At 39.2% G+C, this 109,167-nt stretch overlaps 1 protein-coding gene and 1 long non-coding RNA gene across 6 annotated transcripts; one reads left to right on the forward strand and one right to left on the reverse strand.

The window, feature by feature from the left end:
* Positions 1-25,343: 25,343 nt before the first annotated feature.
* On the reverse strand, positions 25,344-27,313 carry LOC140617854 (uncharacterized). Its single transcript, XR_012018009.1, has 3 exons — positions 27,074-27,313; positions 26,579-26,709; positions 25,344-25,522 (listed from the first exon to the last, which is right to left on the reverse strand). It is a non-coding gene; the product is annotated as an uncharacterized lncRNA (long non-coding RNA).
* A 2,419-nt stretch (positions 27,314-29,732) lies between these two features.
* Positions 29,733-96,109, forward strand: GPCPD1 (glycerophosphocholine phosphodiesterase 1). 5 transcript variants are annotated; one of them, XM_072800145.1, is made up of 21 exons: positions 41,491-41,575; positions 46,914-46,990; positions 49,932-50,028; positions 54,416-54,500; positions 60,425-60,500; positions 62,375-62,416; positions 64,186-64,309; positions 68,499-68,730; positions 70,748-70,910; positions 71,223-71,355; positions 72,331-72,385; positions 75,493-75,585; positions 78,535-78,612; positions 79,304-79,343; positions 80,673-80,734; positions 82,773-82,838; positions 84,702-84,838; positions 85,548-85,683; positions 86,098-86,258; positions 91,506-91,577; positions 92,726-93,949. In XM_072800145.1, the coding sequence occupies exons 2-20, from the start codon at positions 46,942-46,944 to the stop codon at positions 91,528-91,530; spliced, it is 1,854 nt and encodes a 617-aa protein (XP_072656246.1). In that variant the 5' UTR covers positions 41,491-41,575; positions 46,914-46,941; the 3' UTR covers positions 91,531-91,577; positions 92,726-93,949. The 5 variants fall into 5 exon arrangements, with proteins under 5 accessions (XP_072656244.1, XP_072656245.1, XP_072656246.1 ...); XM_072800143.1 differs by lacking the exons at positions 41,491-41,575; positions 91,506-91,577 and adding an exon at positions 29,733-30,138 and having other exon boundaries at positions 92,726-96,109; XM_072800142.1 differs by lacking the exon at positions 91,506-91,577 and having other exon boundaries at positions 41,495-41,575; positions 92,726-96,109.
* The last annotated feature ends 13,058 nt before the right edge of the window (positions 96,110-109,167 follow it).

Here is a 109,167-nt window from a genome sequence, read left to right on the forward strand (position 1 = left end):
TAAGCAGTCACAAAAAAAAAGATAAATACTATCTGATTCCACTTATATGAGGTACCTAGAGTAGCCAAAATTATAAAAACATAAAGTAGAAGGGTGGTTGCCAGGGGCTGGAGGAGCAGGGCCAGTGGGGAATGTAGAGTTTCATTTTTACAACACGAAAGAGTTCTGGGAGTTGGTTACTCAACACTGTGACTGGGCTTCACACTATTGAACGGTACATTTGAAAATGGTTACAAGGTAAATGTTGTGTTATGTATATTTTACCACAATGAAAACCAAACCCTCCTTTGACACCAAGAACCTTTTCCTTATCCTCCCTCTATCACCTGCACCATCTCCTCCAACACTGCTTTCCCACATTACCTCCTCTCGGTTCCTAAGCTGTGCCAGGCAGTCCAGAGGCAAGCATGTGCCTGGAAGGTTCCTGCCTGGAATGCTCTTGCTTAAGAGGGCTGCACGCTCACTCCTTCACCTACTTCAGGTCTTCTCAAGTGTCACCTTCTCCGTGAGTCTTACCTGCAAATGTTTATCTAAAATGTCAGCCCCTGCCTTTTCCTGCTTTAGTTGTTCCCACCAAGCTTTATCTCCATCTAACATTCCACACATTTTACTTACTGTCTTATCTTATTTTCTGTTTTCCCAGTAGACTTCCAGTTAGGCAAGAGATTCCCAGAGGGCAGGGATTGTCTGCGTTTTGTTTTGTTTTGCTTTGTTTTTCCTGTTGAATTCCAGAGTTTAAAGCATTGTATCATGCACCGGTAGGAACCTGTGTGTGTTCAACGTTCTCCAAAGAAATAGAATATATAAAATCTACATATTTGCAGGGCACCTGGGTAGCTCAGTGGTTGAGCATCTGCCTTTGACTTGGGTACTGACCCTGGGGTCCGGGAATCAAGTCCCGCATCAGGCTCCCCCTATACCTTTATCTGTGTCTATAGCTATCTTAGTCCATTGGGACTGCTGCTATAACAAACTACTTAGACTCAGGGACTTAGAAACAACAGACATTCATTTCTCACACTTCTAGAGGCTGGGAAGTCCAAAATTAAGGTGCTGGCAGATTTGGTGTCTGATGAGAACCCACTTCCTGGTTCATAGGCAGCTGTCTTCTCACTGTGTCCCAACAAGGCACAAGGGGCAAGGGAGCTTCCTAAGCTCTTTTATAAGGACACATGAAGGTTCTACCCTCATGACCTAATCACTTCCCAAAAGCCCCACCTCCTTAAAACCATCATTTTGAGGGCTAGGATTTCAGTGTATGACTTTTGGGGGGGATGCAAAGATTCAGCAAGACAGCCTCACACGTGGTCTTTCATTTGTCCTTTTTTTTTTTTTAAGATTTTATTTATTTATTTATGAGAGACACACAGAGAGAGAGAGGCAGAGACACAGGCAGAGGGAGAAGCAGGCCCCATGCAGGGAGCCCGACGTGGGACTTGATCCTGGGTCTCCAGGATCATGCCCTGGGCCAAAGGTGATGCCAAACCACCGAGCCATCTGGGCTGCCCCTCATTTGTCCTTAAATCAAGGAGTGATCTGCCAAAGTCAGGACAACTACTGGACCCAGTGTGGCTCATTCCAGTACAGGACAGTACCCAAACTTATGACACATTGGACTAGGATACTTGGCTCTTCAGCTAGCAGGGCAAATGCAACAGCTCTTGGACAGCAAGGTCCCCAAATATCCCAGATGCAAAGCACTTGGCAACTTCACACAACAGCTGACATCCCAAGTCCAGACCACTTGACACCAATTGATGCCATAGGAGGGAGGGGTGTTTCTCCATTTGATTAGAATCTATGGCATGTCCACAAAAGCTCTGGACCTGGCATACCTTCCTTGAGCTATGAAAGGAAAGGAGGTAGGACTGCCCGCCTTTCTGTTTGCTAGTTTTTCTTTTCTCTAATAAGGCTGATTCCTTAGCCCATTCTTTTTTTTTTTAATAAATTATTTATTTATTTATGATAGTCACACACACAGAGAGAGAGAGGCAGAGACACAGGCAGAGGGAGAAGCAGGCTCCATGCACCGGGAGCCCGACGTGGGACTCGATCCCGGGTCTCCAGGATCGCGCCCTGGGCCAAAGGCAGGCGCCAAACTGCTGCGCCACCCAGGGATCCCCTCCTTAGCCCATCTGTATGAGACTGTAGAATTGGTTCCTACCCTTTATATGACAGATGTCAACCCTGCAAGACCCCACCCTGGCAAGGTAGTAGCTTTGTAAACATGTACAGCTGCTTTTATCACTCAAGATCAACTAAATAGGCCCAAACACTAGAATTTTTTACATGCTGTGGACCTCGTTATATTAGGGGAAACCTATGGGCTCCTTCTCAGAATAGCATTTTTATAAGCGTAAAATGAAATGCATACATTTACAAAGGAACTCTCTTATAGTGGAAGAGCGAAATCAAAATATTAAGAAAACAAGTCTGTGATATAATAATGTATTTGCTTCCATGTTAATACATTCAACAACAAGATATGGCAATGGGTCTAATGACCACAGTAATCCAAAATAGTAACAAGAGTAATCTTTTCCTCCAGATTTTGCTCTCTCCCAGTCCTCACCTTTATGATCTCTAAAGATTTTCTCAGAAAAGAATCCCTTTACCTGGTTTCTCATGTTTGAAAAGAGTCTGTCTTCTCTAGTAACAGCAATAGTTCGTTTTCCCATTACCAGAATGCAAATAGTTTAAAATCCATTGTTAGGGCCACTAGGAAGTCATTGAATTCCAACAGCCCTATACTGGAACGACCATATGAGCAAATGCTAGCTAAGATGTTAGATGGTAGCACCTTAAGTTGTATCCTTCTCAGAGGCATTGACATTGTACTAGAGTTGTTTCTACATGTATTTAGAATGGAGATTTATTTCTAAATTTTATTCCATACATGTTCACTAGAATAGCTAAGATCACAAAGGTTGACAAAACCAATTGTTGACAAGGATGTAAAGCAATTGGAACTCTTGTACATTGCTGGTAGGAATGCAAAATGGAAGAGCTGCTTTAGAAAATAGTGGGGCAGCTTTTCATACGTTGAATGAAAACTTACCATGGTGAAACATACCTATCCTATGATTTATATTACTATTCCTAGATAACAACTCGAAAGGAAGAAAGATGTGTTCACATCAAGACCTATGTGGGAATGCTTCTAGCAGCACAATTTTAAAGAGCTAAAAACTAGAAACAAACCAAATGTCAACTAACTAATAAGTGAATAGTATGGTATATCCTTCTTATGGAGCAACACTCAGCAATAAAAAGGAATGAACTAATAAAACATAAATGAATCTCAAAAGCATTATGCTAAATGAATAAACTAAGACATAAAATAGCATACACAGTATGAATCCACTTATTAGAAATTCTAGAAGAGGCAAAACTGTATAGACAGAAAACTAATCAGTAGTTGATGAAGGGTCAGAATGTTTTGGGGTAGTGGAAATGTTCTACATCTTGATTGTGGTGGCAGTTAAACTCTTTGTCATACAGTTGAGCTACATTGCACAATGATGGGGGGTAGAATCAGAGTGGAGGTGTTAATTCTGAAAATTGATAAGAAGAGTTTATAGATCTGCAGAGATAGGGCCTCTATGTGGGATGGCTACAAGTATGTGATGGGTTTGGGCCCCTAGGTGCTACCCAGGGACCTTGGCAAGGAGCCCCCACCCAAATTAAGGGAGAAAACAATAGAGGAATTAAGTAGAATTTAATTCATTTCTTCCAACAGATCAGATGGCAAGATATCTGTTCTGAGTACACACCTGGGTGTTGTTACTATCCTTAGGGAGCGAGGAGGGAACTGTTCACCAAAAGTCTGGGATTGGACTTCTCCACTCCTGAAGCCAATACAGACTGAATCCAATTTAATTTCATTTAGGAGTGTAAAGGAAGGTGACAGTTCTTGAGTTTGATTCACATGGAACAAATTCATACAGATTTATATATATGAACATAAAATCATATTAATAGAGGGCTATTAGGGAAAATGGGATATCCAAAGAAAAGGACACAACTAAAGGCGGTTTTGACACTGAGGAGGGTGGTGGGAGAATGCCCTGGCAGTAACAGGGCTCCTAGCTCCCCTGGGAGCTTACTAAAGGCTGGTGCTTCTCACCCTGCTTTCTTAAAAAAGACTCATTTCCTTGGGTTTAGAGACTTTTCAGGGAAGCGTACTTTGGTGGTCTGTCGTGTAGGAAATGGAAAGTCAGCTTGAGCATCATGTCCAAATTTGCAAAGACCATCATTTGCCAATGTTTTTGGAAGAGTTGCCTTATCAATGAAAGGAAGCCAGGGGAAGATAACAGTGTATTACATCAATATAAATAAAGGCTCTCCTCTTCTAAATAAATAACCTAAATTCCATATGCAGCTCACCCAATCTTGGGAGTTAGCAGTTGCATGCTAATGTGATGATTGAGAGCATTCAATTAGGAAGGAACCCTACCAACCCAAAAAGAGTCTTTTCAAGGTAAACCAGAGAGATGGACGATTATGTTAACATCAGTTTACTATACATGTTTATGACATCAGTAGAACCATCTCCTTACATAATAGCATGGCTTCATGACAGCTGAGGAAGGCACTTGCATATATAAACATGGAACTGTGAGGATAATAAGAGTATAATGTTGAGGATCTTTAATGATCAATTAAGAATGGATTAAGAGTTTCTGAAGTGTCTAAGGTTTGTTCTAGCCCAGGATAATCTATCCGGATGGAGGGGGACTTAGAAGAATGTCTTAGTCTGCTTGGGCTATCATAACAAAATACCATAGACTGGGTGGCTCAAACAACAGAAATCTGTTTTCTCACAGTTCTTGAGTCTGGAAGTCTGAGATCAGGATCCTAATATGGTCAAGTTCTGGTGATAACTCTCTTCCTGGCTTGCAGATGGCCGCCTTTTCACTGTGTCCTGACAGTGTCTTTCCTCGATGCTTGTGTATGGACAGAAAGGCATCCTTCTTCCTCTTCTTATAATTCTATTAGATCAAGATCAATTCCATGAGATCAGGACTCCACCCTTTTGACCTCACTTAACTTATTTGCCTCCTAAAACCCTACCTCCATGGCTATCTCTACAGTCATATAAGGAGTCAAGACTCCTTTAGGCATTTGTGGGGGAACACAGTTCACTCCTAGCAAAGAACACACAGTCTGTCCCTCCCCTCACCTTGGAACTTTCAGTTTAACCACCATAGAATGTGTTATGCATGAAGCAGTGGCAATTGGTAAGGAGGATGGCATCTATAGCTCAGAAAGAGAAGGGCTAAAGAACTCAACATAAGCTTTCTGGAGTTGGGACTCTCTTGGGACTGTCGAGCCTATCTGCAAATTTTCTAAACCCTGAATCCAATCTGGTACTTTCTTGCTCAATGGCTTCCAATTGCCCTGAAGATGTCCAGAAAGCAGACCCCCAAATCCACTTCCAAGCCTCTTCTCTTGCCACAGTGTGATGGAATCCTACTGAGCTTCTTTCAGAGGATGCTCTTTCATCTCCAACCTATGCCCATGCAGTTCCTTCTACCTGAAAGATTTACCCACCCAATACCTCATTCTCATCCCCTTACCTTCTGCTTATGCCTGTTAGCTCCTCCCATCTTTGAGATCTCAGTTTAGAAGACACTTCCTCCAGAAAACTTCAGACTACCCTCCCCAGGGCTGGTTATGTGGTTTTCATGTTTATTGTACACCATGGTAGAGAAAACAATACCATGAACTCCCTCTCACCCATCATCACTCAACTTCATTGGATGATGGAATATCATCAAATATTCCATCAGGGTTCAAATGCCCTTCATTGTCTCATAAATAATTTACATAGTTTGTTTGAATCAAGATCCAGAGTTCACATTTGGCAAAATAATACTGAAATTTTGTACCAAATTAAGATACATGATATGCATTGACTGCTCACCCCTTACCACATTGATCAAACCACACAGTATTGTCCATGCTTTCAGACACCCCAGGCCACACACCTGAGATACAAACTCACAGTTCACATTCATATTTGCACAGCTAACCCCAACCACAAACTATTACTTTGTCCCCTCAAAACTAACTCACCCAAAAATATTGACAGCCCAGACGTACCACCAATATGGTCATAATGAGCACAAATTGGCCATATCATAGAACTCTCCAAGAGCAGGAATATAGCGTGCTTTAAAGGAAAAGATTGTGCGATGCTGCAGTTGGCTACTCCGGGCTCATCCAGCAGAGCCTTTAAGTGCATCTCAGGCAGTTTAAAATGAACCAGATGAAATGTGCAAGTGTTCCCTGTGAGACATACCACACCATAGGCTGGATCTAAGTTTAGGTGGATTCCAAGATCTTCCTCCTCTGAAGATCCTCCAAAATTAGCTTCTCTGTTACTTAGGAAATCTGTCTTGCTCCTGAGCACAAATACGCTTTGATATGATTCCAACAGAAAAAGGCATTACTGCCTGAAAGAAAACAAAAACAAAAACAGGGCTCTTGGTGAGGGACATGGGTAATATACTACCTGGAATTACTTTCTTTGCCTTTTAGAATATATGCAATGCTCCACTACCCCATTTCTGTGTTCCTTGCTGAAAACACAGAGGATGGGGGCTTCACCACTGCAAACTGGGGAGTGTTAGGAGGAGGGAGTACAAGCCATGTTCCCTGTGCTGCTTTGTAACACAGAATGTGTCACAGAAAGAAATGCTGGGAAACAGAGAGGAAATAGAGGAGGATTTATATTTCCATGCTGGCAGTTGATCACATTCAGTCTTATTCAGCAAGGCTGCTTCGGTGCCTGTTGCCATGGAAACCAGACATGATTAAGTAGTTTATTGAATGCAGCTTCCATGGACCAACATTCTAAAGCTGGGTCAGGTTTTCATCCTCATGCCAGGTGTTATAAAGCTACCAGGGTGTTTTCTTCTGATAGGTGTGTTTTTAATTTCACTGCCCATGAACATCCAAAACATTTGAAATAAAATAGCCAAGTGCACAAATCTAATATTTGCAGCATTTCAATTATTTTGTCGGGAATGACATAACTTGGTACATTGGCCAGCAGACAGCTGGAATTGTAAAATTTTAGATGTGTACATGTTGCATTTTGCATCACAATGTAAAGAACCCTGCAAGATCACCAAAGCTATTCCTGATTCGCCATCTTCTCTTAACCCTAATGGTGCTGGTTCAGAAAAATATTCATTATGATAGTGGTTTCTTTGTAACCTTTCCAAATGCTTCACACTCCTCACTTGTTCAAACTGGATAAGTTCTCTGGTGCAAGTCTGGCCAGACATTTTGTCTCCCTAACCACCCAATGAGGTGTAGCAACACTGGTTTCCTCCTCACATCCTGCCTGCTTAGTTACTCATATGACACACGTGGATGGGAAGCACACAGTTAGATCCTGTGTATCTGGGATTCTTTCCAGAAATACTCAGCAGCAGTCAGTTGTGTAGAAATCAGCACACAGTGAACAACAAGGTAAGAGCTGGGGCAAGGCCATCTCAAAGGCCTGCGTGCAAATCTGGGCTTTGCTTCTAGAAGTTGGGTCACTGGCATCCCTTCCCATAATTGCTTTGTGATTACTGGAATGCACGGCCTAGATTCCTCCTCGGGCCAAAGGACTCTCCCAGCTGCTGGAAGCGTTATCAGCTGACAGCCAAATCTCTCTCCAGGAACTATCTTCTCCTGAAAAGGGCCAGCTCCCACAGAGCCCTGCTTCCTCCCTGGGCATCCCACAAATGATGTCTGCTTTACAGGGGGTAAAGAAGGGGGTGGTATGAAGGCCTGGTCATCTCATTCCCACTCACCTTACTCCAACTCAAGGTACTTCTGAAGAGTCCTCCCAGCAACAGACTCTCCCATAGAGTTGGCCAAAACTCTTGTTGAAATGTCTTTGTAGTCCAGCTCTTCCCTCTCCTTGACCTTACCTCCTTCCCTTCCCATCCAATGGTGCTGCTCACAAGGATACTCACTCATAAATGGGCATGTGGATGTCTATCTCAGAATCTGCTTCTGAAATAAAAATCTGCAACAAACCCAAATTTCCTTTGAGAAGTTCCTTCTCTTACTTTTTTGGTGCAATTTGGGAGTGATTTATTCCATACTCAACATTGGGCTTAAGGCATTTGGAAAAGCCCATCTGCTCCTCCATTCCCAGGCCACACTGATGTCTGAATTAGGGCAATGAAACCGTGAGAAGAGGTCTGATGAAGATGCCTGAAAATGAAGCTTTCCTAATTTTCTGGAAGGTCTACCAGAAGACATGTAAATGAGGAAGTGCGTGGTCTTTGAGTTGTCGACAGGCATCTAAAGATGAGAGATGCTTGCTGAGATTACAGCCAACATGGGAAAGTGGAGCTGAGAAATAATGACAAGATTTGAACCACTGGCTCAAACCACATCTGTACCAGGTCACATCTAAAGTCAGCCTACCTGTGCATTTCTCAACCTGCAAACCAAAGAATTCACTCTATTGTCTAAGTCAATTTCAAGTTCCCTGACTATAAAATGGCACTGATGACTCTAGAACCTTCCTCAAGTAGTTTTGGAGAATAAATTATCAATGGACCCAGCACATCGGAAGTGTGCCATGGATGTTAGTGATTCATATGGATTTCCAAACCCAGAGCTGATTTACCTGATTGAAGCATGGGTTCCTCAAAGGAACAAAGGTCTTTACTGGACAATGTGTGGGGCTTCCTTTCAACCAGTTCAAAGCTTAATCCAGAGCTAAGATTTTTGACTTTTACATAATGGCATTTTTAAAAACTGAACTCTCATGGGGAAACCATAGATACATACATACACAATAATCCTCAAAATGTACAGGGCACTTGCTGTATGCCAGGTACCATGATCAGCACTTTACTTTTAGGTTATATGTGTACTTGTATTATGTATGAATTCACTGATACCTTCCAACAACCCTATTATTATCACTTGTACAATTCTTCCTGGGAAACCTCTTGAATGAATTCACAATAGCCCAGAGAATAGTGGGATTTGATGCATATCACTATTTACTCTGAATGATGGGCATTGTGAATGCAGTTGAGGGTCACAAGACTTTTTTATTTTTATTTTATTTATTTATTTATTTGTTTGTTTGTTTTATTTATTTATTTATTTATATAGATTTTATTTCTTTTTATTTATTTATTCATGAGAGACACAGAGAGGCAGAGACACAGGCAGAGGAAGAAGCAGGCTCCTTGTGGGGAGCCCAAAGCAGGACTTGATTCCAAGACCCCGGGGTCATAACCTGAGCTGAAGGCAGACACTGAACCACTGAGCCACTGAGCCCTGCTTTTTTTAAAAAACAGGAAATAGAATATATGTAGCAGAAATAGCCTAAAGTAATAGCTACTCGTGCACATGCACACACACACACACACACACACACACATTTCAGAGCTTTAGCTGGGTCTCTGTGGGACTGAGAGCAGTTGTTGAGAAATATAGCAGCTCAGTCATAGACCTCTTTCATATTCCAAACAAGCCTGAGAAAACAATTCGAAAGAGGGAAGGGGAAGGGAAGGCAGATTAAGAAAAGGAAAGAAGAAATGTAACCTTATATAGAAATATGAAATTTTATATTCACTGGGGAGAGAGAAATATGCCAATTATAGGGTGTGTAGGAAAATATTTTATTTCCTTCTTTTGGGTTTACACTAAGAATTTACATAGGTCATTGGGAGACTCTGTGTTTGTGTGTGTATGCGCCTTCAGCTCCCTGATGGGCAATTAGGGAATAAAGAGTTTTATCTACAACTACACTGGTAGGGAGATTTGGAGTTCAGCATTAGGACTTAAGGACCCCTGTCCCTGCTGGACTCTTAGAAGGGACTTGGAATACCAATACCTTCAAGAACCATCCTGACCCAGCACCTGGGTGGCTCAGTGGTTAAACAACTGCCTTCAGCTCAGGTTGTGATCCCGGGGTCCTGGGATCAAGTCCTGCATCGGGCTCCCCGCAGGGAACGTACTTCCCCTTCTGTCTGTGTCTCTGCCTCTCTCTCTGTGTCTCTCATGAATGAATAAATAAAATCTTAAAACAAAAAAAAAGAACCATTCTGACAGCCATGCCCCCAAAGTGTTGACCCAGACCCAATAAATCAGTCTCAGAAACATCAACCACTCATGGGGGGACAATGATGAGGACCCAAGACTAAGTCACGTTTGAATGAGCAGAAGAGCTATGCATGACAGTGAAAGAGTCTTTCACAGAGTGGAAGTTGATTTGGTGGGTACAGATTTCCGAACTGGGGTGTGCCAACAAGAAGTCTCAGTGAAGAACTGAACTCTTGCTAAAGTTCTTCCTTGAACAATTCTTGCACAGCTTCATCTGAAATCACATCTTTCCTGTCATCTGGGAATGACAGGAGAGCTTTCCTTTCCTATCACTCAGTTTTCCTCAACATTGTGGTGAGATTTGACATACCGGCATATCTTGTAAACTGCGGCAATCAGGGGACACGGGACCTGGGGAGACCTGTACAAGAGCGTGATAGTCCAAAGCAGAGAACGAAAGGAAGGGCACCTCAAGACTGGGGTGGGGGGTGTCGGTAGGGTCCATGATGGATGTCAGGAAACTTTCATGTGCTCAAAGAACATTCTGGTTGTTACAGGTCCAGAAAACTGACCCTTGAGTTGCAAATGGGGTCAAATAAACTTTTTCCTTAGTAGAGAGTAGTCAAAATCCATTCCAAATATTTCTCTACAGAATTGAAAATATTTGTTCAATATTTCCTGTGGTGCAAATGTGAAATCATGTTAGTGGTTGATCAAAGTTGTCAGAACTATGTATTTCTTAGAGAAATTCAGTAATAATGGACAACTATCTGTGGAGGATTCCTTACGCAAGTACCTAAGGTCCATGAAATACAAGCACATTTTCTGGTGGATGCTGCTGCATGGCCGGACATCTGGGTAGCAAGAAAAGAGAGTGGAGTGGGATGGGAAGCCAAGAGCTTCAACCAGCAGAGTAACCTCTGGCCCATCTCCTTGGCCTTCTTGGAGCCTCAGATCTCTCTTTAAAAGGAGAGGTTTGCAAATTCCACAATTAGAGATCCATTCTTTTGAATTAAAATGTTTCCTCTTACTAAAATACACGTACCCCTAAGAGTGTTGTCAGAAACCAGAATCAGGTATTTAGGCTAACATGAATTTATCCTAGAATAGGCGTCAGTGGATGAGAAGGGAGAATTGGAGGAGGTCACCAAGTTCGAGAAAGACCACCTTAAGGGGAGGGCAGACAGGCCAGCATACGGTTTTGACAAAAGCTAAGAGGAGAAAAATGAAGTTTTGACAGTGTCACTTTGTCAAAGTGAGAGGAAAGTAGAATCTGTACACATGCCACCACATTATGAGTTGAGTTTTACTAAATATTTGTTCCACTGATAAACAGCTGCTAGCTGAGCTGGTTAAAACCCCAGAGTGCCAAATCATCATCCAGGGAGAATTAATTCCTTTCTTTCAGTTTCCCCACTTAAAATGTGTGTCGGTCGATTTTTTTTTTTTTTTAAAGATTTTATTTATTTGACACAGAGAGAGAGAGCACAAGCAGAGGGAGCAGCAAGCAGCAGGTAGAGGGGAAACCAAGCCCCCCACTGAGCAAGAAGATTCCAGGACCCTGAGGGCATGCTGAGCCACCCAGGCACCCTGGTGGTCATTTTCTAATTACATCATTTATTGAGAATGCAAGAAACTTCTACTCTGTTTTATCAACTCCAAAATAAAAGATTAATCAATGATTAAAAAAAGAAAAGGCGACATCAGAGGAGATAAAAAATCCCTTCGGTTCCCTCCAGCTCTGATTTTGGTTGTGTGTCTTGCCTTGCATCCAGAAAGTGGAGGTATTTCAAAGAGGCCCATACCCACAGAAACCAATTAAAGGAGAAGGAATGCACCGTGCTCAGGGCTAACCGATTTGGCTGACTCATTGAGAGCAGAAAATGCACTGTGTCACTATTTGTTGAGCAGTAAAAGGAGAGCTGTAAAATAAATAAATACATAAATAAAAATAAGTTTAAAAAAGAGCTGTGTCTTGTCACTTGAGGAATCACAAAATTTCTCCCAGAAGTTCAGCAAACACTGTTAAATCGAGACGAAACTCTGATTTTCTACATACAAGTTCAGCTGGTCAGTTCAGCGAGGGCTCAGTATAAACAACTCCCTTCAGAAGCAGCCAACAAAATAGTCTTAACAAATATAGCATGCTTGGATAGTTTAGGACAATCCCTTAATCCAATCATCTGATCCTTACAGTTCACAAAACAAAACAAAAATGCTTCTTTTGATATTACTGAAGATTTTTAATTGGGTCTTGGGGCGCCTGGGTGGCTAAGTTGGTTAAGCGGCCAACTGTTGATTTTGGCTCAAGTTGTGATCTTGAGGTCGTGGGCTCGAGCCCTATGTCAGGCTCCATGCTTAGTATACAGTCCGCTTGAGATTCTCTCCCTCTCCCTCTGTCCCTCCTTGTGCTCACGTGAACTCTATCTCTTTCTTTTTCTCTCTCAGATATATGAATAAATCTTTAAAAATCCTTTTTTAAAATTGACTTCTAAAAACATAGGGACTGTAATAAAGTGGCAGGAGAAAATACAAAAGTGGTGTTTTTGTCCTGAAATAAGCTTTCTTCCTCAAAGAAACAAATATAAACAACTGGGCACATTTCCTCCTCAGGGTTTCCTGAAGGACAGATGGACCTAGGACCTTTGACCCTTATGTATCTGGTGACTCACTCTCTATATGTAAAAACTTTTCAGTTGTTGAAAGAAGATTGGCCAATACAGCCCTATTCTCTGCAAAATAGGTTTCTTCCCAGAGAATTTTATCTATCCACTCACTTTTCTATGGTTTATTTTGAAGCACTTGAAACAATTTTTGGCTCCTTGGGGAGATGATCTGAATTCACTTAACAGAGAAGAGGCTACACTTTCCAGATCTGTAACTTGACAAAGGGGATTTATGGCTTTTATGAATGCTGGAAAGTAGGAGCTTCCGTGGGTTAAATTCCACTGATAACTTGCTGGTGATTTGTATCCAACATTTAGTGATTTATTAACAAAACAGAAGAGGAGCTGTTTAAGGTATTAGAACAGAATTCAAATCCTGAGTCAGTCCTAGCAAAGGACAACTCCTGGTTGCGTAATTTTTAGATCTGTTGTCAGCTCAGTGCCTATAACACAGTCTTGCTGTAGACATAAAAGTAAGACAGACACTGTGCTTTAAAAGGTCTATTTCCTTAATGCTAATGTTCTCTATGGATGTAAGAATGTTAAAGTGCCAGAAGCTCATCTGGAGTTTCACTCATGCACTCACCCAGAAGAGGTTAAGCTAAGTTGAAACCTTCTCGTACCCCCATTTCACAAGACTTCGGTCTTAGAGGAGGAAAAAGAGAACAGTAAACTCCAATGAGAAACACAGGAAATGAGACTTGTGAGAAAATTCTCCCAGTCTCTGCATGTTAAGTTGAATGCAGCTGTGTCGTTGAAGGCCAAGACCGCAGCAAAACAGGAACTGCTTAGCTAAACACTTTCCACTGAAGTGGTCTCAAGAATGCCCTTATTTTTGGTTTCAGACACTGATTTACGTTATGAATTTTTAGATATGGATACTGTTGGATGTGATTGGTCATATCCAGCAGGAACCTGGTTAGGATAGAAGTACTTCATTGCTTATGTTGCCTTTGATTTCTTTCAAATCTAAAAAGGTTCCAGGGTGCCTGGGTCGCTCCGTTGGTTAAGCACCTGCCTTCAGCTCAGATCATGATCCCAGGATCCTGGGATCGAGCCTTCCTGCCACCCTGGGTGTTGGGCTCCCTGCTCAGTGGGGAGTCTGCTTCTCCCTCTCTCCCTGCCCTTCCCCCTGCTGGTGCTCTCCCCCTGTCTCTCAATTAAATAAATAAAATCTTTTAAAAAATCTAACAAGATTCCTTAAAAGTTTCTCAATGTCATTATTTGTGGAAAAATTGGCAGTTTAACCATGGGAATAACTGTAATGATGGGGGAGGGGGGAGAGGACAGAGCTAAGAGAGTAAGAGGAACAAAAAGGCTTATTTCGGATAGGATGATTCAGGAGGCTTCTCTGAGTGAACAATAATTTATTTTTTTAAAAGATTTCATTTATTTATTCATGAGAACACACAGAGAGAAGAGAGAGAAGCAGAGACACAGGCAGAGGGAGAAGCAGGCTCCATGCAAGGAGCCTGATGTGGGACTCGATCCGGGGTCCCCAGGATCACACCCTGGGCTGCAGGCGGCACTAAACCACTGAGCCACCAGGGCTGCCCTCTGAGTGAACAATAATTTAGCTAAGATCCAAAGGAAGAAACAAAAGAGCTAGCATAAGAGTATGGGAAGAGCTTTCATGAAGCAGGAGCAGCATGTGCAAAGGCCCTGAGGCTGGACAGGCGGGTGTGGTGAGCTGGAGAGAGTGGTATGAAACAAGCTCAGGGAGGTAGGTGGGTCCTATAGCAGCTTAAAGGACACAACAAGTTTTTATTTAATTCTAAGTGTGGTAGAAATCCATAGAAGGATGTTAAACAGATCTGGTATATAAGATCAACCTATTTTCTGTGTAGAGAATGGGTTTCATAGGACAAGGAGATTGGGTGGTAATGGAAGTGGGCAGGTTTGAAATGGGCTTTAGAGATAAAATCAACAGCCCTTTTGATGAATTGGATACAGAGAGGAAAAGCATGAATCAAGATGTACTAAAGTTTCTCACCAGGAAGACTAAAGGAGTGGTACCATTTACAAAACAGGTAAGGCTTAGGGGTGGGGCAACAGGTTTGGGAAGTGAGGAGCCAAGAGCTGCAGGAGACAACGTGATATCTGTAAGATTCTCTAGTGGGAATTTCAGGGATGCAGTTGATATAGGAGTCTTGAGTTCCAGAAAGAGATCAAGGCTGGAGGTATTAACATGGACATTGTTGGTATCCACATGGTATCAGAGCCATGGGATTGGATAGGGTTATGTGGAAAGACAAGAGAGAAGATTACCAAATGTAGAGGTTGGAGAGTGGAAAAAGAACTTACATAGATGGCAAACAAGGAGAAATCTATCTCCCAGGGACCAGGAGGAGAGTATTTCCGGAAACCGTGGGGTGGTCAACTGGCTCAGTGATGCTTAGAGATCAGTAAATACGAAAACAGAAAAATATCCATCAGATTGGGCAACAAGGAGGTTGTTGTTAACCGTGATGAAAGCAGGTTCGATGAAATGATGGGGGCAAAAGCCAGGCCGGAGGGAATGGGGGAGGGAAAGACATTAAGACAGCATGTGGAGGGCGTTCTTCCAAGAAATTTGGCTCTGATGAAAGTAGTTGAAAAGATCTTTGCTTCCATACATGTTGTGCAAAAACAAAGCTCTAAGATTCTTTTCATATTAGTCTGGTTTTCCCTTCCTGTTTTGATTGCAAAGTCCTCTTTGCTTCAATTTTCAATTAGCACTAACTGGAAAATCACCTCCTTTCATCCCAGCATGAAACCTGGACATTATTGTCCTGTAAAGTAACTACTAATTACATTGGCAAAAGTAAACTTCCTGAAGGACTGTGTCCTTGCTGAATAAAGATATCATTTAGGCAGCCCTGATTTCTTGTTGGAAGCTGAAAATATTTATCTTCATAAAACCAAATAATTATTCAGAAGAAATAGTCCCTTTTATAGTTCAGCCAAGAAATTGAAAATGACCTTTAAGGGCAGAGACAGCTTGTCTCCTATTGTTAGTGCAATAATAACTTTGGAAGAGGAGGAATTGGTCTGTCATGCTCACTTCTGTTTCACCCCTTTACTTCGGCAAGATGTGTCAGGGACTATCAGCCCTCAAATCTCTCTACACCTTTCCCAGCTCCTAGACAGAAATTTTTGTTTGAGTTTTCCTTAAAATGCTCCTGGCTTCAATATTATATACATCCTTTGTGTCTTCTTTTCCTCTCTCAACTACATTTTCCTTAGTTTAACTGAGCTCAATTTCCAAGATGGCTCCCAATGATCCTGCCTCCTAGTACTTATCCCCTCTCTCACTGAAAAGGGCTGATATTCTGTAATAGGATATTACAGAAATGACAGAGGATGCCTTCTGTAGCTAGGTCACAAAAAGCAGTATGGCCTCCACCTGGCTCCTTCTTGGACTGCCTACTCTGGGAAAAGGCAGCCACCGTGTCATAACTATAAAGCAATTCATTGAGAAGTCTTCACGGGAGAGTCTGAAGGTTCCTGTCCACAACCAGGGCTATGTGAGTGTGCCATCTTGGAAATGGATCTTCCAGCCCAATTCAAGCCTTCAGAGGACGAAAGCCCCAGCTATACCCTGCTGTAGCCTTCAGCAAGACCTGAGGCCAGAATTTGGAAGTTATATAGCAATAGGTAACTAGTATATCACTGAGATTGAAATAGGGAACAGCTCCACAACCTTCCAGAAGAATTTACATATATATATATATATTTTTTTTACAAATAAATATATTTATTTATATATTTTACAAATAAATTTATTTATTTATTTATTTTTTAAGATTTCATTTATTTAACTGACAGAGAGAGAACACAAGTAGGCAGAGTGGTAGGCAGGAGAGGGAGAGGCAGGCTCCTGGCCACACAGGGTTTGATGTGGGGCTCTATCCCAGGACCCTGGGATCATGACCTGAGCTGAGGGCAGATGTTTAACCAACTGAGCCACCCAGGCACCCCGAGTTTCTATATTCTAAAGAAGATTGTTTTAAACTCAAATCTGTAAGTGATAAATTTCTGAAAACAGGAAAAAAGTAGTGAAAGATTCAAGGCAGGAGTAAGGAGATAATTTTTCTGTGCATTTGTGTATTTTGAAAAGTAGGAGAGAGTATAAAATGCTAATATACAGTTAAGTAGGTCCTATATAACCCACCTTCAGATCAAACCTCTCCTAAGTCTGTACTTCTTGTCAGTGTTTATTTAAAAAAATATTCACTGAAGCAGACAATCATATTAGATTAAAAATAGCCACTTCTGGGGAAAGCCAGTTAGGCCATAGACCACCAGGTGGGGAGGAAGCCCAAGCTAGCCATCTGGTAAAGTACTGGAAAAGAGAGAGATGCCTGACGAGCCCCTAGCTGTTCCAGCCAGCTGAGGTGCTGGACATGCAAGTAGGCAAGCCATCTTGGACATCCGGTCCAGTCAATCCTTCAGCCAACTCCAGCCTCAGCTGCCATTTCATTGCAACTATATAAGAAACCTGAGAGGTGCCTGGGTGGCTCAGTGGTTGAGCGTCTGCCTTTGACTCAGGTCAAGATCCTGAGGTACTGGGATCGAGACCCGCATCAGGCTACCCGCAGGGAACCTGCTTCTCCCTCTGACTATGTCTCTACTTTTCTCTGTGTCTCTCATGAATAAATTTAAAAATCTTTAAAAAATAAATAAACCTGAGCAAGATCCTTCCCTCTGAGTTTAGCCAGCCAACAGAACTGAGGGAGATAATGAAACAGCTGCTTTAAGTCACTAAGTTGTGGAATGGTTTGTTCTGCAGGAAAAGAATTGGAACAGTTAAAGAGGGAATTGAGGGCACCTGTGTGGCTCAGTGGTTGAGCATCTGCCTTAGGCTCAGAGTGATATTGGGGTCCTGGGGTGGAGTCTGGCATCGGGCTCCCTGCAGGGAGCCTGCTTCTCCCTCTGCCTGTGTCTCTCTCTGCCTCTCTTTCTGTGTCTCTCATGAATAAATAAATAAAATCTTAAAAAGAAAAAGAGGGAATTGATCAGGGAACACTAGGTTATATTAATGCAGGTAATCATTAGTTTGTAATGGAGCCACTTCTGGTGGTATGACTTTCTCTAGCTCAGCTTCTCAGGTTCAGGAGTAGGGGAATAAATGGTAGGGCTGGGAAAGATTATTATTTTGCCACAGGGCACGAAGAAACAGCAAACACCCATGGGATGATAAATGGGCATGTAATGTAACTGAGTTTGATTTAAAAAGGAGACAAGGAATCCAGAACATGGAGATGTAGCTCCCGAAGTCTTGTTGTCTAGGGCCAGAGTTGCCCAAAGAATTAAGCTATTAAAAAAAAAAAAAACCCAAAGCTAATGATTAACTACTAGCATTTTCTCCTGCTAACTCTTGGCCACCTCATTTCATTCATATGTTTCTGTCTTCCACTGTAATAACTTAGGGACTGAGTTATTCCAATGACGTTTAATAGGGCAATGGCCATCTTGCTCTTTTGAACATCCTGCCTTATGCTTCAAACAAGTCTTCAATAAAAGTTTGTAGTTCTGGGGAACCTGGGTGGCACAGTCAGTCAAGTGTCTGACTCTTGGTTTTGGCTCAAGTCTGACCTCGAGGTGATGAGATGGAGCCCCACATTGGCCTCTGCACTCAGCATGGAGTCAGCTTGAGATTTTCTATGCCTTTCTTTCTCTGGCCCTCTCACCACACCACACCACACCCTGAGCTCGCTCCTTAAAATAAATAAATGAATCTTAATAAATACAGAAAATCTGTAGTGCTGTAAATTTAGTTTTTATTTTTTATTTTTTTAGATTTTATTTATTTATTAATGAGAAACAGAAAGATAGAGAGGCAGAGACACAGACACAGCAGGCTCCATGCAGGAGCCCGACGTGGGACTCGATTCCAGGTCTGCAGGATCACACCCTGGGCTGAAGGCGGCGCTAAACCGCTGAGCCACCCGGTCTGCCCAAACTTCGTTTTTAAAAAGAAACATCAAATCCTCTTATCTTAACATTTTTCTTGATATGAAGCAGAGTGCTGGAAGCATTTAAAACGACTTGAGGAGCACCTAGCTGGCTCAGTCAGTGGAGCCTGTGACTCTTGATCTCAGGGTCGTGAGTTTGAGCCCCACTTTGGGTGTGGTGTCTACTTAAACAAACAAACGAACAAACAAAAAAACACTGGAAATATGCTTCCTATCATTGTCTTTGTTCTTTTTGATGATTTCTTTTGGTCAGGTCAATCTCTTCATTCTTGGGGTAGCTCTTGACCTTGGTAAGGCTTCCAATGGCAGGTACTTCAGACTCAGATATTAGGTATTGACCATTTAATAATGAAAATGCTTATTCTTCAGGGATGTAGGGTAAGGCAGGATGGTTTTTTGTTTTGTTTTGTTTTGTTTTTCCAATACAAGCTTTTGGCAGGGCCTGTGGTTGGCAACAAAATGATATTTCAGACATTAGAGAAAGGACTTAGGAACTGAGTGTTCCCTAGGCTTATCAAGTGAATGGTTTCTGCTACACAGTCAAGAAAGGATTTATTTTCAGAAAGCAGGTACATGCTATTAAGAGAGTTAATAGGACAAAAGTTTATTCTCCTGACTTATACCACCTGCTATTTTGAGGCTATTCTACTTGGAGGACAAAAAGTGAGACGCATTGTCTGGAGTTTCCATAGAAGCAGTCTCAGTGTTTGCTGATAAGTTATAAATGCTACTACAACCACTCCCAAACCATTAAAACAGGCCTGAACCCATCCTGTCTGGTAAGTAGCTGATATTTCACAAAACAAAAGTGAGAAAAGCAAATGCAGATAGAACCCAAGATTTCAACCCATGACTATATCGACTGGGCATAGAATAGGAAACACCGATGTCTACAAAGTTGGTTTTTAACCTCAATATCTAGAAACTCTCAAAAGATTTTGAGCAGAGACAATCAAGTGTGAATACCCTACTATGTCTACCAAAGCCCAAGAATTTAGGGATAGGAAAACTGGCTTTCATTTCCCTAAAAAGGTAAAAGAAAAGGCTATTTACTACATACCTTGAAAAAATGTTTAGATGACTTAGTATCTTGAAAACTGAAGCAGCTATAATCCTATAATCTCATATAAAATGAATATGTAAGATATTTTATGAATTTATCATTAAACTTAAAAGACTTTTTTTTTTAAGATTTTGTTTATTAATTCATGAGAGACACAGAGAGAGGCAGAGACATAGGCACAGAGAGAAGCAAGCTCCCCACAAAGAGCATGATGTGGGACTCTAACCTGGATCCCAGGATCTCCCCAGAGCCAGAGGCAGATACTCAACTGAGTATCCCCGCTGACCCACTCAGGCGGCCTGAAGACATTTTTTTTTTTTTAAGAACACTTCAGGGGTGGTTGGTTTGCTCAGTGGGTAGAGTATGTAATCCTTGGTCACAAGGTTGTGAGTTTAAGCCTCGTGTAGTGCCCTGGAGCAAATTAAAAAAATAAAAATAAAAAAAATAACACCTTAAAGAGGGACCATATATCTTCCACATGTATTTCCTGAATAGCTTTAATCCTTTTGTTATTGAAGAAAGTGGCATTGTGAAGTTAAAATGGGTAGATTTTTATACTAATAAGCATAATATAGATAACTATTTTTGGAAGGTAAAAATCTTTATTAAGTTAAATAAATTTTAAAAGTTATGAACTAGGATGCCTAGGTGGCTCAGCGATCGAGTGCCTGCCTTTGGCTCAGGGCATGATGCCGGGATCCAGGATCCAGTCCCACATTGAGCTCCCTGCTTGGAACCTGCTTCTGTCTCTGCCTATGTCTCTGCTTCTCTCTGTGTGTGTCTCTCATGAATAAATAAATAAAATCTTTAAAAAAATAAAAATAAATAAAAGTTTTGAACTAAGTGTAGGGATTCCTGAGTAGCTCAGTCGGTTAAGCATTGGACTCTTGGTTTCAGCTTAGGTCTTGATCGCAGGGTCCTGGGATCAAGCCCACTCACCCCCACACTGGGCCTGGGGACAACTTAAAAAAAAAGTTATGGACCAAGTATTCAAATAAACTCTTACCTAATTACCTTTCCATTTATTTGATCAATAGCTTTTTTAATACATCATGTTGCAATTGTTTAAATTCTAAGCTGTGATTAATATTTAATACAAATAGCTATTCTTTGAGCAACTGAGCCTGGTAATGGGAGGACATTATTCCCAGATAATCAAGTCGTATAGAATCTGTAAGTCCAAAAGAAAGATTTGTGTACAGTGAGAATGGGGAAAATTAACAAGGCAGGAAACAACAAATGTTGGAGAGGATGCGGAGAAAAGGGAACCCTCTTACACTGTTGGTGGGAATGTGAACTGGTGCAGCCACTCTGGAAAACTGTGTGGAGGTTCCTCAAAGAACCTGCCCTACGACCCAGCAATTGCACTGTTGGGGATTTACCCCAAAGATTCAGATGCAATGAAACGCCAGGACACCTGCACCCCGATGTTTCTAGCAGCAATGTCCACAATAGCCAAACTGTGGAAGGAGCCTCGGTGTCCATCGAAAGATGAATGGATAAAGAAGATGTGGTTTGTGTATACAATGGACTATTACTCAGCCATTAGAAATGACAAATACCCACCATTTGCTTCAACGTGGATGGAACTGGAAGGTATTATGCTGAGTGAAGTCAATCGAAGAAGGACAAACAGTGTATGTTTTCATTCATTTGGGGAATATAAATAATAGTGAAAGGGAATATAAGGGAAGGGAGAAGAAAAGACTCCTAACTCGGGGAAACGTACTAGGGGTGGTGCAAGGGGAGGAGGGCGGGGGGTGGGGGTGAATGGGTGACGGGCACTGAGGGGGGCACCAATAAAAAAGTTAATTTATTTAAAAAAATAAAAAAAATAAAGATTTGTGTAGGTGAAAATGACATGATATGATAAAATTTAGTTTAACCTAACTTCTCCTTGACTTATGAAATTTGTGGAATTTATCTCTGTATTTGTGATTTCTGCACCCAGCTTTTATTTTCTTTTTTATTTTTAAGATTTTATTTATTTATTCATGAGAGACACAAAGACAGAGAAGCTCCATGCAGGAGCCCCGATGCGGGACTCATCCCGGGACTCCAGGATCACGCCCTGGGCCGAAGGCAGACGCCCAACCGCTGAGCCACCCAGGCGTCCCTATTTCTAATTTTTTTAAAAGATTTTATTTGAGAGACAGTAAGAGAGAGCACAAGCAGGGAGGAGGGGCAGAAGGAAGAAGCAGACCCCGAGGAGTAGGGAGCCCAATGCAGCATTTCATCCCAGGACCCTGAGACCTTACCAGAGCGGAAGGCAGACACTTAACCAACTGAGCTTCCTAGGCTCCCCTGCATTCAGCTTTTACCAATTTTTTAGAGAGATCACCAAACCCACATTTTCACAACATCGCTGATGGGTTGTAAATATTACTGTCACTGCTTGCTAGCTGTGGAAATTGTGTAAGAAATTCTCAGGGATTTATCAAAGTTCTTTGCAAATGTGGTGCGAGAAAAAGTAAATGAAATTGGAACCAAAGATGTTGAATATAGTGTTGGTGTTTGTTATTTACCTTCTATGCAAATAGTTTCCCGCTTTTGGTTTGCTTTCCTGAGTCATTATGAAAAGCAACCACACACGGGTAGGGGGTGGATTATCAGCTGGCCTCTGCCGGTGGGGGCGGGTGGAGGCCGGCGGTGCGGCAATGAAAGAATTCACCCAAAACAGAGCAAAGGAGATAAGATAGAGGTTTACTGAATACACTGCAAGAGGCCTGGGGGGGGGGGGGGGGGGGGCGTGGGGGAGTGTGTGTGGGGTGTCTGGACAGCAAAGGAGAGATCTGCTAGGAGGCAGTGGTGAGGATGTTTTGAGGTGGGTCGCCTTATGGGCCTGTTACATTCAGTCCGTGGGTCACTGTGGGCCCTTCTATCTCACCTAGGTCTCCGTTGCTCAGGCTTGTTGCCTAAAATTGCCCCTCTATAGGGGAAGCAATTTATTTAAGAGACAACCCTATGATTTTAGGTGTCCATGTCATTTTTTGATGACTCCTATTGGCACCACCTCGAAGTCTAGTTGGTGTTTCACCATCTAGAGCTCCTGAAAATACATGATCTAATCCAAGAACAAGAGATGAATCACAGACACTGAAAGCCTACAAAATGACATATTCCTTGGGTTTTAGTCCACCCTGGCTAGACTGCGGTGAGCCTTGCTATTCAAAGCCTTACAACTCAAAGAGCACTTGCTTACTCAAAAAGATTGGTAGCATCAGCATCCACCTTCCCCCTTAGTTTGTTCGAAATTCAGAATTTCAGGCCCCAGAGCTACTGTATCAGAATCTGCACTTTATCAAGATCCTTGGCGATTCAATTCGCATTTGAGAGTCCCTGATCTAGGTTCTAGATTCTAGGGTACCCCATTATTGTATTTAATTTCCACGAATTATCCAAAAGACCCAGGACACCTCTCTCCCTCTTCCTTCTACCCATTTCTCTTCTGTTCTCTTTCTCTTCCTTCTGGTTCTTAGTCTCTCTCTCTCTCTCTCTCTCTCTCTCTCTCTTTTCCTCCCAGTTTTCTTCCTCTACTTTTTCTCCTCTCTCTCATCTATAGAACATATGCAAGGAAAACAGAGACTTCCAACTCATACATTTTTATGTATATTTGCAAAGCCAAATGACTCCGCCCACACAGAGCATAAATCTGTAAAGTAGCTGAAAGTGGGGCACAGAAAGTTGGTGGTGATCCTTTTCTCTGCTGAGTTGGAGCAGAGCCAGGAGGGGAGATACAGGTGGATGTGGGAAGGTGTGGATGGCCTCCCTCCTCTGCTAGCCTGAGGTCAGTCACTGAGTTCTCATAACTTGCTACATTTACTGAACAGGAGGCAAAGCATCAGGACTCTGCCCTTACTTTCTTTCGTTACTATTTTATTTTGAAATAATTTCAAACTTAAAGAAAATTGCAAAAATAATGCAATGAACTTTTATATATCCTTTATCCAGATTCCCTTTTTTTTTAAAGGTAAGCTCTACACCCCCTCCTGAACATGGGGCTTGAATTTACAATCCCAAGATTAAGAGTCATATACTCTACCAACTGAGCCAGCCAGGTGCCCCCAGATTCACCCTTTTTACCATTTTACAACATTTGCTATGCTTTCTCTCTTTCTCTTTGTACATGCATACACAACACACATGAATTATTACCTCAGTAGGCTGTATCTATTCTCCCTTACGCCCACCTCCCCCCTCCCCTTCTTTTTACTGTTGGGTTGGTGAGGATCATATCATATTTTCTCAAACTTGTGATTTGAGTTTTATAATTTTTTTTGGAGATTATTTATATTGATTGCCTAACAAGATAAAAGAAATTCAAAGTTTGTGATATTAAAAAGCTTGCCGGGGATCCCTGGGTGGCACAGCGGTTTGGCGCCTGCCTTTGGCTCAGGGCGCAATCCTGGAGACCCGGGATCGAATCCCACATCGGGCTCCCGGTGCATGGAGCCTGCTTCTCCCTCTGCCTGTGTCTCTGCCTCTCTTTCTCTCTCTGTGCCTATCATAAATAAATAAAAATTTTAAGGGATCCCTGGGTGGCGCAGTGGTTTGGCGCCTGCCTTTGGCCCAGGGCGCGATCCTGGATATCCAGGATCGAATCCCACGTCTGGCTCCCAGTGCATGGAGCCTGCTTCTCCCTCTGCCTCTCTCTCTCTCTCTCTCTCTCTCTCTCTGTGTGTGTGACTATCCTAAATAAATAAAAATTAAAAAAATAAAAAAATAAAAAAATAAAAATTTTAAAAAAATTAAAAAAAATAAAAAGCTTGCCTTATTCATGAATTCCACTCTTAAGAGTTCATTAGGGTTTTTCTTCTATCCCTGCTTAAATACTCCATCATCCTTGAGAACATATAGCCACATTTAAGCTATCTTTCCAATCATTTTTTATATGTAATTTTGTTTTACATGTCTGTGGGGAGAACTGACATGGGCAACCACCTTTTGGGTTTAAGTACATGTGGGGTTTTTCTTCCAGCTGTATTGAGATAACTGACATATAACCTTTTGTATATGTAAGGTGTACAACTTGTTGATTTGATACACATCTATATTGCAAAATGATTGTCACCAGTCACCATGGCATTAGCTATAACACCACCATCCCATCACATAATTACCATTTCTTTTTTTTTTAAGATTTATTTATTTATTCATGAGAGATACAGAAGCAGAGACATAGGCAGAAGGAGAAGCAGGCTGCCTGTGGGGAGCCTGATTCAGTACTTGATCCCAGGACCCCAGGATCAAGACCTGAGCTGAAGGCAGATGCTCAATTACTGAGTCACCCAGGTGTCCCAACATAATTGTCATTTCTATGGTAGGATCTACTCTCTTAGCCACTTTCAAATACACAATACAGTACTGTTAGTTTGATTCACCCTGCTGCACATTAGGTCCCCATGTACATTCGATCTTATAACTGGAAGTTTATTCCCTTTGACTAATACCTCCCCATTTCCCACATCCCCTAGCCCCTGGTAACCACCATTCTATTCTGTTTCTCTACTCCTAATACTTTAGCATACATTTCCTAAAAACAAGAATATTATCTTATGAAATCACAGAAATTTAACATTGGTAGAATACTATTACCTAATCTACAGTCCATATTCCAGTTTTATTAATTGTCCCCAACCCCAAATGTCCTGTATAGGAATTTTTTTCTGGAGCAGGATCCAGCCCAGGAGCACATGTTACATTTGATAGTTGTATCTCTACAATTTCCTTTAGTTTGGAACATTTCCTCAGCTTTTCTTGGTCTGCCAAAGACAAAGAAAGATGAAATGACATTCTGGAACAGTATAAACCAATAATGACTTTTTCATCATAAGATTCAGATTACACATTTTAGGCTTGAATACTCCACAGGTTATTATGCTTTTCTGTCTGTGTTTTTTTTTTTTTTTTCTAAACTACAATTAGTGAATTTTAGCAAGCTCATACAAGAAATGTTTTAACAGGATGGAGACCAAGGACTTGGTATAAAAATTTAAGATTCTCCATCCCAATACTCCTTCCCCTGTAGGCTAAAATATTTTCCATACCTTGGGTGGAAAAGCTAAAATGTTCTATGCAGTAGTGGAAATAGTCTGCCTGTTAGGTATCATCATGGACTTGGGAAATGCAAAAAATGCATGGGACCAAACTCTCAACAGACATGATTCAGCAGGGCCATGGCCCAGCACTGGCCTCTTAGGAGGTGTCTTGGGGAAGGGAATGTGAAGATTGATCAGAAACAGTAGGTATTAATTAATATTCTTTGGGCTGCTAATAACAGAAAACGGATTCTCCTTACCTTGTAAGAAAGGGAATATATAGAAATATACTAATTGGAATATACTAGAGCCTCCCTTCTCAGAAGTGTGATCCCTTGACCAATCGCATGAGCATCACCTGGCAGCTTGTCAGAACTGTGGAATCTCGGGGCACCTGGCTGGCTCAATCAGTGAAGCATGCAACTCTTAATCTCAGTGTTGTGAGCTCAAGCCCCACATTGAGTGTGGAGCCTACTTTTAAAAACATTTAAAAAAAAAAAACTACAGGGACGCCTGGGTGGCTCAGTGGTTGAGCATCTGCCTTTGGCTCAGGGCGTGATCATGGAGTTCAGGGATCGAGTCCCACATCGGGCTTCCTGCATGGAGCCTGCTTCTCCCCCCTCTGCCTGTGTCTCTGCCTCTCTCTCTCTGTCTCTCATGAATAAATAAATAAAATCTTTAAAAAAAAAATAAAGAAAGAAAGAACTACAGATTCTCAAGCCCTACCTTGGGACCATAAAACAGTAGTCTGCAATTTAACAAGATATCCAGGTGATTTACCTGCGTGTTAAAGTGAGAGGCACTGCCATGGGGTAGGGCTAGAGACTCAAGGAGCTGGCAATAGCTGCAAACAAAGCCTCAAGATGCAAGAACCAGGGCAACTCTGGAGCTGTAGGAGCACATGACTCTTCCTGTTAGAGTTAAGAAGACATAGCACAAAGTCACAGAGATGAAAAGTACAGCATAGTCAATAATACTGTAATAATGTTGTACAGTGACAGTGACTACACTTATGGTGAGCAGTAACATATAGAACTGTCAGATCAATATATTGTACACCTGTAACTAATATAATGCTGTATGTCAACTATACTTCAATAATTTTTTTTAATTAAAAAAAAAAAATGCAGCACAAGTGCTCCCCCACTCTGGTCTCTGAGTTCAAAATTCCCAGTTCCCAGTGAAGTAGTTTCTGTTGGTGCCCCAACCATGGCCTCTGCCTGCCTCAATGATCACCTGTGCACCATTCCCCTATATAATTACACCCTTCCATACCTTCTCTTTGTCCAGAGTTGTTCTCTGACCACTGTCTCAAGCAAGGTAAGCCAGCAGATATACAAAGTTCATGCCCCCAGAAGTAGTCCTTGTAAAATAAGAGATGAACTTGGTGGGTACATGCCTCAGCCTCCTCACACCTCAGCAGGACAGTGTGGGGTTCTACATGGCCTCTTGCGCATCTCAGGAGGATTGAGCCCCAGCTGCACACAGTGGTCACTCCTTATGTAACATGCTGGAGTCATGTACTGGCTCACAAGAGCCAATTGTTAAATTTTCAGAAATTGTGCTAGGTCACAGTCATTATTAAAATAAATTATATTGGGACGCCTGGGTAGCTCAGCAGTTGATCATCTGCCTTTGGCTCAGGTTGTGATCCCACAGTACCAGGATTGAATCCCACATCGGGCTCCCTGCATGGAGCCTGCTTCTCTCTCTGCCTCTGTCTCTGCCTCTCTCATGAGTAAATAAATAAAATCTTTAAAAAAATAAAAATAAAATAAATTATATTAGACACAAAGGTAAGGGACTCCTGGGTACCTCAGTTGGTTAAGCCTTTGGTTCAGGTCATGATCTCAGGGTCCTGGGATGGAGCCCTGCCTTGGCTCCTGGCTCAGCAAGGAGTCTGCTTTTCCCTCTCCCTCTGCCCCTCCCCTCATTTGTGTTCTCTGTCTCTCTCTCAAGTGAATAAATAAAATCTTAAAAATAAAAATAATTTTAAAAAAATTTTTAAGTAGTACTATTCAAACTCACTTCCTAATTGCTCTTGAGGCTAGTTACACTTGTTGTATTTGTATGGTGGAAAGGCTGTATAATGGTGTGCAATTGTGCATTTCATCCCAGTTCAGCATTCAGTGATATATGTTAGTAGTTGAAAAATGGCCATGGTGGGAATATTGATTCCATGGAAATTGGCAAATGCTGCAAATTAGATTTTTTTTTCCTGGAGAGCCAGTTATTAAACATTTACCATCATACCATGGATTCAACACATTCTTTATTGGCTCTTTTCTGTTCCTTGTCTCCTTCCTCACTCCTTCCTAATACTTTCTGAAGTCACCAGGCAAATAAATTACTTGCATACATATCTTAGTCTTAGATATTAGAGTTTCCTTTTGGAGAAATGCAAACTAAAACGACAGGAGAGAAAAATCTGATTTTTCCAAGCTGATACTGCTGCTCACTTCTAGACCCATTAGCTACAGTGAGGGAGTTTGAGCCTCTTAGCGTAAAGCTGCTGCCAAGTATCTACCCTTATAGACTGCAGTTTCCAAGCAATGAAGAATTTTCTTTTTTTTTTTTTTTTTTATTTATGATAGTCACAGAGAGAGAGAGAGAGAGAGAGAGAGAGAGAGAGAGGCAGAGACATAGGCAGAGGGAGAAGCAGGCTCCATGCACCGGGAGCCCGACGTGGGATTCGATCCCGGGTCTCCAGGATCGCGCCCTGGGCCAAAGGCAGGTGCCAAACCGCTGCGCCACCCAGGGATCCCCAAGCAACGAAGAATTGCTGTGAGCCCTGTAGTTGCTGCAAGGGAGGCCTGATGGAACTCTCAGCCTGGTGAGAATTTATTTCTAAGGAGATATTTGGGGGAAAAGAAACAGATGTGGAATTCATTAAAGAAAGGAATTGAATCTCTTACTCAGAAGGGTTCGTAAGTGTCATGCATGTGAAATTTGTGAGTTTTGGCATAGGTCAGTAGTTAGCAGACTTTTAGAAATTTTAATCCAAAAACTCGATTTTTTAAAAATTCTGGATCTAGACATAGGATTGCCAACTTTTAAGATTGCCAAATAGAACAGATAAAACATACAAAATATATATAAAAACATATAAAATATATATAAACATGTTTTAAAAGTGCCGTTTACTAGTCTTGTGTACTTGATCTCTCTATGCCTTAGTTTCCACAGTACTAAATGGTAGTTACAATCTACCATTGGTATAAGACAGAAAAAAAAATTCTAAAACAAAACAGACTACTGTCATTTCAATTTTCATGGTTATTTTAATCTTTAAAAAGTAGAAAAAATAGTATTTATTACGGGGTATCTTTTATGTGATAAATTTGGCTTCATGGAGAATTTATGACATTTCATTGTATTTCTCATTTCTCTTCTGGCTTGTGAACATATCTCTAAGGAATCATTACTCGTCCACGTTGACTTTGGGGAAATCACTCTTCTGGGCAGAGTTCTAATGTTTCATAGTATACAAAGAGGCAGTCTCTGAGGTAAGCAAAAATAAAGAAGAAAATGAATGTTTTCATGGCAGGGATGCAATGGAGATCACACTGTCCATCTTTCAGAGACTGTTCTTTCTGCTTCCCTCTGTACATCTCTTCTGCTTGTTTCTTCCTCTTCCTACTGCCTTCCCCTGTTGACTCATCTTAGACTTGCCCTGATTATTTACAACCTCCTGGCCTAAATATATAGCACTCCCCAAGGACTTCCTTCTCAGTGGCTGTTATGGGATGAACTGTGTCCCAAAAAAGATAGTTCGAGTCCAACTCCCATATCCGTGAATGTGACCTTACTTGGAAATAAGGGTCTTTGCAGATATAATCAAGTTAGAATGAGATCATGAAGTTGGCATGAATCCAATATGACCGGAATCCTCAGAAAAAAGGGAAAAAGGAACACCGAAACAGACACACCCAGAGGGAGAATGCTATGTGAGGATGGAGGCAGAGACTGGAGTGATCCATCTACAAGTCAAGGAATGTTGAGGATTGCTGGCAACACCAGAAGCGAAGAGAAAATCATGGGACAGATTCTCCCAGTGTCTTCAGAGACAGTATGATTCTGCTGGCACCTTGATTTTGCTCTTCCAGCTTTTAGAACTGTAACAGAATAAATTTCTGACTTTGTAGTGCTTTGTTACAGGAGTCCAAGGAAACGATTACAATATCCCAGCTAAAGTTGCTGAGAGAAGCTGCTGGGGTGTCTAACCCTGGTCCAGCTTTGTTTGCTTCCCAGCCTGAGGATCTATGAGTTACGTCTAATAGAGGGAAGCTGGCAGTTTAGGACCTACTGCAGAAAAGCCAGTGATTTGAAGACACAGACAGGTAAGCAGGACTCTTACCTTGAATCTTTATTGGCTTGCAACTTGGCTTTCAAAAGGGGGACAATGAACCTCAAGTTTCCCATTTCTGCAGCCATAATGAGAAGCTCTCAATATTTTATCATGGAAGAAAGGAAAGCTTTCCAGGGTTGGATGTCAATCACTAAAATAGTATTGACAAATACTGTCTTATTTTGATAAAATATCTTAATTTCTCCATGCCAGGCATTCTTGCAAGATATGGTTCCATGAGAGAAGAAACATGGTCTGATTAATAAACTTGCTATTTATTCCAAGGCACAAGGATGCCAAACAAAATGGGCTATTCATAAAATATATTAATCTGGGCCCTTTATGGCAGCAACAAGCAGGATAGAGATTCAAAAAGGAAAAAAAAAAAAGCCCACATCAACACCCAAAGATATTGTATGCGGTGTATTGTTTCTCTAATCAGATTGAAATAGCTGAAATAGGAAAAATCTTTTTCTGGGGCTTTTTTCCCATTCTTGAGATTCCTTCACATTACACTGGGAAAATAGACCTCATGACATGCAGAGCCAAGTGATGAATCATTCCCTCCAAATAAATAAATAAAACCCGAATTTGAGCCAAACCAGTAAATCCATTATCTTTCAATCTAGGAGTGTGGTGTGCTGGTAAATATCCAACAACCAACTCTCCAGTGGGAAAGGCTCTGATTTGCAGTGCTTGCTGGTTTCTGACTCCCACCATGGCTTATATCAAGTCACCAACCTAAAGACAATGAACTTGAAGTTGGGAAGAGGTGTGCACAACCCACTCACGAGCTAGCTACTGACCACTAATATCTAGGAGTTTATTTATTTATTTATTTATTTATTTATTTATTTTTATTATTTTATTATTATTTTATTTTATTATTTTTTTATATTATTATTTTTTAATAGTTATACTTGACATCTGTAGAGAACTTAAAAAAAAAGATGTTTTCTTTATACCAGGTGTTTCACATAAGAACATCTTCACAATTGACATTCTGTTTTAATCTTTACACCTGATGAGGTCCATAAAATTGAGAGCCTTAAAGAATAAGGAGTTTGTATAAGGTCAGGTAGTGGAGCTGAACTCAGCAAGTTATTTCAACTCAACGGCCTTTGTTTCCTTTGCTGCAAAGTGGGTTCATAGAGAATCTCAAAGATGGTTGGGAGGACTTGATAAAATAATGCATGTAAAATTCTTAGCACATTGCCTGGTCTGCAGTTCTTCCCTGTTTCGTATGCAATAAATATTCATTGTGGATCTTTCAAAAGTACCAATTGGCAAAAAAGAAGAAAATTTAAAATACTAACCGCTAACAATGTTGGTGCAGAATTCTGGTTCTGGCTTAATTTGACTTAGGAAGGGCAGGCTGAGCATATGAAATGCTTTTTCAGTGATGAAGCACTTGAGCAATTGTTGAGTGCAATTCTGTTTGGATCATGATGGGATGGGAGCTTAGGTTGCATACCGATGTATGCAAATTACTTTTTAAAATAAATTAGGGCAGGAATAATAATGTCATTGTCACTTGAGTGTGCTATCTCTCTGGAGTGGGAATCCTAAGAAAGGAGATGCAGCCAAGTCCCAGGGTCAGGACCCCAGGGGCACACTTGGTGGCTGTAAACTATAAGCCCCTTGAATGTTGCAAGAGAGATGGGGAGAGAACAGAGTCAGACAAATTCATAGTTAGGGAAAGATGATGTGTTTCTTCCAAAGCCCAGTGATTGGTAAGCGTTCCCTACACTGTACGCTATACTGCAAAGGACAGCAGGGCCTCTCCTCTGAGGAGTACAGCAGGGTTGTGTGTGCATCATACTTACCATGAACAGAGGAGGAGGAGCTGTGGTTTGCTTGCCAAGCATATGCTATTTTTGGTAGATGGCATTTCTCCACCTTATTTGAATGAGGATTTTCGGTAGAAACAAGAAGTGATACTTTTGTTTCCCAAATTTTACATTTTCTTGTTTTATTTTTGTTTCCTTTGTTACCATAATTCAGTATTTAGAATTGTAGGGCACCTGGGTGGCTCAGTCGGTTAAACATCCAACTCTTGATTTCCACTCAGGTCATGATCTCAAGAGTCTTGAGATCGAGTCCTGCATTGGGCTCCATGCTCAGTGTGGAGTTTGCTTGGAATTCTCTCTCCTTCTCCCTCTACTCCCTTATCCCTCCCCTCCCCCCACCAGCTGCTCATGTGCTTACTCTCTCTCTCTCTCTCAAATAAATAAATAAAATCTTAAAAGAAAAAAAAAAAGATGGGCTTGTAATTTATTGTAGTTTAGAGTGCTTGTATATGAGAAATCTTTCCTTTTGTTCTCAGGCACAATAAAAAATTAACACATTCACATCGAATATTTGAAAAACTGAAAAAAATGCAAAAAAGCAACAATATCACATAGCCCCACTACCTTTTTGTGCATTTCTTCAGCCTTTTAAAAAGTATTATAGTTCCCTGTACATCCCATCTCCTTGAGCACTAGGTATATAATCACCAGCTTCACACAGCAAAAGTGCAGCTCTTTCTGCCCATAGGCCCAGTCCTTGTGCTATAATAAAAGCACTTTTTTGCACCAAAAAAAGATATAGCAATATCTATTGCTATAAATATACGCATATATCAATATACACTTTTTTAAAAATGGGATCATATCATACACTCTACCACTTGCTTTTTTTTTAACTTAAAAATAGACTGAAAATCTTTCCAAATGGGTACATAAGGAGTTATCACATTCATTCCGTGACTGTGTATTTCATGTATAAATAAATGAGAATTACTACTTATCCATTGCCACACTTCCCATTGAGGGGTATTTACATTGCTTTACTTTTTGCTTTTGTTTTTTGTTTCTAGTTTTTTGTGTGTGTGGGGGTGGGGAGTATTTTAGACAATTTCAACTATGCTACATGAATGTTCTTGGTATATCTTTACGTACCTATATTAGTATTTCTGTAAATATACATTTCTAGAACTACATTTTTTGGGTTTAAAGCTATGCACACTTAAGTTTTTCATAGTTGTGATCCAAACATTCTCAAAAAAAGTGTTATCGATTAATTCAATAAAGACTAATGTGCCAGAGCACCCATTTCCCCCCTTCCTTCCAATAATGGGTGCTACAAACCCTTAACACAGAAACAGATTAAGTTTCTACGATTTCCTTCTAAAAAAGGATTCTTGAAGGGGCACCTGGGTGGCTCAGTGGTTAAGTGTCTGCCTTCAGCTCTGGCATAATCCAAGGGTCCTGGGATTGAGTCCCACATTGGGCTCCCACATGGAGCCTGCTTCTCCCTCTGCCTATGTCTCTCTGCTGCTCTCTGTGTCTCACATAAATAAATAAATAAATAAATAAATAAATAAATAAATAAAATCTAAAAAAAAAAAAAAAAAGGAGGATTCTAGGAAACTGAGGTGGTTGAAGGCCAGAGAACTAGAGACAGGATGCAACTGATTGCTCCAACGGTTGCTAGGAAAGGTCTTTGGACCACCCTATCCTGGGATCCAGGAGGAAGAGACTCGTGCTTGCTTTCAAACTTCAAAGACCAAAGCACTGCACACAGTGTAAGCCTGTGGTGGCAATAGGGTGGCATAGTAAGGCGGTAGATCCCTTCATTTTGGCTCGAGGCATCTCTTGTACTGGAAACAGGATGGAGAATAGTTTAGCGCTCAACCCTGTGGCAATTTAAATAGTCCGTGAGATTCAAGATTTGTGATTCTAAAATCCTTTTAAACTCTACTAAAGATTAGATGATCCTTTAAGTGGCTGAGTCTAATTACAAGATAAGGTGGGTTTTATTTATTTATTTATTTTTTAAATATGGATTTTTTTTTAGTTTTTTATTTATTTATGATAGTCACAGAGAGAGAGAGGCAGAGACACCACAGGCAGAGAGAGAAGCAGGCTCCATGCACCAGGAGCCTGATGTGGGATTCGATCCCACGTCTCCAGGATCGTGCCCTGGGCCAAAGGCAGGCGCCAAACCGCTGCGCCACCCAGGGATCCATAAGGTGGGTTTTAAAAGTCAATCCTTTATTTCCTCAGGCAAAAGAATTCATCAAGGCCATCCATAGGCATTATTTTAGGCACTGAGACTTCAAAATAGAAATAAGATAAGGTTCCTGACTTCAAGGAGTTTACAGTCTTATGCGGAAGGGCAGAGGAAATTGAAAACCAGAAACCAACACCTTCCATAAAGTTCAATCCAGATGTGAGGGACATTTGCTTATGCAAATTTATCCACATCAATTTTCGTCACACTCACAAAGGAATAACTAAGAAGAAAGGAGGGTGTTTATAAGAAAATGCTTCCAGGATGAGTTGCAGATCACTTGATTGCTCCCTGGAGCTAATTTTACATTGGTTCAAGTGGGTGGGTTGGTGGGTGGCCAGTGAAGAAGGGTCTTCTAAGAGATCTTTTCAAACTTTGTGTTCATATGAATCCCCAGAGTTCCTGTTAAAATGCAGGTTTTGAATCAGCAGGTCTATGGTAAGGCCTGAGATTCAGCATTTCTTAACAAGTGCTCAGGGAAGGTCAGTGCTGCTGGTTCAAGAACCATACCTTGAATGCCAAAGAGATTGAGGAGGCCCTGAATCCTTTAGAATGACTGGGAAGGAAAAGAGGTGGCTTCGGTCAGAAATAAATCTCGAGGTAGGTAGGAGCTAGCTAAAGAATAATTATCTAATGCTAGAGAGCCATCGGGATACTAAAAAGAGGAGGGATAAATTGGGTAAAGTGGTGAAATCTAATTCAGAGAAGCAGGTTATGGAGAGTAAATCTCTTACCTACTCTCTTCTTCTTAGTCATTTTCTTCTAAGAATTCTTCTTCCTCTCCTTGTCCTCTTTCCCCCTTTTTCCTTCCTCCTCCTCCTTACCATCATCATCATCATCATCATCATCATCTTGCATTTAGGTCATATAACTGGAGAATTGCTTGAAGCAAGCAAGGGGAAAGACTTCTAAAACCATAGACTCATAATAATAAAAATTATTTCACAAACTTGGCCTATAGAACACAGACAACATATGCCAACATTTAAATAGAGGTGAATAGGTAGCCTGGAGGGAATCTTGGTTTGGCTGAGTTTGGCACACAGTGACATCAGTACTATTTTGAGGATAAAAAGAGGTTTTTGATCATTACAGGATTCTTAAGTCTCTGAATATCTTAAAATTTCCCAGATGAGTTTTTATCTACAAAACAACTTTGGGCTGTTTGCCTTACACAGTGGGTGCCTGCTTTGGCCATAATTCTATGATTTGAATCATGAATTGATGAGTTGGCAGTGGCTTCTCTGGACTGTGATCTGATACCTAGGGAAATAACCACTGATTTTAATGATAAGTTTTCTCAGGCTCTGAGGCCATTTTCCTACAGAGCTTTTCTGTAATAAACTCCCTATTTGGAATTTGTCTCCCTAGACTCAGTAAAATAAACATCTCTAAACCAAATAGTTGAATTTATCAGTGCTCATTTCTGATGTTAGCTGGGCAATAAAATCATATGGGAGACAATTCTCATTTCTGATGGACTTTGGCTGACTATATACACTAGAATTTAGTTTTCTAACCATGAATCATAGATATGATGTCTGTATTAAGTAATGGAAGGCTACTTTTTCAGATTTTTAAAATCCCAGCCTAGTAGTTAGTTATATTTGGGGGGGGGGGGGAAGCCCCAAATTCTAACTGCCATCACTTTCATGGGTCCTTGGTGTTTTCCTCCTTTCCTTTAGGAAAATATTTTGATTATTTTAATTTTTGATGGTTTAGCTTTTTATGTATAGTATTAATTTATTGCATGGTAAGGTGGCTGAATCCCAAGTGGTTTGGATGATTTTCACCCTCTCTCCATGCCCCTTGGGTTGGGAATTACAATTAATTTTTTAGGAGGAATATGCAATAAGGAACATAGCTATAGCATACACTTATTTTCATGAAAAGAAGACAAGGGGGATGCCTGAGTGGCTCAGTGGTTAAGTGTCTACCTTCAGCTCAGCACATGATCCTGGAGTCCCTTGATCGAGTCCCATATTGGGCTCCCTGCATGGAGCCTGCTTCTTCTCCCTCTGCCTATGCCTCTGCTCGCCTCTCTCTCTGTGTCTCTCATGAATAAATAAATAAAATCTAAAAACAAAACAAAACCAAAAAAGAAAGAAAAAAAAAAAAAAGAAGACAAGGTTCTCTTTAGCATAGCTGGACTAGGATAATTAGTTTGTTCTGTTGCCTTCGAATCCAAACTCAGAGGCCTATCTGGTGCAGAAAGGACATGTGAAATGTATGATTAGGACAATGGATGAGTAACAGGGAGTGGTGGGGTCTGTGTTGGGTTAGGGTGTGCATTCAAAATTAAACTTAAAACAACAACCACACCGTGTGAACCATATGTCCATTTCTCTGGGTCAGAATGTCATCTAACACAATGTCAGTGTTGACAATCAGAGCAGTATTCCTGTAAGACCAAGTGAGATAAGCGCAAGGGGAGGCCATACCATGGAACCCATAGCAGCTGAATCCCTGCTTCTCCAATTGGTATTCACAGCATTGCTTAATATTTAATGTTGACATATAGAAATGACTAACTTACTTAATACTTTCTCCTGAAATTTCCAGTGATTTCTGTTAGCATATTTGTATCTGCTCTGTGCCAAACACTGTGCTGGGATGTGAAGATCAATAAAACATAATCCTTGCCCTTGAGAGCCTGATTATAGGAAGACAAAGTAAGATATAATAGATAAAAGCAAGCATTAGTTCTCTCATTTTCGTTTTATAGGAAAAATAACAATGGTGTGATGTAAACCAGCAAGTCAGGAGTACAGCAAAGAGAAGAATCATTGCTTCTAATCTCCCCCATCTAAATCATTCACCTAATAAATGCACCACTATTGCCAAGAACCTCTGCCTTCCTGACTTCAATCCGAGCTCATTGGCGAGCTGCCAGCCTGGAGTGAGCAGCTGGGATTTTGAGGCTGCTGTGTGGTAGTAGTGCTGTTAGAGTCCTTTTGTTCAAGACTAAGGATATGCCCAGAAAACAACAGCTCATTCTGCAGACAGTCATCAATATTTTTACTAAAATGATAAAATGATAGCCGGTCAACTGTTGAACAATTTGAGCAGTAAAGGGAATTCCCTCGGGGAATCCATTTTAATGCAGAATGCACCAGACTGAGAGGCATCTGGAGAGACAAAAAATGATAAGCAGAAGAGGCTAAAAACAAAATGGCTCAGAACAGCACTTTCTTATATAAATTGCGCTCCTTAGTTTTACAATGTCTTGATTCCTAGAATTCATAAGAGAGATACCTTCCAGAGTTGTAATTATGTTTACTTTATATGTGACAATTTGTCTGTAGAAACTGTTACATGATAATCAGTTTTACCAATGTATCGGTCATTTACAATTGGTATCCTACTACTTTAAATATGAAAATTTGGGATCCCTGGGTGGCGCAGTGGTTTAGTGCCTGCCTTTGGTCCAGGGCGCGATCCTGGAGACCCGGGATCAAATCCCACGTCGGGCTCCCGGAGCATGGAACCTGCTTCTCCCTCTGCCTATGTCTCTGCTTCTCTCTCTCTCTCTATGTGTGACTATCATAAATAAAAATTAAAAAAAAAAAAGAAGAAAATTTGAGCTAACGTCTATAAGGGCCTGGTTAATGGCCCACAATGAAGCCCACAAATGACTTATCTATGGTTGAAAAGTTACTTTAGTCAAAATCATATTGACGATGTCCCCAGTTATAAAAAATGGTCATTTATACTCAATGGTTTATACTTAAAATGGTGAGGGGTAGGATTCAAGTCTAGGTTTGGCCCCTAAATCTAGAGCTTTTCCATCAATATCATTACTGTAACCAAGCCAATGTCAATTAGCTCCTTGGTGAGTTGCAGAAACTATACCAAGTGAGTTTTCACACAAAGAAAAAAAAACCCTTTATTTGCAGCAAATAAACAGATCACAGAGAATAGCTTCTTTTTTTTTTTAAGATTTTATTTATTTATTCACAAGAGACAGAAAGAGAGAGAGAGAGAGAGGCAGAGACACAGGCAGAGGGAGAAGTAGGCTCCATGCAAGGAGACCGATGTGGGACTTGATTCTGGGACTCTCCATCCAGAGACTCTCGATCCAGGGACTGTAAAGATTTTGCCACAGGCTTCATCTACCTCTTTTTTCTTTTTTTTAAAAGATTTTATTTATTTATTCATGAGAGACAGAGAGAGAGGCAGAGACACAGGCAGAGGGAGAAGCAGGCTCCCTGCAGGAGCCTGATGTGGGACTTGATCCAGGGACTCGATCCAGGGACTCCAGGATCAAGCCCTGGGCCAAAGGCAGGCGCTAAACCGCTGAGCCACCCAGGGATCCCCCAGAGATTAGCTTCTAAAACGATGACTACCTGAGAATGGTTGAATGTGTACCTCTTGTTCAGGGTTAGGATGAATATTTAGATAGGGAAGTCTTGTCAGCTTGTAAGGGCAAACATAAGGTAGGGCATCTGCCTTAAGGAAACATGTTAATATGTTGCATGTTTTGTAAATGAGGCTGAGGCTCCTCCTTGGCAGGGATTTTAATATTATAATGGGGTAAAGGCAATGGTAGGTTGTTCCAGAGGTCACTCCATGGTCCCTCTGCAGAAGCTCAAGTTGGGGTTTAGCTCAAAGGGTCTAGGTGGTCTGGGCCAGGGAGGTTTTATTAAAGCAGTTGCTATCACCTGAGGAGTGGTTTTGGGTTTAATTTGCCTGAGTTAAGAGGAAAGCCAGAAAGAAGAGCTTTAGGAAAAATATGCGAGTACAGTTAGTGAGTACAAGCAGGTAGGCAATAAAGGTCAGGTCTTGGGGTCTAACTGGTGACATTACTACCTTAAAAAAAAGTAAGGTGTAAAGTGAGACTGAAGCAAAAGAGCGAGGTTCTTGTCTCATGAAGTTGAGAAATGAATCTTGAAGACAAGGGAGAGGAAAGCAATAGGGTTTTGTCAAGTAAGGATACAGAAAAAGCTCTCAGGAATGAGAGTGGTCCTGATATGGTTGCCACTGAGGGCATTTAGGGTTAGTCTTTTTTTGAAGGCTAACCAGAGAACTTAAATCCCTTTAAACATCTCTATTGATAGCACATTGAGTAAGGATTAGTGATAACATGTTTAGTAGTTTACTTCCTTTTTAGGGTACAGTAATTTTTTGTTGGTAGTAAGTAGCTGTTATAACAAGACCCAACCCCTGACACCTAGGACAGGATGGTCTGGTTTGTTTCTTTATCTCTGGTTTACTTTCACCTCCACATTTTTGGGATTTTTATGAACCTCATCCTGTAGCCCCCTACCTATCTCTTCCTACCTAACCCTGCCTGTCCCTTATTCATGATCATACAGTGTTGATTTTAGACAAATGAGATAACATATTTCATTATGTAATCAAATAAGATGTTAATATTTTGTAAAATTCAATACATATGGAGCCCTTCTGGGAATCATAAGTAAATTAATCTCATTAACCATGTTTTTTGAAAAATTATACCATTCCACAGAAATGGCAGGAGGAAATATTGCCTATATTCTATTTCAATATCCCAATCAGAATGGGGTATATATGCTGTAATCTAAATATGTTGCACTATTAGAGTTTCTAAGCAAGGTTTTGTAAAATGGCATCGCCAGGAGTACCTTCTTCCCCTATGTGGTTCCAAGTTTCTCTGTTCTCCAATCATCTAATGCTACTGGCTTATTTTAGATCTTGAAGTGCCTCAACTTCCAACCTACTGATGGCATCTTTCAAATATGTATAATTCTTCTATAATTTCAATAGGAATTAAGGAGGAACATGGATTGGGTACATCAGCTTGGACCATGAACACCAAATAATAGCTTGACTAAGTGATGATCACAGGAAAATAAAGATCTATTATAAATATTTAAAGGAAGCAAACTCGAAGGGAAAAAATCCATCACTGAAATATGACTAACAACACAGAAACGAAACTCCAAAGCTATTAAGAAATGTACAATTGCAGACTTTTGCAGATAATGGTACATAATTGGAAGGAAATTTTAAATCTTTATGAAATTTGGGATTAAAATAAGTACCATCAAAAAACCATTGCATCCTGTGACTTACACAAAGCATGCACTTAATAATTATTTAGTAACTGAATGGGTGACATTGTTAGAAATGCCCCGGGATCTCATCCAAGCTGAAATATCAAATGTGGCTGTGAGCACTTTAATTTATAAAACTAAAAATTCTTTCTAAGGCTAGAGTTTATCTAATACAAATGCTTTTTTTTTTTAGTAGGTGCATTCCAACCAACTTGCAACTCGGAGCTATGCCTTCCTGCAAGTGTTGTTCAATATCCACACACACACACACAAAGTGGTTCTTTAATTTTCGGTATCTCACTTGATTTAAATGAAATACTGCTAATGTAATTTTATATAAGAGATTAACTAGAGGTTAGCTTTGACGCTGGAAAGGTAACAATTTAAGTTAGGTAAGTGGCAAATGCTGATTAATGTTTCTGGGACTTTCAAAAGAGAGAAAAAAAACTTTGCCTTTTTTTTTTTTTTTTTGGTAGGGCTGATTTTTCAAAAAATTGAGAAAGTACATTTGCAGAGAGGGTCTATCTTGCTTTCGGAAAAGTTCCTTTACATTTTAATATGCATACAAATAACCTGGGAATATTGTTAAATGCAGATTAGACTAGGCGGGCCCGAAAAGGCCCCGAGAGCAAGTGTGAGAGCTGCAGGTGATGCTGGCGCCTTCTAAGACTTTATGTCGCTAGGGCACAAACGCTCAAGCATCCCCGGGCGCTCAGCTCTCGTTTTCAACTTTAAGATCTGATCCAAATGCGTTTGCTGTTGGGTAACGAAAGAAAGTTTCCAGAAAGCACTAGGCCTGCTCATTTCCCCGTTTTTAACGGCAAAAACTGCGATTCGGAACTGCAGCTCCGGCCTCCGCGTTTGGTCGTCCGAAGGCGGCCTTGGAGGCCAACGGACGCGGCTGAGAGCTCAGTCCGGGGGTGGGCGCTGCACCCACCCGCGGCTCCCGCTCCGCGGAAGAGCCGCAGCGGGGGGACCCCGGGGATGCCCCGCGGCTGCCCCGCCCCCGCCCCCGGCCCCGGCCGCCGCCACCGACGCGAAGCCCTTTCCAGGAACGCGCGGGCCCGCCCCCCGCGCGCGGCCGCCGATTGGCCAGGACGGCGCCGGCGTGACGTCAGGCCCCGCCCCGCCGCCCTCCGGCCCCGCCCCGCGGGGTGGCCTGGCGGTTTGGTCTGGAGCAGCTGAAACCGGTTTGAGCGGAGCCGCTTCCTGCCGCTCGGCGCCGCCGCGGGCTGCCTGGGGGAGCGCTGGCGAGGCGCGGACGGCGGGTGCCCGGCTCCTCGGCCCGCGGCCCCGGCTCTGCGGCGCGGACGCGCGGCCCCGCGGCCCCGGCAGGTGAGGCGGGCGGCCAGGCCTGGCCCGAAGCTCGCTGCGGGGGCGGCTCACGTGGCGGCGGAGCTGTCAGGGCGGCCGGGCCGGGCCGGGCCGGGCCGGGCGGGGGGCGCGGCGGGGCGCGGGCGGGGGGCGCGGGCGGGGGGCGCGGGGCGGGCCGGGCGTCCCGGTCTCCCCCCCCCCCCCCCCCCGCCCCGGGGCGGCCGCGGCCTGGAAGTTCGCGGTTCCACTTGCATTGTTTGCTGCCCACGGTTCCGCTGCTGCCGGAGCTTGGTCCCGGGCAGCATCGTGCAGGTGCCGGGATGCGTGGGGCGCGCGGCCCCCCCGGCCCCCCCGGCCCCGCCGCCCGCGCGCGAGTAGCTCGTGGTGTTTGGGAGCCGCTTATTTTCTGGAATCGCCTGAGCGCGTAGTGGAAGGCGTGCCTGTATAACGCGGTTGTCGCCAGACCCGAAGCGCCCAGCCTTCCCGAGGAGAGGTCCCGGCGGCTGACTCCGTCCGAGGCCGGGTTGCGTGCTCGGGCCCGGCGGCTTCTGGGGCGAGCCTCCCCGCGGGGCCTCGCGGCCGCCCTTCCCCTCCCCTGCCTTCCGCCGTGGATCGCAGAGACTGACTTCGTCCCGAGGCAGCTGTGCCGGCCGAAGCGGTGCCGACGTGGAAGGGGGTTGAACCAAGCAGGATGTTTAGACCCGACGCTGCCTTCTTTAGACGCCCCGCGCCCGGGAACGGCCCCTTCGTGCCACATCTCTGACGGCTGTGACTTAAGTAAAACTACAAGCTGTCAGTCCTCTCAGCCCCTGGTGGTCTGCATACGAATAATTCAGGATAGGGCAAAACGGCACAGCTGCGCTTGGCCTAGTCCGTTCTGGACTTGAGAACCAATATTCTAGGCGGGATGAAACTTAGGAAAGTTCTGTCCAGAGAAATAAGGACCACGAGAGAACTCTCCCCGTGGCAGAGTTAGTAAAATTTGAGAACTACGAAAAAAGCAGATTAATGAATCAGATCTTTGTATGTAATCCTAGCCAGGGAAGGCATATGAACTGTGCATGAAAGACTCTCGAGACAAAGTGAAATGGGAAATATTTGAAAACTTCTACTGCATTGTTTAGAAAGTTGAACAAGGAATAAACCTGGCTTAGCGAAATCTCCAGAAGCGCTTTCTTTATGAAAATCCATTCGTGTCTGCATACATTTGTTTAAAATGTTGGCTCAAGTACACTGAGGTTGGAATAGTGGAATCATATTCCAACAGGATGAACAGAAGTTAACTCAGGAAAACTTAGGCATTTCATATATTTTTTTTGTAGCCAGTTATGAGGATCAAAGCTGCTGGAACCTAGGAAAGAGTAAGACATGGAAATAGCTTTTTTTTGGGGGGGGGGGGGACAATGTTTTTAAAGATTTTATTTATTGAGCGAGAGTGCGCGCGCACATACACACACACACACAAGCTGGAGGGAGGAGCAGAGGGAGAGGGAGAAGCAGACTCTTTGCTGGGAGGGGAGCCTAATGTGGGGCTCCCATCTCAGAACCCTGGGATCATGACCTGGGCTGAAGGCAGACTCTTAACCCACTGAGTCACCCAGGCATCCCTCTTTGAGAAAATTTGAAGGACAGAGATGGTCTTTTTGGCTAGAAAAACACATTTTAGCTAAAAATATCTGTGATCTCAATTTAAACTAAATGTTCCTGCACCTTGTTTTGCTTAAATATCCCTTTTGTTCCCCTAGCTGGTAAACCAGTAAGGTCATGTGTTGGGATAGTTTCTTTGACCAAAAAAATAGAGTAGGATTTATTTTGGCAGGTAGTGTAAACTCTGAAATACTTCTTGAATGTAAATTACAATGTCATAGCTGTACTAATTGCTTGAGTCTTCAAAAAACTGTTAGATACTACTCAAAATCTCAGATGAGAATACTGCTTGATATTTATCTTCAAAAAGCACAAAATGGAAGTTATATGTAAAACAAATGGAGTTGGTTAAATTACATTTACAGTCAGCTCAAGTATATAAAAATGACTAGATTTTTCTTCTTACTCTTATATATATCTGGAACACATCCCCTGTCCAAGTAGGGATGGCTTTTTTGCTTGTTTGGAAGAAGAGGAAGTATTGGTAGGTGTGTAAATTTTGTGTTCCACAACAGGTCAGTATTTTACTTTGTCACTACTGTTTTGGTGGTAGCTGGGTGCCAAAATTGTGCAGGCCAATCCTGTACCAGAATTTTGGCCTCTGTCCACAATCAAGTAAACTGGTGTAGGAGCAGCTTCCCCGGCTTTATTTTGGTGTGTTATTAAATTGTGGAAGGAGGGAGAGAGGAAATTAAACCAGACTACAGGACTTTTTGGCAATCCAAGTGGAAAATGAGGCTTTGTTGACATCAGGGAGGTTTTTTGGGAGGGTATTTTTGTGCTTATGTATATAGTTTGGTACAGTACATTTACTGCAGCTGTTTATAGCCAAGTTACTACAGACACTTTTATAAGCAACCTTAAGAACGAAAGTCAATTTTAATAATTAGTTGAATTCTCTTTTATTAAGTTGATATATGTAATTTTCCCATTTAATGCAGTAGAAATTTAAAGGTAATTTTGTGCCAGTTGATTTTGATAAATAGGAATAATTATTTTTGATTTCCCTAAAATTAGCTAGAATAGATACTTAAAATTGATCAAAAAATAGTTGAGTAGCAACTGTGTAATTTTGTAGATGAGATTGTGTAGTCCTTTTTTGAAAACTGACAGTAAACACTGGGTGAAAGTAGAAGTTAAAGTTTGAGATTAAGGTTGGTTATTCAGCAGTTTTGGTGGATGATGGGGCTTTCTGCTGTGTCTCAAAATTAATTCAGTTATGTAAAAGCCAAGCTCTTTTGCTTGTCTGAGGTTTCTTTATGACATAAATTAAATGTAAGAGTTTGGTGTTTCAGTGAACTATTTAATTATTAGAAAAGGAAATATTCCAAGAGTTAGTACTCAGATTCGTATCAGATGTCATGTTAAAGGAGAGCTAATAAGATACTTGGATAATGATTGCTTAATGAGGGGATTATCAATCTACAGCTATTTTAAGATTTAGAACATTCTTTAGCAGTGTTAGAACTGGATGTATATGCTTTAAATAGATCATGTTTATTAGACACAGAAATCATTTTGATTAAGGTTTTTTCTCCAGTGCATAACGGATTTTCTAAGTGAAATGGTGGAGTTATCAAATAGAGAATTCTGTATTCAGGTGATATGAAACCACATTGACTGGTGGTCTTTCTCAATATGAATATTCAACATTTACGTTTTATCAGAGATGTAAGTGGGATGGTAGTTTGTAGCTAACTTTGAGTCTGGATTCTTGACCTTCAGAGCAGCCCCCTGTGGGTCAGGTTTCTCAGCCTCAGCCCTATTGATACTTGGAGCTGGACAATTACTTATGGAGAGCTGTTCTGTGCATTACATGGTGTATAGCAGTACTATTGGCCTCTACCCACTAGATGCCAGCAGTATCACTCCCAGTTGCGACAACCAAAAATATGTCCTGACATTGCCAAACATCCCTTGAAGGGCAGAATTGTCCCCCGTGAGAACTGCTGCTTTATATCTGCCTTGACTTGGAAGTGTAGTTACCTGAGCAGCAGTGTCCACTGAATGGGCATTACAGAGTTGGGCATGTGTTCATGGGGAGGGAAAGGGAGCAAAGGGGAAATAGAAGAATGAATAGCTATGAAACTTACTTTATGATTTTTAAAATAATGTATAAGTACAAATAACATTTAAGCTGATAAATTAATGAAATGATGCACAGTAAAGAAATTGGAATTCTTTTAGGAACATTGGTGAATTGGGGTTCAAAATTTAGGGGAGTATTGGAGAAGTTATGTAGACTATGATCTGCCCTTTTGTAGAGTGTGTTCTTTCTATATATGAATTAAATAGCCTTCTTTAGAATTGATACTGTATATATTTTTTAAAAATCTATTTGTTATCTTCCTTTTGTACTTAAATTTTTTTTTTAAGATTTTTTTTTTTAAATTTATTCATGAGAGTCATAGAGAGGTAGAGACAGGGAGAGAGAGAAACAGGCTCGCTGCAGGGAGCTCCATGTGGGACTTGATCCCAAAACTCTGGGATCATGCCCTGAGCTAGAGTCAAGACACTCAACTGTTGAGCCACCCAGGCATTCCCCACCCTTAGGTACTTAAATTAGGGGGTTATAAACAGATTGGTTTGGCTGGGAAAAAACAACCAAGAAATGAAAAATCAGAAAATGTGAATAGGACGTTGAAGGATTAGGGGTTTAGATTTCTGTAAGTAATCGAAGTAATTCTAAGTCAAGGTCATGAGGAAGAATATTCTAACTGGCGTAAAATGTATTATTTTTTGGAAGACATTTAGAAGCCAAAATACGGGTTAGTATACTTAGGATTTTGATTGAAGTTCAGACAGTAGAAAGAACGGCATGTATGTAAGATCAGTTAGAATCAACAGGGTTGGGCCGCCCGGATGGCGCAGCGGTTTAGCGCCGCCTTCAGCCCAGAGCGTGATCCTGGAGACCTGGGATCGAGTCCCGCATTGGGCTCCCTGCATGGAGCCTGCTTCTTCCTCTGCCGGTGTCTCTGCTTCTCTCTCTCTCTCTCTCTCTCTCTCTCATGAATAAATAAAATCTTTAAAAAAAAAAGATTAGGATCAACAGGGTTTGGTAATAGATTGCAGAGTTGAGGCTCTAAATTTGAGTCTACAGAATAAGAGTAATGACAGTCCAGTGGTTAATACAGAGAAAATCTGGAAAGAATGGTTTATAGGGGAGGTTTTTTTTAAGTTATTGGTTACATTACTTAGAAGCAGAATCTGCATCTTGTTGCAGAACATAGTTTTGTTTCAGTGAATGGTACTTCAGTTTCCTTGCTAGTAAAGTTGAAACCTTATTGAAATAGAAATCCTCTTGTGAGCCAACTTTTTTTCTATATGTGGTTGTTTTTTGTTTTTGTTTTGCTTTTTATTCTCCATCATAGCATGAGCCTGGTCAGGAAAGATAGGTTGAGTTCAGAGCAGCTGCTTATCAGAAGAGAAAGTTTGTAACAGGACAATCTTGAATCCTTAAAAAAAAAAAAAAAAAAAAGGACACACTTGTTTTTGTAGTTTTCTGGTCCATACACACAGAATAGGTTTCAACATTAGACACTAAAAATTACTAGGTACTTACTAAAGAATTCAGTCTTTATATATAAGTTTTCTGAAATCTTTTGCTCACAGTTTTGATCTATTTTTGTTTTTTAATTTGTTTCTTGGTGGTGGCTATCTTCAGCTAAGCTTTTTGTATATTTCACATGACATCTTCTCTTTTTCTTCCTAGCTCAACATTCTAAAATAAATCCATCAGAATGACACCTTCTCAGGTTACCTTTGAAATAAGAGGAACTCTTTTACCAGGTATTGTAAAGTTTCACTCTAAAACAAAATTTTAAATTAAATGAGTATTTTTCTTGATTATCTAAATATGGAGTTTGTTGTTATAATGGGCTTAATTTTTAGATGAAACTATCTTTGGGGCTCGCCTGATTTCAGAAATGTGCTTGTAGTGTAGTAAACTTAAGGGAAAAAAAAATACTTCCCCAAATAGTAAATGTCTTAATCTCATATTTTCGAAGAAAGCTGTGAATTTATTTTATTTTGCACAGAACAAGGATAGTTTGACTATGATTTTTAATTACCACGGAAATGAGGGAAATTTTGCTAGTGTAAGAAGTTAGTGAAGTGTTTGGTTAAGATAACTGTGTTCCGTATTTGTAAATGTTTTTTTTGGCTTACTGTATTTTTTGCTATTAAAGCAGTGTGGAGTAATTTTAGGGTAAATAGCTTATCAAAATAGTATCATACTCGGGGTTCTGTCTCTTTATTTAATATACTCTCACTAAATTGGCAAGTTCCTCAAAGCTGTTACAGTCTTTCCCCCTTTTGGGCCTTTCTCAAATTGTTTCCTCTTTCTCGATCTGTGGCCTCCCTTCTTCTTTAACTCTCCTTACTCTAACCCCACATTTAGCTACCCCTATGAAATTCAAAGTTCTAGGACTTTTTTGTAGTACCTTACAGATTTTATGGAATTATTTGAGTAATTTTATGAATAGATTGTAAGCTCTGTGAAAATGTGACTTTGTCTTGTCATATTAATGCATGTACCTAACAGTGCCTGGCTCAGAGCAGGGGTAAATATGCATTCAAAGAATAAGTAAATGATTCACTCTGTATATCCATCATCTTTGTCTAGTAGCCATCAGAGCAGTTGACAGAGTATATGATTGTCCAAGTTCAGATTCTTAGCCAAGATGATCTGGTAGAGGGACGCCCGGGTGGCTCAGTGGTTGAGTGTCTGTCTTCAGCTCAGGTCGTGATCCTGGGGTCCTGGAATCCAGTCCCACATCAGGCTCCTCACAGGAAGCCTGCTTCTCCCTCTGCCTGTGTCTCTGCCTCTCTGTGTGTCTCTCATGAATAAATAAATGAAGCCTTTAAAAAAAAAAAAAAAGATCTGGTACAGCTCCCATCTCTGGGCAGAACTCTGCAGGTTGAAGATTGCTGGTCAGCTGATAGGGTGGTTTGTTTGGGTCAAGAGCTTGCCTCTAGTCCAGCGTGAGCCTTCTTTGCAGAGGGAAGACAAAACTATATTGTACCCTTTCAGGGAATTGTATGAAGCCAGTTTAAGCTAGAAGGAGCTGGCCATGTCAGGCAAATGGACCGGGCACAGAATTAGCCATAGAAGGGTGAGCTTGATAAGGATCTTATTCTCGAGGACCAGAGGGAAGATGATGATGCATATGAATGTAGATGAATCTGTGGGTGCAAAGGAGAAGACTGTGTGCACAGCAACGTGTATGACTTTGGGAATGAATATTTATATTTAGCAACAGTTTATCTTTCTTTTTAATCAGTGAAGACAGTGATAACCTAAGTTTATTACAAAACAAAATCTGGTTACTCTAAAGGATTGGTGAATATTTTGACAAATCTCTATATGTAACCGCTCTGTTTGACAAACCCCAAAAACTCCTGAATGACTGTCACACTTGAAATATTAGTTAAGTTTTAGATAGTCCAAGCTTACAGAATGCTCATGTAGGTGGCTAAAGCCAACTAGTCTGGCTCTACTAAAATAGTGCCTAAAACCTACTCAGAATGTAGAGGAGTTTGTACTGAACTTTGTTCACTTGGGCTCAGTTCATTATCTTTTTCTTTAGGAATTTTAGTTAGAGTAACTCAGAATGTATTGATATATAAGTCAAAGATTTCTCCATGCTTATATTCAAGAAATTGTTTTGTTTGTTTTAAGGATTTATTCATTTTATTTTATTATTATTAATTTTTTAAGATTTTATTTATTTATTCATGAGCGACAGAGAGAGAGAGGCTGACATAGGCAGAGGGAGAAGTAGGCTCCACACAGGGAGCCCGATGCAGGACTCAATCCCAGGACCCCAGGACCATGCTCTGAGCTGTAGGCAGACACTTAACTGCTGAGCCACCCAGGCATCCCAGATTTATTCATTTTAGAGAGTGCACATGCAAGCTGGGGGTTGAGGGGGTGGTGCACCGAGGGAGAGGGCACAAGAGAATCTCAAGCAGACTCCCTGCTCAGCATGGAGCCCAAGGCAGGGCTTGATCCCACAGTCTAAGATCATGACCCAGGCTGAAACCAAGAGTCAGATGCTCAACTGACTAAGCCACATGGGCACCCTGAAATTGTAGACTTTTGCTGAATATACATAATTTAGTAAATATAGGTGATAGCTATATTGTAGTTTGTTGATGAGGAATGTTCAGGTAAAACAATAGTCATTATTTTAGTAAGGGAAACTAGATTTTTCACTATGTAAGTCTTTGTTTTGAGGATTTTCTTTTTATTGTTAAATTGCTCCTGTCCCATTGATAATTTTCCTAGTCTTTAGCCTATTTAATGCCACTGTTTGAATTCCTAGAAAATATTGGTTATTATTTCTCTAGAATACTTACATGCACTTAGTGTGTGCCTTTTTAAATTGGAAGCTGCCTTGCAGGCAGGAACTGTGCTATGATCACTTTGTTTTCTTGATGCTTGTTATTGGCTCAATTAAGTGGTTGAACAAATGAAGAATAGTTCATTCCTACACATCTCTCCTTTTCTTTCGTTTTAATTCTGTAGAGGTAGGTCAAGTTAATGCAGGTATTAGTATGGTGCCTGAGTCCAATACATGTTTCCAGTGAGGCTTCTTCTCCATCTAATCTAAAGGTAACTGTGCATCCAGGTGAACTGTTGCAACTGACTGCCCTTTCTTGCTTCCTAAAACTAAAATTTGATATTTTCTTACTTAGCCTACTATAACTGGTTGTCCTGTTTCTTTAGGAGAAGTTTTTGCCATATGTGGAAGCTGTGATGCTTTGGGAAACTGGAGTCCTCAGAATGCTGTGGCTCTTCTTCCAGAAAATGAGACAGGTGAAAGGTAAGAAGGGCAATAACAGGATACAGAATAATTGTGACATTCAAATTGGAAACTTGGGTGGTTTCTAAGATAACTTCGTATAGTTTTTGTCTTTTTTTTTTGTAAGATTTTTTTATTTATTCATGAGAGATATGGGGGTGGGGGGCAGGCAGAGAGGCAGAGACACAAGCAGAGGGAAAAGCAGGCTCCATCTATGCAGGGAGCCTGATGTGTGGGACTTGATCCCAGGTCTCCAGGATCAGGCCCTGGGGTGAAGGTGGAGCTAAACTGCTGAGCCACCCGGGCTGCCCTGTTTTTTGTTTGTTTGTTTGTTTGTTTTTTTAATGAGAGTTATTGCATGTACATAAAGAATGAAGTGATTGTACAAGGTTAGTTGTGTAAAAAAAAAAAAAATAAGTTTCTCTGTTTCTAAATTTCCCACCTCAGCCATTTTCAACTTTTGGCTGTTTTTTGTTGTTGTTGTTGTTTGTTTGTTTTTAAGATTTTATTTATTCATGAGAGAGAGAGAGAGAGAGAGGGAGAGGCAGAGACATGGGCAGAGGGAGAAGCAGGCTCCATGCAGGAAGCCAGATGTGGGACTCCGTCCTGGAACCTTGTGATCACGCCCTGAGCCAAAGGCAGATGCTCAACCGCTGAGCCACCCAGGTGTCCCTTTTGGCTCGTTCTTTTGGTAGTTAACCACTATATTTCTAAATAACAGGCTCATATTGCCTTTTTATTAAACTTATTTTTAGGTATTGTCTTTTGGCTCCCAATATGTATTCTTGATAAAAGATTTGGTTTTTGCTTTAGCCTATAAAATAATTTTCTATAGCAGAGAGTGGAACAAATATTTTAGCTAGTGTACTGGAATGAGTTTGCAAATGACATTATGTAGATCTTAGGCAGATCTAATTTCTCTAGTCCTAGATTTTTTCATCTGCATGGTAAAGGGATTAGGATAGAATCACTAAATGTTGACAAAGATGGTACTTCTTCACTTAGGGATATTTGGAAGTGTTATAGGTTATCAAGGTGTATGTGTGGGAGGTAAGGTAAGAGGAGATCTTAAATAGTATTATAAACACATGCAGTGGCCATAGGGAGAAACACCAGATTACGTGATTATTAAGCTCACATTGTTTTCCTGTAGAGCAGTGTTATTGAAAATGTGGTTTGTGGGCCAGTGCTAGAGGAAAAAAACTTTTGAAAAAAAAAAAAAAAACTTATCTAATAATCAGTGCATTATGTGAGAAATACAGATATTAAGAGCAAGCATTTAGAAATGTTTATAACAATTTGACATAGCTGGGACATTCAAGCATGAGTGCATGTGGACTCATCTCTGTTGCACATAGACCAGGAGTTTTAGTTACAGGACAGACAAGCAAACAGAAACTGGTCCTTCATAGTTTGAGGAGCATGGATGGCAAAGCAAAAGAAGATAACAATACAGTACCATGATGCAAGTTAATGAAAAGAAAAACAAATTGTATATAAAACAGCCTTTTCCTACTTGTCATTAGTGTGACATATTTTCTCAGCCAGTTCTCAACTGTTATCATAAATAACATTTTATTGGCAAATAATATTGGGACCACAGAGGAACAAAATGTTTATTCTCATCAAGTGGTCATTTTTTTCCTCCATTTTCAGATCAGCCACTCCTGTCTGAAGTAAAACCTTATGTCTTTCTGAACTTGTTCTTAAAACACACCTTGCTCTTAATACTTGAGCTGCCCTGTCACCTGTCTTAAGTCCATTTCAGCCAACCTGGGCAAAGTTAGATGAACAGATGAGATAACACTTAACGACGTAATTTTAAGGGACCAGCCACTTTTACCTTGCTGATGCACACTGAAATATAATTGATTCACATATGGCAGATAAAGTGTTTCACATGGAGAGAGGAAGTAGATGATACAAGAGGATACAAAAAACATTTGCCTTGGACACCATTCTTGTGTTTTAGAATTGTATTTATTTGGATTTCAGTGTGCTTTGCATCTAAGTCCTTTGTACCTCTTTTTCAGAGTCTCAAGCCTCTCCATACCTACAGGCTTATAATGACAAGACCCCTTTAGGATACTATCAAAATAGTATCATACCCATATGATGTGAAAGTTGTGTTGTATTTGAAAGTTGTATTGTTCCTAATAATGGGGAAAATGTGGGTCACTTGTGGGTATATTTGCTTTTCTTGTAGATTTTATGGTATTTTGGGGGAGGATATGCGGGCAATTCAAAATCGAGCCTCATTGCCCATCTGGCTGATTTTTCTTGAATTTCATCAGATTATGTTTGTTTGTTTGTTTGTTTATTTATTTATTTATTTATTTATTTATTTATGATAGTCACAGAGAGAGAGAGAGAGACACACAGGCAGAGACACAGGCAGAGGGAGAAACAGGCTCCATGCACTGGGAGCCCGATGTGGGATTCAATCCCGGGTCTCCAGGATCGTGCCCTGGGCCAAAGGCAGGCGCCAAACCGCTGTGCCACCCAGGGATCCCAGATTATGTTCATTTTTGATGTCACTGAACAGTTCTGGTTCATTTTTAACTTTGCAGCATTTACTTAGGGAAGTGGAATAAAAAACCCATTGCTTTGCTGTATCTCTTTTTTCTTTTTTTTTTTTTTTTTTTTAATTTTATTTATTCATGAGAGACACAGAGAGAGAGAGAGAGAGAGAGAGAGGCAGAGACACAGGCAGAAGGAGAAGCAGGCTCTATGCAGGGAGCCTGACGTGGGACTCGATCCCAGGTTTCCAGGATCACATCCTGGGCTGAAGGCGGCGCCAAGCCGCTGAGCCACCCAGGCTGCCCTATCTCTTTTTTCATTTAGTGGTTCTTAACCAGGGGTGCATGTTAGACTTTCTTGTGAGGGCTTTAAAAAATACGCATGTTTAGATTCTACCCCTGGAGAATGAGGAATAGTGCATGGGAGAGGGGCCCCAGCACATTTTTCAGAGTTCTCTGCTAATTCTATTGTACACATCTGGGGCTGGTTTCATATACTCTGTTTTATAAATGAAATAGTACTAGAACATTGCCACTTTTGTAACCGAGATGGAAAATAATTTCACCTCAGAGTTGGTAGAGTGTGTTGAAAAGGATTCTGAGGCTTATCAGGGAAAAGTAGTACGGATACATGTGCCAAGCATTTGCTGTTATTGCTGTACAGCAGTAGTTCTCAACCAACCTTATATATTCAGCTATCCTGTGAAGTTTTATCAAATTCCACATGAACAGGCTCCACCCAGACCTGTGAAATCAGTCTCCCAGAGTGGAGCCAGGGCATATGTATTTTATTACTACCAGATTAATCTAATTGTTGACCATGGGTGACAGGTGGTTATGGATATTTTGTTAGGAACCCAGGATTGAGTCAGAGTAAGGATAATGCCCTAAAGCCTGCCTTGGCAGAGCAAGGTGGGGAGCAGTGCTAGCCATCTGGTATCATGGAAGAACATTTGGAGCTGCTGTTTATTTTCTAAACTATTCATGCTGAATTAATGTTTAGGTAATGGTCTATGATAGTGGCTCTCAAACTTAAGTGTTCATCATCAGAGTCACCTGGAGACTTGTTAAATTACAGATTGCTGGACTCCTCCCCTTTCCAGAGTTTCTAATTCAGTAGGTCTAGGTGTGGCCTGAAAATTTGCATTTCTAACAAGCTCCAAGGTGATTCTGGATCACACTTTGGATACCACTGGTCTATGATTGGAAGGTAAAAAAATCAGTTATAATCATAAATTGTAGTGACTGCTCTTACTGTTGAGTCAAAGCTTTAGAATAGCAGTAGACTGTTAGCATAGTATAGTTCAGAGGAAGACAGTGAGTTGCAACATGTAAGATATAAATCCCAGTTGTTTGGCTAGGGGAATAACCGGAGGCTGGACAGGACAGTCAGGACCAGGGACATTTGGGAACAGGAGTATAACTTACCTGCCTCAGCCCCAAAGCCTCTTAGCAGCCCTGTCATATCTTGAACTAAATGGGAAGTCAGAGAAGATTCGGACTCTCACTTTAATCTTTGTGCTACTTTTTCTGTTTGGAATACTTCTCGACTTTGTATGGCTGGTTCCTTCTCATTATGTAGGACTTCTCTCAGACAGTTCTTCCTCCTTGAGGGAGGAAGTTTCCTGTCATGTCAGCAAGGTTAAGTACTCTTTACACTGTATGTTTGGTTATTTGTCCTCACCAGAAAGCAATCTGCTTGAAGATAGGGCACACTTACTCATCACAGTGTTCCCAGCACCTGGTGTAGTAGGCCTGGAGTATACTTTTGTGTAGGAATAAAGAAATAGTATTGATCACAGACCTTGCTTGAGGGGTTTCATGAATTTTGAAGTCTTTATGCATTTTAGTTTGATATTAATAGTTGCTCTAATTCTTTTTCCTCACAGCATGTTATGGAAAGCAACCATTGTACTCACTAGAGGAGTATCAGTTCAGTATCGCTACTTCAAAGGGTGCTTTTTAGAACCAAAGGTATGTTTTCTTTATCTAGTTTCCAGTGTCTTTAACAGACTTAATCCTTTCAAAAGCAACGAATTTTAAGTTTGGAAACATTTAAAATAATACAAGTTTGTTTTGATCAAATAAGGACAACAGAACTCTAGAGTAATAATATTTTAGTGCTAAAAAGCAAGGATGTAGCCCTTCAGATGCAGACAGTGTCTGCAGTGGAATGTTTAAAAGACTACTAGTAAGTATACTCTGCAGTATTCTTGTTAAGAAATTGGTTTTAAGGATAAACGAGTGTTCGCAGTAGCTGTGCTTTTTCTGTAACTTTTGTAATCCTGCTAGTAACCAGTTAAAAGGGTTTTCTTTTTGTTTCATTTTTTAATCCTTATGTGGTATCAATACATTTGAAGGAGTGTATAGCCAGCTTTAAGTAATTATTTTAAAAAATTATTTCACGACAGCCATCTCTTAGTGGCTGCATTGTTTTAACTCCTTTCAAAACTGAAGTCATTCCTCTTAGATTTTTTTCAACCATGATGTTGATAGATAGGATCTTTTCTGAAGGCCTTTGGAGTATCTGTTTAATCTGCTTGCTCACAATGATTTATTATTTTGGGATTGTTTTCATATTTAGAAAAGGAAAAAAGTTGATTCTTTCCCTCTTATTTTAAAGATGCTTATTTCCTGAAAGGATTCTTTTCCTTCAGATTTTTATCTTTGAGCACACTTGGGCTGCATATGAGCAGGGGTTTAGGCAGGAGTCTAGGAAGCAAAACATGGATTAAACTGTTTTAAAAATTTTATTTCCCTTTGGGATCACTGAATACTTGTTACTTGTGAAAAATGCAAGCAGCCACTGTTCATTCTCTTAGCCACCATTGTAGAAAAGAAAAAACTGACAAAGCCACTTCAGCTGTCTTTTGCACCTATTACGTTTCTTATTCCAAGAATATATTGTAAATACTCAGTAATTAAATTTCATTATGGTTGATCGTTGTGTTGGCTTATCTTGACAATAGTCTCATTTTAATGACTTAAGGAAGATCATTTGTTTGGCATAAGGGTTAATGCATTGTGGCAGGTTTTCAATATAAATTGAACAGTTGTGCAGCAATAAGTAGGTCCTAGCACTCATGACATTGAAAATTTTTTTGAGGATCCTGGTATATGAAATTTGTAATTTGTGAAGTCAACCTAATTTGGGCATTTGGACAAGAAAAATCATGAGTCCTTTGGGCATAATTTTCTAAAGTAAGACTATTGTCAACATAGATCAAATTAAGCCAACCTACAGTATTTTCCCTCCTCATTGAAAATGTAACCAAAAGCAGCAAATCAGTCCAAACTGCCTTTCTGAAAAAAATTGGCGAGAAGTCTGCTTACAGTAAAAAACAAGTTTTTCCCCTTGTAATACTTGCAAAAGTTTACAGTATGTGTTGGTGAGTGTGTTTCTTTAAGTAGGTGCTCTGTATCGTGTACACATGTACCGTGTGATGCAGGGGCTGCCATGGTAAGTATGTTTTTCATGGACTAGAGTAAATAGCTACATAAAATCCCATGCATATAGCTAGAGGGTTTTTTTTTCCACGTGCCAGCTTAAAGTGACACTTCTTTTCTTTTAAAAGTAGGTGGCGCTTTTTAAATGAAACATAATTTTAAATAGAAATAATTATGAAACTTTGTCTCATGTGCATTGTCAAATGATAAAACTAATGTACAAAGAATCTGAAGTTGTAAAGTGTAAAATATTGAAATATATATTTTATGAAAATAAAGAATGCTAGGAAAGCAAAGTAATTTTGAAACATTGAAAAGCTGAAATGAGTAGTAGTTAAGATTAATTTTGCTGGGTCAAAAGTTTTAGAGGAGGTAGTCTACCCAAGCATTTCTAGAGCCTAAGCTAAAAATCTGTGGTCTTGTCACTTGGCCTTCATATTTCAGTTTTCTTATCTATAAAATGAAGGGCTTGGACTATAGATTTCTTAGGTCCCTTTCATTGCTAAAATTTTATTGCAAATAAAATTTTACCATTCATATTTTCTCTTCCATTTTTGCTCTTCCTGGCATATTCTTTGTAGTTTAGAAAAGTCTTGAAGTCCTTTTTCTCTCAACTCTCCATAGCTACCTATTGTCTTTGTAGAATTAGAATGAGGTGTTAATATGTTGAATTTTAAAATAATTTTATAGGTGACAAATCAAAATACTGTCTTGAACATAGCAAACAAAGGTTGTAGATATTCTTGGAATGAAGACACAGGTGTGAGTCTGCAGATGGTCCATTAATTTCACATCTTCCCCGGAGATAATTTTTCAATGAACATTTATGTAAACATTTTTTAAATCTATGCTCATCCTGCCAGAATTAGTGATATAACCTGATACTGAAATGTTAGCCAATTTTTAATAATGTTGTCTGTGATTTTCCCTTCATTTAAATGGAAATAGCTCTTTATTTTTTGGTAACTTCTCTGTTTCTAATTTTTATAGGTCTTCACATTCACTCATAATTAGATTCATTACAAACCCTTACTTTGTTCTTAATCTCCCTTGATTTTTGTTTAAATCCTTTAGCAAAAGAATCAATCATCTGTGATAGGCACATAGAATAGCCTAGGTTCTTATTTTGTACAGTGGTTTTCTTAATAAAATTCTTCTGGAATTTTAGCTGTTAACTTCAGACTTGAGCCATCTCATAGATGTTTGCCTCGCTTTCTTCCTCTCACGCTTATCCTAAGTGACCATTTTTTTATTGGTCTTATAAAAAATTAGATTTTTAGTAAGTGTCCTCTTGCCATCATAGGTAAAAACTTCTCAGAGCCCCTTTTACATGTACCCTTTTTTCCCCCCTGAAAATATGGAAAGACAACAACAGTCAATAACATTTTAGAAGTTTACAATACATTTTCATGGGGTGATAATTTTGCTACATGGTTTGTTCAGAACAAAACAGACCAAAAACCTCAGTCTATGTGTTTTTTCTCTCAATGCTTAATGCAGCAGAGTGATGTCTGTCACTATTTAAGAAAACAGTCATTATGCTTTTTTTTCTTTGTAGAAATATATTATTTTTATTAATATGCTCATTTGGAAACATTTCAGCAATCATTTGATTTAATATATGCTAAATTATGAAACAACTATCAGTACTATTAATGGAATAATGTCTTGGACTGATAATGTTATTTTTTCTTCAAAGATCAAAGCACTTGACTCCAAAGTACTTAAAATTGTGGCAGCCTTTTATAGAATGGCACTGTTCTTTTTTTCTAAGATCTTGAAGAATGAGTTTATTAATTATATTTAGCATATTAAAAAAGGATTGCATGTTTTGAAGTCATTCCTGAGATTTTAATTTACCAGTGCTCAGGGCTTAAATCGTTTTTAAGAAGTTCAGTAAGCTGAAATTTAAGATCACCTTCTAAAGTTTAATAAAGTTGTCGTAACAATTTTGAAAGTTCACTGCATTTTAAAGCTTGGTGAATTTTTGTTCTATATTGTAACACTTTGTTGTACCAACAAACATGGATTTGTAGTGTGAACTCTTGTTTACACAATTAGAAGTCCTCTGAAATCAGCTCTTTGGACTGCTCCTCAAATGCTCTATTCTGTTCAAGCCTAGGTGGTTTTTTGCAGTGAGTAGTGGATTTGCTACTGAAGCAGATGAGGGTGGAGTTATTAAGATATTACTAAAATATGTTTTCTACCAAATATTTTATCTACAGGGCATACTTACATGATTAAATGTAGATAATGTAGTCAGCACTTTGTAAAATTCCCCTGACACCTGAAGTGATATGAAAACAAAAACCAAACTTTCCTTTCTTCTGTCTACTTCTTATCCCTGCTGATATTTAATAATATGTGCCTGGCACCCTTTGAAATCACTTTTGGTCAGTAACTTAATAAAAATGTAGATCTGTACCATCTTTGTAGCAAAGGGGATTTTTTTGGTGTGCAGGGGACATGAGAGGAACGGGGGAAGGGTATAGGTTAGATCTCTCTGGTTACTGTCTATGGCTAAGAAATGTTCCTTTTTTAATGTATATATTTACATCTTTAGAGGATCAGAAACTTTGATGTTAAAAAAACATTTGAAAGAATGTAACAGGGAAAAGTCATAGTAAAAAACATCTAGCAAAAAAAAAAAAAAACATCTAGCAGATGTGGGATTAAATGTATCTCTCCTTTTTTTTTTTTTTTTTTTTTGTGTGTGTAAAGGAAATTCGCTATATTTAAGATGAGGAATTTCACATTAAAAAAATGTTAGGAACGTCTGCCGAGTCTACCAATTCGTAGTGAATGCTTAAAACAAGGAGGTGTTCAGCTAGAGAAAATGAGGATTTGCTTATATTATCCCAGGGTCAGTGATTTGAATGAATATCTAATGCTCTTTTTAGTTTTCAAAGTTCAAAAATTTGCAAGTTTTAAAAAAGATTTCAACGTCTGGTTATTTTGAAATAACAGAATATCTCTTGCATTTAATTACTTAATGTGCCTAATTGGTCTGGTCTCATACTCATTTGTTACCATTTGGCACATTTATTATTAATCAATATTGAAACCATGTAAAATGATAGAGTACCTAATGCCATCTAAAGGGTACAATATAGAGAGAGAAGTTTATATATTTTGCACTTTTTAAGAGTATATAACATATGCCTAGAAAAGGGCTTGAATATTATATGAAAATATCAGCGATTATCCCTAAGTGATGTGATCATGAATGATTTTTGTTTTCTTTTTGCTTCTTTGTATTTTATTAAATGTCTTCTGAAGATGTGAAGAGAAATGTAAAATACCTTGTAAAGTTATGCTTTGAAATTTTACTTCTAAAATGTGTATTAGGAGTTTTATTTTGGCACATAAATTTAGTCAAGTTTTTTTTTAAAGATTCTATTTATTTATTCATAAGAGACACAGAGGCAGAGACATAGGAAGAGGGAGGAGAAGCAGGCTCCATGCAGAGAGCCTGATGCGGGACTCGATCCTGGGACTCCAGGATCATGCCCTGAGCCAAAGGCTCAATCGCTGAGCCACCCAAGCGTCCCAGTCAATTTTTTTTTTTTTTTTAATAATTAAAGTAAAATTAGGAAGCATTGAGTAAGTACTTTAGTCCTTTAGGTGTATGTAGGAAATCTTTGTTGATAGTTTATTTTTGTTTTTAAATTGCTGTAGACGTTAACACATAAAGTTTTATTTTCCCTTTTAGTAAGAGAATTGATAACAGAAAACAGTATTAGACCTTTTCTCACTGTATGAGTTTTATAAACGGTAAGGTATAAAGAGTAAAACTAGATGTTCCCTTTTTGTCAAACTTATCCTTCAAATTTACTCATGCACATATCCTTTTTTTAAGGGTTTTCCTGTGCTTTTCAGAAACATTGATTACTATGATACAAGAAATATGTTCTTCCTGTTATTAACTATAACAAAGAACTTTGTTATGCTCTCTAGTTCCTTGAGTAACTTAGGATCATTGATCTTGAAGTATTTGTGCCTACTATTCCTACTTCATAGAGTTTAGGCTTTTTCCCCAAACACTTGGAGAATTACTTGAGATACTTTATTCAGTAATACCTCATTGACTGCTGATATAATCAAGCATAAAGTGTATTTGGTGTTAGCTTTAACTTAGGACAGAACATCAGCTAAAGGTTAAAATCTTTTTAGTACTGTAGGCAGATTTAAGGATGGGTTTAAGATGATTTTATGTGCCAATTTCATCTCATTTTTCTCTGTTTACTGCCTCACCATCATTTTCTTCTAGCACTCATCGTGTTTTGTGACCTGGTACATTCCTGATTTTTGGCATATAATATTGATAAATAACAGATGAATCTTTTGGTTTCATATTTAGTATAAGACTTAGGCCACAAACATCTAATGGAGTCATGGGTAGAAAATAAGATATAAGAAATTATTGCAGACGTTTAACTTTTAAATTGCAGACTATCGGTGGTCCATGCCAAGTCATAGTTCACAAGTGGGAGACTCATCTACAACCACGATCAATAACCCCTTTAGGTATGGGCATTAACTGCATCTGTTTGAGGCATATGCATAAAGTTACTAATATGCTGCACAATGGCTTAGTGGGATTTAATAAATTTTTATTCTAAAGTATAAAGTCAATGCATTGTCAGTACTGCAAATTTCACTTAGCATATCATGGATCTTTTGAAACTAAACAGTTCTTAATTGCTTTCTTTATAAACTTTGTTAGAAATGCTTGCCAAGTTTATTTGGGGGGGATTTGATTAATTTATTGTGGAATATTTTCATTTGGAGTAGTTACAAAGTTTGTAAAATAACCTTCTTAACTGAGCATCCATGGCTTTATTTGATTACTTGCTCAGAGAGCTGAGGACATTTGAGGAAAGAATTAATCCAAAACAAAGATTCTTAAAATTTTGACTTTAATAGTAAGAGCAATAGAAAAAGTTATCCTATTCTGTGTTTTTTGTTTTTTTGTTTTTTTAGCTAGTAAATACTTGAATAAACTTGTATGAATGCATTCAAATTTCTTGGTTGTAGCAGACATATTTTTCTCTTGATTTACTTAAATACTTGCTGGCTGTGTTAAGATTGATACTCAATTGCTTTTGTTTTTGTTTTTGTTTTTGTTTTTTTCACTGAAACATCATTCAGTTTTCTTGTGCCTAAAAATGGTATTTCTCTTCATACAAGTATTTTTGAATTTCCTTTTCCATACTGAGATTAAAATTTGAAGTTCATTTCCTATATATAAATTACCCACTTGGATTCATCTGTAAATTGACTCAGTGCTGAGAACTGTATCTTCTAGTTTCTAGAGAAAATTAGAATTTAAAGATTAGAATTTAAATGGCTTGCTAGTAGCTATCTTAGAAAGTAGTGAGAGAACCTGCTTTAACCTGTGGCAAGAACATATCTTTTTTAAACAGATATTTCATTCCATCCTCTTTATTGGATTTTCTTTTTTTATGTTTTAATACATTTCTAATAGTATATTTAGAATTTTCATGATAGTGTACTCTAGAATTATAATAGTCCCATACTGAGGTTGTAAATTATTAGGTATTAAACATTTAAAAAATAATTTGCATTTGGAAGCTCATTACAGTTAAATATATTTTCTTACTGTGAGAAATGGGATGTTTGTTTCTGGTCTTTTAAAAATTAATTTTATACTTTTGGAAAACATAACTTCTAAACTTAAGAGCTGCGTGAAATCTACCAAGAATCTTTACTGGGAATTCTCACAGTTATTTTGACAAATATTTCAGACTTAGGTTTAAAGTTAAACTGGGAAAGGAAGTAGCAGGGAAGATAATTAGTGTTTTACTCAAGAGGGTGGGGCTTATCAGCTTTTCTTACGTAGCTGAACTTCTGTTCGAAGGGATTGTACTAGCATTTACTCTTTTGGTAGTTCCTCACAGCTCTGTACATACAGGTAAGTTTGTGCTGTTTGTAAAGCTTGTAGCTGGCTATAGAGAATAGTTGGGATTCTAGGAGAACGTTTTAAGTTCAGAATATGCACTTCATAAGAATAAGCATTTTAATTGTGCCAAGACCTTTGGTTTAAAAAATCAACCAGAAGATATTGTTGTCCAGCAGCCTGTCTCAGAAACTGGTGGGTGTAGACATTTATTCCAGTGCCTCTAGAGCACCTGAGGATTTTCTCTCCCTTCTTGTAACACTACAAATCATCACCAAGTTTGTAAGAACTTTTACTGTTTGATAACCTGCTCAAAAGGGAATTCTTGATTGAGGGCTACAATAAATATGCTTATTCACTTTGGGCTGCTTTAAAATTTTAGATTTCATATTTAAAAAATCCTTAAGGTGGGTAATTTCTCAGTTCATTCTGTATACATCATGAATTTTAACTAGGTTTTTTTATTTTCCTTCAATTCTAGAAAGTGAAATTATTATTGACGATGGACAATTTGGAATCCACAGTAAGTGAGACTGAGTTTTGACAATCTTTACTGATAGAATTGGGATGTTACCTTACATTTGATTAGAAACAGCACAGGGAAATATGACATAGTGTGATACTGAAAATAGAGACTAGATCCAAGGAACAAGTACATTTCTTTTTAAATAATAGTTTGTAATATAATTCTTAAGCTTTAAAATTGTATCCTTTTGTTTTTTTATTTGATGACTTCAGGTGAATGACTTAATATACTTAAGTATTATACTTAACTGTTAACATATCATTTTTTCACACTTATATTTAGTATTAATGTTTCTAAACATTCTGAACTCTTAAGCTAAGTTTGTGCATTTTGTGCATATATGCATTTACAGTAAAATCTAGGTTAAACAGATGTTCCAGTAATTCTCCTGAGACTTTAACATTAATTTACAGTAGAATAGACAATTCTTCTGAATATGTTGAAAATGTCATGCATTCATTATGTTTTTCTACTTCACTAAATAATTTTTTCTGTGGATTCAAGTTGTCTTCAGTGACTGTAGTTCTCACAGTATAATAGCGTTATCAAGCTAAACTGAATTCTTAGTTTAGATCCTATACTATAGAAATCAAAGATACAAAGAGGGTGAGCAGAATGTGTGCTTACACTGTGAACCGGCAATAAATTGCTGATGGCTAGGTTGCATATGTTTATGTACTTGAAAAATGTACATGCTTTTGCAGTATTTGGATAGAAATTTTAACTTTTCCTTAATTTTATTTGGGGTTATTTATATTACATATAAGGTACTTGCATAGCTTTAGTTTCAGTGTTTTATAGTCTTGTCCTCTTTATCTTTTAAAAAATGATATTTATGCTACCTGTTTGGATGGAGGAGTAGCTTTCTCATGTCCTTAACTGTAAGGCATGACGTGTCCCTCTATTGTAGGTTAATATCTATGTGTAGTTACAACTACAGGCATTTCTTTCCTTTTTTAGTTCTCTTAAACTTGGCTTCAGTTAGCTCTTAGGATAGAAAACCATCTCACCAACTTTGTCCATTTCTGAGAACAGTTTAAAGTTAGGAGAGGATAGTGGTTTCTCTTTATTTTTAAAATTTGGTAGCTACTAAACATTTTAAAGTTATACCTAAGAGAAAAGCTTCTGGGTTTTTTTTTAAGTCCTTTTGATAAAATTGGGTATAAACAGTTGACAGCTTTCTGGTATTTATGATAATTTTATGACATCTGTTAGCAGGAAACTTCAAGTTAAATAATGCTAACACAGTGTTATCACAGTCATGCAATTTATTTATGGCAGAATTTATAAATGCAAGCATACAAAATTGATTCACAGTTTTGTTCTTACCTTCTCATGTCTCAGGCTGCAGCTCTAGTGGTAGAACTAGTTTTAGCTGAATAGCTCATGTAATGCTTTGGAAGTGTGATAGTGATCCCCCATGAAACAGCTGCTATGTTAGAGCCTGTGAGGAATGTATTCTTTCAGGAATAGATTGGTATTACTTCAATAATAGATTCAATAAGAATATTTTAATATACTTAAGTTGTTAAATATGACTAATTGTTAACATTTAACTTTTCCCCCCTACTTCGTATAAAAGTTTTTTTAGTGATAAATTTAAGACTACCTGTGTGTTTGCTTTGTAGAGAAGTTCCAGTGATATATATAAACTGAGTGTATTAAAATGTGAACATGAACTAGAATTGTCATAGGTTTGTTGTACTTAACAAATTGTTTCAAAAAGTATGTATAATAATTACTGTTTGTTGTATTTACTCTGCCAGATGGTGTTGAAACTTTGGATTCTGGATGGTTGACATGTCAGACTGAAATAAGATTGCGTTTGCATTATTCTGAAAAACCTCCTGTCTCAATAACAAAGAAGAAATTAAAAAAATCTAGATTTAGGTATGACCATGTGTGTTTGTCATTTAGGCTGTTTATTTTTACTAATGCTGTAGATTTCTGACCTATTTGGTTTTTAGCCTTTAAGTGTATAAACTAAGAATATAGCACACTTACAGATAATGTTACATTTTCTAATTGAAGGGTCTTGTGGGAATAAACAGCTTCCCTAACGCAGATAGTTATAAACATGCTTCTCATAGTATTAATTGCTAAATTTGAAATCAGAAAATTTTGTTTCTATATAGGTAAGTGATTTTCAAGCATATATATCTTTGCAGTTTCTGCCATTCAAGTTTCTTTTTTTTTTTTTTTTTTTTTTTAAGGATTTTATTTATTTATTTGAGAGAGTGAGCCTGCGTGAGCACAGGCACAAGCTAGAGGAGGAGCAGGAGAGGGACAAGCAGACTCTGAGCTGAGCTCACAGCCCGATGACCCTGAGATCATGACCCGAGCAGAAACCAAGAGTTGGACACTTAACCAGCTGAGCCACATACATGCCCCCATTTAAAATTTCTTAGTGTAGGGATCCCTGGGTGGCGCAGCGGTTTGGCACCTGCCTTTGGCCCAGGGCGCGAACCTGGAGACCCGGGATCGAATCCCACATCGGGCTCCCAGTGCATGGAGCCTGCTTCTCCCTCTGCCTGTGTCTCTGCCTCTCTCTCTCTCTCTCTCTCTCTCTGTGACTATCATAAATAAATAAAAATTTAAAAAATAAAAAATAAAATAAAATAAAAAAAAATAAAATTTCTTAGTGTAGCAATAGTTTGTTTTAAAATTGATATTGACAGAAATGAATTTGTGCTAAATGAGGGGATGGTGTAAACAGAAAAATATGATTATTAGAAATATCCTTTAGTGTTCTAAACTCCTTGTGGCTTGAAAATGAAAACTTTTTCATGAAGAAAGGTAGCAGTGATCACAGCAGTTCCAGATTAGTTTCTTCTTACTCCTATATTAAGAATAGATGTCAAGCTACATAGCTGGTATTTATGATAATAGCTACATAGGGAGTAACTTTATTTTTCTGTAATGTCATCATACATACCTTTAAGTGAGCTGGCTTCTCAGTGACCCAGGCAGCGCTATCATTTTGAGTTTTTATATCTTAAGGACTGAGAGTTGTGAGTTCTGGTATATAATGCATCCTTCTCTGAAATAATGTTAGCTGAGTTGCAGCGGCCATTTTCAGCAACTGAAGTAATTAATAATACAATACTGTCTTCATAACAAAACTTACAAGGTACTGAAGTTTATAACCCATAAATGTTTTGTAATAACTTCTTAAATACTGTAGTGTTTACCCCAGTCATAAAAAAGGGAAAGTGTGGGTAGCACTTTACAGTCTTTTGCTTTGGCTATTCTATTCTGAGAGGAAACAAAAGGTTTTGGGTGTACCTTGTCTTTGTACATAGCATTTCTAGGCCTTTCGCATAAGTAACTGAATCTTTTAGACTTTTTTAAAAGCTTATTTTAATTTTTTTTTTTTTTTGAGTGAGAGAGAGAGAGAGGAGCGCCCTTTTCCCCAGCTAGGAGGGAGGGGGGAACAGAGGGGCAGCCTGGGTGACTCAGTCAGCTAAGTGTCCAACTTTAGAGTTTGGCTCATCATGTATTGATCTCAGGGTGATGGATCTGGTCCCGCTCTGGGGGCAGTGCATGCTTACTTAACATAATTGAATCTTGTATTTACATGTGAAAAGAAGCAAATAAATTGTATTACAGCTATAAAGTATCTTTTTAGAATAAGACCCTGAAATAAGGATAACTGTAAAAGATAAACCTGATGGTTGGTTGGGTTTATGAGAATTTTCTTCTTTTCTTGATTTTAGTTAAGAAATTAATAGATAATTAATGGTTGGTGTTCCGCTTACAAATTTCTGAGTGTAAATGCATACTGAGTATCATTCTTGCTTATGTAGAAGTTGTTTTGAGTCTTAGTATATATTATTGTGTTAACCAGGCTTAAATTGGAATAATTTTGTATAACCATACTTTGCTTTGATAGGCTCTACAAATTAAGTAACTGATTCCTACTGAAATAATTGTTTATAGGATGCCTTTCTGGCTCAGTCTGAAGATCACAATTCTTGATCTCAGGATTGTGAGTTTGAGCTCCACTTTGGATGTAGAGATTACTGAAAAAATAATAATAATAAACTTTAGTTAAAAAATTGTATAACTAGAAATTTGTGTTCTGGCCACCTTTTCCTTCCAAATTTGTATTAGTGATAAACATTCATGGGGTAGGAAATAAATTTATCTGCAAGAATATCAGGACTTTAAAAACTTTGCAACAGCTTATATGTTTTATTTTTTATTTTTTAATTTTTTTTTTAAAGATCTATTTATTTATGATAGACCTAGAGAGAGAAGCAGGCTCCATGCCCGGAGCCTGACATGGGACTCAATCCCAGGACTCCAGGATCGCGCCCTGGGCCAAAGGCAGGTGCTAAACCACTGAGCCACCCAGGGATCCCCCAGCTTATGTGTTTTAAATAAAATACTAGACATGCTGTTCTATTCCATTATCAGCAAGTTTTATTTTTAATTTTTTCATTACCACCAGGGTTTAACACAAGTTTTTCTTTCAGTTGACTCTCAGTAAGTGGAAAGCACTGTCTCATTATGATAGATTATAACCTTTATGGAGCTGTTTGAAGAAAACCTTTTTTTTTTCTAAGATTTTGTTTATTTATTCATGAGAGACAGGCACAGGCAGAGGGAGAAGCAGGCTCCATGCAGAGAGCCCCATGTGGGACTTGATCCCGGGCATCCCTAAATGACTAAAACTTTTTCATTGATCTCTTTAAACTTGAATTTTTGTTTGTTTGTTTTGTAAATGCACATTCTGTTAGAATAGTTATTTTTATCTTCGTGCTTTTCTTGTGTCCCAATTGTGGTCTCTTTTCATGTATCCTGGTAGAGAGTGTTCCTTCAGACTCATTAGTAGAATCAGTATTGATCCAGAACTATTCTTTTTTTTTTTTATTTTACTTTTTTATTTTTTTTAAGTATTTTATTTATTTGAGAGAGAGATGGGGAAGGGTGAGCACGTATGCGCATGTGAGAGTGGGGTGGTGGGGGAGAGGGAGAGGAAGAAGCAAACTCCTGGCTGAGCAGGGAGCCTGCTTCAGGGCTCCATCCCAGGACCCTGAGATCATGGCCTGAATGAAGGCAGACGCTTAACTGACTGAGGCATGCAGTCATTCCGTTTGTTTCATTTTAAAAATACATACATGTAAAAAGTGTATATGCATATAAATAAATGTTTAATACAATAATTTCTTTAATAATGTACTTTTCAGAGTATCTGGGCTCACTGTGGTAAGGTAGAAGAAAGGGGGAGAAAATTTTTTTTTTAAAGATTTTATCTGAAAAAAAAAAAAAAAAGATTTTATCTATCTGGAATGCCTGGGTGGCTCAGCGGTTTGGCATCTGCCTTCGGCCCAGGGCGTGATCCTGGAGTGCCGGGATCGAGTCCCACATCAGCCTCCCTGAGGTGAGCCTGCTTCTCCCTCTGTTTATGTCTCTGCCTCTCCCTCTCTCTCTCTCTGTCTCTCATGAATAAATAAATGAATCTTTAAAAAAAAGATTTTATTTATCCATTCATGAGAGACATAGAGAGGTAGAGACATAGGCAGAGGAAGGAGAAGCAGACTTCATGCAGAAGCCTGATGAGGGATTCGATTCCAGAACCCTGAGCCGAAGGCAGACGCTCAACCACTGAGCCACCCAGGCATCCCAAAAAATTTTAATTTATAGCCTCCAACTTTAGTCTTTTAATATATACTAACAATATGGCTCAATTTTGTGCTTGTTTGACACGTATAGTCCTTTGTGAGACTTTTCAAAAGAAGTTGTAAGATAGCCAGTTACAAATGAGATAATAGTAAGTACTTCTATAGATTCATTTTTTAAAAAAGAATTACTGAAAACAACCTTAAGCGTAATGAACATTTATCTTGTTTTACTTCTTTGCAGAAATACGTAGATAAAAACATCAGTATTTTATAAAACATAACTAATGCCTTAGTTGGTATTATGTGGGTAGTCTTATATAATACTGTATTTTTGTTACTTGAAGAATTAGCATATTCAGGAAGCACTTCTAAATTTAGCATTAACGTAACATTTGTATGATTTTTCCTTTTGTTCCATGTTTTTGCATTCATTATTTTTTCCATTTGTGTAGAGTAAAGCTGACACTAGAGGGCTTGGAAGAGGATGACGATGATAGGGTGTCTCCCACCGTTCTTCACAAAATGTCCAACAGCCTAGAGATATCCTTAATAAGCGACAATGAGTTCAAATGCAGGCATTCACAGCCAGAGTGTGGGTATGGCTTACAGCCTGATCGTTGGACAGAGTACAGCATACAGACAATGGAACCAGATAACCTGGAATTAATATTTGATTTTTTTGAGGTGAGTAATTACTGCACAGAAGGAGTTGAGAAAGAGTGCAGGCATGGAAAAAAAATTTTTTTTTAAATGCAGGCATGGGCTTATTTTTATGTTTTGATTTTTGTTTTAGTCTGTGTATAAATCCATGATTCATACATCTTTATAGATGTTTATTCTCCTATACATTTTAGCAGCCTTAGAAAACTTGGGAGTTGATAGACTTAAGTACTATAACAAAAAATTTCAGCTGAGTTGATGTATTACATCAAGATCAGATGTCTTGATGTCTGTACCTGTTCTTTTTTTTTTTACGATTTTTTAAAAAAAATTTTATAACCAGTATGAAGCTTGAACTCACAACCCCAAGATGAAGAGTTTTGTACTCTACCAACTGAGCCAGGAGCCTCCAAGGATAAATAGAGGAAAGATCAGATTGTTTAACTATTGGTGGGCAACCCAGTGTAACTAACATCATTGAGTCCTCCTCATGACTGAAGTTTGTGGTTTATTGAGGCATTTTATTATAAGAAATCCTAACAGCAGACTCATTTTTACAACTTTACTTGATACATATTTGTAGTAAAAAAGGGTTGCTATGGAAACTGTGCTGGGTTATTCAGAATCTGCTGCCAGCTTTCCAGAGCTGGGACTCTTACACTAAACTCTTCTTCACAAGTCATGCTGGGTCCCTGGCCAAGGTCCTTGCTTTATTGTACCCAGCTAGTGGTCATGTGTACTGCTTTCCCTCGACTCTTGCTCTTTGGCACTTCCACTCCCATTTCCATTAGATTAGAGCACCTAGCCACAGTTTTGTGAAAATAGCATCATACAGAATGGATTTAAATCCACAAGTAACATTTGTTAACTTTTTAAAATCATTATAGTATTTGAATTGTTTAATTTGATGAAGCCTTTATGCAATAGCCTTTACAACTGGCTTTTTGGCTACTTTGTAGGAAATTGAAAGTGTTTCCCTCTAAAAAAACTGTAACAAAGGATTTTATTTTTAAAAAACCTGTCATTCAATCTTACCCAAGTAAAGACCTCTGTGGGACTATATTCTAAAAATGTGAGGTTTTGGTTGAATATTTCCTTATATCTTAAGGAACTACCTTTTTTTTTTTTTTTTTTTTTTTTTTAAGATTTTATTCATTCATTGACAGAGGCACAGACATAGATAGAGGGAGAAGCAGGCTCCCTGTGGGGAGCCTGATGTAGGACTGAATCCCACGACCCTAGGATCACGACCTGAACCAAAGGCAGATGCTCAACCACTGAGCTACTCTGGTGCCCCAAGCAACCACCTTTTATTTTTTATTTTTATTTTTTTAAAGATTTTATTTATTTATTCATGAGAGACACAGAGAGAGAGAGAGAGAGAGAGAGGCAGAGATACAGGCTCCATGCAGGGAGCCCAACACGGGACTCGATCCCAGGTCTCCAGGATCAGGCCCTGGGCTAAAGGTGGCGCTAAACCACTGAGCCACCCGGGCTGCCCCGCAGCTACCTTTTAATACTCTTTCAAATGCCCTAACTTCCTTTTCATTTGCTTAGCAATTTTGAAAGTACTATTTTATTTATAGAACAGGCTAATAAAATATCCAGTGTAATATCCAAGTGAGTATTCAGCTTCCTAGAGAGTTAACTATCCCTTTGTCATCTGTGTGGATGCACTTTTAGAGAATACAGTACACATTTGCAGCTCACTACAGGTGTTTGTTAGCCTTTGAATATAAAAATACTTAGAAAATTTGTCAGTGTTTTAAATTCATCTGATACATGTTAGAGGATCAGTAGTGCCAATCAACAGAATTATGACTAATAAAGTATCCTATAAAATCTTAAAATATATACTAAAAGAAAAGGTATCTTTTTATTTATTTTTTTACAAAGAATCTATCTAAATTACTGGAATATGAATTTGATTCATATTATTGATCTTCCTTAGATTCTGAATTAATTTTAAGGGAGTATTTTTGAGTGGAAAATACTGAAGTATAAGAATTTGGATTATTTTAAACCTCATTTTTCATTTCAGGAAGATCTCAGTGAACATGTAGTTCAGGGTGATGCCCTTCCTGGACATGTAGGGACAGCATGCCTCTTATCATCCACCATTGCTGAGAGTGGGAAGAGCGCTGGAATTCTCACTCTTCCCATCATGAGCAGAAATTCCAGAAAAACAATAGGCAAAGTGAGAGGTAAGCCAGGAGAAGCAGAGTGACCCTTTACAAATGAACAAGGGTTAGGTTCAAATGTTAGTTTCAAATTGAGCTTTTGAGAATGGGGTGTTAATAATTTGTTTTTAGAATGTTTACTATGATAACAATAAGGGACATCTGTGAAATTTTCTGGAAGCTTTACTTTGAATCAGTTTTGACTTGTGATTTATTTTCTGTTTGATAGAGATTGATAAACTTGAGTGGCATTTAAATGTAATACCATTTCATTGTTCACCATGGCCCTTTTAATCAGGTTTATCTTTGTTTCTCCTCTCTTTTTTTCCTTGAAAGTTGACTATATAATTATTAAGCCATTACCAGGATACAATTGTGACATGAAGTCTTCATTTTCCAAGTATTGGAAGCCAAGAACACCATTGGATGTTGGACATCGAGGTGCAGGGAATTCTACAACAACTGCTCAGTGGGTTGAATATTTGAGTGGTATTAGCATTTGGTAGCTCATGCATGTTAAGGTTCCATTGGTTTGGCCCACTAAAGGTCAAAGGATCTTTTATTATTGACTGGGATTTAACGTAGTTCAGTGATTGGGGTTCCCAATTAAAATTAAGTAGAGACTAACTCTTTTGTAAGACTCTGGTCAGTCTCTAATATCTACTGAACTGATGCCAAGAGGGACATTAAAAGAGATAGCCAGGAAGGAAAGCTTGATGCAGGGGAGGCACCCTGAACCTCAGTATATGTGTTATGGTCCCAACTTTTGGCATGCTCCCCTCTCTGGGTCTTGGTTTCCTCACCCATTTTTTATATCGTTTCCATACTGGTGTCCTGCTTGTTGTCATTCAGCCTTTTTTAGTTCCTCTGGTCTGCCATCATCTGAGACACCGTTGCAAGGAGCAAGTCTCTTGTGTCTCTTCTATTTCATGCCATTGCAAAGATTGTTTTCCTTGACTGATCACCTCACTTGGGGGGAGGTATGTGTGGGTGTGGGATTTATTTATATTATGCTTGTAAATACCTATAATCATTAGAACTTGGATTTTATTCCGTAATGCATATACTCACCAAGTGATGGTCAGTCTTAATTTGGGGATGGCAGAAGTAGCTTCAGAATAGGTAATATTGAACTGCTTTCATTGTTATAATTGGCTTTTTAATTTTAAGATTTTATTTATTTATTTGTTTATTTGAGAGAGAGGGAGAGAGTGAGCACGAGTGGGGGAGGGATGGAGAGAGAGGGACAAGTAGACTCCCTGTCAAGCACAGAACTCGACTCAGGGCTCAGTCCCAGGACCCTGAGATCCTGACCTGAGCCGAAGTCAGGATTTTCTTAGTGACTGAGCCACGCAGGTGCCCCAGTTGGCCCCCTCTTTATTACATTTGTTTTCTTTATCTTTTCTATAGTGGATGATAACTATATATATTTCTTCTCTTTCAGGCTTGCTAAAGTTCAAGAAAATACTATTGCTTCTTTAAGAAATGCTGCTAGTCATGTAAGTGATCCTCTTTTTTTAAAGATTTTGGGACTGTTGGTCCAAGGGTGGCAAAGTAGAGAAATGTGGGCCTGGGGAGTCTTTTCCATTAATAGCTTATAAAAGTTAAGTAGGTCAAAATGCATGCTTCTTCTGAATATGATTCTAAGTGACAAGAAAGTATCTCTGAGCATTTGATTTTAGATTCTTGGTGGAGATTGGGATGAAAACTATAGAATCATTAGCATTTTTGTTTGAGATTACACATTTTGAGTGATTGGGGCAAGAAGAACATTCCCAATTAAGCATTGGTTTTCATTAACTGAATATTTTCCTCATTCAGATACTTTGGAAATAATGCTTATGGAAGGATTTGATGGTGGTTTTATGTAACTTAAGTCAGTCTATATCTTGCATACCAACTTGATTATGTTAAATTTCTTAATTCCTTTTATCCATTTATAAAAGGTTAGAGTCCATTTTTTAGTTTTTAGTTTTTTTCAGCAACTTGACATTTTTAATCAAGAATCTGAGATTCCCCTGTCTCCCCCTGCTGCCTTGTACCTGACTGAAAAACCTCATGCTCCATAGTTGTTTTTTTTTTTTTTTTTAATATTTTATTTATTTATTCGGGGGAGGGGAGGGGACAGAGACACAGGCAGAGGGAGAAGCAGGCTCCACGCAGGGAGCCCAACGTGGGACTTGATCCTGGGTCTCCAGGATCACACCCCAGGCTGCAGGCGGCGCTAAACCGCTGCGCCACCAGGGCTGCCCTCATGCTCCATAGTTAAACTAGGGAAAAAATGAAGGAACAGCTCTTTTTTTTTTTTTTTTTTTTTCCTATTTTTTTCTGCAGTGTCCTCCACATGCCTTAAACTTAGTTCAACAAGTAAACTTGATTAGTGTGATGTTTAGCTTTATAATTTATATGAGCAAACATCTAGTCTAAGACATACTTTTTCTGTTATTTCAGCATTGCTAAAATTGGTAAGGATTTTACAGCTTTTTTTTTTTAAGATTTTATTTCATGAGGCACAGAAAGAGAGAGGCAGAGACTTAGGCAGAAGGAGAGGGAAGCTCCATCTAAGGAGCCCGATGTGGGATTCGATCCCGGGACTCTGGGATCACTCCCTGAGCCGAAGACAGATGCTCAACTGCTGAGCCTCCCAGGCATCCTATTTTACAACTTTCTAAGCCTTGCATCATGGTGTCATGGGCAGCATTTTTTCCCCTTTTAGTGGTATATAAAGCATCTTATAACTCATGACATCTTACATTAATTAGTGTTTAAAAATATTAATAGCACATACTTTTGTCTTTGTGTTGGAAGGATAATATTAAATCTATGAGTATATTGGACTCTGGTTCAGTATTTGGAACCAATTTTAGTTCATTGTAGCTAACTATTCTAAACATTGTCTTATTAGGTGTAAACATGAAGATCCTGTTAAGGAACTTTCAGTGTCTCCATGCCTTTTTTTTTTTTTTTTTTTTTTTTTAAGAGTGGGACAGAGGGAGAGGGAGAGAGAGAATCTTAGGTAGGATCCACACCCAACGCAGAGCCTAATATGGGGTTTGATCTCACAACCTGAGCTGAACACAAAAGTCGGTTGCTAAACTGAGCCACCTAGGTGCCACTCTGCTTTTTGAGAGAGCATTTCATTAAGCTTTTGTTCTTCCGTGTTCTGTTGAGATCCTTAAAACTCATGGATCACATTTTAGAATACTATATGCTAGTTTTTAATGGCTTGTTTGTTTTAATGTTAAAACCTGTCCTTGAAAGAGGTTCTGGTATGTTACTGGCTTCTTTTTTTTTTTAAGGTTGTTTTTTTTTTTTTAATATTTTATTTTTTTATTTATTCATGAAAGACAGGGAGGCAGAGAGAGACAGGCAGAGGGAGAAGCAGGCTCCATGCAGGGATCCCAATGCGGGACTCAGTCCCGGGTCTCCAGGATCACACCCTGGGCTGAAGGCGGTGCTAAACAGCTGAGCCACCCGGGCTGCCCTACTGGCTTATTTCTTAAAGCTCACACTTGGATTTTGGAATTAAGTTTTATCTCTCGGTAAAATTATCTTCCTAAACGGTGGTGATCATGTAAAGTTCAACGTTTAAACTAAGCTATAATTTGTTTAATTATTATTGCTATTTAAGGATGTTAGGGTTTGTTCTTAGTAGAAATGCTTTGTGTTATTTGTCCTGTTTTTAGCACTATAGGGAGCTAAACTTATTTCCTGCTTCAGAAGTCATCAAGGAAATGGGCTTCTTGGATACTAGTCTATGGTCACATGTGCTCACAAAATTAGATTCCCCCCTCCCCACCAAAAGTTCAGGAAGGGCTGGAAGCATATCATCCGTCTTGACACAAGCATTTCTCTGGTCTGCAGTAACATATAGATTCTTAGATCTTGTTTCCTTTGATCCCAACCGGCTTTCTTTCAGTGAAGGCACACCTTTGTGGGTCATTTATGTTCTCAGCTTTATTTGGATTAATTTCTATGTCAGAATGGGTTTGACTTAGAAAAATGCTTCCTTAACTTACTCTTGTCATTCTCCCTCCCATTGAAGCTTCTTAAAGAGATGGGGCTCATGTGACACTACTCTTGACCTCCCCTGCCCTTGCTGCTTCTGTCTCCTCACAGTCCTCATCCTTTTCTCTTTACTCCACTTGTGGGATTTTGCCAAGGGAGGCTGGAAGGTATGCTGCTCGAGTGCACCAGGGTGCAGAGCTGAGGCACTCCAGCTTCTTCTTTTCCCTGCTCATCTTGGAGGGTCAGCTGTCTGGCTTTGGCCCTCTGCACCCAGTTCCTGGGAGGCTCCATTTCTGCTGATAGCAGTAGCAGAGGTGACAGGCTGGCCACTGCCACAGAGTATTCCTGGGGTGTGTTTGGGTGGATAGTTGCCCTTGTTTTTCAGCAGGGAAGAGCAATTCTTAAAATTGTTGTAAGTGAAGAAATTACCTCTTAGAAAAAGCTTGCAGCATAACATTAATTCATGAGGAAGTTCTTCGTTTTGTGTACAGATCTGTGGATTTATTGTGAACAGTAAATTTCTTATATCCTTGTAGTTTTAGGTGTATTGTGGGCCAGACAATGCTTTTCAAATACTTGTTTCCTTTATTTCTGTTAGGGTGCAGCCTTTGTAGAATTTGATGTACATCTTTCAAAAGATTTTGTGCCTGTGGTGTATCATGATCTCACCTGTTGTTTGACAATGAAAAAGGTATGTTGAAATTCCTTCATTTTATTTTATGTTATTTTACTTAATTTTTAAGAGAGGGAGATGGGGAGGAGCAGATGGAGATGGAGAAAGAACTTTTTTTTTCTTTTTTTTTTTTACATTTTATTTATTTATGAGAGACACACAGAAAGAGACAGAAAGAGGCAGAGACAGAGGCAGAGGGAGAAGCAGGCTCCACTCAGGGAGCCTGATGTGAGACTCGATCCTGGGATTACAGGATCAGGCCCTGGGCTAAAGGCGGCGCTAAACCACTGAGCCACCCGGGCTGCCCTGGAGAAAGAATGTTAAGCTGGCTCCATGCCTAGGGCAAAGGCTGACATGGGGCTTGATCTCAGAACCCTGAGGTCATGACCTGAGCCGAAATCAAGTCAGAGGCTAAACCTAGTGAGCCACTCTGATGTCCCCCAATTCCTTAATTTTTAAAGTCTTACAGTTGGGGATAGGTTTAAACACTAGGAAGCTTGTTTTTACATATGTGTATTGTTATTTATTAGAGTTGATCAGTTCATGTTTTTTGGTCAATTACTGCCAATTCATTCCTTTGTCAAGTTCTTGCAACATTGAGAGAGTGGGGAAACAGGAGTAATAAAGTAGGGTCTCTGTATTGCTGAATTTGCTTTCTTCTGTTCTCTGACAAAAGGACATTCCAGGTGGCTTCTGTATCAGTTTGCTGCTGTTCTGTATTGAAGCAAGAGAGAAAGCTATCATAGTATCTGTTTTCTAGGCTCCCTTCTATTTCTAGCTCAAGGTTTTCCTCAGATTAATAGATTAGTATGATTTGACCAAAATGAGAAGAGCCACAGTAGAAAAGGACTTTGGAGCTGGATAGTGAAGTAAGGGGAATTTAAGAGGACAGAGGCTCGAGGCAAGGGGAGTAGTAGCGTGGCCAAAGGTACGGTATGTATGGTAAGCCTGGACAGGAGTAGAGAATGGCACAACGGAGAAGAAAGTCCAGAAGGAGATTTGAAAATGCATGTAGTTTCTTGGAAATTATTATAATTGTTGTGCAAACGTCATTATGATAATTGCAGAGTGTTTAACCTTTACTATACAAATTCACAAAGTGATTTCTTAAGGACCTAAGCTAGGAGGATTTGTTTGGTATTTTCTATAAAACTGCTGGGTAGTCATTTTCCTTTGAGATGATTTAAAGTTAAGGCAGTTTGCTAACAAGTATGACATTCTACCAGACGCGAGTGTTGTGGTATACATACACGGCGAGGTACTTTTATCTGCCTGCTTGTGGATTTGAGTAAGTCATGGGGCTTTGGATTACTATGATATATGGAAAAGCACGCTTCCGTTTCTAGAAGGGTACCCCACTGATTTTGCATACATGAAGGGGCTAGGCTATGTCTTTGTTGATAGACCATAGGGGCTGACCCTTCTCATCTATAGTCTTCAGAAAGGGAGGGCAGAAGATGCACCAACTTAGGTAGTAGAGGTAAAATAACAGAAAGGAGCAGATTGTTTTGCTCTGGGGAAAAAAATCCAAAGCGGAACAGGAAGGAATGGAGCAGTAAGGATCTTTGTAAGATTGAGCTTAATGAATTGAGGTGTAATTCCTAAAAATCTGTGAGACTTAATTGAAGAGTGTTACTGATCGCATTTTCACCAGACTTGGTCTTGCTCTTAAATTGAATCTGGATAAATTAGATAATTTTACTTATTTTTAGTTTTACTTTCTAAGCTAGTATTTTCCTTACAAAACCAATTTGTGTTCATTATAAAACTATCGAAGATCATAAAATGAAAAATAAGTCTTCTTTTCCCCTTTCTCCTTGGTCACACTCCGTTACTCTTAGGAGTTTCTTGTATATCCTTTAGAAGAGCTTGATGCATACATGGGTTTATATCATAATTAATGTGAATGAATATAAATGTAATGGATTTTAGCATATTTGTTGGATTGATGATTTATTGGTGGTCTGTTAACTCATTTCCTTAAGGTAGAGGTGCCTAAGCAGTGTAACATTTGATATGGTAATAAAATCTAATAAAAAAGACTTGCTCATAGGAAAAACATTTATACTAGATTAGAGTTCCTGTTAAGTATTACCGATTAAAGCTAATCAGACTTTTTCCCCCCATGACCTTTGATTTCTGTGGCTATTTTATTTTATTTTTTTTTTTAATTTTTATTTATTTATGATAGTCACAGAGAGAGAGAGAGAGAGGCAGAGACACAGGCAGAGGGAGAAGCAGGCTCCATGCACCGGGAGCCCGACGTGGGATTCGATCCCGGGTCTCCAGGATCAGGCCCTGGGCCAAAGGCAGGCGCCAAACCGCTGCGCCACCCAGGGATCCCCTCTGTGGCTATTTTAAACCAAACTTAGGTTTAAAAGGTTTAGAAAAGTTTAGAAACTATTGACAGAAATTAATCGTTCTATAGCATATTGATTGCATAGTCATGTACAGTCTGGATATAGATGTCAAATAAATTGCGAATAGCATGACAGGAAGTAGGGGAAATTACTGATTTCTGGCTTTGTTCTCAGTACATCTTCAGGGCCCTGTCCTCTTCCCACCTATTTTTTTCTTTCAGGCACTCCCACCTACATTAAAAACTAAAATTAGGGGATACCTGGGTGGCTCAGCGGTTTAGCGCCTGCCTTCGGCCCAGGGCGTGATGCTGGAGTCCTGGGATCAAGTCCCACATTGGGCTCCCTGCATGGAGCCTGCTTCTCCCTCTGCCTGTCTCTCTCTCTCTCTCATAAATAAATAAAATCTTAAAAAAAAAAATTAAAACTAGAATTTAAGAACTAGAAGATGGTATTTAAAAAAAAAAAAAAGAGGGCCTCCCCTGCATGGACTCCCTGTGGCCTCCAAACAACTGTCCTCATCATTCACTAAGTTGGGATGTTAGACCTGTCTAGGGTTAAACATTCAGTAATAATTTGAAGCCTGTTTTTCTCTTTATTTTCTTTGTAGAAATTTGATGCTGATCCAGTTGAATTATTTGAAATTCCAGTAAAGGAATTAACATTTGACCAACTCCAGTTGTTAAAGGTAGTAATGATAACATAAAATGTGATTGTTCTTTAGTTTTAAAATGATTTAGACTTGTTTATGGTATTATTCTCTTTGTGCATGGAGATGACTGTATATTCAGCATGAGTAGAGTATATGCTTTGGTTTTCTATTAGGAAGAATGGGCTTGCACTAATCCATCTGTCTTCTCTAACAGTTCCTCCACCCCCACTCCACTGTTTTGCATATGTGAAGGCTATAAGTCTTTGTTAGAAGACACAGGGGCTGACCCCTCTCATTCATAGTCTTAGGTTGCCCTCTGGTCGCTTTTGCCCTTCTTTATATAACTGTCACTATTTTACCACTGGCCTTGTATGCTGTCCTTGGTTTTTAAACTTCTCTCACTATCTAAGATCTTTGTATATATTTTATTTTTTATGCCATGTAATTTTATATGATCATTCTTCCTGTTCTCATTAGATAGCTATATAAATGATTGAGTATGAACAGTTTCTTAAGAATTTTTATATTCTTTCCTACTTGGGTATTTGATCATGATCTTATGTGTATGTGTATGCGGTTAGTGTTATTCTTACTGAATTGATAATTCCACATTTTACAGTTTTAACTGGCTAGCTTTTCAAGTTACGGTTCTGTTAACCATAACTTCATAAACTAAGGCTTTTTTTTCTGATTGCATTTTGTGTGTGTGTGTGTGTGTGTTTTCTAGCTTGCTCATGTGACTGCCCTAAAATCTAAAGATCTGAAAGGTATGTACCAATATGGAAGCACTATTTTCATTTCATAGTTAACATATATATAATATATATTTAACATACTCTTGGTTATTTTAACGAATGTAGTATTGGGCTCGCTAAGTGATTCTTATGAGTTTTTACTTTTACGAGTTTTCTTACCTTGATGATCAAGTTCTTTGTAATTTTGTACCTACCATTTTTTTCCAAACATTCTTAACCAAAGAACAAAGTGGAGGCTATATCAAGTATGAAAGCTGGCTCCAGAGCCAGGAATATGAATCCAACTCTAACAGTTAGGTATGACCTAGGGTAGGTTACTTTAACAATTCTGTCCCTCAGTTTCCCCAAACTTGTCCTGCCTATAAAATCCCTTTGTAATTCTACTTTACTTGGCACTCTCAGAACTTCATAGTTTGTGCCATTTGTTTGAAGTTTAGTGTATCCTTTTTTTTAACCCTTTATTCTGTATATGTCCTGTCTCTTCAATTATACTATAAATCTAAGGTAAAAAAAAAAAAAATCTCTCTAAGGTAGAAAACATGTTTTTGTATTCCCTGAGATACTTAAAATGTTCTGTATGTAGTAGATACTCATTAGATATTTATCTGCAGTTGTGATAACTGAAATGATTTTTTGAAGATATTGTAAAGTGTTAGAGACTCCAGAGGTTATCCCCAGAGCATTGATACGACTTTGTAGGCTTTGTAGCTATTTCATGACTTTTAATAATAAAATTAATTTTATTTTTGTTTTTAGTATTTTTTATTTTTATTTTTTAATTTATATGACTTTAGTCTTTGTAATATAGTTTTCTTTTTAAGAAAAGTTTATTTAGTTTGATATTTTTTTTCCTCTTAGAAAACCATTCTTGTGTATCTTGAGATATAATCTATTTTGGATTTAATGGTAGTGGTAACAAAAGCACAATGGTAGCTTTAAATTCTCTTAATTTCTATTTTCTGAGCTGATTTTGATATTTCAAATAGTAGCCTTAACAAGAGGACACAGCTCTTAATTCCATTGACAAATAACAAATTACTGCTGGTGACTACTTTGTAAAAAACTAATATTAAAGTGTTTATGAGAAGATACTTTTGGGGCCTCAGACTTGATGTTTCTGTGAAAAATGTTGCAAACTAGTTTTCACTAAAGATGCTTATTTCAAAATGGAGGTTTTAATGGTTAAACATACAAGAGCCTTCAAAAAATACTGCATATTAAAAGGATCTCTGTAATTACCTCTGGATCTTTTTTTTTTTCTTTTTTCATCCTAAGAATTCAGGTTAAGATCTTAGGGATAAAATGGCATTTTGTCTAAGTTTTTATAATTTAAAATTTCAGAATCTGTGATTGAGGAAGAAAATTCTTTTTCTGAAAATCAGCCATTTCCTTCTCTTAAAATGGTAAGTTCTTAGGAAAACTAGCACAAAACTATCTCATTAATTCTGTTAAGACTAAATAATTTATTTTGGTCTCTTAAATGGGCAGTAAAAAGCCTGTCAAAGATAGCATTTATATAAACTTGTCATTGATTCTTTTTAGAGAAAATACATTTTTTATGGTGTAGCTATGCTTTTTTTTAAAGAGTAACTTAACTGCTCAAATGAGTAAAAATTCCCACTTCAATGGGTTAATTTGATAAGAATTTGGTAAGAACAGGAAAGTCACATATTTCTGTATATAAATAAGAAATAGAAGGCAACAGAAAAAGGGGTGGGAGGAACATATGGTGGGAGAGCATTTTTACAATATTTAAAACTATTTCTGGGGCTCCTGGCTGGCTTACTTGGAGGATCATGGGACTCTTGATTTCAGGGTCATGAGTTCTAGCTCCATGATAGATGTAGAGATTATCTAAATAAAAACTTGAGAAAGAAACACCAAACCATTCCTTAGCTTTTAGAGAGAAATGAGATTCTCCAACTGAAGAAAGTAAGTACCCAGGTTACTCAAAATGAAACACAAATTTCAAGAATTCACCTGAAAAAATATAACAAATACTAGCATGAAGATTTAAAAACTAGACCTAACTCATACAGGAATCCCTTTAACAGTATCAGGCAAGCCTCTGTGGATGCCAGGCACTCCTTGGTCATGCTAAGTCTGCTTTTTTTCCTACTGGCTCCATTTCATAATTTCTGTTCTTCATTGTCTTTCTGGTGATGTTAGGTACAGTAGATGTCTTAGGTAACAGTAGGTCATTTCAGTTTGTCATGATTACTAATACAACAGAAAAGATACAAGAGAGCCTTTCCAGATATTTATGAAGCCTGGCCAAGTAACGTCATTCCTTCTGACTCAAAAATCTGAAATCATTTGGTTCTGAGAAATCTCATGCTTCCTAGATTTGTGATTAAAAACAGTTTTAAAAATTGTATGTTAATGGTTTAACATTTACTTAGCCAAATAAGTTGAGCACACTTTTTACTCACTCACTTTGCACTGTCACTATAATTTAATCACAATTTTATTTTATTATTTTTTTTTTAAGATTTTATTTATTTACTCATGAGAGACACCCGGGGGGTGGGGGGGGCAGAGACACACGCAGAGGGAGAAGCAGGCTCCATGCAGGGAGCCTGACATGGGACTCCATCCCAGGACTCCAGGATCATGCTCTGGGCTGAAGACAGGCGCTCAACCACTGAGCCACCCAGGGATCCCCTAATCACAATTTTAAAATCAACAAAGGCCAAATAAAATCACAGTTTGTTTGTTTTTAAGAAAGGAAAGGAGAGCTTGCGTGGGGAATGGGTGAGGGGCAGAGGGGAGAGAATTCTTAAAGCAGGCTCCATGCTCAGTGGGGCTCAATTTCATCACCCTGAGATCATGGCTAGAGCTGAAACCAAGAGTCGGGTACTTAACCCACTGAGCCACCCAGGCACTCCTAATATCTCAATTTGAAAGAGAATCTTTGTAAATTTGATGTTTAGTAGTCTCAACACTAACCTACATTATTGTCCTTATTTTTCTAATTTTGCATTGGCCCAGTTAAAATGTGATAGATACATTAAATAAAGCTAAAGACAGAGAAGAAAGTCAAAAAGCCCCACATGAAATTGAGTAACACTGTTTTAGGCACTGTACTTCCATGTACCTGGTTAATATAGACCTGAGACCTATGATGGTGAAAGAGTTTGAGGTTAAGAATGCATTGTTGTGGTAGTGGTGCATCTGCCATCACAGATGTTGCCTAAGACTACTGCTTTTGCTGTTTAATTTCTTTTGACTTCCTTATTTAACTTAATCATCAACAACATTGTTAGTTTGGGTATAAGAAAGTACGCTGAAGGCACAAAACATGTTATCCTTACTTAGTGGTATGTTTTACCATAGGTTGCTTTTTGTAATAATTCTGTTTTCCTTTTTTTCTTCTCTTATTCTGCCACTCATCTCGCCAAAAAACAAAATACAATTCACCTCCAACAAACAAAACTCTAGGTTTTAGAGTCTTTGCCAGAAGATGTAGGGTTTAACATAGAGATAAAATGGATCTGCCAACAAAGGGTAAGTAATCCTTGATGTAACACATTCCCCCCCCCCCCGTTTTTTTAAATGCATTTGTTTCCATTTCCTTGTTTTAATGGAAAGGTGAAGCTGAAATCTTAATGTGGCTTCTTCTAACATTATTAACCTTTTTGATAAAGCATACTTTATCCTTATACTATATGTGAGTACTTAAAATTAATGATGAATGTATTATAGTATAAATTTTAATTTACATGTGTCTCATGCACATTAACATGGATGGTTTCTGGACATACTTATAAAATGAACAATGGAAACTGGACAGTTATAACTTTATAACTGATTAGTTTTTGCTTTCTGTGACCTTGGGCAGATTACTTTAACAACTCTATCCCTCAGTTTCCCCAAAACTTGTACTGCCTACAAAATCCCTTTGTAATTGTACTTTACTTGGCACTCCCAGAACTTCTAGTTTGTGCCATTTTTTTGAAGTTTAGTGGATCCTTTTTTTAACCTTTTATTCTGTATATGTCTTGTCTCTTCAACTAAACATATATTTTAAATAATTCCTTAAGCAGTTTTATATTAAGTGGCAGTTGCTAGTAATAGTTAACCAAGAAAAGAAATTTCTGCAGGTATGTTTTAAATCATTCCCAAATTTAGTCATTCTTTTGTTCAATAGTTCTATATTGAAAAGCTGCTGTGGGCGAGGCATCTTGTGGCTGCTTGGTTTGAGTAGTAAACAGAATAAACCTTGTTTTCTTGGAATTTGTAGTCTAGTTGAGGAAAACAATTAACTATTGAATATATCAGGTAGGGATATGTGCAAATGGTTGAGATGCATTGTTAAGAGGTTGTTGGGGCTGGGGGCCTGGAAGTGGGTAATTAGGGTATGTTGGGCAATCAGAGCAGTATCTTGGAAATTGTTTTCGTCAGAATAATTTATACCTGCCCTCAAATCTTGCCTTCTAAGTAGCTGTTTATGATAAGCTGGTCCTGGTTAACATAGTAAGTTTTTCTTAAGGGATTATTTTAGTTTTCTGAGCTTTTAGGATTATTTTAATGACTGATATACAAAACATCTAATATTTGAGTATCAACAGGGCTCTTAGTATCTTAATTGTATTTAGAAAATATTTTTATTACTTGCTGAGGGTATTTGATATGTCTAAGAGCCAAAGAATGAGATTTTTAATTAGTAAAAATTACTTGGGTTTTTTGCTGGGAGGCACTTGGGTGGCTCAGTTGTTTGGACATCCATCTGTTGATCTCAGCTCAGGTCTTGATCTCAGGGTCTTGACTTTAAGCCCCACCCTGGGCATGGAGCCTACCTGAAAAATAAATTACCTGGGTTTTTTTGTAATGAGTTAGTAAATGAAGTGGAGTTCTTTTGTCTAACAGTTCATAAAGATCATATAAATTTTTTTTAAAAGATTTTATTTATTTGAGGGGGCACATGAGTTAGGGGGGTGGTAGAGAAGCAAACTTCTCCCTGAGCATGGAGCCAGATGCAGGGCTCAATCCTAGGACCCTGAGATCATGATCTGAGCCAAAGTCAGATGTTTAACCAACTGAGCCAGCCAAGTGCCCCTATATAAAAATATTTTAAAGGCACTAGAGTGCAATTTCCAGAGTTTTAACTTTTATTTTGCTAACTTTATTAAAGCAAAAGTTTATTGATGGTGTAATTGCTTTATACATAAACGTCTCTATCTGAATTATGACAGCTGCACCATCACTAAGTAGCTGTATGGTCTTGGACAAGTTCTTAATCTTTTTAGACCTTTGTTTTTCCTCATGTAAAAGAAGAGTTGGATTAGATGTTCCCAAGATTTTTTTTCTGGTACTGAGATTGTAGGATATTTAATGGCTTTTATTTTCCTGTTTATTTCTTCCACATAGGATGGAATATGGGATGGTAATTTATCAACATATTTTGACATGAATCTGTTTTTGGATATAATTTTAAAAACTGTCTTAGAAAATTCTGGGAAGAGGAGAATAGTGTTTTCTTCATTTGATGCAGATATTTGCACAATGTGAGTAATAATTTTTTTCACCTATACTCTTAGATATAAGTAGCTGGGACGTAGGGTACAAAGATTGTGGTTGGAGGTTGCCCACACTTTACCTTTGATTTGACCTCTCAGTCAGGTTATATATATTTTCACATCCCTTCAGGACTACCTGCAGGATGCCCTCCCCACTCCCTCAGTGAATGCTATACCTACTGGATCCTAGTGCCTCACACCTTATGTTTTGTTTTATAGGCATGGAACATCCTCCTAACCAAATTGTAAGCCCTCAAGGGCTTCCTCATTGCCCATTTCTTTGTTTGTTTGTTTGTTTCTTTCTTTCTTTTTTTTTTTTTTTTTTGAGATTTTATTTATTTATTCATGAGAGATACAGAGGGAGGCAGAGGGAGGAGGAGCAGGCTCCATACAGGAGCCTGATGTGGGACTCAATCCCGGAACTCCAGGATCACGTCTGGATCTGAAGGCAGATCCTCAACTGCTGAGCCACCCAGGCGTCTCTCATTGCCCATTTCTGAAAATATTTTAGTTCTTGTGTAGAATGATTTAAAATTTATCTTTTTTTGATTAAAAGATACATGTTAATGGTGATCATATCTCAGTAATGGGATTAAGCTCTTTCAGAAGGTGATTTCTTTATATTTTTAGAGTTTCCTAAAATTCCTGTATTAGAATTATCTCCCTAATGAGAGTATTTTTTAATGGTCTTTTTTAGGGTTCGGCAGAAGCAGAACAAGTACCCCATATTATTTTTGACTCAAGGAAAATCTGATATTTACCCTGAACTCATGGACCTCAGATCTCGGACAACCCCCATTGCAATGAGCTTTGCACAATTTGAAAACCTACTGGTATGTTATGCTTGATTTTTAAATTATTTTAATTTTTAAAGATGTCTTAGAGTAGTAGTAAAGTTTTCATTTTATTTACACATCCCATTGCTTAGTTTTGACACATTTATAAGAAGCTGATAGCTATACTTAAGTAAGGATATTAGATCTCAATGAAAAGCAGTAAATGAACAATAAAGTATTTTTTTGCAGGCCTAGGTTAAGTAAGTTTTTGTAGTTTTCTAAGTGGATTTTATGAATCATCTAAAATGGCTAGATAAAATTTGTAAACTTGTCTGATAAAATAACTTGGAAGAAAAAGTTCTAACATTTTTTCTCTCTCCCCACTCTACCTTGGGGAACACTGATGTAGAGTATGACCATTTAGCACTTGCAGCTAATAATTTACTTTTTCGTGAATAATTTTTCTTTTAGGGGATAAATGCACACACTGAAGACCTTCTCAGAAACCCATCCTATATCCAGGAGGCAAAAGCTAAGGGACTAGTCATATTTTGCTGGGGTGATGATACCAACGATCCGGAAAACAGAAAGAAACTGAAGGAACTTGGAGTTAATGGTCTAATTTACGATAGGTATTTGTTTTTCATAAAAAGTTTTCTTGGATTGTTAAAAAATAAATAGTTATTTTATAAAAAATAATATTAAACTTAGTTAAGTTAAAATTCTGTAGTTCAGCCTGAGGTTTATCTTAACATTTATCAGTGGAATAAGTCTGGAGTGTAGTACAAACACTTGGGAAGCTTATTAAATATTTGGATACGTGGGCTCCAAACTGGATATACTGTCATGGGGTGGGGACGCTGTCTCCTAGACTTCTCTGCACCAACTTTCTTGGGGATCTCCTCCAGTTCTGTGGCTTTTCTTACCTTTATTCTTCCATATTTGTATCTTCAGCCTTTCTGTCTCTTTCTCCTGACCACTGAAACTTTTATATCAGCTACCAAAACCTGTTCTTTTCTATAAACTTTCTGATTTCAGTATAATTGACAACTCATGTCTTTTGGTTTCTCATTCTAAATCCTTGGTGTCTTTGTAGCTCTGTTCCTAAACTCATACTCCAAAACCAGTCAGACAGAATCTTGTTGATGCTGTCTTCAGAATATATCCTGAATGTATCCACTCACCAGGTTTACTACTGTCATCTCCTTAGACACCTCATTTCTCATGAGGCTTATTGAAGTCCATCTGCTGTCTATTTTCAGCACAGCAGCAGGAGGGAGCCTGTTCTAACTGAAGTCAGATCCTGTTACTGCTTTAAACTCTCCCACAATTCTCTTTGTCACCTAAACTAAAATCCAAGGACCTTCCAAGGCCTTATGAGAGCTGATTCCCATCTTCCTCCAGCCCCCACCCCAACATACCCACACAAACATAAGCTCCACAAGGACAGGCTCTTTACTTGTTTTGTTCACTGCTATATCTCCAAAAGTTAGAACAATGTGTGACACACAGTAGGGGTTAAGTATTTGTTGAACAAAATGTTTTTCATTTTTCTTACAAGCTCCCTTGACGTTTATAAGTTTGAGAGCCACTAATCTGAGACGAAAAGATTGCTTAATATAAAGAAATTTTGGGTTAGAAGGGATGTGATTTAGTCTGCTGAGGGGTTACCAGGCTCACTAATACTTGAGCCATAACATTAAAGAGTAAGTGATGGGACAGCCCGGGTGGCTCAGCGGTTTAGTGCTGCCTTCAGCCCAGGGCCTGATCCTGGAGACCCCGGATCGAGTCCCACATCAGGCTCCCTGAATGGAGCCTGCTTCTGCCTCTGTCTCTGCCTGTCTCTCTCTCTCTCTCTCTCTCTCCCCCTCTCCCTGTGTGTATCTCTCATGAATAAATAAATAAAATCTTAAAAAAAAAAAAAAAAAGTAAGTGATGAAATTCTTACCAAGCCTGTTTTAAAAAATACCTTTCCTTGGATTTAGTTCACTTTATTGTTTGTCTTGTCCCATATAGTTAGATGACTTATAATAGACAATTCCAACTAATTAAAGGAAAATAAAATTTTTACATTAACCGTTTAAAAAATGCTGAGTTTAGCAAAATTTTGAGGAATGTTTTTTTTGAGGAAGAGAAAGGAATGATTGCAAATGTTTTCAGGCAAGAAAATGTATTGTGAGACATACTATGTATGACTTTGTAGAGTATTACATATTTTAGGCAGATTCTTAACCTTACTTTGTTAAAGTCGAATTGTCACAATGTGATGGAGAACAGGAAGATACTTTGTGATATAAAAGATCTGAAGAAAGTGAGTTCTTTCTGACCTGGGATCAAAAAGAGTAATTTTAAAGAGGAAGCATTGAGTTAGTTTTTGGGAGTGGCTAAGTTTGCTTTGACAGTATCTGAGTTTTAGGCAGAGCAATAGCAGGACTCAGGGCAAGACTATGTTTTGAAGGTGTGGAAGATATGGAGGAGACAATTCAGGAAGGGGCTCCTATTAGGGTCTGTTAGAGTTGATGCTTACCCTTGAAAGTTTTTATGTTTTATTTATTTATCTTTTCTTTTTAAAGATTTTATTTATTTACTCATGAGAGACCCATAGAGGCAGAGACACAGATAGAGGGAGAAGCAGGCTCCATGCAGGGAACCCGATGTGGAACTCGATCCCAGGACTCTGGGACCACACCCTGAGCTGAAGGCAGACCTTTAACTGCTGAGCCACCCAGGCGATCCAAGTTTTTATGTTTTAAAGAACTACGTGTGTGTGTATGCAAGGTTTACAATAAAAGCCAGGAGTCCCCTATGCCTGTCCCTTTCATTGTTTTTAGCAGAGTGAGGTCCTGTGCCTGAGTTTTGTTTTGTTTTGTTTTGTTTGTTTGTTTTGTTTTTGAGAAAGAAAGCATGTGAACATGTAAAACAGGGTGAGGGGCAGAGAGAGAGGGAGAGGATCTTAAGCAAACTCCGTGCCCAGTGTGGAACATGACTTGGGGCTCAGTCTCATGACCCTGAGATCATAACCTTAAACCAAAATCACACTTAACCAACAGAGCCACCCAGATGCCCCACCCTAATGTTTTTCTAGCTTTTTCTTCTGCTATGTAATATGCTTATGCTGTTATTTTTTATTATTATTACAAATTTAGATATAAAGGTTTTGAATGATTAATAATTTGGGGAGCCTTTGATTTATTTTACATTGGTGAAGAATTGTTGAGAGTGGGTGTTTTAGTTGATCAAAAATGATTCTCTTCTTTTACAAAGGCAATAACACATTGTAGATTTTACATTTAATCATGGTTTTGTAATGCATTATTTCATATGAAGAGCTATCTTGATTTCCTGATATTTTGGATTTTTGCATTTGTGATAATTGAGTAAGATGACCTTTATTTTTTTTTTTTTTTAAGATGACCTTTAATTTACCTTTCTCAGCTGGTTGTTGTCTCATTTTGGTATGGGGAAATGCTTGCCTCAGAGTAATTACACAATGTTTCCTCTTTTTATAAAAAAAAGAATTACTGTGGTCAAATGATTGAAAATAAATCCAATAACAGATATTCATGTTTAAAGAACAGTATCATTAGATTTGAGGTCTCCCATGTGCCTCTGTCTAATTCAATTTCCTTATTTCCTCCTTCAGGTATAACTGATTATCAAATTATTATTCTCTTAAAAAATTTTTTAAATATTTTATTTATTTATTCATAAGAGAGCCCAACATGGGACTCGATCCCGGGTCTCCAGGATCAGGCCCTGGGCTGAAGGCGGCGCTAAACCGCTGAACCACCCAGGCTGCCCCCCAAAAATTTTTTTAAAGATTTTATTTATTTATTCATGAGAGACACAGAGAGGCAGAGACAGGAGAAGCAGGCTCCATGCAAGGAGCCTGATGTGGGACTCAATCCCGGGACTCCGGGATCACGCCCTAAGCCTAAGGCAGACCGCTCAACCACTGAGCCACCCAGGCATCCCTCTTTTTAAAAAATTTAAATTCTTATTTCTGTCACTAAATAATATACCATTTGGTTTCTCGTGGCTTTAAACTTCATTTGTATTTTTTCTCCTGCTTGTTGTAACAACTTTCTAAAAGTTAATGTATTTGTTCTATATAGCTATAATTTATTCATCTTCATGGCTATATAATATTCATGGCTATGCCTCTACTACAGTTTATTCTGTATGAGAACATTTAGGTAGTTGCCACGTTTTTCTTTTGCAGTGTTTGCTGTAAACATTGTTGAGCCAGGCCCTCTAGAATACATGTGTATTTCTAGGGCAATGACTTTTCAAACCTTTTTGACCCAACCCAATTAGAAATTCATTCTACATTGTGACCAAGTACACACATTGGTACAATATCTACAAGTATGTACCTGAAACAGAATTTTAAAAATAATGGCCCTTGGATATTTTCTATTTGTATGTGTACTTTTGAAATGCTAGTTCATTTTGTCACTTGCCTTCACCTTTTTAAATTCTAGTCTTAACTTGCCAAACTTATTTTGCAATCCATTGTAATGCATCTGTTTGTCAGGTATTGGAAGTACATCAGGAATATGGTCCTCTGGAGTGGGTGGTTCTATATTCCTTGGTTCTGTACCCATTGTAGCCTGCTCACAGTTCTCAGGAGTAGGCCAGTGCATAATAAACTGTCAGGTAGAGTGGCTACTTCAGCACATAGTTAAGACAAGCTATATGTAAATAAGATTCAGTTTCGGGCTCACTAGGGCACTCTGTCCTTAGGTTACAGCGCTGGTAGAATGGCATGGCAGTGGCCCTTTTGGAGTGATAGCCCTTAACACACCTTCCTTTTTGCTCAGACTGCTCTAGTATAGACTCACTGACGACTTTGGGTTACAGCTGTCATCCTGAGTGAAGACTGCTCCTGGACCCTTCCTGTGTCAGAACTCCCATTTTCTATTGTCCAGATCTTTTTTGCTTTCCTGTCATTTTTATGGAACACATCCTTCAGTATCTTCTTGAGAAAGGAAGACGTGGAAAGTAAATGTTTGATCTTGCATGCCTGGAAGTACTGTGGCTGGGCATAAAATTTCATGTTAGAAATCATTTCTTTTGGGATTTTAAAAGCCTTTCTCCAGTCACATTCACAGTTTCAGTGTTAGTGTTGAGCAGTGTGAAACCATATTGATTCTTGTTCCTGCACATGTGATTTCTTTGTTTCCTATCTTGAAGCTTGGAGAGTCTTGTCACCAGTGTTGTAAAATTTCATAGAGGCGGATCTTGGTGTGGATCTGGTTTCATCCCTTGTTCTGGGCACATGACAGCCCATCTAATCTGTTGATACATGTCCTTGAAGATGCAGAGAATTTTGTGAATTATTCTTTGATTTTTATCTCTTCCATTTTTCTGGGTTCCCCCCTCCCTTTGTAGAAATTCTTCAATTTACATACTATTCACTCTTGGACCAAACTTATGTTTTCTCCTATTTTCTATTTTTGTCTTTTTGCTCTGCTTTGAAAGATTTCGCCAACCTTATCATCCACCGGTCTATTGAGGTTTTTGTGTCTTTGATTTTAAGAACTGTCTTTTTTTTCTCTGAGTGCTCTATTCTCCCTTGTATATATCATCCTGTTTTGGTTCAGTGAACTATTCTATGAAGGCATCAAGGACCTTTTTTTTGATCTGTGAAGTTTTCTTCTCTTTGACTCCCTACCTTACATGTTAGAAGCTTTTCTCAGTTGTTTGGAAATCCTTGGCTGCTTCTCATGGTAAGAAATTGGGATCTAGGAAGCTTGTTAGAGGCTCTTAGTGTGTGAATGGGGCTTGTTGGATTTCACTGTGGGGTGATCTGGGTGGCCTGTTTGGTCATACTGCTGATGTCAGTAGATTTAGAACTGTACTTTTTGGCTGACCAGATTCCTCACAGAAGAATCTATATAAACTACCTAGAGGATCCAGATCTGGCTCCCAGGGTTCTTGGGATTCAGGTAAGGGAAGAGAGCTGGGGAAGGGAGGGCATGTCTCTGAATTTTGCATGTGTTATATGTACGGACTGTCTAATTCCCCTGGTGCTGGTGGCTTTATAAAATGCCTGGTCTTCTAGTCATCCATTCCAAGAGATTTCCTGTTAAGTTCTCAAAATCAACAGAAGGGTGGGTGGTTTGAGATGTGGGGCAGCCTCTGTGGCAGGAAGTTAGGAAGAATTGGGGGAGATGCTTACTGCTACTCAGCCTTCACTTATCCTCCCTGTTTTAGCTGCTGTCACCCTCCCCAGTGCTAGGGGAATCTGGTGCTGCTTTTAACTCAGCCTTCTCATGTTTTCCACTACTGGCTTGTGATTTGCCCTTTTCTGTTCTGCTAACTGAAATACTTTGTTATTACGTGCATCTGTTTTCCAGCTTCCAAAATTTTGTTGCTGTGTATTTTTTTTCTCCATACGCATGGATTCTTTTTTAATCCTTTTATTTTCTCTTTAATGGGATATACAGGGAAAGTATAGTTGCTTCTGTTTTCAGTCTGATATCTTGACCCAGAGGTCACTTCTCATTCTCTTAGAAATTCTTTCCTACTAAGATGTCACAGCGACCTCTGTTGTAGTACCTTACGTGAGTTGCCTGGCCATCCTCTCTCTGCTGATGGGCAGTGCAGTGCTGCCAGTGTCACATGGGGCTTTTTCTGGCCTCTTAACTATGGGTACCTGGACAGTTCACATAGTGCAGATCTTCAGTGCTTTGAAGTCCCAACTGGGTATGAATTCCAGCTCTGCCTCTTAATAGCTTCCCATCTATCTGTAAAATACAGCATTGCCGATTGGCTTTGAGAGAAGATATGTGAAGAATTGATCAATAGTAAACTACAGGTTTATTTCATTTTCTGATTCAGTTGCTTTGTAACCGTTCTTTTTCATCATGAGCACAAAAGGAAATGCTACTATTCTGCATTTTTGGAAAGATGGAGAAGAAGTATTTTAAAATTGAACTGATAATTACATCTTTTAAAAAGTTGAGGGGGGAGGCCTTTTGTACTATGGATGTTCCAGGCTTTCTGTAATCAGATACTCCTGAAAAGGTTAAGTCAGATCTTAAGTAAACCATAAAATTATACTATTTTATGTTTTGTGTTTGTTTCATCATAGGATATATGATTGGATGCCTGAACAGCCAAATATATTCCAAGTGGAACAGTTGGAACGCCTGAAGCAAGAATTGCCAGAGCTTAAGAGCTGTTTGTGTCCTACTGTTAGCCGCTTTGTCCCCTCATCTTTGTGTGGGGAGCCTGACATTCACGTGGATGCTAATGGCATCGATAACGTGGAGAGTGCTTAGTTTTTATTGGGCAGAGGCCATTTTGGGGCATGCACTGATGTTTTGGGTATTCACTTGTCATCATTGAGCATTGTTTATCTATGCCTTCTAGCTCAGTCCAATGAAGCAATAATGAAGTATTTTACTCTTTCACTACAATTCTTGCTAGAATTTCAAGTATGCTATTTAAATCACTTGGCCAGGTATAATTACCAGTCAGTCTCATTACAATGAAAAAATTTATTGGTTGGCAAGCATATTAAACTAAATATATAAACATATAATGTTAAACAAATGTTCAGTAAAAGCATAGTGCTTTGAAATTAACTATATAAATATATTTACAGTTCTTAACAACTTTCATTTGATCAGGTCTGAAATATTTAGCACTTGAGGAACATGACTGTGCATAATTATACCTGACCACGGAAAAAATAAGTACCTCAAATGCATGCATTTGCACTGGTGATTCCAACTGCACAAATCTTTGTGCCATCTATGTATATATGTATTTTTTACATGGATTGACATGCACAGACACCATTTTCATTCAGTATGAACCTTGAGGCTGCTGCCATTCTCCCTCTTAACCAAACCAATGCCTGTGTAAACAGCCTGGAGGTAATCCTTGAAAAATTGTTTCATAAGTCTTTCAAAAGTTGTTTTGCATAAATGTTAAAATTTCAAAATGCTGCAGGGTAATTTAATGTATAAAATATTAGAAGTATGTACTGCATACTTAATAGATCATAATGTATAAATTCTATTCAGTGCATGCTTTAGGTTTTAAGCATGAGATTGTATACGTTTACTGTAAGTCCTTGCATCTGTGGTGCTAGGTGAGTGTGAGAAGGTGTCAAGGACTGAAAATATTTTGTTGCCTAAAAAAAAGCCTGTTTGTAGGTATTTTCAATATGCTTATTTTAAGTGTCTCTCACTACCTATTACACACCATTGCTTTGTGAGTTTGTTTTGTGTTGTGTGTGTGTGTGTGTGTGTGTGTGTTGTACAGTAGTTAAATCTCCACGCAGAAAAATAAATGTCCTGAATTCTCATATTGGTATTCTTTATTGGTTAATGTATATCAGGCATGTAATTTATTCAGAAGTGTAGAAGATTTTTCTAAATGTAAATGTGTTTTTTTTTTAAGGATTATACTAAGGTTTCTTTAATTAGATGCTGATTGTTTAGGCATAACTGTAACTTAAGAATGAATGTTAAATAAAATATACAGGTTTATTTTCTTCCTTATAGAACAAAATTTCAAGAAGGTATTTTATAGAATTGATTCTATATTATTATTATGAGAAATTAGAATTTAGGAATTGGAATCCTACCCTAAAATGATGGTTTATTGCATCTACCTTTGCATGTTCTTCACCAGGCAATCTCTTTATGCATTGACAAATTTTAGTACTAGCTAAGAACCTAAGACTTGGAATAACATATTGTGTCTTTTTGCTTTTTAAGCCAAACAATGCAATTGTGGTTCAATCTTAATTGTGTGAAGATAGGCTTTGAACTGCTATGGTATTGTGCTGTAACACCAATATTTAATGGAAAAGAGTTTAGGAAATACAGTCTTCGGCAAGGGTTTTATATACTTTTCCCACATTGAATGAGATTTTCCAACACATTGGTGTGAGTTAGGCAGTTTTAGAAAACTTCTGAAAAAGAACTCATTTTCTTTGTCTACAGAACTTTGTACAATACAGTGACTGTTACCTTATGGTAACTTGATTAGCCATAGGTGTGCATTTCTGGTCCTGTTCAGTTTGCTCTCCTCCCCTATGCCTTTCTAGTCTAGTGGCAGTGCAGCTCCATGTTGAAGACTCAACAGATCATTAAGGGAAAGGAGGGGTGATGGGGAGAGGGGGAGTTTCCTAACAGTGTAATTTGCTGCAAAGAGTTCACAAAGACTGCTTATGACGCAGACAGAACCTCACTGCTTCCTTTCTTTCCTGTCCCTTCCCAACCTTAGAAACCAGGATTAGCAGACAGTTCAATCATAGCAAGCATGAGCTCTCCATTTTATAGGACTAAATCCAGGCTTCCATATCACTCTGCTTCGGCCACACTATACCCATGGTAGGCCCTGGCCATGCCATGCTCCTACACTATTCCATGTCTGTAGCCATGTACCCTCTGCCTGGAAGCCCTCTCCCCACACTTTCTCCCTGCCAAACTCCCTTCCCCTGAGCCATCAGCCTGTGTCCTCTGAGTCCGTCCTGAAACTGCTTTTACTTCATAGCCGTATGTTCATAACCTTGATCATGCCATGCATCTTAGTACATTGTAGGTAGGCACAGTTGTTTGTCTCACCTACCAGGCTGCAGGCTCTTTCAAAGGCAGGGGACTTGTCTTACTCTTTTTATTTCCACAGTGCGTGGAACATAGTAGAAAATAAATGTTGGAATTGTTGGGATAATATAATTTGTATCAAATGTCCTTTTAAATTAAGAGATTAATTATGTTTACTAAGAGTGTAAACTTTGGTTTACATTTTGACAGTTGGAAGTTTGTTGATGTCAATTTTAAATGTAGAGGTATAATGTTAAAATCACTTTATATTTTCTGGAAATTGAGTGCAATGTTTGATAAAACACCGCCATTGTTCTCTGGTGTTTTCTACTCTCTGGAATTCTGTACTGTAACTGACTGGATGTAAATGGGAGGAATATAGTTCATTCATGTGTCAGTAGTGCCTGAGGGCTACCACAGCCACCCATTACCTCACTCTCATCGTTCCTTGTGTCTTCTCCGCTCCCAACTCCACGCTTATGCCTACCTCAGTACCCCTTTCCTTTGTCTGAAATGCCTTCTCTGTCTTCCTTCTGTGTCCAGCTCAGGTGCCACCTCCTCCATAAAACTTTGCTCAGCTTTTGATCTGAATCATGATGCAAACAAATGCATACAGCCTTTAAATCTCACTACTTCATTTTACAGCTGGGCTCATAAACCCAGAGAAGTTAACTGACCAGGTTGGTACTAGAACTGGGTTTTGTGATTCCTAATCCCATGTTCTTAAACTATGCTGCCTTCTGAATTCTTGTGGCGTTTGTTAGCATGTGCTTTCTTACAGTCTTTTTATGTGCCTGTTCTATTTCCCTAAGATTGTAAGCCCCTTAAGGGCAGGGACTTCTTTGCATTTCTAGCACTACTATAGTGTTCTCTACTTAGTTATAAACTAGGCAAATAAATGGCGGTGGCAATGATCCTAGTTTCCTAACTCAGATTGTTTCACAGTGTACATTCAGTGTTGTATGGCATGCTTGGCTATGTTGTCTGGAGTGTGTATGCTTGTGTGTATGTGTGTGCATGTGTGTTTGCATGTATACTCATGGAGTTCTCCATGCTGCCCCAGTTGTTTGGGGTCACAGATGGGTTACCACAAACCAATTTTCTACTCTGTGCTGAATGAGAACAAGGACTAAACAGGAAGATGAGGTCCAGTTTTTCCCCCAGGCCTGGCTGGCCTTTCCTACGGTGATACACCTAAATCCTGGGGCTGGTAGTCTGGTAGTGCAGAATGCGCTGCCATGGATAGGACTTGGGTGACCTGTGGGGTGGCTGTCTCATTGGTCCTGGTGGAGTGTCTTTGCCCTTTGTGCCTTGGCCCTTCACACTGTGATTACATTCTGTCCTTCACACTTTCACTGGTTTGGCACTCTAGGTTGGCAGTGGAGTCCTGTTAGTTTAGATTTGAATATAACTTATTTGCATTTTAGGTTTGGATTGTGTATTTTGGGGGTAGGAAGCAAAGTATACATATGAAGAATATTGCATTGTTCTTGAGTGGAAATTTATTCACATACAATCTTAGTTTATATGGTTTCAGAAATGGATTTGAAAGGTTTAAAATGCAAGAGTGTATGATTAAGACCAAATATGTGTCAGAGATAAGAGAAAGACCCTGGGTGGCTCAGCAGTTTAGCACCTGCCTTCGGCCCAGGGTGTGATCCTGGAGTTCCAGGATCAAGTCCCACATCGGGCTCCCTGCATGGAGCCTGCTTCTCCCTCTGCCTGTGTCTCTGCCTCTCTCTCTGTGTATCTCTCATGAATAAATATAAAATCTTTAAAAAAAGATAATAGTTTGAAACAAAGCTCCTGAGCCCTTGCAGAATGGGGTAGAGATCAGGGTTTGTGAAGCCACTTAGGGCCACAGCTTTTTTTTTTTTTTTCTTTTTTAAAAGATTTTATTTATTCATAAGAGACATAGAGAGGCAGAGACATAGGCAGAGGGAGAAGCAGGCTCCTTGCAAGGAGCCCGATGCAGGACTTGATCCCCAGACCTGGGATCACCCTCTGAGCCGAAGGCAGATGGTCAATTGCGGAGCTACCCAGGCATCCCTGGGCACAGCCTTTATAAACTTAGAGGCCAGGGTAGCGTTTGTGGTGTGTTCAGAGAATGAAGGAGCTATCCCGAAAATGGAGAAGATAGGCTTTTTTAACGGATTTTAAAGGGAAGTGATAGAAATGCATTTTAAAATAATGAAGAAAGTAGTAGTAGTAGTACAGGAATAATAAAATAAGTGCAGAGATTAATTTATCTAATCCTCTACTAAATTGGTCCAAGCATACATCTTCTCCAAGCTAAAACAGAAATGCAGACGGGAAAAGTGAACTTCTGGAACTTACTTGCATATTTGCAAAGGTAAACTGTGTAATGTCACAGGAAGAAAACTAAAAGTTTAGCAGAAGTCTGTCCCATGGTTTCAAGTGTGTCTCTTTGCAGCCCAGACTTCACCCGTAAGCCCACATTCACACATCCAGTTGTCTGTCTGCATTTCCACTTGGAGGTGTAATGGGCACCTCACATGTAATATGCCTCCGAAAAACCCTTCTTCCGCTAAAACTGTTCCCATTCATCCTCTGGTGATCTGTGTCACAATAAGTGGCACCCAAGAGTATTACACTAAGCACAAGTTACCAGAAAGAAATCATAAAACTTTATATGTGATAGGTCAGTTGCTCGTTTGTTTGTTTGTTTTTAAATTTTTATTTATTTATGATAGTCACACAGAGAGAGAGGCAGAGACACAGGCAGAGGGAGAAGCAGGCTCCATGCACCGGGAGCCCGATGTGGGATTCGATCCCGGGTCTCCAGGATCACGCCCTGGGCCAAAGGCAGGCGCTAAACCGCTGCGCCATCCAGGGATCCCAGCTCATTTGTTTTAAGTAAAAAAACGTTTAATAGCATAGAATTATCTTACCAAGTGCTGAAAAGTCCCTGTGGGATTTTTGAGCAGTAATGATTTTCTAGATTAATGTGTAGGGGAAGGATTAATGTTTTAAAAATATGAAGTCTTTCCAGAACACAGAGCGTGTTTCCCATTTTTCTCAGAATTTTTACATCTTCCAGTAAAATTTTTTTTCATTTACATGTATATTTTTTAAAGTTTCTTCTTACATTTAAAAAAACTACTTATGAATTTGTTTTAATTCCTATTTTCCTAAAATATATTCTTCAGTAATCTGTTAATTTTTGTTTTTTTATCTCATCTGTAGCTATACTGCTGAATTTAGCTAGTCAGAGTACTTTGTTATTTAGGTGTCTGGGATTTTCTAGTTAGTTGGTCATATCTGCAAATGCGTTTTTATAATTTTAAGGATGGCTTTTTTCTTTTTATTTCAGTAGCTAATAATTGTAGGTATCCTGTTTCTTTACTGACTGTAATGGGAAATAGCATCGTGGCTGCTGGGGTTTCTAGTAGATGACCCTTATCAAATTAAGGACATTTCTTTTTCTTCTTGATTTGCTAAAAGATCTCTTCCCCCATCCACCCACCTCCACTGCCAATCTCCCCCCCTCCCCCAAGGGATAGGTGTGGAATTTATTCAGTGAGTTTTTGAGGAGTTAAAAAACAATCAGTTTTTTACTTACCTGTTAATTTATTTTTTTAAAGATGTAATTTATTCATGAGAGAGACGGGGGGAGAGAGAGAGACAGGCAGAGGGAGAAACAGGCTCCATTCCATGCAGGGAGCCTGACGTGGGATTCGATCCTAGGTCTCCAGGACCACACCCTGGGCTGAAGGCAGCGCTAAACTGCTGAGCCACCTGGGCTGCCCGTCTGTTTATTTTATTTTTTAAAGGTTTTATTTATTAATGAGAGACACGGGGGAGGGGGGGGCGGGCAGAGACACAGGGAGAGGGAGAAGCAGGCTCCATGCAGGGAGCCTGACGTGGGACTTGATCCCAGGTCTCCAGGATCAGGCCCTGGGCTGAAGGCAGGCGCCAAACCGCTGAGCCACCCGGGCTGCCCCCATCTGTTAATTTTAATGGAGTGAATGATGCTAATATTTTCCGTGAACTACCCTTCAATAATTTGTATAAAACGGGTTAATGTTCTTTTAAGAGTGATTGATTCGTTTAGGTTTGTTTGTTTATTTATTTATTTATTTATTTATTTATTTATTTATAAGATTTTTATTTATTTTTTCATGACAGACACAGAGACCGGCAGAAACAGGCAGAGGGAGAAGCAGGCTCCACACAGGGAGCCTGACGTGGGACTCGATCCTGGGTCTCCAGGATCAGGCCCTGGGCTCAAAGTGGCGCTAAACCGCTGAGCCACTCGGGCTGCCCCTAGGATTTATTATATATGTTCATAAATGAAATTGACTTCATTTTCTTCTGTTTATGTCTAGTTTTAGAAACCATTAGGATAACCTTATAAAGTCAGTTGAATTAGCCTTTCAGGTTTTTCTGTCTTGTCGAACAGTGTATATAATAGTATCCTCTGTTTATTGACAGTCTGGTAAGTGTTCCTATAAAACTGTGGGTATTTTCAAGTGTTTTTCCTGCCCTCACAGTTTCTTCTTTAGTTATTATCTATTCATGTTCTCTACTTTTTATTAAATTCATATTTTTGGAGAAAACCAGCCAGTTTTCCTAGATTTAAAAAAAATTACTTTTCTGTCCAGCTATGCTCTGTTTAGTGTGTATATAATGTATAATATTTATATACACATTCTAAATACTGGATATCATACATAAAATCTTCTGAGATGCAACCACTTTTTTATTCTTAATACTTTATTTGGCATGAAGTGGGGAGTTATCCTTGATTTAGATTGCCCAAGATCTTTTTTTTTTTTAAACTAGACTTTAGTTAAAAAACATTGAGCAATGTTTTCACTATTTCATTACTTACTGTTCTTAAATTTAGTGTGTAAAATTCTACCTAATTTGGATTTATTTTGTACCTAAGAGCTTTTTGAGTTGAATCTACCTCAATACTAAGTACATTCCTGGTTCTATAATAATAATAATAGGGTTGACCTTAGAAAAATACTATTTTAGTAGAGATGGAACAAGAACTTTTTTTCCCAAGATTTTTATTTAACTTATTTGAGAGTGAGAGCATGAGCAAGCAACAGAAGGAAAGTCTCTAAGCTTTAGCCTGATATTAGCTCATTTGATGACAGATAAGTCCTATCACTTCCACTTCAGCCAAAATGGCTCTGCTTTGACCTGGTTTGGTTCTCCTGAGATGTGATTTGAAAGTAGGGCTCCTTGGCTAAAACCACTTGAGATGCCTGTTGAATTTTAAATATTAAATAATCTGGTGGGTTTTTTTAATCCTTTTATCTCTTTAAACATTCTCAACCTATTTCATTTTATCCTATACTTTTTAGGCTTTTCTGGAATTCTTGTTCTGATTTTGTTGGCTATCTTTCTTAGCATTGAATTTCCTTGTGTGTTTTGGAGTTTTGGTATGCAGGCTCATGGGTTTTTTTTGTTTGTTTCCCTTTTCCATCCTCTCTGGTGTTTGCCTCCCTTAGGAACTCCAGGATCTCAGTCTAAATCCAGGTATCTGATCACACCTGGTTATTAATAACCGTAAAGAGAGTGGGAGCATTGTACCCCATCCCAGAGTCACCTGGTAGCATCATTTTGATTTCCAGTCCAAGGAGGTTTTGCTCTTTTATTTTTATTTTCTCTTATGATTTCCCCATTCTACCTGTGTATTTGGAGCAAAGATTTGTTTAGTGTTTTGTTTTGGTACAGACTTACCAAATCATCCTGTAGTATTAAAAATTCCCACCATCCCAGGGGATTGTGGTATAGGTTCCTCATCCTCAGAGGTCACCAGAGTTAATACGTGTGGTGTGTGTGGTGGTTTATGGTTGTCTAGCTGCCCAGTGACCGCCTACTTTTGGGAGCAGTATTTTGGTGGGGGCAGGGGATGTTCTCTCTTCCCTGTTGGGTACAGTCTTTTGAGACCTGTAAAATAAAGCAGCATCCTATCCCCTAGCCAAGGGCTAGGTGTATGAATAAAACCAGACCAGCTGAGCCCTGGACTGTTTCCTGGATCACTTAGACTGTTTCCCTTCTAGAACAATTTTAGTTCCTGCAATGAAACCCATAGGATCTTCCTGCCTACTCCTTTGGACCTATGCTAAGGTCTTTCCCTTCAATTCTGTGAGATCATCTACATCCCTCTAGTAATTCCTCTTTTCTAATATTAGAGGCAAATTTTGTTGCCTAACACCCAGGAAAACATGACTGATGGACCATACACTCTTAGAGATGTGTATGCACCTACAGCCATGTAAATGCTCAAATATGATTTTTACGTAACTATGCTTTACAGTAGCTTGTATTTCAGACACTTTGTGTACTTGGGATTAAACAAAAAGAATTAATTCAAGTAGGCTCTAATCTGACTTAGTATGGGGATAAATGAAAGACAGATAGGCCATATCTCAGTTAACCAGGCAAGTGTCTTGGTGAATCAGGACCCCAGCTTGTGCTGCTGCTGCCCTGTGAACAGTGTGGCACTCCTAAAGTGGCTTCTGTCTGTTCTCTTGGATGCTCTATTTCCCCTGTCATCTCCCAGCCTTGTCTCTGGCCATCCTGAACCAAGCCCTCATCTCGTTACACCGCTCTACTCACTGTCTCAGGATGCACACTCTCTTCTTGGTGTCTGCTTTTCCTGTTGTTTATTTCCCTTTTCCTTCCTGTAAGACCAGCTCAATGACCTGAAGCCTTTCTGAATAGCCTACAGGGCAGTGCCTGTCCTCCCACCCCCTAAATTCCCAGAGTAGCTGACATTTGTTCGTTGCTTGCCAAGTTACTTGTGTGTTTGAGTCAGGATATAAAGAACACTGACATTGCTTTGACAGCATGTCAGAGAGACTTATTGCCATGCTTGATACTCATATACTTGCCTTCTGTCTTCTGCGTGCCCATCATGGCATTATATTCACACTGTTTCATCCATTAAGTGAGCAGATCCCATACTCATGCAGGATACTTATTTCATTACCCAACACCAAAGGTAAGGAGGAAGCCAGCTGCCCAAAAAATAAACTTTTGCCTCAGAAACATTCTGAAGCTAATTTTTTCCATGGCTGGTTCTAGTTGTTTAAGGAGCTGTCAGAAACTGTGAGTTGTGAATTGGAGAGACCAAGATCTTGCATGTCCTCAAGGACGGGGGCCTGGACCTCTGGTTACAGATCTGGCCCTATAGGTGCTCTAAGGTGGCAAAGTATATATTTTGACTCTGAAGAGTATTCATCATGTTCATAAAGGGAGGTGAGGTTGCTCATGTTTGTCTTGGCTGGCCAGCCAGCTTACAAGCGTTATTTGCTCATGGTGGCAATCACAGAGGGCCTTTGCCCAAGATACCAGTTTTTCTCCCCTCTGGCTTCATTGCTTCCCTTGGGCAGAAAGAACCCAGAAGATCTGTTCCTGGAAAGTAGGGGCCAGTATGTATCCTGTAAACTGTCAACTTATTTGGGAGTTTAAAAAGCATACTAAAATAGGGATCCAAATACTATTTGGCTTCAGTAGTTTGGAACCTATACTCTCACATAACAAAAGTGAACAAAATCTGGCAGTTTCTTTTTTTTAAGATTTTATTTATTTATTCATAGAGACACACACAGAGAGAGAGGCAGAGACACAGGCAGAGGGAGAAGCAGGCTCCATGCAGGGAGCCCAACACAGGACTCGATCCAGGGTCTTAAGGATCACACCCTGGGCTGCAGGCAGCACTAAACCACTGCGCCACCGGGGCTACCCAAAATCTGGCAGTTTCATGTGAAGGGAAGACACTAGTTGAAATAGACTTGTAGTAAAACAATTTTTTTCTTTCCAGAGTGATACATGTTCATTATTTTAAAATAGAAAATAGAATTAAGTAAAAAATACAAATATCCACAAGTCTCCCCAAATATAATCCTTATTATAGTTTGGTATACTATATACTTCTAGTCTTTATCTATGCAAGTAGTACATTTTAGTTTTAGTAAAATTGTAGCTCTTTTTTTTTTCTCATTTTTGACTTCATATAGTGAAAAATTGGACTCCTTCCAGAAAGATGGAATAGACAGATTTCCCATATTTCTGCTTCTAGTACAACTAAAAACCCTGAACATTATATGTAAAGTAAACATAAGACTCAAAGGCAGAGAGAAGATAGATTGATTAGGGACCTAAGGACTCAAGGAACTACATGGTTGTGAGTTCCCCAGGTTTTCTTTTTGCCTCATCTATCCCAGATAATACTGGAGAAGCTGGCAACCAGGAAAAACAACTGTAGAAAGAAAAACAAACAACATCAAAGTCTACTCTCTCTTGCCAAAGAATCAGGAAAAGGGCAGGCTATCAAGACAAATTTTTTCAGGCAGTAACTGCTCTATTCCAATCAAATGCCATCAGAAAGGCTGTAATAGCTCCATCCTCCCCCCAGCCAGTAAAGACCAAGTGGAAAGCCTGGATCCCACCCCTGCCAGGCTGAAACTGGCACCCCAACCCCCTGACAATGATGTCAGAGAAGGTCTAGTGGGGAACCCTGTACTCTGCCCCACTTGCAATAATGAGACACCACTTTTTTTCCCTTCTGGGATGGAGGCAGAAGAGATCCAGGAGAATCAGGGTTTTTACCACCATACAGTGCTAATGAGGCTGCTCTGGCCACAGTGGAGCACTAAACGGGGAAATATATATGATGATATATAATGATCTATGTACGTGAAAAAGAGAGAAACCATGCAAAAGCTAATCAAATGAAAGGCAGGAATGGCTCTATTAATATTGGATAAAGTAGAGGTGTCTGGGTCACTCAGTCAGGTATCTGATATGTCTTGATTTCAGCTCAGTTCATGGCCTTGAGGTCATGGGATCAAGCCCCACATCAGGCTTGGCGCTCAGCATGGAGTCAGATTCTCTCTCCCTCTCTTTCCATGCTCTCTCTCTCAAATAAATAAAATCTTAAAAAAATATATGTATATATTGGGTAAAGTAGACATCAGAACAAAGTTGACCAGAGACAGAGGGACATTTACAAAATGAGAAAATGGTCGATCCACCCAGAAAACTCAGCCATCCCAAAGACTGTATATATCAAACAACAGAGCTACCAAATATGTGAAGCAAAAACGGATAGAACAGAAAAAGGAAATAGATACACAGTTATACTTGGAGACAATATCCTTCTTTCAACAATTGATAGGGCAACTAAACAAAATGGCAGGATAGGAAGAAGTCAACAGCACCATCAGCCAACAGGATCTTGCTGCCATTTACAAAGCATTCCATTGAACAGTGGAACATCTATTCACCTAAGTGCCCAGAGAGACCACATCCTGGGCCATAAAACAAACCTTAACAAAGTTAAGTGAATTGAAATCCTACAGAACAGGTTGCCTGACTACAATGCAATCCCACTAGAAATCAGTAGTAACAAGATAACAGGAAAGTCTTCCAACACTTGCAAACTAAACACATTTCTAAATAATCCATGGATCAACGAAGTTTCAAGTCAACATCTTAAAAATACTTTGAACTGAATAAAAATGAAGCTGCTACATGTCAAAATTGTGTGGAACACAATAAAAATAGGAAAGAGGAGCCCACAGCATCTGCATGCATCTCTTAGACCAAGGGAGCATCTCAGATCAATAACCACAGTTTCCATCTCAAGAAACTAGAAAGAAAATTCCAATAAACCCAAAGCAAGCAGGAAGAAGGAAGTAATAACAAGTAGAATAAGTAAGCCTGAAAATAGAAGGATAGAGAAAAACCAAAAAAACCCAAAAAAGTTGATTATTTGAAATGGGCAATAAATTTGGCAGTCCTCTAACAAGACTAACAAAAAAAAGACGTAAATTATTAATATCAAAAATGAAACAAGTCCTATGGACATCTAAAGGATAACAGGCAATTATGAGAAACTTCACATATACATTTGAGAACTTAAGATGGAATGGGCCAATCCCTCCCTATTAGACACAAACTACCAGAACTCACCCAAAGTGAAATAGTTTGAATAGCCCCATAACTGTTAAGGAAATGAAGTTTTAAAACCTCCTGAAAAGCTCTAGGCCCATATGTTTCCAATGAAGAAGTCCACCAAAAGTTTAAAGTAGAATTAGAACCAACTCTACAAAATCTCTTCTGGAAAATGGGGTAACTGGGTGGAAGGTATGAAGGACTTCTCTTTGCAATATCTTGTGACACAATAATTATTCTGAAATGAAAAGTTAAAAAATATACATCTATGCAATAACAAATTCACATGTCACTTTCTAATATCATACAACTTCATTTTTAATGGCTGCTTAGGGACCGTGACACTTCTGATCGTTATTTTAAAACATTTTAAGTGTTTTACTACCTTTTAAATGTCTTGGTAGCATTAGCCAGCAGTTCATCTCAGGAAAAGCTGGGCTATGAGGTGTTCCCTCTTTGGGGCTTCTAGGGAGAAGACTATCCCCCACATCCTAAGTTCTCCTGGAGCTGGGAGGGCAGCTTTTCCTCAGTCACTTAGGGCCCTGGATGGCTTAGCCCAGGCTTTTATTCCTGGGAAGGTGTCCTGTAGAGGTTAAGAACATGACAGCCCCATCCATGGCCAAGAATATAGTTGGTAGGTGGTATTGTTAAATAGGAAAAAAAGTTATTTAAATTTTCATTCATAGAAATAAAATAAATTGTAATTAAAATATAAACTTCAGCTGGGGCATCTGGCTGGCTCAGTCAGGAGAGCACATGACTCTTGATCTCAGGGTTGTGAGTTTGAGGCCCATGTTGGGTGTAGAGATTACTTTAAAATCTTTAAAAATTAATTAATTAAAAAGATAAACTTTGGAGACCTAAAAAATGAAAATGATTATAAATGTGCACACATGAATGAATTTTATAGGGCACGTAGTCAGCTCCATGGGCAGATAATGTTTGAAAAAACGAACAATACACTGAAGTCACTTATTTCCTCTCTCTTGCTGCTTCTCTTGAGTCAATGCCCCAATGTTCATGGGGTTGTCTTCTAGAAAATGTTGAATGAGTGGGAAAGGACAAAACTTTGGGACTGCCTCCGTCCACCCTGGAACACATTCTTTTTCAGTCTTTGCTGATATCAGTTACAAAACACTAGTAATTCTAAAATAAGGAGGAAAATGTTTGTCTTTGTCCCTCTCCTGTCCCTTAGTACTTTACCTCCTCCCTATTCATTGAATTAATGGCAAATGTCATGGTAGCTGATTAGCTGTCACTGAGTCAAACCTGCTGCTTTTGGAGGGACCCAGAGCTCTGAGCTGTGGTGATCTCTGCTGCCTTTGTTGCTGGTGAGAATGGCCACTGCACACCACCCAGAGTGGCAGCGCCATCACCACCCCCTCCAACCAGCTGGCAGCCCTGGGCTGTCTATTCAGAGTCCAAGCTTAGCAGGTACCATTGTCTTCTGAGGGGGAGAAAAGAGCTAATTGCATTTCACCAGAGCTCCACAACCGTTTGCCCTGCACTGTGGCACATCAGATCCTGTGCCGAGCTAAGGATTAACAGTGGACACAAGCCAGCCCCAGGGCAGGACATACTCCAGGCTCCTTAAACAGCTGAGTGCGGACTGCTCTGAGCCCAGTGCCCAGCCTTGGAATGAAGCGGTCTGGTCTGATGTCAGAGATGCCTGAAGCCACAGATGTCCCTTCCTGCAGCCGTGAGAAATAATTGTTTTTGCTTATTTGATTTAGGCAAACCAGGTTCACACACACAAAATATTAATAAAAACGATAAAGCACTCTGGGCCAAAAAAAGAAGTAAGTGCGTATTAATTTGCTAGAAGTAAGTCAATAGGTTTAATATATCAAATTTTTCTAAAGGACATGACATTGCTGTGAATTCTAAAGTTTGTGTTTTCCCTGAATTTTTTTTCTGATTATTTTTTGTGAAAGAGCAATATTCACATACCACAGAAAACAAACTATGCAAAGTTTGTAATAGGAAAAGAGTTTGCAATTATAAAGCTAGATATTTTTCTTTGCCTCACGGATCACCTTAGGCAAGGAGATGAGAAGGAGGGGAAGGCGGGGAAGTCCCTAACCCACAAGAAAGGGAAAGGAGAGAAGGCACCGCCCTGCCAGCCAAGAGTGGGAAAAAGGGAGAGTGAGTACCCACCATTTGCTTCGACGTGAATAGAACTGGAAGGTATTATGCTGAGTGAAATAAATCAATCAGAGAAAGACAATCATATGGTTTCACTCATACGTGGAATATAAGAAATAGTGAAAGGGATTATAAGGGAAAGGAGGGGAACTGAGTGGGAAAAATTAGAGAGGGAGACAAATCATGAGAGACTCTTAACTCTGGGAAACGAACAAAAGGTTGCAGAAGGGGAGATGGGTGGGGGGATGGGGTAACTGGGTGATGGGCACTGAGGAGGGCACTTGATGGGATGAGCACTGGGTGTTATACTATATGTTGGCAAGTTGAATTTAAATTAAAAAAACGTTAAAAAAAAAAAAGTTAAAATCCAAAAAAACTTTAAAAAGGGAGAGTGAATGTGAGCAGGTAAGATTCCAGGATCTTTGTCTGGCATTTGCTCCCCCCGAGGCAGAGTGAGGAGGGGTACTGAACAAACCCCAGAGAGATTGGGAGAACAGTAGAACCCTAGAGGCCCCATTGCTGCACAGAAATAGGGTTAGGGGCAGGTTGCACATCTCCAGTCCAGGGGAACTTGGTAGAAGTAGGCACTTCCATAGACGGCTGCTGGCTGGTGAGGGAGTAGTGCGGCCCAGGGAGCAGCAGAAGCCTAGTCTGTAGAAGGTGGCCAGTGATGGAGGACCTCATCAGCAAGCTGCCTCCCATTAGTGGTTCCCAACCCAGAGGCCCCGCAGAGCACACGCGCAAGGACCAATTCCTAGGAATGGAATTCTAAGTCAAAAGCCACATGAATCCTGGGGCTGTGTCTGAAAAGTTCTTGCCTATTAGGAATAGATGATGATGTAATTATAGGTAAAATGATATTCTGCTGTGGATTTGCTTTAAAATAATCATCTAGCCAAAAATAAGTGGATTTGGGATCTTGGTGATATGAGACAAATGTTACTCATTGTCGAAGTTGACTGAGGGGTACTATATTTGTTTGTTAGAGCCATCACAGCAGGGCCCCACAGAGATTTATTTTCTCTATTCTAGAGGCTGAAAGTCCAAGATCAAGGTTTGGTTTGGTTTGGTTTGGTTTGGTTTGGTTTGGTTTGGTTGGTTGGTTGATTTCTCAGAGGGAAACTTCCATTTCCAGCAATGTGGCAAATTGGATATACTGAAACGGCTTCTCACCACAAAGCAAATACTTATTAAAATAATAGGCAAACTCTTGAGAAAGTGAGAAAAATCCTCAAAACACAAAACCAAAATGGAGACCACAGCTACCCTTCAGAAAACTAGAGACTGGATTTCAGAGGCCACAGGGTGGGGACCGAAGGTCATGTCCATGGCCCATTCAAGGTGGAGGAATGGGACCTTCCAACTGGCCAGGAGAGCTGAAAGCCTGCAGTTTGAGTGGAAGGGTGAGCAAGAGAAAAAGTAGCTACCAGCAAATGGCTATCAGAGTATTTCTCAGACCTGCTCAAAGTGATCCTCACACAGGTTCCAGGTTTGAATTTATACCAGCACATGATCAGAAAAAAGCCAGGCCCAGAAATGATTTTTTAATGCTTCCTGGTTGGTTGTACATACAGAAGCAAATGCAAATTCAGTTTGGAAGGAGCCACTCATCCAGCCCCTGTGAAGTCCTTTAAGGTAAGCCAAATATTAGTACACAATAAAAAGTCACCTAACGTACAAACAGGCCACCATGAGTAAGTCAACAGAGATGTCAAACAGCAGTTTGGTATGGACCTGCACCAGGAAAGAGACCGCCAAGGACTCCAGACATAGATTTACTCTTCCAGTTGTATCACAGAGTAGGTCAAACAGAGGAACCAAGATGGAAGAAGCAGGAAACTGGCCCTTGCTTCGCTGCAGGAGGTGTGCACCACAGTGTAAGACC

The sequence above is a fragment of the Canis lupus genome, chromosome 26 (genome assembly GCF_048164855.1).
Source record: "Canis lupus baileyi chromosome 26, mCanLup2.hap1, whole genome shotgun sequence".
Taxonomy (NCBI): Eukaryota; Metazoa; Chordata; class Mammalia; order Carnivora; family Canidae; genus Canis; species Canis lupus.

Excerpts from the sequence above, each read along its gene's own strand:
- GPCPD1 (XM_072800143.1), top strand. The coding sequence starts at position 46,942 with ATGACACCTTCTCAGGTTACCTTTGAAATAAGAGGAACTCTTTTACCA. Across the intron at positions 46,991-49,931 it reads AAGAGGAACTCTTTTACCAG|GAGAAGTTTTTGCCATATGT; the intron begins GTATTGTAAAGT and ends CTGTTTCTTTAG. Across the intron at positions 79,344-80,672 it reads AAAATCTAAAGATCTGAAAG|AATCTGTGATTGAGGAAGAA; the intron begins GTATGTACCAAT and ends TTAAAATTTCAG.